General features: G+C 44.3%; 1 protein-coding gene across 1 annotated transcript; it reads right to left on the minus strand.

The window, feature by feature from the left end:
• Positions 1-6,477: 6,477 nt before the first annotated feature.
• On the minus strand, positions 6,478-64,489 carry PALMD (palmdelphin). Its single transcript, XM_083157050.1, has 8 exons — positions 64,254-64,489; positions 47,813-47,893; positions 35,308-35,438; positions 18,465-18,579; positions 17,177-17,207; positions 16,684-16,797; positions 13,402-14,379; positions 6,478-9,301 (listed from the first exon to the last, which is right to left on the minus strand). The coding sequence occupies exons 1-8, from the start codon at positions 64,296-64,298 to the stop codon at positions 9,258-9,260; spliced, it is 1,539 nt and encodes a 512-aa protein (XP_083013176.1). The 5' UTR covers positions 64,299-64,489; the 3' UTR covers positions 6,478-9,257.
• Between the last annotated feature and the right edge of the window lie 79,690 nt (positions 64,490-144,179).

Raw genomic sequence — 144,179 nt, forward strand, 5'->3', positions numbered from 1 at the left:
TGGAGAACACTGCACTAAAGGTACATACTACGTACTTGCATGTTGGATTTAAGGCACTCATCGTAAAAAAAAAAAAGATCATTTTCAGTCCTTTGGAAGGTTTGGTAATCTACTACAGGTGGAAGTAAATTTACTGTCAGCATATTCTCTGAGGCTGGGTACACACCTAAACATCTCGGCAGATCAACTGATTCATTAAATATATATACATACATACATACATACATACATACATACATACATACTGATTGATTGGGCAGTGTGTTCTGCAAACACATTACCCGATCAGTCGTACATGCGACTCAAAGCCATGTACCAAATTGCTGTCATCGCATTGATCTCGCAAGTACTGCAATGATATCTCACACACGGTTCCATTGGACCTCAGACTCTGTTCTGGGGTGATTCAGTGGCTGCAGTAGCTCTCCTGGATGCCAAGCGTTGGTAGTTTCTGTTCTCTGGCCCCTGCGTTGTTTCAGCGGCTGACTGTTGGTGTCATGCCATGTAAAGAGCTCCTGCAAGCCACGGGAACTCACAGCCCAGAGTTAACGGATAAGGTGGTCTGGAGCTCACCAGAGCTACCACCTTTAATTGCTGGCCTTGTATAGTCAGGGGTAAGTACACGTGTGGCCACTTCTCAACATTGCATGAATACACAACACCCAGACAGGAGGCAAGACCTAGTTAGCTCCTGGAGAAATCACATAGGCAGCAACAATTGTAAGTTCAATACCAGTATCCACCAGTGCCGAGATCTCTCAGCCTTCCAAATGTACCAACATCCAGAACAGGGTAGATTCCACTTCGGATACCCCTGCAGCAGCCATGCTGATCATTGACTGAGCTGCTTTCCCTACATTGTAATCTTTTGGCTCTCCCTGTTTTGGGCGGTCCTACCGCACATGACCAGGCTCACCACATTCAAAGGATATGGTGGGGAGGCAGTGCCTTTGGCTTAACCACTGGGACCTGAGTTCTGGGCTTTAGTACTGGCACAAATCCTGACCTAGCTTTACACAACTTTCCCAACTTTCCTCCAGCTGCCAATCTTGGAATTCTTGGGCTTTTCTGGGGCCTGTTACGCCAAAGCTATCAAGTATATCTTTTTAAAGGCAGGGTAGGAACATGACTCAGCCACAGACATATCCACATAGGCTCTATGTGCCGGATGTGGTATGACACACCGACAGTCGGAATTCCGACAGTCATTTCTCCGACGTCGGAATCCCGACTGCACAGCGGGGGGAGCGCAATGAAGCACCTTGTGGGCATGGTGGTGAGCTGCGCTTGCCACCTATTTTATTCTCCCTCTATGGGGGTCGTGGACCCCCACGAGGGAGCAGTCAGGATTCCGACGTCGGAGTAATGACTGTCGGAATCCCGACTGTCGGGGAGCCGTCCGGCACCCCTATGTGCCTCCCCTGTAACACAGTGAGCCAGCCTGTCAGACCATTCCTGCGCAGGCCATCTCAAATGCATGGCCGTGCGCTCAACTGTACAAATGAATGCCTCTATGTCGTCATCTGGGGTGAGCTCCGGTAGACAAAACTCCAAAAGACAAATCCAATGGATGCCAGGGGACCGGGTGAGCATAAAAAATGGTGTGGGTGGGGGGACAAAAAAACTACTTTTTTGGAATTTTTCGGTTTTTGGAGATCCGGATTTGGGTTACTCAACATGTATATACACAGTATAGTAAATACTGCTGTGCCGAATTAATAGTGCAAAATGCACCATACTAGTGTAAGTGTAATGTAGAATTCATACAATCTGGAACCTGATCCCTAGAGGAGAAGTTGGGGGCCCACTGATGATGTCTCCTATACCATTGTGGGCCAGTCTGACCCTGTCCATATGCCCCTATGTCACATAGACAGTGTAGTTCTTTCATTGACATAATTTACTACATTTGGAAGCGGAATATAGTGCTACATTCATTGTTAACACAAGGAAAATATTGTAGATTGTCCACAGGGAAGCTTTGGTCCAATAGTAACGTTTAACAGTTGGGTTTTATGTACAATGTCTAGCCAATGGTGTAGACCTTATGCAGGCAATGAGAATAGTAACATACAATCTTATAGACAAGATGTATTATTTTATACAGGTGGTTATTGAAGTCAAAACTGCCAGTAACTTTGAATAGTGTATGTTGAAAGCAATCTCAACTTTTTTACGCAAAATTGTGTCCAACAATACGGACCCACCAACCTTGACTATATGACCTCATTTGAGCGAGTATCCAATTACTGGTTCTTGTGCCACCTTTCTATGTATTACTACGGAGATTGGATTTAATGTTATAAAAGTATGAATCATTTTGTTAAGTGAGACCATCCTTAGTATTTACTTAATTTTCTTGAAGAAGGGGCCCAATCCCTAATATAACTGTGGTGGCAGTGAATACAGGGCTTGTATAAAATGAGACCTACTGTATTTCTTTCTGACTTGACTACGTTGCAGCATGCTCCAGGGGGGTTCAATGGAGGGTGAAGTCTCCTACGAGCCTCCGTGCGGTTCGAATCATGGTTTTGGTGGACCCCGGTCCCTAGGCTCGGTTAAAGGTTAAAAATGCAACGTCTACGCCATTAAATTCTGTGTAGGACTCGGAAAATCAGTTATGGAGACGTTAGCCATGATCCAAAAAGCTGCTGTTTTATGACCAGCTTCGTAGTCAACGACTACATGGCCCAGAACGGCATTGCAATGCTTCCCCAGCCCCCCTACAGTCCTGATCTGGCCCTGGCTGACTTTTTCCTGTTCTCATGAGTGAAGACAGCCCTCAACGGACACCACCATGGGACCGTAGCAGAGGTCAAATTGGCTTTGACACGCTGCTTAAAGGACATTCTGGAAAAGGACTTTCAGGGCACCTTTCAAGTGTGGACAACTCATTGGCAGAAGTGTGTCAACGCACAATGGTCTTATTTTGAATAATTTAAATTGTAGCTATGTCTTCAATAAAGATTTGTTCACAAATTTGGTCTCATTACATTTGATACAATCCCTGTATTGGGAATCCTATACCCTAAATATACTTCTAACACAGTGATGGCAGGGAGACTACCATGTACGCATGTAGAACCCATATATTATGATCTAGGGATACCACCACCCTTCAGGGATTAATCTAATTAAGACTGGCTATTAATATTTATGATCATTCTGTCATGATGATGGAACTATTTTTATATGGAGGCCTGAATCTGCAGCTTCATCAGCCCCATGGTTTATCTGGTCCTGGTAGCAATTTGTGTATGGGTGATCTGTGTTTCTGTATTTAGAACACTGGTGAGAGCAATCCGTGATTAATTTTTAAGCTCTCTAAACAGACTGCTTAGAAATATTGCTAACATCGCCCCCGTGATATAATTTAGCCCCCCGCCCCCACCCCCCTGATGTAAACTAACCCGATCTGCAGATCTCCATGGAGGCGGCAGGGCTAAAATGACGGGATTATGACATTTTAGCCCTGTCCCCTCCTCGGAGACCCGCATATGGCGGTATTTAAACCCCGCGATCGGGGGTCCCCCAGAGTACTGAGGATTGCCCACCTTTCCGGGGGGCTGGGAGGAGGACCTGATTTTCAGGAGCCTCCCAGCCATTCCGGGAGGGTAGGCAAACCTGAGTTATGATGGCGTACCTCACCAACAACAAAAAGCTTTATCATGCCTGTCAGGGGTTATAGTGAGGGGGAACGGAGCTCCACCACCTCTAATGGTGAGGTGGAACATTTTAACCTCCACATTGGCCCTGCACAGTAATTCTCACAGTAAACCATTCTAGTTTGCAGGGGATACCAATAACCCTACCACTGGCCCTGTCTCTGCCTAATTGGGGGAGGGAAGGGGGGGGGGGGGGTAATTAGGTGACATAGAGAAAGGAGTTCCCCATCTGTGCATGACCACTTTAAGCCGTGACGCCGGTCACATTCTGGCTGCTGTTGCATGTGGTAATGTATACAGCAGCAGAACAGCGCTAGGCAAGGCAGACACATCCCAACATGCTCTGCCATAGTTTTCCTATTAGTACATGCGAAAACTGTGGCAAGGCATGTGGGAATGGATGTGCAGTTCCACAGCAGCTGGAAAATACTCCTAATTTAGAAGCTTCATCATCCTCCAGAAATGTGGTTAATTATGTTAATATTAGTCACATTTACAGTCTGAAATATAATTTGTATTTGTTATATATATAATTCTTTGGAACATTTGTTGAGGTCTCCCCCAAATGAATCTGAAGCAGTCTGTATAGGTAGTCTGTGTAATAAAACGGAGTATGCTGCTCTCTGCAAAATCCCTTTCAAAAGCTTTGCATAAATGGGTGTGTACAATCACATGCAGTCCTCATTATCAACTTCATAGTACTGTATATCAGTGTTAGAACACATGCAGCTCAAACACATAGTGGAAGCTGTGTTTGAACTTTGCAGTGGCTATTTTATACGGGATGCGGTCGGAATCCCGGCGTTCTAAATCCCGACCGCCGAAATCCTAACAATTTCTCCCTCCGTGGGTGTCCACGCATCTCCCCCTTGTCGGGATTTTGACCGCCAGGATTCCATACCAAATCCTTTTATACCACAGCCTAAAGCCCTGTAGACACGGGCGATATTAGCAAGTATTGCCCTTGTTTTTTGTGTGTTGTGGGTGATAAATCGCGGTTATTTTCCAGTGACTCTGGTTATAGTTCTGTTCCTGCCTGCTGGGCTGGGGAATGGGAGCCACAGGCCCCAGCCTGTTCAGGGGCTCTCTGTACCCTGACATGTGTATGTGGTGGGATAGCCTTCATCTTCTATCCTGTATCAGATAACACAATAAGCAGACAGTGTCAGTGACCTCCCATTACACACACAGCATCTTCTGCCTGCTATGCCTAAGCGCTGAGTAATCATCACTCTCAGCGATCATAGCCTGTGAGCTAATCCATTGCTGTTGCTGCTGATCAGTTGCTGTATTGGGGAGAGCCGTCACAGGGGTGCAGTGCTTTTCTTTACATTTCACTTCTATTGTCACAGGACAGGGTAGATGGGGTGTTCCGTATACACTACATGCTTTGGATCGTCATTCCAGTTCGGAAAACAGCACTAAATTTTCACAATGTAGATATTTATATCTTGTGTCGCTGTGTTTTACAAATCCATAAAGTGGTCTCTTACACTACACAATTTCTGATATTGACTCATGGCTCACAGCCGAGCTGCTCACATTAAAGAGCCGTGTTGGCCATCTCTAATGCAGCGTAATCGGCCTATTGGTTAATCAGGCAATGCACCTCAGCCAGATGCACTGGGTTCACTGTGACTGGCACTGACTTTCTACTGGAAGTTCTCCCTGTCAGTCACAGACACAACAGGCAGTCCCAGGGGAAGCGGGTGGAGAGCCACTCCTTGCCTTTCGTGAAGCACCAGACAGCTTCTATGGGTTGAACCTAATGCAATCCTTAAAAGCCGGTGTTTTGTGCATTTACCGTCATTACACAGGATCCGCCAGGACCTGGCTGTCTCCTCACCTCTCCTCTCTGGGCATGAGGGTAGCAGCAGCCCCCTTTTAAGGTGCCCACACACGGTGGTATTTTACCTTGCAATACGTGACAAAAAGCGTATGCAGCAAGTACCTTATGGACAAGATCAGATCATATCTAGTTCACGCTGCTTTAGCATATCCCATACAATTTGAACTAGATGCAATGCAATCTAGTCCAAAATGCATGGTATGCATCACACCGTGTATGGGCAGCATTACAAACAGGTAGAAGCCACTGCTAGAAAAAAAACACACACAGTATGTATGTATACACTAGGGCAGTGGTAGCTAACTCGAGAGCTACCTACAGTTCATGTTTTCTAGATCACCTAGCTGGGGCACAGGTGCACTCAATACTGACTGACACATTATAAATGATCCACAGGTGGAGCTAATTACCTCACTTATAATTCTGTGAGGAGACCTGGAAAACGTTAACTGTTGATAGCTCCCGAGGATTGGAGTTGGCTACCCCTGCACTAGGGTATAACATTGTACAGAGTGAGAACCTAGTGTTTTACGACTAGTGTTATACTTTCTGGTACTTATGTATTATCTGGGCTCCCATGTTAAATGCACCCCATTTTTTCATACCCCTACTATCCAACTACGCATGGAGTTGATTTCATATAGTGTGGCGAGCGGACGTAGTCTCATAAGAAAAACGGGAGCCCAGATATTACATAAGTACCTACTTTCTCACTCTGTACAATCAGTTATACCCTAGTGTTCTACTACTAGTGTTATACTTTATAACTGATTGTACAGAGTGAGAAAGTGTAACACTAGTAGTAGAACACTAGGGTATAACTGATTGTAGAGAGTGAGAAAGTATAACACTAGTACCTGTAGTAGAACACTAGTAGGATAAACACGGTAAATATGTGAATTTGTGTACAATCACTGTGATAGTAACTATAAATACACAACAACCACTTGTCTTTAAGCATTTATTTTCTTTGCATTACTGGAGAATTATATGGACATCACAAATAAATAAAAGTAGGCCAGAAAAATACATTCTTAAGACAAAATAAGGCACAAATTTCTTATATAGTATAATAACCATTTAATAGTTTATAACCAGAGTATAATAATGCAATTGACATAACTTGTGCTAGTCAGGACCAGACCTGTGTAATTCTGGTATTGTACAAAAAAACGAATGATAGAATGGAACTCAGCACTGCTAGAAGCATTTGTATTTTACACATTAATATCAGTCACTAGCAAAAATAATCTTACAAAAGTCTCATAAGGAAATAAACGGATGGAAAAATATAGTGAAACTTCATGCTACCGCTCCCAACACCCACATTTTATGACTCACTATTTCCTCGGTTACATGTTAATTGATGTTCATTGTTTGCTCAATACAACTGTGTACAGGCAGTGGGCGCTAGTATAGATGGCTGGCTATATACAGGGAAACAACACATACCAATATAGGTTGATGCCAATTTGAGACTATGGGCCTGATTCAGACCTGTTTATTAGGCTGCGTGTACTCGCAGCCTAGCGAACAGGTCATCCCCTCGCATGCAGCCAAAGGGGAAAGAATTAATTTGATTGTTGCTGAATGATTTCTCTCCCCTTCGGTAATAAAAGTCAGTCTAAAGAAACTTATATTTCCACTGCAGATCGCCAAAAAAAGGGGGTGGGCACTAACATAACATGATGTCAGCCACCCGCCCAGAGCAGACATTGACCCGCCTGCTGTCCCAGGGAAACACCCGGTCCCATAATCTGATATAGCATTCCTTATCTGCTCTATTTTGGATGCTAGAGAAATATATAGTTAGATAGATACATATGACCTCCATAAGCGAGCACCCACGGACTTGTAGAAAGTAATACTCAGAGCTTTGAGTTTTTGCAAGCTTTCGGGCCTTTATTCTAGCCCTTCATCAGGCAGCAGCATCATCACCTTCACACAATGCATATGCGTCAAGGTGCAGCTGTGATCTCTCTTGCAATTAGGTGTTCATGGAGAAGAGATTGATAGGAAATTACCGTAATCAGGTGATGTTGGAAAAAAGCAGCCGTGTCCGGGCATTTATCTGCCATCCGCACCTGCATCACGACTGCAGTGTCAAGTCTGCTCAACCTCCATGTTTGTTTTTGTGCTTATGCTGCGTATGCAATTGCATAATAGTTTGCAATTGCTCCATTTGGCGTATCTTTCCATTTCTGGGCGGCAGTATCACTTGCTAACATGAGCATCTCCGTTGCCTACACAATCCCACTATTATTTACTTACAAACATGAATTAGTTCCATTGAAGATTTATAGGTACAGTAGGTATAAAATTATGTCTAGATTTGTCTTTTTTTGAAGTCCGTACCTGGTGTGTTTCTTAAAACCCATAAATAATTCTAAAAAGAAATAAAAATAAACTTACAAAGCAATTAAAATAGATTGTGTGCAGATGTTCTATTAGTAGACCCACATTTATATCTTCTGCTAACCGACTGTAGTTCCCCCTTTTTCTCTGCTCACCCATTTGTTCAGGGCCACATAGAGTAAACGGCACATTGGGCAGCTGCTCAGGGCCCCACACATCTAGGATCCTTATAGCAGTTGTGAGTGTTGTTACAATCAGAGCAGCTGGGTAGCATTCTCAGCCTGTCTCCCAGTCTTCTGATTGGGTAGAGAACTATCCACCAATAAGAGGTCTGACAGCCAATTACCATATGAAAGCATGTCAAAGAGGGCATGGAATCACAACAGCAAGTTATTTTTAATTGGTTCCTATATATGGGTGTGTTGAAGCCTCAGTGCTTTGCTTTGCTATGATCTTGCTATAGGACTATAACGGTCATGGTCCAAGCCTATATAGCAACATAAATTAAGTAAATTTTAACTCTGCCTAATATAAATATCATTGTGAAGAGTTAAATATAACATATACAAAATAATGACATGCAAAATGAGACAACGCTATACTCCTTTTCCTTACGATTGGGCCTATGTGGTGTCCCACCAATCTGGTCCTGAACCTAAGAGATAGGAAGGAGACTCTGGGAATATATTATAGAAAACTTTATTAAAAGTATGTTTTAGTAAAAGATGCAGAAGTTTATAAAGAATGATTATATCCGTGGAATGACAAATACCTTTGTCAGTATTTATACACAGCTGCAGTAAAAATTGCTCTACTGAGGAAACATTCTTTCATCACAGACGCACCAATCAGGAAAGTAGGGCAGCACTCACCTGCTCCCTGCACAGTGAGCAGACCTTGAAAAAGAACAATTCACCAATTACATAACTAACTGCATTTGGTTGGTGTCATTATGACGCAGATATTTCATAATGTAATAATAATAAAAAATAAAAAAAAATCAAGCTCGTAAATGCTTGGGAAGTCAAGACAGATCTTGCCTGAAACTGCTTCGGTATCATGACAACAGAATAAATGCAACAACAACTGTCAATGCCAAATATGGCGGTTGCTAAGTACAGTACATATTGCATCACATTCCAAAGCTAAATGATAATATGCTTCCAATAACAAAATACTTTAACTTGCATAGCTTTAGCCACATAGCAATAGGGCAGGAGACAGGCATTAGTGACCCTCCAGCTACTGTATAGTCCAAAAAATAGTCCCAGCTGGAGTACCATGAGATGCCTTGAGCTGAACAAAAAAAACCTCCACGTAAAAGAAGTATACACAGATCATCCGGAGTTCTTCCTCTATGGCTGACAGTTTCCAAATGGTTATGAGTCTTATATCACTTTTTTCCCCAACTTGGCCATTCTAATCCTTAATGCTGTGAATAGACAAGAGAACAGTATAAAGAATTTTGTTTCGATTTATTTTGTCCCCCAAAAAAATAACAGAAAATTTACCGGCACCAACTTAATTTTTTGATTAGTTTTGAAATAGAAAGCGGACATCGATTAGACTTCTTGGGCCACATGCACTAAGCTTCAACAGTGATAAAATGGAGAGTGATAAACAGCCAGCCAATCATCTCCTTCCTGACATTTTTCAAACACAGTCTGTGACATGGCAGGCAGCAGCTGATTGGCTGGCTGTGTATTACTCTCCATTTTATCACTTTTGAAGCTTAGTGCATTTGGCCCCTTGAGAAAAAAAAAAGGTACTCTTTACCTAGCACGGCGCCCATCGTGGTCATCGCGGGCATTGAATGCACTAAAAAATCGGGTGCGACGCGATGGCCGCGATTTCCCATAGGGAACAATGTTAAATTTCTCAATTGACCCGATTTTACTGTTCAATGCCTCAATTGACACGATTTTTCCATAGGAAACAATGTTAAATGGCCCACAGAGGCCAAATACCCACCCTGAAGTGTGAAATGGCCCCCACAAGATCAACGTGAACCCGAAGCATGGCGAGCGGCGGCGGTACGCGTCCTATGACCTTTTCATACCCCCACTATCCACGTCGGCGTGGAGTTGAGAATAGAATAGTGTGGCGAGCGCAGCGAGCCACCGAGCCCGAAGCGTGGCGAGCGCAGCGGATACCTGTAAAGCCCGCGAAGGGACGCGTTTACCTGTGAAGGTATCCGCGTCCGCTCGCCACGCTTCGGGCTCGGTGGCTCGCTACGCTCGCCACACTATTCTATTCTCAACTCCACACCGACGTGGATAGTGGGGGTATGAAAAGGTCGTAGGACGCGTACCGCCGCCGCTCGCCACTCTTCGGTTTCACGTTGATCTTGTGGGGGCCATTTCACACTTCAGGGTGGGTATTTGGCCTCTGTGGGCCATTTAACATTGTTTCCTATGGAAAAATCGTGTCAATTGAGGCATTGAACAGTAAAATCGGGTCAATTGAGAAATTTAACATTGTTCCCTATGGGAAATCGCGGGCATCGCGTCGCACCCGATTTTTAGTGCATTCAATGGCCGCGATTTTTTTACCTGCGATGCCCACGATCAAAATCGTGGGCGCCGTGCTAGGTAAAGAGTACCAAAAAAAAACTGTTTTAGTACTATTAAACATTCTGGGACAACTGTAGTGCGTGAAAATCAGGAAGTGAAGTATTTCCCTTTTTTAAATCGGCAATCATTTACACTGGGGAAAAAAAAACCTCAGGTTAATCTTGCCATATCAATTATTGCCGCTTTAAAAATAAAATGGGAAACCTCACAAAATCTCTCACTTTCTGATATTCACACCCTATAACATTTGTCTTACTGTATTTAAGCATCTGAAGAGTTTAAAATGTTTCTAGAGAGACACCTCGCCCCGGATGTTGTTAATGTTATTCCACATAATAGTGCCCTAGTTTAGCTGTGCTATGGTTAATATTACAGTATGTCAGATTGGTGCCTAGGGCCCAGCAGGTCTCAAAAGGCCCCATAAAGATATTCTGGCTGTCCAGAACATTCCACATGATATCATGACCAGGGCTGGATTAAGGGGGGCCCTCAGGGGGCCAGTACCCCTGGACCCCCTCTATCTAGGGGCCCCCTGTGGTTGGTTGGCATGTATTATTTTTTTTGTGCATGGGAGTGGGGTAGTGCTGCAGCTTCACCTATCCGTCAATGTGATAATGATTAACGGTGCTGAGCATCGGGAGCCAAGGCACACTGACTGCACAAGTGTGCAGTGCATTACTGGAAGTTGACTAAGTCCCATGAGACTTTGCATAAGAGGTCAGAGGCTGAGAGGCTTTAACCAGCAGCAGCGGCCTCATCATGGGAGGGTTTTTAATCAGAGGCAGCACTGAGCCTCCCAGGGTTCCTACAGAGTAAGGTACAGTATAATGCGGTATATTTTCATATTAATACCCCCATGCAGTTATCCATTGACCAAGTTTATACTGCCTTTACTCTGTGTTTTGACAGTGTAATATTCTCTTGTGCAGTTTGCGGCCAGTAATGACAAGTGGGAGGGGGACCCCCTGTCTATAATGCCCCCCCCCCCCTCCCGAAGGCTTAATCTGGCCCTGATCATGACATCACATATACCTGCCCACAGTCCCTTTGATAGGATAAAAAATGTTTGGACTCAAAATATGGTTTCATCCATTGTACAGTAAGTGGGCAGTTAGGTTACTGTAAATGTGACACTGGTAGTAAGCCTACAAACAGGATCTCATGGACCTACAGCTCGAGAATGTTAGAAGCAGGAGGGCCCCAAACTGGTATCTTGCCTATGGTCCTATGAGATCTAAAACAAGTTGTATTTGAAAAACGTTGAATGGTTTGTACTTTCGCTCTCTCCAGTTGATTACTGTCCAAGGCTCAGTACAGTGTTACGATGCAAGTACACAATATGCAACACTGTATCCCCAATTCACATTATGTTATAAAGGGCAGAATGTTCCAACCTTGTGCAGTATATCCCACCAATACCAGCCGCATTTGTACTAATATATGCGATTGGTATAGAAAAGGGCAGCTCTTCTGAGAAGAGCTGCCCTTTGCGATGAATGCCAATCCCTGGACTTTTGGGTTTATACGCAGAAGGACATGTTACTGTAGCTGTGGGGGATGCAGAGAGAGATCCGATACAGTAAGTAGCTGTTATTACCCTCCACAAAGTAAAGTGGAGAAAGATACATTACCAACTAATCAGCTTCTGTCATTTCTCAAACGCAGCCTGTAATAAGGCAGCTAAAAGCTGATTGACTGCTACTTTATCTCTCTCCACTTTATCATTCTCTAAAACGTAGTACATCTCATCTTATGTCACATTAAAGTGTTTCATCCCATATTATGTAACATTATAATGTCCCTCAGTTAATTGTATGGGCAGATCCAGGAGGGTTATTAGATATATTGTAGGCCCAAAAGTTTGTAAGGTCCCCTATGTACCCCCATTGAATTTTTTAAATACATGTTACTTTGATAGGAAAAGTGGACCCCTCTCAGCACTGGGCCCCACATCAGCCACACTCCCTGCACCCATGGTAGCTACACCATGGTGTATTATCCTCTTTGTTATGCAAATACATGTTTTATTTGCATGCAAGGTAAATACATACTAATTTTGCAGGTAGTCCATAAATGCTGGATAACGTAACAAATCTCTTTACACATTTTTATTCTGCCCCACCTGCATTGCAATATAGCTAATAATTGTTTTTTCTTTTTTGCTTTGCTTCAAGCTGAACCAACCCCAGAAATGCAGCTTGCGCACCTGGCAAAAATAGCATTGCATTTTATATATAACCATTGGCAGGGGAATTAAATCCTAAGTCATGTGACATCACAATGTTCAGAAATGATTCTGGTTTGGGAGCAAAGCAAAAGCAGCAAGTCTCTTTGTATTTGGAACAAGTTGCATAACTCTTAAGATTTTGGTTTCATAAATAGGAAAATCAGACATGCAACGAAAGCTTACACCTGAAAAATGTGGATGACTCCTTGGCTCAGTTGCAGGTCCTGGGGGGTGGGATAAAAATGGTTGGACAGTCCCTGAAAAGTGGGACAGTTGAGAGATATGATGTTGCAAGTAGGATAAATACTTGCTTCATTTGCATGCAGCCCACAAATGCTGGACAGCTTTATCTTTACGCTGCAATTAAGATTTGAATTTGGACACACCCCACCCAAATCTCTCCGCACATTTTACATCTGCCCTACGTGCAGTGCATCATGCTGTAAAAATGATTGGCTTTGTTTTGCTTTGCTCTCAACTCAAACCCATGTGTTTTATCTTTATGTAGTGTAAGGGAAAAATAGGGCAGTTACTGCCATGTATTTCCTTCGTCCAAGCATTTTGGAGCCTTTGTGGACCACCACTTAGAACTGAATTGCTCCCATAAAGTAGTATAAATGTAGGGGAATGGGGAATTTAGTCATTTCCTGACCCAGGGACAATGGAAAGTGGCAGCACCACCATATACAGTAATTAAGGGACAACACTGGCCCTTTGTCACACCATTCTTACCTGTTAGCGATGGGTCCTCAGTGCCATCATCTATGATCGGTTTGTATACAGGGGGATAATTATTAGGTCCAAGGCTTGCTTCTTGTTCTTGTAAAGATATTGAGTTCTTATACGTGTGAGCACCCTGCAGTGCTATGTTGTGTTTTGGTAGTTTCTGTACACTATTTGGTATAGAGGCATTAGAAATGTGCTGTGATTGAATTTCTGGTGGGTAAATCAGTCCTTTCACTGGTTTATCCTCTTCCTTGACATAATCATCATCATCGTCAATGACAACCAATTCAGCGCGAATGACTCCTTCATAGTCGGTTAGTGGTTTGCTGTCATTTTCATCTGCATTCTTGTAGCCCATGAAAATCATAGTAACTGGTTCCGAGTCATCTACGTAACAAGGTGTGGCATGGACAATGTTGTAGTGCATATCGTCTTCTACAGCAGTTGGAGGGTATGTATTGGTGTTCATAAACACAGCGCTGTGATCTTCCATCAGATGAGGTTCCACGTTGATTGCTTGCTTATTTTGTGTGATGACTTTTGGCTGAGAAAATACTGGCTCCTTTGGTCTGGACTCATTGACTGGTGGTATATCTTCTGGTACTACAGGACTTTGACCATTTCGATAATCCGTGATGACAGGAGAGTGTTGGCCATTTAATCTCGGTGAGACCTGACCTTTGTGATTGGCAGAACTGTTGAATTCATATGAATATACAGGTTCATGATACTCTGCAGGGGACAATGTGTTTTTTTCAGTGGCTTTCCTCAGAAGATCTTCCACTTCCACAGGAGCAAGGCTATCTACTCCATTTTTTGCCACTTTTCCTTCAGAGTTTACAGCGTACACGGACTTCCTTCCATCATCATATACTTTCACTCCTGTGTCTTTAAACTCATTTGAGGGCAATGGAATTGATGATAGCACTGTGTTTTTCCCAGTCTTGCTATCTTTCTCAACTTTGATTTCCATGGCAAATAACGCTATACAAACAGAGGCAAATGGTCACTTGTACATAAATGCATTGTTACATTTGTTTAAGACAAATAATTTAATGTAAGTGTTTTGGGCAGATCAGGATGTATGAATTATGGATATAACATGCTGGTATCCTAAAAGACTGATATTATAATACACTGTGTGCAAAATAATAAACCTCAACTTTTGAGGAAATGCTTAATGATTGGCTGTATTAAACCAAACTATTTTTATGGGACCCCATCATACAATAAAATTAATTACAGGACCCCGGCAAGTTACTGCAGAAGGTCATCACATCACATGTGTAGGCAGCAGACAGCACATACATGGCAGCACTGTGGAGGCACAAAATTATGTGAGGAGTCTAAAATAACAGACAATTCAACAGATTATTCAGACTCCTTGAATCACTGACTGAGATTACAAAAGTAATCAGCCTGATGGTCAGCAGCATGGAGTTGCAAACCCCATGATGAGAAGGTTGGGACCTAGAGTTTGAGAACCATTGTATTAAACAATGTACAGGTTGAGAAACTTCTGAAAGATCAGCTTCTTTCTAAATATGAAACTCTGAATATGGAGCATCATAGATAATGTGTTCTAAACTATATTTAAAAATGATCCTGTTCTTTGCCAGTACATTCCTGCCATTTACCATGTCATTGATTAGTAAAGTACCTCACTCTGGGACAGATGTACTAAGCTTGAAAAGTGAGAAAATGAAGAGTGATAAACCACCAACCAATCAGCTCCTACCTGCCATGTCACAGGCTGTGTTTAAAAAACGACAGGTAGGAGCTGATTGGTTGGTGGTTTATTACTCTCAATTTTATCGCTTTTCAAGGCTTACATAGAATTTGAAACATAGAATTTGACGGCAGATAAGAACCATTTGGCCCATCTAGTCTGCCCCTTTTTTTTACCCTTCAGGTAATCTCAACCCTTTTTAATTCTTATTTATTTGTAAGGATATTCATATGCCTATCCCAAGCATGTTTAAATTGTTCTACTGTCTTAGCCTCTACCACCTCTGATGGTAGGCTATGTAAGCTAAGGCTTTTTACATCTAGCCCTCTGTAGGTGTAGGTGTAATGCTGGCCACACATCAGACCAACTTTCCTCCAACCATCCAACTAGTATAATAATAGAATAAAAACCTGGTACTGGATAGGAGCAAATGTAATTTGTGATTAAGTAATTTGTAATGAAGTAATTTGTTTCCAAAATCATAAAATGGACAACAACTGTCACTCAAACAATGTACTGTAACTGGACCTATTTGATATAAACAATTTCACTGAATGTTTTTGTCCATTCTCCTGAGTTTGTGAGCAAATTGCTTATTGGCATTTGCCCCCATACAGTACCAGATTTTCAGTCCAACCAACCAACTAGTTGGATGGTGGGAAGAAAGTAGGTATGAAGTGTGGCCAGCATGAGGGGAAGCATGTGGTGCTCATGTCTGTATGTAAGACAGAATAACTAACTACAGCAGTTATGCAACTTGTCTCTGGGGGGGGGGGGATATTTAATAAAGTGGTTAGCAAGGTTATCGTGGGTATGAGGTGGCTTCTATTTAACTATACTTTATTTATAGTGTATGTAGAGTCTTTACACGTGGTTGAGAATAAAGAGTGTGAGCTTCACTATTCCCTGTAAAGCACTATGTATTATGTTTGAACTATATACAGAACTGTTCAGAAATTAATAAAATAGAATACCTTTCTAGCACTATGTGCATGCACAATACAATATAATATAGAGCTCTGAACCATACATAAGCGATCGTCATCCTGTTAGTATGTCTTCTCACTTTAATGAGAAATTCCAGCTAATATTAAATTATAAAATATCCCCATATCCCAACTAGTGTCCCATTACATAGTAGCACATCATGACCTTCAACTATTTGGGGAAGTTCACCTTCAGCAGTGCTCTAACTGGTCCTGGCTTTATCCTGACACTGTTATTTATATAGTTACATGGCTCTGTACGCATGCCGTATACATGCTGTGTACACACGGTGCAATTTTGCTTGCGATTCGATTCTGATTCAATTGGGATCTAATTGAATGGCAAGCAAAACGTATTTGATATGGATTATATAGTACAGATCTGTACTATCTTTTGTAAAGTTTGATTTACACTAAACAGGAGCACGCATTGAGATAGAATCGGTATCGAATGAGGCTGAAAACCATTCAATGTCTATTTGATTTCGATTCGGTTTTGAATATATAGTCAAAATCCTTATTCTTGCCCGTAACACTGGATGAATATTATCAGCTCTCTAAGGTGCATTTTACCTTTTCTTGGCTCCTCCCCATTCTCAGATAAAGCGCTCTCCATTCTCCTAATAAATGCTGGTTTATAGGACGGTGGTAAATCAGGTATGCCAGCATAAATGTCTCGTACTGGTTCTGTAAAAGAAACTACACATAAGCCGAGGATGTGACAGCTGGATCAGGCATTAGGATTTGGTGCAGCGTAATGTATGGAATTAACAAAATGCACATTGTATTGCTGCAACCAACAAATACTTTTCTGTACGATTTATTAATGGATACATTGACAATGATGGTGTTCTATAATATATATCACACTAATCCATGTATATGTCTTCATTTGTGTAAGAGATGAGAATGGTGTTGTATATGACCAGCGGCAGTAGCACTATTCTCATTCTTGCATCTGATCACATTTACAGTACTCTGCAGTTTGGAGAATCTCTTTCGGTTACATCTGTATCTTATACATATTAAATAGCCCATCTTGAGTAATAAGGATCAAATACTGTACCTTCTCGAACTTCATATCTAACTGCGGCTTCCTGCAAGCACAAACATGAGGAGATTAGGGTATGGTGATGTACTATTTTATTTAGAACCAACTTCTTTTCTAAAAGCACAGCTATAACATGTTACAGTATTTTAACTGTATAGGTGCCCATACACGGTGCGATGTGTTGTAGGTGTGATTTGAACTACACAATGGTGCTGTACAATTTGAACTTCAGTTCTATGCCATACTATGCGATTTTGCTATGCAATTTCAATTGAATGCCATTTCAAAACGCATACAATAATCGCACTTATCAGGAATTTTTTTTGTGTTATCTATTCTTCATATATAAATAATACAACAAATAATATTTACAACAAATAATATTTTTCCTCATGTTTGTACAACAAATAATATTTTTCCTCATGTTTGTACAGATACAATACACAATACCTTGGTTGCTAGGTTTGGATGTATACCCGGCAGTCTGGATGCCGGGTATACATGCAAGGGGCCCCCTAAAGATATCCTGGCCATCCAAAATATTCCCAGAGGAGCATTTTGTGACTACCGCGTGAAATCATGAGTCATGACACCACACAGACCTACCCACACTCCCAAAGTCCCTTTGATGTTCTTTGATAGGATTAAAAGTATTTGGACGCAGGAAATGGTTTCATCCACTGAGCAGTAAGTTGAGCAGTAACATTGGCCGTTCCCCCATGGGCATGACCCACGTCCGTCGCCCCAAACCCCCCGCCCACACAGCTCCATGCGACCGTGCCGGCGACTATGCAAGTTGCCGCGTTTGTTCACACAGATGACCTGCACATGCAAATAAGCGCAGTCCATTACCATCGCTCAGCGTTGCAAATTGGCAATGATTAGTACCAACCAGAATTATCTCCCCTATGTAAAATCAATCAGGGATCAATCTAACAACAAAAATCTGAGAAAACAACTTTGAAATCTAACTATTACTAATGTATTTGCATAGAAGATTTAAGCCTCATATACACTACACAATTTTTTTTAAACAGATCATGTACATGTGCCCTTCTGAGTAATATGTTTTTTTTTTTTAAAAAGGTGCAATGGGCATACTTAATATCGTCAACAATCAATTTCATCCTCGATACGGGTCAGCCAGTGTATTCGAGGTTGTACTGGAATATGATAGTTCATTCACTAATATTGTTTGCTGTAAATGTAGTTATTATTTAATGCTTATACCTAAAAGTACTGTACTGTATGCTGCATCAACACAATTTCCTTATTACTGTACATATTGCCATATTTTACATACCTTGATGATGTCTTCCGTAGTTCTCTCTACAGACTTCAGTCTCTGTAGGACACGCACCTCTTTGGCAGAGAGCTGGGTTTCCTGTTTTTCAAGATCATCAATTTCTCGCTCAAGTCTGAAATTCAAACAAATTCCAATTCATGAATGGCAGAGTATTCTTTGCTCAGCAAATTAATTTAATTCAGAATTTTTTATTCCTTCCAATTTTTGGAGCTTCGCCCAAAGAGATCGGCAGTTAACTTAGCACTCACAGAGTACTGAAAAATCGATTAAATGTACCACTCTCCGAGCATTTATCGTCTCCTGTCTAAGTGACTCCTTGTATACATTTACATCCAGCAGCAATAGTCAGAACCATTTTCCTGTTAAACTCCATGTTGTGCGAGTTTATCATTTAAGGTGAAATGTACTAGGCTTTGGAAATTAATAACGTGGAGCCAGATAAAGTATCAGCCAACCAGCTCTTAGCTGACATTTTTCAAACACAACCTATAACATGACAGCTTGAAGCTGATTGGCTGGTACTTTATCTCACTTCATGGCATAGTAAATTTGCCCTTTAGCCTTTTTTTTTGGGGGGGGGGGGGGTTTATGCCCTAAGAATAGTAGGGAGACAAATTGAAGAGAGAAGTGCCCGCCTAACTGCCATGTTAGAGGCTATGTTTGAATCAGCTCCTAAAGCTGGGTTGGTACACACCAGGCTGACCCGACAACCTATCTATCTAAGCGCTGGTAAGTATATAGACGCCTATATTCACAAGCTTTACGGCATACTTGCACACTCAACCAAATTGTTTTGGAGACTACTAAAGTGAATTGGATGAATCGTGTCCAATCCAATATGCATGAATATTTAACATGCATATAAATCCCAATTCCGTTTTCCCGGCAGGGATGGCGGAATCAGGACTTTTTAACATGCTAAGTATCCCAAATCTCCAATCATCGCTGTCTGAAGATCAGCACATCTGGTCGGGGGAACGGTAGTGCTGACGTGCAGGATTCCCTATCACATATAATACATCCATGACAAGGAATAAACTCACAAAACATGACTCAGTTACATGTATCAGGAGGAAACAAAGGAGTTCCAATATTGCCTTTGATGAAGAAAGAAACAGGAATTATACTCTACTAAACAAGACCAGACAAACCTTGTATTTTCATGAATATATGTTTGTTCACACAACAAACAGCACATTACAAAAGAGCCACCATAATTACTGTATGTTCTAATGACATAAACAACAATTCTATTTGCCTGAGGCTTACACCGTTCTCAGTATTGTTCTGTTCTAGTAATGAACCATCTGTAATATCAAACAACAGCTGTGGTCATCTCTATATTCCCATAATACACTGGTTGTTTTTAAAAGGTGTGACATTCCATTTAAACACCAAGGTGTCCATGGGAAATCCTCTAAAATTCAGGGATGCTATATGTCTAAGGGGTCGATTACATTATTAAAACATTATTTGTACTAAAATAGTGTGAAAAGGTTGCTTTCAAATTGTTTTAGTATCACTTGAATGTATTAAAGGGCTTTTGGATCAGTTTTCCTGAAAAACTGCTCCAAATCCTTTCATTTGCATTTTTTTTAAATAACCAGATCGCATTTCCCCTAATTATAAAGGGAAATGTGATCTGCCTGAATTTAGTAAAACAAAAATGTAAGCTTTCTCTGCCCCTAGGCAGACAGAGCAGTGCAAAAACAGGGCCACTGTAATTAGCTATGGGTGTCCGATGCACACAAATGCTGATTACAGTGTAAGCAAATCAAATTAAATTAAAACAATTCATGTCTACCTACAGTACTCAGGGTCCAGGGAAAACTGTGCTGGTCATCGGGGCTCCCTGCTGCTTATGAAACCCCAGGTGCAGTAATGCTAACCATTACACCATCCGTGCTGCTATGTTTAATAGCCATGCTAAAGAGCTTAAAGGCCATGACCACCAGGTGAAGGATGCATGCCGCCCGCTGCCAAACTGTGTAAGAAATCAGAGGGGCCCCATATTTTCTCCTTCAGCCACATCGTCTTTTATTTGTTACGACGAGTGGCTGGCTGTAGTGCATGGCCATGGCCCATAGTGGGACCTCCATCTGCCAGGCCCATTATTGAATCCTTGTTTGGACACTGGTGCTGGAACATTCCCAATTTGATCTCGCTATCTTCCAGAAACATAATGGTTGAGTTCCAAATGTTTGTGCTGCATACCAAAACTGAAACCGTACCGTGTCCTCATAATTCTACCAAAAATGTTATTTCACTTGAAAATGTTTGAAAGCTTACAGTATATAACAATATTCTAAGTGTATCTTCTAAATTACTTAAAAATACAACTAAAAAGGTACCAAATATTCATTGGAAAAAATCACAATCATTCTATTGTGGAAAAAAAAAACAAGGAGCCATGCACCCTAATGTTGTCCTAATTGTGTACTCCAACACAGAAATCTTACTTAAGTACAACAACAAGTACAACAATAAATTCCGGATTTACCATCAGAGGCAGCAAAACCACTTTCCATACCCTCCAACATGACCCACTCCATTAGGTAAAATGCTCTGCTCCTGGACTTACCTCTTACTGTATAATTGCATTCAGCTGTGTTGAAACTCCTTTCTCATCAATTAACTAGTTCAATACAGGTGACTGCAATCATGCAGTAACAGGAAAATCCAGGAGCAGAGCATTTTTTACCTAATGGAATGGGTCATGTTGGAGGGTATGACTTCCGCAAAAGCCAGCGATGTCACAAAATATTTGCATTCACACTCTCTCGTGTATGTAAATAATCTTGTGTGTCTATTCCTCTCTGTCTCCCAGTTCCACATTTACTGATCAGGTTGGCTCACAGAGGGCAGGGGTCTGGGTTCTGTCACAACATTACAAAAGTTCACAGAGTGATGAAGTTCGCCAGTCCTGTGCTGTCCCCTGCTGGAGACCACATAAAACCCTCATAGGGTTTCATCTAAGCTGTGGTTATGCAACCAACCTAACCTCTTTTAAAGCATACATCTGTTATGTGTGCTGCACCAGGGAGAAGTACGAATTCTTATTTTATTAAACTTGATCTGCCTGCCTAAAACAGAGATGTGCGGGGATCGCCATGTTTTGGTTTTGGGTCTATTTCATTATTTTGTTTTGTTTTTACCAAAACCAATATAAAATATTTTGGTTCACTCTTCAACACATTATTAGTGGTTTGCCCTGGCCCAGGGCCTGCTGGGGAGGAGCCAAGTGCACAAACAGCGGGACCTCCAGAGTTTTTCTTTACAGGTACAAGATACTATTTATTATTATTTATATAGCAAACACATATTCTGCAGCGCTTTACAGAGAATATTTGAACATTTACATCTGTCTCTGCCCCAATGGAGCTTACAATCTATATTCCCTACCACATGAGCACACCGACATTCTAGGGTTAATGGGGCAGATGTATTAAGCCTTAACAAGAGATAAATGCCAGGGTGATAAGGAGAGATAAATGTCCAGCCAATCAGCTCCTTATGAACTTTTGTCAAACACAGCCTGTATCATGGCAGTTAGCAGGCGATTGGCTGGACATTTATCTCTCCTTATCACACTTGCATTTATCTCTTGTTAAGGCTTAATACATCTGCCCCAATGTGTTGGGAGCCAATTAACCTACCAGTATATTAATGTGGCCGGAAACTGGAGTACCCGGAGGACACCCACGCAAGCATGAGACACATATACACACTCCGCACAGTTAGGGCCATGGTGGGAATCAAAGCCATTACCTCAGAGCTGGGAGGCAGTAATGCTGACCGTTACACCATCCGTGCAGCCCAGAGGCTGATAACAATTTGTCAGTTCCAGAGTCATTCACACTCTGGGAGATCACAAACGCCGACAGACAGAATCTTGCGTTTACAGATGACGAAAAAATAATACACAGGGGCCCGTTGATAAATCACAATCTAAAGATTTTGGGAAGCTACCAACACGTACAGCACTGCTTACAATAAATGGTTTTGTACCCGTCCGTTGTATTAGATTGGTAACAGCCCTGGTGCAATCATATTCACAGTACTTAACACTGTATGTAAATGTCAACATAAACAAAGGGCATTTACAATTTGATTAGAAAAGTTGAGTGTAAATCAGCTGACATTTACGCTGCCATGGTAACAGGTGGCAACGTCTAGCTAACACTGTAATTGATATTTTGTGTTCCAAATAAAAATGTTGTTATCTTCAAACGGCAGCAAGAGCTCAGACATCCTGCAACACTGAGCGTAGTGACTATTCACAGATACAGGGGTATATGGAGGGTATAGGAGAGGTCTGGAAGCACCATGGGGGACTTGGGTATTGACGAGAGAATCAAGATTTTCATTGATACAATTGGAATGTGTTTCTATTTGTGGCCAGCAAGTAGCACTTTGAAGTATTTGCCTTACTGTGGCAGCATCACCATTTCACATAACTATGTTAATCATTAGCAAGTCTATAGTTAGTAAAACCATAAGATTGAATAGAAGAATGTCCATGTATGGGCAACACAGTCCATAGACACTGCAGGCATTCCCAACAAAGGTCCTATCTTCGGGAGCTGCCTTATGTTCCAAACACTTGCAAGGTTTATAAATATAGTTATTTTATAATGACCAATTTATACTCCGTTTTATTTTTTATCATATAGTTGACGAGACATAGTAATTATACAAATTAATATACAATACAACACTAAAACTGCAATTCAGCTGTAATCAAGGGTCGATAAAACAAACCCATTAATACAACCAGGTGAATCCATGAACTAATTGGTGTTCGGCTGATCACTATTACAAGTGCTGTAAGTGAAGTTTGACATGAGGGCAGCCTAGGAGAACATCACAGATGGAAGCACATTGGGTCTTATTCTAGTTCACTCTTTGGGCCTTATTCTGGTTGGTTCGGTCGGATGCGTGTTTTCGGACAGGAACCGAGTGTTCTTAGCCCCGCCTTCCGTACGGATCGCTTACACCGTCCGAATGCGGTAAGATGCCGACCGAATGGTCCGCGAGTGGATTTTTCATGTGCACACCTCCTCCATCAGTGGGAACCTCCCCCATCTTTCGATGGTCGCCAACCATCGAATGCTGGACCGTGTGGTCAGGCAGCACCGAATGCTCCAGACCACTCGGGCATTTCTCCGTGCAAAAGCAGGGATATGGGCGGGCAGCTGGCATCCGTATATGCCATATGTCCGCCCCCCCACACATGCGTCACGGACGCATTATCATACGTACGCCCAGCGTTTTCATGGGAACGCCCATGAAACGCGGGGCGTACACATATGGTAATGAGCCCAAATAGCCCTTCAGACGACCCCCGCTCCACCCCCTGTTCGGATTGCTACAACCGATCATTTTCTGTACAGAATTCACGCCGTATTCGGACGTGCACGGTGTTCACACATGCGCAGATACGCCTCTGCACATGCGCAAACACCAACCATCAGCCGGCCGTCCGCAGTCGGAACCATCCGACTCAACCAGAATAAGGCCCTCTCTGACAAAATCCTTCTTAGATGGACAAAACCATGTGCACTGCAGGGGGGCAAATGTAAAATGTGCGGAGAGAATAAGATTTGGGTGAGTTATTTTGTTTCTGTGCAGGGTAAATACTGGCTGCTTTATTTTTACACTGCAATACAGATCTCACTTTGAAGTAAAACCCCACCCAAATCTAATTCTCTCTGCACAAGTAACATTTACCCCACCTGCAGTGCACATGGTTTTGTCCATCTAATAAGGATTTTGTCAGAAATAGTGAACTAGAATAAGGCCCATTACCCACAATGGGTCTGTATTCTATTACTTCATAATCTCAACCTCACACTAGTGTAAAGCTGTGTACACACGGGGGCGATAGGGGCTGAAATCGCTGGGAATATGGTCGCTGGCGACCATATTGTCCCGTTTTCAGCCCCATTCTTATCGCTGGTTGCAGGAGCTTGCTCCTGCGACCAGCTGATTACCTCTGCGGCACTGCCGGCAGAGGTTCCCTTTCATCAGCGACCATCTCTGGTCGCTGATGAAAAGGAGACACTGAGCAATATATTTCCCCCTGTGTACGGGGCTTAGACATACCCAATAGTGCCATCAGCTGCTAGGTAACCTGGCTTTAACACACACACATACAGTACACACATACAGTACACACACACACACACACACATACACTATGGAGGTTATTCTAATTTAAATCGGTCCCCTGCATGTTCGCACGGGGGACTGATTTTTAGCATCTGCACTGGGCCTGTGGCCCCAGCTCTCCTCCTGGCTCCTGCTGCTATTGAAAAATGGCCATCACAAAATGTCCGCCCCCTTATAGCAGATGCTAGAGTAGGCTGCCGCCATTTTGTGGCAGCAAGAGGCAAGGCAAGGCAGAGTTTGATGGATGGGGTATTTTTACTGGGGGGGGGGGGAGGGGGAGCGTTGCTTAAATTTTCTGGCGTGGGAGTGGTGTGTGCAAATTTTGAAGTTACGCCACTGAGTGATACTCCCCTGCCCACCCACCCGCTTAGCAAGTAAAGTTGGTGGTTTGTGTGGTTGATGATTAGATTCTGGCTGAACAACAACATCGTAGCCATACCCTATGCTTTTCAATGCCTTCTTTGCAATGCCTGGTTACAGTGCCTAGATACCGTGACGGTCACCACGCCTCCATCCTGCCTCCTTTGTGCGTTTCCACCTCCACCCCGCCCTCTTTTCCTATTACCCCACATCCTGCATTGTTCCATGCCTGAGCCAACCAGTCTGCTCTCCCTGAGAAAATAGCCAAGAAGTGAATATTATCATGACTCAACGTAATGGCTCAGTGGCAGAGTCCCCAGAGTGCATGTATTGCAGTACAGTTATTGATCACCGATTATACACTATATACTTTTCATTTGCATATGTAAACATGTTTTTGCTCTATACGTACTGTATGGAGCCAGAGCCAAGTCTCAAATAATTACATATACAAAATATGTATATAATTACTGTACAGATAAGATTAGAACCAACCCAACCTCCTTTATAAACCCTACACTCACCCCTTGTTCCTTTTCTGTACTTGACCTTGGCCCTGCAGTATACCTACGTGTGCTCCCTAGTTTTCTCTATCTTCTGTATCTGTAGGCCACCGTCCTCCAGGAGTTAATCAGTGCACATACTGAACACTGACATGAGATAGAGACTTAACAAATGAGATAGAAGATGAAAAGGTCACTGCTCTTTAGTGCTCTGCAGAAATCAATATGTCATGTGCTAAATATTGGAGAGATCCCACAGCGTCTTCAAATAGGCATTATTTACACTTGCCTTAAAATAATTATGTATTTGTAACTGACCTTTCTTTCTCTTTTACCAGTACTAAGTATACATTCATATTGACAGGACAGGACAGACAATTGCAGGACTATCCTGGTGCTCAGAACGGGCCATCTTCAAGGAAAAGATGACGTTTTATGTGAATGTAGTCGGATGGACTTAGGGAGTTATAGGATAATATCAACATCAAAATGTTGATATTTATCATGTAGATGTTGATAAAATGTTGACCTATTGTCCCGAATGACCCAGTGGTGACTTACCTGCTCCCAATAACTCCAGTAGTTCCTTTAGGGTCCCTGCAGTCGTATAACTTTTGTTTCTCTTCTAGTACTGTATGTACTCTCAACATTGTTAACTATGTGTGCTCCCACATATCATTAACAACCCCCTCTCTCGTCTGTTCAGTACAGACGAGGGAGGACCTCGTTAACTAGGGCCATGCTGCAGCAGGGCCCCCCCCCCCATCAGCATCGGCAAGTGTGTATGCCCTTTGCCGATGCTGGTGCTGTGCTGGATCCCTGCCACCAATATCACTAGTTAGTTACACACATTGCATAGTCAGGCTTTAAAATGTATGCAAATATTGTACCTGCAGATTGCTATGCATCGGTATTTCCTAAAAGACACAGGGCCAGATGCACTAAGCTTCAAAAGTGATATAATAAAGTGATAAACAACCAACCAATCAGCTCTTGTGTGACATTTTTCAAACACAGACTGTGACATGGCAGGTAGGAGCTGATTGGCTGGCTGTATATCACTCTCCATTTTATCACGTTTGAATCTTAGTGCATCAGGCCCACAGACACATCCAACAAACTGTAACCTCAGTTCAAATCCATGTTTTGTCTGTTCAGAACACACAACTACTTTTCTCAAAAATGTAATTCAAAATTAGATGGAACATAAAATATATATGGATAATGGAAAACAATTGTACATTTAAAACTTAGATATTCTTTTTTTTTTTTTTTGTAAAAAAGTCAGCTATAATCATGAACACACAATGGTAATGAGCGTATAATGATGTTCATCAGCCTTTCCACCTCTCTGTGACCTACAGTAGCAGTATAAAGAGTCTAATTTTAGAAAGTGGAGCTCGTTATTAGTTCAGGTGAACATGACCTTAACTGGAATAAAGGATCATTCTAATTACAGGAGTGGAACGTGCTAAGAAATCTGCTTACTACTCTAAAGCCCCCCCATCCACTACGCAGACATATCTGAAGCTGTAAATCTGTCAGGTTTTCCCTTTAACTCTCCCAGGAATCTGATCTGACCCTGGGCTAAAATTTTCACTCTATTCACTTCAGATACATCTGATCAGATCTATGATGGTCTCCTGACAGCTTCAGATCAAATGGATCTTTGGTGCAGCACCTAATAAGATCAGAAGATTTAGAAAAAGATCCGCGGGAGCGTGCAACCGACCGATCGGTCAGAAATCAGCCAATAGGCAAAAAAATAGTTCTAGTGTGTGGGCACCTTTAGATTCTTTCTTTTTTTTTTTTTGTCAGATGGATCAGCCACACATAGGGAACTCATATTTGGACTTTTTTTTTTTCAGATCGATCTGCCAGATCCATCTGAATTTGAAGAAAACAGGCCAAATCTGACTAGTGTATGGGGGGCCATACGTACTGCTAATTCTGTGCTAAGCTATTGCTACTATCTTAACAGCTAAAAAATACCACTGTATTTGAAAGTTTGGTGATAAAATTGTGGCCAGCACGCATGGTGTAATGGTTAGCATTACTGACTCACAGCACTGAGGTCATGTGTTAGATTCCCACCGTGGCCCTAACCAGAGTTATGTATATTCTCCCCATGATTGCGAGGGTTTCCTCCAGGTACTCCGATTTCTTCCCACAAGCCAAAAATACTATAAGCCCTGGAATGTCTGTGTCTGCATGTACATGTGGTAGGTAATATAGATTGTAAGTTCACTAGGGCAGGGACTGATGTGAATGTTCAAATATTCTCTGTATAGCGCTGCAGAACATGTGTGCGCTATATAAATAACTGGTAATAATAAAGCGGAATTCTCATTAAAAAAAACCATCAATGCAGGTGCCTGTGTCTTCAAAATTGCTAAACTATATGAATAATGTGATTTTTCTCCCAATACCACATCTAAGTCACTGAACATAAAATATAGTTGCTATCGGCTAGATCTGATGTTGGTATTGTTATTATAGGAGTAGTTCCCAGCCCACTGAAATGGTGGAACATCATAACAGTTGCACAACCGAATAGAACAACAGTTTGAATTGCTCTGTCAGGTGCCACCTAGCGGCTGCCATAGAGGTGAGGAGCACCTAGTGGGTGACAGGGAGAGGCAGAGAGTTACAGAGAAAAACAGTGGCTAGCAGGAAGAGGGCTCCCTAATCCTCAGGGGCCCTTGTGCACTGCGCCTGCTGCATCATTGGTTGTTCTGCCTAAGATCAGGGCCGGTGCAAGGCACCAGAGTGCCCCAGGCAAGTCAGGGTGGGGGCGCCCCAGTGTCTGCCGCCCGGGTACCTGTCCACACGGCGCACGCTGATTGGCTGAATCTCAGCCAATCAGCGTGCGGCCAGTGTTTACAAAACAGAAGCGCTTCCGCATAGCCCGGCGGATAGCGCTCGTTATTTCTTATTGACTGCAGGGACCCCCCGCTGCCAGCTTTTACGCACATATAAGCAGCAGGACAGGTACCCGGGCGGCAAGGGGGGCGAAATACCGCCCTCCAGTGGCCGGCGCCCTAGGCAAATGCCTAGATTTGCCTAGTGGTGGCGCCGGCCCTGCCTAAGATTAGTAAAACTTTATAAGGACTGCACAGGCAACAAATATTCTTTACATACTGTAGTTGTCATTCATTTTATTTACTGTCCTTTTGTAACAAAATACAGTAAAAACCCATGAAAAAAACTAATTTCAACCTTCTGACTGTCCACCTTGCCATTGTCCAACTAATGCTTGTGTCAACGCTCCAATCCTTCTGACAATATTCATGTCAACCTTATTTAGATGTTGACATAAGGCCTTTCAACCTTCAGTGGTCGACCCATTGCACGTCAACCTAACTTGGATTGACTCTATGCCCATAGTTATATTTACATACCTCCCAACATTGAGACCCTGGCAGGAGGGACATATGTGCATCGCAGGTGCGTGCTCGAAATTAGGGGGTGTGGCCTAACAAAAAGGGGGCATGGTCTATTAGCAGCATTCCACGAGGCCACACCCCATTTTGACATTGAGGGGGGCATGGCCAACAGGCTCTGTGAGCCTCTAGCCATGCCTCCACACCCTCTGGCTGGGGGCATAGCACTGCTCAGCCAGTGACAGAGGGGACTCCCAACTGTGTGGAGGGATTCCCGGGAGGGACGCGGGAGTGTCCTCGAAAAACTGGGACGTTCCCACAGTAAATGGGACAGTTGGGAGGTATGTATGTATCTGAGTAGAAGGGGGTGTTTGCAAGGAGCAAACCAAAAGACAAATGTGCCTTTTTGGGCGCACTCTTTATTGTAAAAATTTATTGATATGATTAATACATTAAAACATAACTTTTAATTGGCTTCTTACACTAAAATACTATGAGCATTCTACCGTTTCCGATCAATCGCTCGGTGAATATTCAATTTTTATTTAACCGTCAAAAGACGATAATCACATATAACATGGAAACAAGACATAAACCGACAGACAATGAACAGCATACTGTATCACTGGCTTATCACAAAGTGCAACCCAATATCTGGTCACACTCAGAATTTTAATGGTATCAGCAAAATATCAATTATCTACTGTTTTATCAAAAGATATATATGCGATGCCTCAGCAGAATATCAGCTGACAGCTCAGCCGCTTCAGCTCTGACCCTCTCTCATGCTAATCGATGGAAAGTACCAGGTGAGTTGTTGCCCCTTATAATGAGATGAAAAAGAGACAAAAGGTGGGGAAAGGGAAATCCTTATCAAAAAATTGAGAAGAGTCACCCCAGTGAATAGTACTCCTACAACCGGTGGCTCCTGTACATCTGTTGTTCAATCACCCGTCTGAGTTACCAAACAGTCAGGTCGCCAGGAGTCTCCTCTCTGGTTAGTGAACTGGCCCCATCCAGGCACTGCTGGATTATGGCCTCAATGGGGTATACATAGGTAACCTGTTGGACTGAGTGTTGATAGAGAGTACCAGGTTGGTTGTTACATGGGAGTTAAGGTACAGTTCACTTCTGCTGTCCAATTCAGCCACATGAGTCACCTTGGTGCTTTGCAGTATTGCAAGGAGACACTGCGGACTGAATGGATGAGAGAGTGTTTTGAAAAAGGTGATTCCCAGTGATAGATTGTCAGTTAACCACTGAGTGGGACTTCTGCTTTCAGAGATCTGCAAGCATCGAATCACTGATGAGAGAGCCCCAAATAAATGGATACCTAACCGACATGCGATAGAGTCTTATAATTAGATAGCAAGTAGGATTGTAATGAAAAGAGAAAATGGAAAGATAAGATTTTATAGAGAACTCTAGATCATCTCTACGTACTGCATATTGAGTTGAATTGGGTGACTGAAAGCAGGCAATGTTCTAAATGTCCCAGTGTGTATCAAAGTCACAACCATTTCTTCATAGTCCTCTACAAAAAATGAATTATCACCCGAGGAGGTGCAACAGATTTAATTATCAATCAATCTACAGGGTAGTCAATTGCCTGGGTATTATGTCACTCCTGCAGTTTACTCAGTGGCTTTTATCTAAAATGGATACAGTATAAACTAGATACATGTATTGAAACAATGGTAACATTAGCATTGAATATTGTTACACTTGTACACTGGTTAGTTGACACTCTATATACTTTTGTAGGCTAGCTGTTAAATAAGAGGTCAATTCAGGCTCACTGATGCAGCCACTAACAATAATGCATACATGTGTCTAGCATTTATAGATTCAACTGTAACCACACAAATTTAAACATAAAAGGAGAATAATGTGAGTTGCTATCAATAATATATAAACAACTCAACAAGCCAAGAAATAAGTGACTATTAGCCCAGTGTATGAGTAAAATTCCTGACCTTGTCGTCTCTCTTATTTGGGGGTAATACTGCTGGCAAGATCCCAGGAGCTGCAAATAAAACCTGTATAAACCTGCAAAAATCAGTCTCATATACAATGATAATTTATATCTATAAAGGTTCGCTCTCCAGGTATAACCATTCAAATCTGTGTATTTAAAGGTGCATATTGCCGCATATATTTGCTGTGAAAATTAATCAATAGTTGTAACACCTATAGATTTAATCAGTTGAATGGACTGACTCTGGAGGGCAACAAATGAGACCAAAATTACATACATACAGCCCACACCAGCATTTTACCAAATCTTTAGCCAAACTGACTCAGGAGGACATAGAGAGAGTTACCAAGTTTTCATACATCCCGCACGTTAGTTATATAAATGCGTATAGCAGGTTAAACTGCTTACAGGAGAGTGTGGGGTATGCTAAACGGTATGTAATACCTCCGTTTAGCCGTGTATACATTAGGTGTATACACCTGTGATGTTAGCCGCTCGCAAGCTCAGCAGAGCTGCGGCGGAGGTTACCTCCTGTTTGGCGCTGGTGTTCCCCAGCCGGGGACAGCGTCTCCTGAGTGCGGCTGCTGGCGGTAATTCGTCTGATCCTCCTGACGGTGTATGGAGTGCAGGAGAGGGTCAGAGTGTGAGCGGCTGGCGGTGGCGGGGACGCGTTTCGCCTGTGGCTTCCTCAGTCCGCCCTGAGGAAGCCACAGGCGAAACGCGTCCCCGCCACCGCCAGCCGCTCACACTCTGACCCTCTCCTGCACTCCATACACCGTCAGGAGGATCAGACGAATTACCGCCAGCAGCCGCACTCAGGAGACGCTGTCCCCGGCTGGGGAACACCAGCGCCAAACAGGAGGTAACCTCCGCCGCAGCTCTGCTGAGCTTGCGAGCGGCTAACATCACAGGTGTATACACCTAATGTATACACGGCTAAACGGAGGTATTACATACCGTTTAGCATACCCCACACTCTCCTGTAAGCAGTTTAACCTGCTATACGCATTTATATAACTAACGTGCGGGATGTATGAAAACTTGGTAACTCTCTCTATGTCCTCCTGAGTCAGTTTGGCTAAAGATTTGGTAAAATGCTGGTGTGGGCTGTATGTATGTAATTTTGGTCTCATTTGTTGCCCTCCAGAGTCAGTCCATTCAACTGATTAAATCTATAGGTGTTACAACTATTGATTAATTTTCACAGCAAATATATGCGGCAATATGCACCTTTAAATACACAGATTTGAATGGTTATACCTGGAGAGCGAACCTTTATAGATATAAATTATCATTGTATATGAGACTGATTTTTGCAGGTTTATACAGGTTTTATTTGCAGCTCCTGGGATCTTGCCAGCAGTATTACCCCCAAATAAGAGAGACGACAAGGTCAGGAATTTTACTCATACACTGGGCTAATAGTCACTTATTTCTTGGCTTGTTGAGTTGTTTATATATTATTGATAGCAACTCACATTATTCTCCTTTTATGTTTAAATTTGTGTGGTTACAGTTGAATCTATAAATGCTAGACACATGTATGCATTATTGTTAGTGGCTGCATCAGTGAGCCTGAATTGACCTCTTATTTAACAGCTAGCCTACAAAAGTATATAGAGTGTCAACTAACCAGTGTACAAGTGTAACAATATTCAATGCTAATGTTACCATTGTTTCAATACATGTATCTAGTTTATACTGTATCCATTTTAGATAAAAGCCACTGAGTAAACTGCAGGAGTGACATAATACCCAGGCAATTGACTACCCTGTAGATTGATTGATAATTAAATCTGTTGCACCTCCTCGGGTGATAATTCATTTTTTGTAGAGGACTATGAAGAAATGGTTGTGACTTTGATACACACTGGGACATTTAGAACATTGCCTGCTTTCAGTCACCCAATTCAACTCAATATGCAGTACGTAGAGATGATCTAGAGTTCTCTATAAAATCTTATCTTTCCATTTTCTCTTTTCATTACAATCCTACTTGCTATCTAATTATAAGACTCTATCGCATGTCGGTTAGGTATCCATTTATTTGGGGCTCTCTCATCAGTGATTCGATGCTTGCAGATCTCTGAAAGCAGAAGTCCCACTCAGTGGTTAACTGACAATCTATCACTGGGAATCACCTTTTTCAAAACACTCTCTCATCCATTCAGTCCGCAGTGTCTCCTTGCAATACTGCAAAGCACCAAGGTGACTCATGTGGCTGAATTGGACAGCAGAAGTGAACTGTACCTTAACTCCCATGTAACAACCAACCTGGTACTCTCTATCAACACTCAGTCCAACAGGTTACCTATGTATACCCCATTGAGGCCATAATCCAGCAGTGCCTGGATGGGGCCAGTTCACTAACCAGAGAGGAGACTCCTGGCGACCTGACTGTTTGGTAACTCAGACGGGTGATTGAACAACAGATGTACAGGAGCCACCGGTTGTAGGAGTACTATTCACTGGGGTGACTCTTCTCAATTTTTTGATAAGGATTTCCCTTTCCCCACCTTTTGTCTCTTTTTCATCTCATTATAAGGGGCAACAACTCACCTGGTACTTTCCATCGATTAGCATGAGAGAGGGTCAGAGCTGAAGCGGCTGAGCTGTCAGCTGATATTCTGCTGAGGCATCGCATATATATCTTTTGATAAAACAGTAGATAATTGATATTTTGCTGATACCATTAAAATTCTGAGTGTGACCAGATATTGGGTTGCACTTTGTGATAAGCCAGTGATACAGTATGCTGTTCATTGTCTGTCGGTTTATGTCTTGTTTCCATGTTATATGTGATTATCGTCTTTTGACGGTTAAATAAAAATTGAATATTCACCGAGCGATTGATCGGAAACGGTAGAATGCTCATAGTATTTTAGTGTAAGAAGCCAATTAAAAGTTATGTTTTAATGTATTAATCATATCAATAAATTTTTACAATAAAGAGTGCGCCCAAAAAGGCACATTTGTCTTTTGGTTTGCTCCTTGCAAACACCCCCTTCTACTCAGTTACAAATACTGAATGTGTTGGGCGCACCACCAATTCATGACTACTCTAATTTAACAATAGTAGTCCAATATATTGGTTAATCTTATGTGTTTCATATATTAAACCCATGCATCAGTCTGTGCGGATCCAAAACTCCCCCTTTTGCAGGTATGTATGTATGTATGTATGTATGGGCAATTTGTTAAAAGGCTGTAGAACATAAGTAAAGATACTAGTGTTTGTCTTCCGACACTTAACGCTCTAGATCTGTTTTTAGAAGATACAAGTTCTTTACTAATCATTTTCCACAAAGCTTAAGCCCTGTACACACGGGGGGAGATATATTGCTCAGCAATATATTGCTAGCAATATATTGCTGAGCAATATATTGGCCAGTGTCTCCTTTGCATCAGCGACCAGAGATGGTCGCTGATAAAAAGGAACCTCTGCTGGGGGAGCCGCAGAGGTAATAATAATTAGCTTGAGCTAGTACACAAGCTTTGTTTCATGTGTTGAAACCTTGTTTTATGCACAAATAAAATATATTTGTGTGTTTTTCATGTATTTGTACAATATATATGCAAGATCATTGAAATATAAAAATATTCTGAAATACGGAATAATCTGTTATCCAAAATTCTTCTAGTCCCGAACATTTTGGATAAGGGACCTGTATCAACATCAAATCAAAGAAACTACAGTATGTTTTTGTTGTTGTAAGGAGAAGAAAGAAAACTATCAAAGGGTTGGTAAGCTACACAGGGACATCTAAATGTAAATAGCGATAGATAAATAGCAACAGTGGGGAAATTTTTTTTCCTTCAAGAAACAAATATTATTTATTAATAACAGTGTCATTAATACTGCTTTCACATTGCAGAAACGGATATTGACCCTGTATTCTTAAATGGGACTTTAAAACGGGTCTGAACCTTAAGACCTTTCACATTGCAGGTGAAAACCGTTTTAAAAAGCATTTAATACCATTCACACATTCAAACTGTTTAACCCCCAAGGGACACGTTTCAAGCCATAGAAATAGAGCCATTCACACTGCCTAAAAAACGGCTTTGAAACATGTAGGACTCTGCTTTTTAACCGTGTTGAAATACCAGTTAACTTTAACCGGTAAATCAACTCTGGCACCTTCACATTGCAGCCGTAAACGTTTTAAAATGGAAAAAAAATGGCAATATACCGTTTTAAAAGTGCAGTGTGAAAGGGGTATAACATTGCCATTACAGCTTTAAAAATGTGCCTGAATTCCAATTATTTATGGTGGTAAAGCTTACTTATGTAACAGTTATGGTGGCAAGGCTACCAGTGATGGTAACCCTATAATGATCTCACTCCAAATATAAAGCTGCCAACATCATAAAAAAAAGCAAAACCATAAATTTAACGTCAATGTTGATTTCACAATTAATGAATTATTTATAAAAACACGAACCTGCCAATGTTATGTTCCAGGAGTTTGATCTGTTTCTGGTCTTGTTGGTTTTGTCTCAACATCTCGTCTTGTTCCTCGGGGCTCATTGTACTTAGACCGTCTAACAGCCATTTTTCTCGCAGGGCTTTTTTCTAGAAGGTTAAAATAATAATAGTAAAAAAAGAGCCAGAATTGTGCTAGGGCCCACTAGAACTTGGGATAATAGCAACAGTGACATTTCTGTTTGTGTATAGATTAATAGGCCCAATCTATTAATAGATCATTATGTCATTAGAACACCATATGATTGACTGATGAAAGGTTGACAGTGCGTAGGTCGAGAGATAAAAAAAAGTCAACATGGAACTGATTGAAACACCAATGATATTTTTTTTTTGTTTTGTCCTAAATGTAGTATATTTTCTGTTATCGGACCACCATCAGTAGAAACTTTGAGCATCATTCATCCGTGATACCTTCTGATCTGTATTGGGAAAGCTTCTATGTGATCAAAGAAAGTCTTATGAAAAATTCAAAGTGAAAATGAACGGAGACACTTGAGTCTTGCTAACTGGTCTCCTGGTTCTAGTACCCTGCAAGATCACTTAGTAGTGATAGTAGTGATAGTGATCAATATCACTATCACTAAGTAGTGTTCATTGTCTACAGGATATTACATTTATCAGGACAATAATCTGTAAGATTACTAAATGCCAATTGTGTCATTTCAAGTTAACTAATATACATTTATTTGGTCTACCACATGGTCATGGTACATGCATCCTTCAATGATAATGTGTGTCAGGGCAGAACAGAGAATCACATGGGGATTAATGTGCCCAGCACACCAATGGCCAAAATGTATTTTCAGTACAGATTGGCACTGGCACTTTGCATCACTTGGGTAATAGTTACTTTTGACAGTTTCATTACAAATAGTGGACAGTCTTTGGGGAATCCTTTCCGTCACAAATACTGTATATAACCATAGCCTCCATCACCATAATCAGTGGAATAGGAAGATACAGATAGAGGTACTGTAGTGTTCATTCTAGCAACCACTATCTTTGAAAACCCATGCAGTTCCTCTTCCCTGCCTGGGGTGTCACTGACTGCTGTAGTGCTTCTAGCATAGTGTGGTCTGTATATCAGCAATGATATGCAAACCAGACCTGTGCTAGAAACACCACAGCAGACAACGACACCCCAGGCAGGAAAGAGGAACTGCGTGGATTTTCAAAGATATCGGGTGCTAGAATGAACACTAGAAAGAGGCATCTGGGCTTGCCCAGGACTGATCAATGTCTTCTGCTGTGTGCACTGGCATTTACAGGTTGTCCAATCTGGGACAAAGGAGGTCATTCTGGTCATCTTACAAAGCAGTGGTATTTTGCAGAATGTTCCATTAACACTGCGAATGGATGTTTTGCATGAAAATCTATTTGCAGGCTTGCATGCGGGCCCAAAATCATTTGATGGTCGCAGCTGTCAAATAATTTCTGTAGTGCTCGCAAATCTAAGTCAGTCTCTTCTGATTTAGATAAGCGGCTACCTGCTCCGAGTACAGGGTGGGCAGCTGACATCTGGTGACATCAGCCACGTGCCCCGGAAGCCAGGTGCCCACCAGCGTTCGCATGGGGTTGCCCAGCTTTTAACTGGGCACCCAGCATTTTCCTACATGCCCACACATGTCTCCAGCTGTAGTTGCAGATGGTCACCTAAAAAGCTTACATTGAAATTTCTTTCCACTGCTTTCCTCCAATTGCTTCGCTATTAGACTGTTGGCCAGAACCGCTTTGATCATGCTAATTTGCTGCTGACATTACCAATGCTATTTGCCACATGGGATCATAATATAATGTTGCATTTAATTAAACACAATTTCTTTAATAATAGACACTTTACCATTATGCCAGCACCTGTTATTTCCCAATAATGTGTTGTTGTAAGAAGTTTTAATATTCTGCAGCATTTGTCTGTTATGAAGCCTTTTATCAATCCCAACACATCTACATAGTTACATAGTAGGTAAGGCTGAAAAAAGACTTGCGTCCATCTAGTTCAACCTGGTATAGATATCCATTGCTGATTTGGTAGGTTCTGGTATTTTACAGACAAATTATATTTCTTATTTGTACCCATGGATTTTTTTCTCCAGTAAATGTTTGTCCAACTTTGCCTTGAACGCATTTAATGAGCCAGCCATTACCACCTCTCTGGGAAGAGAGTTCCAGAGTTTGACTGTTCTGACCGTAAAGAAATTCTTTCTACTAGCTGAATGAAATCTTTTTTCTTCTAATCTATACTCATGCCCTCGCGTCCTAGATTCCTTTCTAGTAGAAAATAGGGTGTGTGACAGTTCCTTATATTGGCCCTTGATATACTTGTACATGTTGAGCATGTCCCCCCTTAAACGTCTCTTTTCTAATGTAAATAGTCCCAGATTGCTTAATCTGTCCCCGTAGCTTAAATTCTCCATTCCCCTAATAAGCTTTGTTGCTCGCCTTTGGACTTTTTCTAATTCTATGATGTCCTTTTTATAGTGTGGGGCCCAGAACTGTACTCCATACTCTAGGTGAGGTCTCACCAATGCTTTATATAGTGGCATAATTACCCTTGAGTCCCTAGTTTCCATTCCCCTCTTAATACATGCCAGAATTTTGTTGGCCTTTTTTGTAGCTACATTACAATGGGCACTACATCCTAGATTGCTGTCTATTTGGACTCCTAGATCCTTTTCAAGTATGGAATTACCCAGTTCCTCTCCGCTAAGGTTGTAACTTGCACACTGGTTGTGTCTCCCAAGGTGCATAACCTTACATTTATCTACATTGAACCTCATCTTCCATTTTTTAGCCCACTCATCTAGAATTGCAAGATCATTTTGAAGCATGGTGACATCTTCTGGTGATTTGATGACTTTGCTAAGTTTTGTATCGTCCGCAAAGATGGATACATTGCTGAGTAACCCTATCCCAATATCGTTAATAAAAGTGTTAAACAAAATGGGCCCCAAAACCGAGCCCTGGGGCACTCCACTTAGTACCGGTATCATATCTGATACGGCACCATTCACAACCACTCTTTGTTCTCTATTACATAGCCAATTCCCTACCCATCTGCAGATATTTTCACCCAATCCTAGGTTCTCCATTTTATTAATCAATCTCTTGTGTGGGACAGTATCAAATGCTTTAGCGAAATCTAGGAAAATCACATCTACAGCATTTCCATTATCGAGGTTTTTGCTAACCTCTTCATAGAACCCTAGTAGATTAGTTTGGCATGAACGATTTTTCACGAACCCATGTTGGTTAGTACTGAGTAGACGGTGATTATCTAAATATTCCTGGATACCATCCCTTAAAAATCCTTCAAATAGTTTACCCACAATTGATGTTAAACTAACGGGTCTGTAATTAGCGGGATCTTCCTTTTTTCCTTTTTTGAATATTGGCACTACCTCTGCTATTCTCCAATCTTTTGGTACTATACCTGACGATAGTGACTTGCTAAAAATATAATGTAGGGGGGTAGCTAGTTCATCCCTTAATTCCATTAATACCCTCGGATGAATCCCATCTGGCCCTGGTGACTTATTTGTTTTGAGTTTGCTTAGCCTCAGTATTATTTCCTTCGGCGTGAAATCCACAATGAGATCTGGCTTATTTGTCCCATTTGTGGTAAATGTTCGTTCCACAGTCTGCTCTCCCTTAGTAAATACTGATGAGAAGAACTCATTTAACAGTTTTGCTTTTCCCTTGTCCTCAGTAACACTTTTTCCACTAGTATCAGTTAGTGGGCCTATGTTTTCCTTAATTAAACGTTTACTATTTATGTATTTAAAAAACTTCTTTGGGTTGGTTTTGCTTTCAGTGGCTATGCACTCTTCATATAATATTTTAGCTGCTTTGATTACCCCTTTACAAGTTTTGTTTGATTCTTTGTATTTTGCGAACGCCTCCTCATTCAAGTTATTTTTATAGAATTTAAAGGCTCTGGTTTTATTGTTGATAGCTGACCTTACTTCTTTGTCCAACCATGGTGGCTTTTTTTTGTTGAATTTACCTTTAATTACTTTAGGAATGTATTCAATAGTTAGTGAATCAAGCACCTTTTTTAGAGTATCCCACATTTCCTCTGCATTTTTTCCCTCCATAACCGTTTCCCACCCAATTCCTGTAAGGGCTTCCCTGAATAATTCAAAGTTCGCTTTTCTGAAGTTTAGTATTTTTGCAGATCCTTTTTGATGTAATTTACTGAAGTTGATTTCCAGTGAAACCATATTGTGATCACTATTCCCTAATTGTTCAATTACTTTTGTGTTTGAAACTAAGTCTGTGTTAATTGTTAATACTAAGTCCAAGAGCGCCTCATCACGAGTTGGAGTTTCTACCGTTTGTGTAATAAACTGGTCTTTAAGTAAGCTTAAGAACCCATTGCTTCTTGCTGATTTACCCGTTTCGTTTTCCCAATCAATGTCGGGTAAATTAAAATCCCCCATAATTAATACCTGACCCTGATTTGATGCTTGTTTGATTTGGTTTAAAAGAAGAGACTCTTCCCTTTCATTTATAATTGGTGGTCTATAGCATACCCCTATTATAAATTTGTTTTTTGGTTTCTTATTATTGTCGGTTATCTCTGCCCACACTGTCTCTGAGTTGTCGTCTTCCAGGTCTGTGCTCATAGTTTTCTCACATGATGTTAAGTTATTATTTACATATAGGCACACACCCCCGCCCCTTCTATTTTCCCTGTCTTTCCTGTAGAGTGTATATCCCTCCATGTTTAATGCCCAGTCATGCGACTCATTACACCATGTTTCTGTAATACCAATGATGTCGTAGTCATCCCTACTGATCACCGTTTCAAGCTCCCCGATTTTACTCACTAAACTTCTTGCATTAGCCAGTGTTCTTGCCAGTGTCGTTTTTTTTAAATGATGCATCATAGGCAAATATATTTTGCAATAGGTTTCCAATAAAGAGGACTGACAATTGCGGTTTTAGCTGACCTCTCCAAATAAGATTGCAAAGGCTACTTTCATTCCTATCAATCTACAATAACTAAAAAGTTAACCTAGTATGTACTGTAAGCAAATTTAGAAGTCAGCAGATGTTATCTGCAGAACTGCTGGAATTAGATTTATACAGTATGATCTGCACAGCTCGAGTGATATCAGAACCAAATGTAATATCCGTGGTACGTTGGACCCAAGCAACTTCGCTTGCTAGTGGCAGCGGTGATAAACACTGGATGATTTCAACGATTTATCATTTCGTTGTGTAGGAATAGGGCAAATCATTCAGAATATCATCTACTATGTACCCTACTTGAGGATCCAAGTCATGCTTGTGATGACTATAGCACATTTCTTGTATATAGGACTGCTATCAGCATGTCCTCAAAGTGTTCAAAGTGTTTCATCATTTGTGGGAGTGGGATTGGTACCTCAATGCAATCTGCTATGTCATTGTATGCTATTTGTACTTTCTTTTGTCATTTAAGGGGTGATTCAAGTTTGATCAAATGGAGCCCCGATCCGATGGTGGGGGATCTGCACATGCGCAGATCTGCGCACGTGCAGATCCCTCTTTGTGAACACCCCCAGGCGTTCGCATGGGTAGGGGTTGAGGCGGACAGCTGGGGGGTGTACCTGCTGGGGATGGGCAGCTGATGTCACATGACATCAGCTGACCACCCCCTTTTCAGCGATCTGCAGAGGAAATAAAATTCAATTTTCACTGACGTTTATTTCCGAAGAGGAGAGGAATTATTCTATGTCAGCTACCATCAAATGATTTCAGTCCCCTTCGTCACATGTGAGGGGATATGTTCTCGGACCTATCCCCTCAAATGTTACCGAAGGGATGCGGGCGGCGTTGGTGGTGGTGGGGTATTTGTCGGGCGGTGCTTACCGCTCGCTAGACAGTGAGTGTATGCTGCCTAGTGAGCAGGTCTCCTTTGGGCCCTTAATTCAGTAAAATTAATTTGTTAAATTGGTCTATTAGTCTTGTCTATATATTGGTTTCTCAATGTCGCATGGGCTGGAGATTGGTCTCCACTGGATAGGAGTGGTTCTAGCTGCATACCACAACGTAGTAGTATTTTTTTTACTGGGCCTTTTACATTGTTGGTCTGTCTGTTTGGAAGAAAAATATGTGATATCCAGCACCAGAGTTAGGTCGGGATGTATTAAAATACATCGCCGCCCTTCGCCGCACCCCCGCCGCGATGCTGCCGCATATGTACTAACATATGCGGCTGGCATCGCGGTGCAGTGACGGAGGCCCCCCGCGATACCTGGACTGTGGTGTGCGGGGGGTCTCCATCACCTCCCTGCCGCCACGCTCTCCCCTCACGCCGGGGACAGCTATGCATGCTGTCCCCGGCGCTTCCTCCTTCCCCCTGCAGCCGGAAGGATGTCCGGCTGCTTCACTAGGGGGAGGCAGGGCTTCCGGGGTCCAGGAGGACCCTTCAGGAAGGTAAGCCAGAGGGGGGGGGGGGGGGTCGGCGAGGCGGCGGGTTTGCGTTGGCGTCGGCGGGTGGCGAAAAGAAGCCCATAGGCTTCTATAGGGTATCGCCACCCAAAGGTGGCGGTATCATTTTTGATACATTGGAAAATGCGGTAAAACCGGGGTTTTACCGCATTTTCCATTTGATACATCTCGCCCTTAAGGTGCCGCTGCACAATGCGTTTTTCGGGTGCGATGCGAAAGTCTGTGCAGCCCGTGCTTTTAGTACTAGATTGCATCATATCTAGTACAAAAAGCACAGTGCTGTAGCACATTGTATGCATTTTTACTAGATACAATGCAATCTAGTACTAAAAGCACGGAGTTCAGCGCACCGTGTATGGGCACCTTAATGCCCCTATCAGACCGCACATATTAACCAATATTTTGCCAGTTTTTAACCGTTTCAAAACGGTACTACAGTATGTGCCGTCTGAAAGGTCCACAGTGAATTTACCGTTTCCCCCCAAAAAAGGTATTTGGAAATAGTAAAAAAGCAGAGTCCAACCGTTTCATACCCCTTTTTTTTTGCAGTCTGAACGTGTCTGAAACGGTATTTTGGACCGAGCCAATAGTGAGCACAAGCTGGTCTCGCTCTTTGCATATCTTGGGACCCACTTATGCAGTGAATATTTAATGAGCGGGTCCCCACACCCTGCATATGGAATGAGCAGGACCCACTCATTAAATATTCACTGCACTAGTGGGTAATGCTCATTAGATATGCACAGAGCTCACCTCAATGCTCAACATGCAGGGGTTTGCTTTCACACTGCAAAACCTGCTCAGTAAGTGCAGTCTGAAAGGGGCATAAACCTGCTTTGACCCGGTATTTAAAACGTTTTAAATACCGGGTCTAAGCAGGTTTTGCGGTGTGAAAGCAGCATAATTGTATGCAGTTCAAATGGCATACAATTGAAATAGCATTGCATAGCAATATTGTATAGCATTGCATAGCACTGAAGTTCAAATTGTACAGCACCATTGTATAGATCAAATTGCACCTACAGATGGAGCCCCTCTCTTCCATTTCCAGCGCTCGCCAGAATGTCCCCGCTATCCTGGCAACGGGAAGAAGGGATTTGGGGTGGGTCCAATCATTGAACACACATTATGGGGCAGAGGTTGACCTATCAGCATCCCCGCTACTCAGCTTCCTTTATCTCAATAAATAAGACTTGTGCCCAGGAATTCATTTTGGCTCTACTCCATTGGCCACAGTATAATAAAATATACCACCTTACAAGGTTGCAGGGCACAGACAGAAATGGTGGGCAAGGTGAAATGTGTTACTACCTTGTTCTGCTCATGGGAGCATGACCTAGCACCGCAATGATGCCCCTTAGGGAGCCAGCCCCCTGGGGCATATCACACTCGCTCTGGGCCCAACCATCAAATGCTGGTGTGGCTATTCCCCAAGGGTGGACCTGCGGACCTCTTCTGACTCGGCTCATTCACCATGCCTTGCGCACCACTTATTTCCCACTGCATGGTGACAAACATGTTACAATTTTCTAATGAGACGGATCACACATTAATATCAAAACATAACCCAAGCACCATCTTCACTGGACTCAACCTTAACCATACCTAATTTTACTTGAAACGATGCCCTTCTCTCCTCTTGTTCTTTTTTAAACAAATCACATTCTTGCCGAATGAGTGGGAGGGAAAGCATGCTTCTAGCGCAGCTTATTGTAAAACAGCCTGCTTCCTTCCCCCTGCACCCAGCCTGCCCTCTCACATTTCACTGGCTAATCTTTTGCCTAGGTATAAAAAGGGTGGATGGGTATATCTGCCCACCCCCTTTCCTAATGCCGTTGGCCTGGGGGCCGCCTGCTGCCCCTCCCACCTATAGCGCTCTGGCACCATGTTTCCCCAGCTCCCAGGCTTCCTATCATTGGACCACTATTTTAGAATCAATGCATAGGCTGCAGCAGTGCTCTTTTCTTATTCAAGTGTTTGTTGTTGTATAAGTGTTTAAGTATTATTAGAGTTAGGTCAGTATTAAACAGGAGGAAAACAGGCAACCACAAACCTCTACTACTACTAAACGGGATACGGTCACTAGGTCGATAAGCATTAGGTCAACCACTGAAGGTCAACATGCATAACGGTCGACATGACTGAAGGTCGATGTGGGTTAGCACAGCCTGGGAAAAAGAGCATTGTTGACAACGCCCACCCCATTATATGTTTGCAATAGACAATTGATAAAGACAAAGAGGAATCAACTGTGATCAATAGCCAGTCCTCTAATTGACATTCAGAAGGTTAATAGCTTCTGAATGTCGACATACACTTATGTCAACATGCATCCATTGTCAATAAAAACAATTGGTTGACATTCTGGTGACAACATGTTAAATGTCTACATTCTGGATTCTACTGGATATATCATATGGATTATAACACTGTTGACCTAAATATATGCTGAAATATTGGTTGTCAATCTAACGTTAATGTCGTCATCAAGACTGCTGACATTCAGAACAAGTCTATAATCTAGTGTTGACTACTCATAACACACCCGCTGTATACGCCACTAGTCAGTAAGGAAAAAATCCATCAGAAACACTAAATATTAGGAACACTAATTATAGAAACATAGAATTTGATGGCAGATAAGAACCACTTGGGCCAGGGCGTAACTAGATATTCATAGGCCCCATAGCAAAAGTTTGTAAGGTCCCCCTATTTAGCAACTGATGGTGATAAATGTATGTAGAACATATTAGACAGTAAAGATGGGCCCCCTTCAGCTCTGGGCCCCATAGCGGTTGCACCCCTTGCACCTATGGTAGTTACGCCCTTGCACTTGGCCAATCTAGTCTGCCTCTTTGTAACAGCAAATCAGAATTCACTTAAGAAATGAAACTATCCATTTATTACTCTTGCAATGCTTGCAGTGCTAGAGCTGGGTTTACACTCAGGTCTGTTATGGAGAATTGTTGGATAGATTGACATTTCATCACATTGTGTTTGCCAAATGCACATGTTTCAGAGCAAACACATTTATTTTGAAAGAATGTCTGTTCTTGCGGTGTATTTATTTACACAGTTGGGCACATGGCACGCATGCCTTTGTTCTGCTGAAAGGAGTAAATCAAATAGGTCGTCAGAAGTATGTGCTGTAATATAATATTCTGCAAAGGTTCCACATCTAGATGTATAATCACTCAGGAAAATGTGGATAGTATGTGTAAGTTACAGCCAAGTGTTTATTCCAGCTAATGGTGACATTTCCCAGAATTCTATATGTCAGAAATATGACATCATAACATCACAATAGTGATAATACTGCCTAGCTATATGGTGTGAAGCTTGAAAACAGTGAAACCCATGTAAATGGGTAGGCAGTACTCTCTGCACCTCCTTGAGAGGCACCTCTCCGCACCAGTTATTAATGATATTCCCCATAATGGTGTCCTAGGTTAGTTTTACTTTACTTTAGTTTACTTTATGCCACATTGTAGGGCTGCCAATACATATTATCCCAAACAGTATACACAATTCACATGAAAATACAGTACCATTGGTCCATATTATGCCTCATTACAGTGCCCCATGTTCATATTGTGGCACATTAGCATGCTCTACAAAATTCAAATTATGCCACAATACAGTGCCCCAGTTCATATTGTGCCACAATATAGTACCTCCTATTATAACATCCACTGCACAAACTTTTCACTGCAAATGTCACACAATTCAGGTTGGGCAATGGAACAGACCCAATTGCTTAGCAGGTAAATGAAGAATGTAAAAAGAAATGTAAAAATACAATCAAGATGGCTAAATTAGAGACTGCATGTAAAATAGCCGCAGATAGCAAATCTAATCCCATAAAATTCTACAGTTATATGAACGGGAAACGGTTAAGGAAGGTAACCGAGGAATCAATAAACTCAGGGACGGTACCAAGGGACTGGCGCATAGCTAACGTAGTACCAATATGGAAAAAAGGTAGCGAAACTAACCCCGGAAATTATAGACCGATCAGCCTTACATCCATTCTGGGGAAAATATTAAAAGGAATAATTAGGGAAATCTACGTGTTGCAAAGCAATTTCCAAGGGCAGATTGTAATATTCTGCACTGCTAATAAGGGGGATTACCATACCCCTTAGCACTCTAAACAGAAAAAGAAAAAAAAAGGATAGGAACAGCGCTTGTCCAGAATAACGTACTTATTTATTATGCTAACATTTTATACATATAAAAAAATTAAATCAATAAAAATCAGCAGCAATCAACCGGTTCAATATACACTCAATTTGATGAATCCCCTCAAATATTCTGAGTTAAAAGTTAGTGCATGCATGCATGCAATTTAGTTTCCATTAGTGTGTTTTCAGAAGGTTAGTATATTAGTGGAGTATTTCCAACAGGGTATGTCCCACCTATGTGCACATGATGTACGATATAAGTATACTTATGGCAATCTCCGCAGTGGGTAAGGGTCACGGCCTCCAGACCCCGGTGGAGCACTCCGACAGCTAATGCAGTCCAATGGTATGCAGTCTTATCCAAGAGTATCCACCGGTTCCAGTATGTATAGCTGCCTATTATAGCCCCCACACTCCTCTACGCGTTTGTCCACCTTATGCAATAATCAGCGGCTTCCTCAGGAGGGTTCCTCCTGAGGAAGCCGCTGATTATTGTATAAGGATGAGAAACACGTAGAGGAGTGTGGGGGCTATAATAGGCAGCTATACATACTGGAACCGGTGGACTGGACACTGGCACACATTAAAAGGATTCAAGGGATGCCAATGTGATAGTGCCTCTTTACAAGGCATTGGTGAAACCACACTTGGAATATTGTGTTCAGTTCTGGGCATGCACCTTAAAAAGGACATAATCTAAATGGAACAGGTACAGAGAAGGGCGACTAAACTAGTAAAAGGTCTCAAATCACTAGAATACAAAGATAGGTTAACCAGGCTGAATATGTTTTCACTGGAGAAACGGGGGTTGAGAGGTGATATGATTAGTATGTTCAAATACAGGATTGGGAATCATATGGAACTGGGAGATGACTTGTTTACTAACAGACCTATACTTGAGGCTCAAGGAAAAGAAATTCCAAACTGAATTAAGAGGATTCTTCACCATTAGAGCAGTAAAATTCTGGAACTCATTACCGGTGGGGGTGTGATTACAGCAACTACTGTTAATGAATTTAAATCAAAACTGGATGCATTTTGGCCACTAAGGGATCCAATAGCTAGGGCTTACTACAGTCAGTAGTTACAAGTTAGATATGTTGAATTTGATGGACTAATGTCTTTTTTCAGCCTTAATTACTATGTTACTATGTAAATCTGGGAAACAACATTCTAAATTTTCTGTAGGCCCCTCTAAGTTTCTGTTTCACACATGAGTAGCATTAATACGATAGACATGGGGAACTGATCAGGCCCACACATCAGGCCCATGCACAGTAAGGGACAGTACAGGTCAGACCCTTGCACAGTACGGGATAATACAGGTAAGGCCCATGCACAGTACGGGATAATATAGGTCAGACCCATGCACAGTATGGGATAATATAGGTCAGGCCCATGCACAGTACAGGATAATATAGGTCAGGCCCATGCACAGTACGGGACAGTACGGGTCAGGCACATGCACAGTACTGGATAATACAGGTCAGGCCCATGCACAGTACGGGATAATATAGGTCAGGCCCATGCACAGTATGGGATAATATAGGTCAGGCCCATGCACAGTAAGGGACAGTACGGGTCAGGCCCATGTACAACTTACCAATAAGTACATTTCAGAATACAACCAGACCTAATTACCCCCTAAAACTGATCTGTATATAACATTTCAGCTACAAATAAAGACACAATAAAAACACAATACCCAGGAATGTGTATTTTTTCACTTTCTAAATTAATTTAAAAAACTCATCAAATTAATGTTACTGTCACTATTTAGGAGAAATAATAGAGAAACACAATAAATTGGACAGACGTTTTCTAGCATAATTTATTTACCTTTAAATGATGCAGGCTTAATTTTTCTTCTTCAATTTTAAGGCGTCTTTGAGCAATTTCTTCTTGTAACTTCCTTTTATCCTGAAAAACAAATTAAAATACTAGTTTCATATATAAAACATGGCTTTTAATCACATGATTACACTTTGAGCAATTAGAGATTGTAAATAAATCCTATTTCCCACAATTTAAAATAATAATAGAATACAGATACTAGATTATGAAATCACAAAGGAGCTCAGGTCTCAAGGAATGTTTGTGTTGGAATTTTTGGTACCTACAGTGTGACAGAATGCCAGTCAATAGGTCGACCACTATTGGTCGACGGGCAAAAGGTCAACGTGCATTAGGTCAATGTGCACAAAAGGTCGACATGAGTTTTTCCTTTTCTTTTTTCTTTTTGAACTGTGGCACTGTGCTCGAAACATGGTGAGCGAAGCGGTGCACTTATACGGTTGTCCATGTCGACTTAGGTTGACATAGTCACCAAAAAGCATAAAAAAGTTGTGTCAATATTTTTCATGTCAACCTTTTCCATGTCAACATTGATTGTGTCAACCTTTGACCATGTCGACTTAATGCCTGTTGACCTTTTCGTGTGTCGACCTTTTGCCTGTCAACTAATAGTGGTCGAACTATTAACTGTCAACCTAATTACTGTCGACCCTATGACCCATATTCCTCTTGGCAATGTCTGCTCATCTGTTTCAGTGAAGGTTTATATGTTTCCCTACTGAGCAGCTGTAATAGTAATACCAATACCACCTTTTTCAATGCCGCAATAACCTGGGTTTTTTCCAAGTTAATTTAACCTGTGCTGCAACTCAGTGTATAGGAGTCCCAAAAAATAACTTCAGTCCAATGGCCCATTAATCTAATCCTATAGTCAGCAGGGTTGGACTCAGGTAATAGGCAGTGTAAATGGGTGTCCTGGGTCCCACCGAATGCATAGGGAGTAATATCACTAGCACTTGCCGATGATGTCATCTCCTAGAGCTGACAAACGTGTGCAGTGTAAATGACACAAACCAGCCATAACCAGGGTCTTCAGTGCGGTTTGAATTGAGTCTGACTGGGTTTGCCCAGGGTTCAAACGGTGTCCCAAAACCTGGGTTGGACCCTGGATTTCAATGGAAAAGGGATGTGTCCTCATAAATTCAACATTGTATATCTACCACAGAGAAAATGTAGTCACGTTTGTGTGTATTGTCAGGCACCGCGGAACCTTTTTGGCGCCATATAAATAAACAATAATTGTGGTTATCTGAGAAGATACGAGCTACCTCAAGCTTCAGTGTGGCCAGTGTCAGACTAATGGTGTGTAAACACTTGTACAATGTGCATGAGATTTTGACTATATAGTCAAAATCTCATCTGGATCGAACAGGTTTTAACCCTTGCGCTCCCATATCGCAGCCAGAAAGTCTTGGCTGCATATACTATATAGTGCAGACCTGCACTATATAGTCTAAATTGTATATATAGTCTAAATTGTAATATAGTCTAAATTGTACAAGTGTGTACACACCTTAAGAAGGAAGGGCCCACCAGGGGAATGCAGTGGTGGGGGACCCTGCATACAGTAGGAGTGAAGCCAGCCTCCAGAGGGGGTGTGGCTAGCCACCACAGAGGAATGCCTAACCATTAGAGAGTGTATGGTCTGGGCTCCTTCATAAACATACTAGTTGCCAGCCTGTCAGATTGGAACAACGTAACAGTAATGTCAGCGACGGTAGAAAAAAGAAAGTAGTTCCCTTAGGACCCAGCCTCACGTGTTTGTTTAAGAATGGTGTGGAGCATTGGAACATGAATAGTCCACATGATGTCATTCCGAAATACAATATATATAGGTCCTTGAATGTCTCTTACCATCTTTGCTTCTACCAGGCTTCCAAATCATGCTTAGAGAATCCTTTCACCTTACTGTACATTGGACCATGGAACATTTTCTTTAAAATATATATCATAAAATGATAAATATTGACATCATATAGTTCTTTGGTAAATTATTAACTATTTGATTTTTATGTCCAAAATTGAACAGTGAAGTCTATGGGAGCAGATTTCCGTACCACATATTGCCAGGGGGACTGGCAATATGTGTAATACCAAATAAAAAGGGGGACTGCAGGAACGTTTGTCCTGGGGAAGGACAAAGAGTCCCAGCAGCCGATTAGTTTATATAGATGCCTTTGTCAGCCTCTGACCCCACTTTTTTTTTTTCATGGCAGCCATGTATACAGATAGAGCTATCCCAGCGGCGTAACTATAGCACCGCAGCCCCCGCCACCACGGGGGGGGGGCGCTCCTGCATGTGAGGGCGCCGGGGGCTGCGGTGCTATAGTTACACCCCCCCCCCCCCAATCCCTCGCAGACTTACCTATCTCGCTGGTCCCGGCGGCTCTGTTCTTCTGCTGAGGACCACCACAAAATGCCCACCCCTATATAGCACACTGTTCTCTGAAACTGTCTGCTGTATGGGGCGGCCATTTTGTGGTGGCGCCCAAAACTTAGCTACGCCACTGAGCTATCCTCATCTAGCCCTTTAATAGGATTAAGTGAGCCAGAGCTGTCGGACTTCTGCTAATCCCCTACTGTATTGTTCTATGTATTGTATTGCAGCTGAGAACAATAGATGATAAGCCTTGGTGAGCCATTGCTCTCCAGAGAAGGCTAGTTGAAGAAGGTTTCAAATCAAATCAAATCATAATACTATTTCTCCCAGTACATTAAGGCAATAATTATAATATATTAATAACCACAGGTCGCCCATCTACAGATAAACTCCTGTTAGCATGGGAATTTTATTATATCATTAATTTCACTCAAATTACAGACCATTTGTTCTCAAACTCCACTGTCAGGGCCCTAAACACATCATACTGTATTTTACATGTCACCTGTTGATCATTACAATGTGACAGGTGTGAAACACTGCACCTGTGCACCTGCTGGGTGTTCTGGTAACTGGGAACGGCTGTAGACTATCCAGTAAGAAGACCATTGGAATGTCAGAGGAATTTATGAAGCACCATAGCTCTCTTTTGTTGGGTCACTGTTAAAGCATTTAGTTTATGGGCAGAACTAAAACATAATGGTTGGAGACTTTTACGAAGACGATTTGTTGCGCGTCAAGGAAAGAAAATATGCTACAGACTCTGAGTAATGTTAGTACATCAGGCTAACATAATTCTATCTTATTATGAGTACAGTGTATAGGTAGAATTCAACACTACTCAACAACAACAACATTGAGAGTCTATAATTCTGGCCAATGATATATTAGTTGTACTGTAATTTTAAAAAAGACAGTCAGCAGATTTCTAGGTAATAAACTATAGAGAATTAGTATGGGCTTCTTATTAGAAGACTAGCAATTATGCACCATGATTATAATGAATCTGTTAATATCTTGTTATTATTGCATTGCTATTGCCTGTAATTATTTAAGTAGTACAATGTACAGTAAGCTTACATTACGTCCCGGACACCATTCGCACTGCCTGTGGCAGAGGAGCATAAATAGCACTTTGGGCCCAATTCAGTCATGGTGATCATCGGGGGGGGGGGGGGGGGGGGGGCGCAGAAAATGCAGGCGTTCCGCAGCGGCCTCCTTCTTTCCAAGGCCATTGCAGCACTGAGTAAGTCCTGGCTTACTTTGCACTCCAATGGGGGGAAATCCATTAGACGGTGATTGGATTTCTGCCTGTGTGCATGGCTGCAAATGAATTTGCAACCATGCACAGGGGTGGGAATTAGCTTCTGTGAGATGTGGCATTAACCTGATCACTGGGCTCCAAATATTCACAGCCCAGCGAACAGGTCTGAATCAGGCCCTTTTCTGGTAAACAGGATCTGTGTTTGTGTGGCAGATAATTGTTTTACACAAATAAGACTAAAGCTGGCCATACACTGGGGTGACTTCTCTGAGCAGTGAAGTCTCTGACAATCCCCCCTTGAGCCGCCTTGGACCAGGCAGGATCACATGCAATATACCATATGCGGTCCTTTTGCATATGACATATAGTCTGTGATCACAGCCAAGCCTGCGTGGCTTGGCTACAATCCAATATATCTCTCCTGCTGGCGGTGCAACTTGCAGGTTTCAATGCGATGCACACAGAACTGCGCATCGCAACGGACCTGCTGTCAAATGCATGCGATTTGGATGCTTTTTATGCAAATGATCGCCGCAATCGCATAAAAAGTGACCACATCGCCTGTATATTGCACCACTGTATGGGCACCTTAAATATTCTTGGGTTCTTCAGATAAGTCTGAGGTCCATCTTGTTCAGCCGCACATTTCCTTTTGCTAGGAATAGGGATCATTGGGACTGATTCAGAGTTGATCAATGGTTCACAAATAGAGCGATCATGGGATGGCCATCGATGATTCTAAATCATTGATGGCCGATGGTGAATACTTTTGCCATCGATGGGGGAGAACCAGATGGTTTCCCTATATCAATGGGAAAATGGATGACCATCGATAGGTAAACTATCAATGGTCATCCATCACATAGTTTAATAGTATCGATGGCTGGTTGCAGTATTGCCATCAATGGCAACCATCTATGGCAATTGCACCAATGGCCTCCCTTTGGTCCGTACGCACTGTGAATGCACTAGGGTGAATAGCTACAGAAAATGGAAACAGGGAAGTCCAGGAACAGAGCATTTTCTCCCTCATGGAGAGGGTCAGGTAGGTAAGTATGGTCAAAGTACGTTTACAATCCATACGCCATAGGTTCCCAAACGCGGTCCTCAAGGCACCCCAACGGTCCAGGTTTTAGGTATATCCATGGCTCAGCACAGATGGTTAAATCAGACTGACTGCGTTACTAATTAAGTCACCTGTGGCCAAGCATGGATATACTTAATACCTGGACCGTTGGGGTGCCTTGAGGACCGCGTTTGGGAACCTATGGCGTATGGATTGTAAACGTACTTTGACCATACTTACCTACCTGACCCTCTCCATGAGGTAGAAAATGCTCTGTTCCTGGACTTCCCTGGTAATGTATGATTGCCATCACCTGTGGTGAAACAACTTTCTTATCAATTATCCAGCTTCCCCACAGGTGATGGCAATCACACATTACCAGGGAAGACCAGGAACAGAGCATTTTCTCCCACATGGAGAGGGTCAGGTAGGCAAGTATGACTGACTGACAGGAATCTGGCAATCGAGGGAGGTCCCCTGTCGTTTTCTGGGTGTGCCTGATACCATGCCTGCCACACCTGCATTGTAACAGTTGGTCTGTGATGTCAGCGTCAGCCTTAATCAGCCTGTCTGAGTGGCAGATTAGTGGAAGCTTCACAGTTATGCCCCATTCAGACTGCACTTTTTACCCGGTATATTGCCTTCTTTAACCGTTTCAAAACGGTAACTGGCTACCTCAGCTCAGCCTCCCAGCAGCATCGGGCACATGGCAGAGCAGCCTGTACGCAGGGCACAGCTGGCCTCTTCCTGCAGTCCGGGAATAGTCAGACAACCAGTCAGACACTGGGCACTACACTGCGGGGTGAAGGGGGGGCACTGGGCGCTACACTGCGGGGTGTAGTGGGGACACTGGGCACTACACTGCGGGGTGAAGGGGGACACTGGGCGCTATACTGCAGGGTGAAGGGGGGGACACTGGGCACTATTCTGCGGGGTGCACTGGCCACTATACTGTAAGGAGAGGGGAGGGGGTCATTGGGCGCTATATTGTAGCCGGGTGTCGGGTACAGACTCCTCTGGATGGCTTTTTCAAAATTGCTTTCACACCACAAACCTGCTTTAGACCAGGTATTTAGATGCGGTGTGAAAGGGGTTAAACTTGCTCTGACCCGTTTAAAAAAAAAACTTTTTAAATACCTGGTCTAAGCAGGTTTTGCGGTGTGAAAGCAGCATTACTGAAATTTTCATAGACTGCAAAAACTGTTCGGGAATTGGCTCTACTACTAATACATATTTGTTACACAGTGCTGAGGAATCATAGCTATAATAATAACAATAATAACAATCTATACTAATATTAGGAGAATAGCAGACTTGTTGCAGAAGCACCTGTTCCCTACAGCAGTGTCTCTGAAACCTATGAGACAATGTTGGCATCTTTGCTGCAATTGTTACAATGTTTGGCTCACAGAGACTCTCCTATCTGTATAAATGCAATATATTGTTCCATTCTCCATAGGAACATGTACAGGCATAGCTAGGTTGCTATTTAAAATGAATTAAGTTTAAATAAACATGTAAATATATGTGTGAGATAAAAACGCTTTCCTAAAATGTAAAAGGATTCTTGTACCTTTGTCTAATCTACAACAGAATGTTGTTGTTCTATCTACACACAATGTGAGTGATGGAAACTATGAGCAATTACACAGATAACTAGATACGCTGGGTAGATGTTTGAAGCAGTTATAAGGGAGGAGAAGTTATAAGCTGCCTGGTACTTTATCACCAGCCAATCAGCTCCTAAGGGCTATTTCACACACTCCGGCTCCTATCGGGCGGCGAAAACCCGTACGGCCAGGAAGCCGTGCAGCACACAGTAGTTTATCACGGAGGGGATGGCCACAGCCTGGCAGCCGTCCCTTCCAGTGGCGGGATCCGGCTGCAACGGTGCGGCCAAGCCGTGGCCATCCCGTGTGAATGGACACAATAGTGTCCATTCACAACTAATGTGTGCGGCACAGCTCCCTGGCCGTGCTGGATTTCACCGTCCGGCAGGAGCCGGAATGTGTGAAACCGGCCTAACTGTCTCTTTTTGAACCCAGCCTATAATTTAACAGTCAGGAGTTGATTGGCCGGTGATAAAGTACCAGGCAGCGTATCACTTCTCCTCCTTTATCCCTGCTTCATACATCTACCCCTCTGTTCTAAACACACACACACAAACCAACACAACCTGCAGCATGTTTAATATGGTCCCTGCAAGCTGAAGTCATGTGGGCCACATGAAGGGTTAAACATAGATGCAGACAACTTCTGACTACAGAGTAGGTATCTAGGAACCAGCAACTGGTAATACAAGTTTATGCTGGTAACACAGCTGCTTCGGAGAGTCCCAAAGCCAACAGGCCAATTTCCCAGTGTCTCACCCACATAGACGACTGATGTAAGTGGAGATTTTGATACATGGGTGTACATTTCTAGAATAGACTCATCTGACACTTCCATGGTAACAGCAGTTTGTGTACATGTCAGTTTCAGCTGCATATTCCAGAGGCATACATTCTTCAGCCTTACAATAACATCTCAGGCAGACTTTCCCAGCTACATGCGAGCACAGGTGGTGCAATTAGTGACTCATCTATTCTTATACACACAACAAAGGTTATGACATTAAGAAAAAGGGCGAATAGCTGCACTCTGAATGAATAAGTGAATAAAAATGCATTCAACCACACTGAATGATCACCAATTGGACCCATGTGCTATCTATTTGGACAGTTCCATCACCACAAACTTCACATTCATCTGGATCAAATGTGTAATCATGAGAAAACCCTGTTCAGACTCTGGTGGAAATTTACTAAGCTGTGTATTCAGAATTTACTTCTTATTTATTTAGCACCCTCAGTCTAGAACAGTGGTAGCCAACCCTAGCCCTCGAGAGCTACCAACAGTTCACATTTTCCAGACAACCTAGCTGCTGCACAGCTGCAACCATTAATCACTGACACATTTTAAAAGATCCACAGATGGAGCTAATTAGCTCACTTGTGATTCTGTGAGGAGACCTGCAAAACATGCACTGTTGGTGGCTCTCGAGGGCTAGGGTTGGCTACCCCAGGTCTAGAAGATAGTAGACAGGATCTGATTGGTTGTCCATAGCAACATCACATGTGAAGTAGAATACACATCTTAGTAAATTTCCCCCTCTGCCAGGACTCTGTCCTTCTCCTCCATTGGTCAAGGTTGTTGGTAATTATTCTGTGATTGATTTTGCTCCATGAATCTTCTGGTCGTAACCAGTGAATAATAGGAACAAGTCAGCTTGCTATAGTCACATGTGTCTATTGGTATATATTATGTTTTTGATGTTGTTAAATGCACGTGCCAATTTTAGATTATTAAAACAGTGTTTTGTAAAGACAATCCCACTATAAATATTTATTCACTTATTCATTTAGAGCGCAGCGATTTACCATATTTCTTGTTGTTCCCTTCTGTGGGGCTTGACTATCCCCACAACATAGCAGCTGCTATTAGAACTTCCACTTATTCAGGAACCCAGTTACTACTCCTTGGTATTTTTTTTCATAGTTATGACATTGCACACCATGGGCTTAAAGGACACACACACACAAAATGTGTATTTAATTGTTTAATATACTATGGGATCATTGCCATGATATAAACACCATACTTGCCTACCTGACCCTCTCCTTCAGGGAGAAAATGCTCTGTTCCTGGGCTTCCCTGGTAATGTGTGATTGCCATCACCTGTGGTGAAACGCCTTTCTTATCAATTAACACAGAGCGCTGGTGCAGCTGAGCGATCTGACCTTAACTAGATCGCTCAGCACACTACACCATAGCACTACATCACCATGTGTAGGCCCCTTAAGCAAAGTCTGACAAAATAAAGATCCATGCAACCATTTGGGAAGCATTTGCTCCAGCTACCAATACAGTGAGTGGTGACAATAGTCCTCCTGTTGCACTTTAATCCATTTGGTCCCATCAATATTTTGTTACTGGTACATTTTGGACTAAAAGTACCAAACCAGGCACCCAAGTGCAGCCCCTAGATCAGGCATTCCCAACCACGGTCCTCAAGGCACACCAACAGTGCAGGTTTTCTAGATATCCAAGCTTGAGCACAGGTGACTTAATTAGTATCTGAGTGATTCTGATTAAACCATCTGTGCTGAAGCCTGGATATCACTAAAACCTGCACTGTTGGTGTGCCTTGAGGACAGTGGATGGGAATGCCTGGTGTGCCTAATATGACATTTGCTACTGCACACACTACTTAATACATGGCTGGCTGGTACTGTATGTTGCATACCTCCCAACAGTCCCGATTTTAGCGGGACAGTCCCGATTATCAGGGCCTGTCCCGCTGTCCCACCCGCGGGCGGCAGTGTCCCGCGGTGTGGGGGGGCTGTTGGGAGTCCCCCCTGTCAGCTGCTAAGCAGCAGGGAATAAACGCTGTGCGCAGGGAATCCCGCAGCCAGGGGCATGGCTAGAGGCTCACAGACCACAACCACCAGCTTTCTCTACCCTTTCTTTCCAGCCACTGTAATTCTGCCATCATGCCAGTTGATGGAACATTATCCCATCTGCAACACGATAACTGGACACTGCTTCCTGCATCACAGGAATCTTTATAGCATTCATGTTTACAGTCAGTACAAGGTGACAAACACCATGCTCAAGTGCACAGCTTCTGACCCAGAATAAAAGAGCTACTAAATAATGAAACTACGGTGTTAGAGAAACAGATACCTACTGTATATAGCTGTAGAACAGTCTGTAGTTGAAGCTGCTCATTCATTACTTCTGTATTAGTCTTTCCGGCAAAGGACAGGCAACAATAATCTCCGATTTACATGGCAGTTGTCCATGACTGTTATAATGGCATACCTTATTACAGACACAGGGGTCGATGTAGTAAGCCTTAAAGAGAGACGAAATGGACTGAGATGAAGTACCAGAAGGGCCGGACTGGACAATAGGGGTCCGGGGTGTTGGTCCCCCCCCAACCCTTATTCTTATATCAGGTTCCAGACTGTGCACTTGAATTATGCAATTGTTACTCCATTGAAGGTACAGTTACATGGAGTCTTATAACTGTCCTTGCCTTGGTGGGAACTGGTCTCACCTCCTGTGATTACTGCCCACACCCCCTTAAGCATGTTCCCCTACTAAGGCATTCCCCCAATGCGCCCTTCATACTAGAGTTCAGTCTGGGCCCAGGACTGGAGTCCCCACAGACCCCCACCCACCTTCACCCGATGGCTGCCCTGTCTGGGATATCCATTTGTAAACCCACCCCCCCCCCCCACCGCTGTACTTGCAGAGACAGGGTATAGCACACTACGATCAACAGTGTGCCACCGCGGCCTACGTGCACAAATGCCAGGGCAAAATTGGAGTACCAGTCTGTCACTGTCAGCAAGTTTGTAGTAGATGGTTCCACAATAATGCTAAAATTACGGGCTTGCTACTTCTGACCCAGTGATTTCAGTAGAAGTATCACGGTTGCCAAATAAAGGAAATGTTTGACATCAAAGTAATCAATAACAGGCAGTGTGTAGGCAGGGATTATTGTGGAATTAAATTATTCAGTACCTATTACAATGAACTCCTTTCCTACCAAGTGCTATAATCCCTGCTTCTATTCTATAAGTGTAACACACAGGCAGTATCCCCAGGTCAGGAGATCATGGCTCTGCTAATACATCATCAAATATGCTGATGATGTCCTATTGCCACAGACTTCAACTACAGGTGTGAAATGTAATAGGGTGAGAGAATCAGAAAGTGAGAGATTTGGTAAGAAATCTCCAGGTTTTTTCAAGCGGCAATCATTTACACTGTAAAATCAGTTTCATTTTGCAATGTAAATGATTGCCGCTTTAAAAAAATGTGGAGATTCTTACCAAATCTCTCACTTTCTGATTCTCTCACCCCAAGTGTATCCTCTAAATTAGGAGTGGGGAACCTCAGGCCTGGGGGCCCTATGAGGCCCCCGTAACCTGTCTGAGTTGCATGATCACCCGCCTGGCGGCTTTGCCGGGAGTCAAGTACAGGGGAATTCGTGCAAGAGGCCGGTAGTTCTTGCGAGATTCCTCTTGATCAACAGCAGCCGGAGACTGTCATTCCTAATCAGCGGCAGCCGCCGGAGGGTGGGACAGCTACTGCAAGACAATTTGTAAGAGAAATCTTTACATATGGCCCCCAAAGGATTTTTTCCCCATACAAACGGCCCTTGGCACAAAAAAGGTTTCCCACCCAAGCTCGTCTAAATGAAGCAATATTAAGGCTAAAAGGTCACACTCAGCCTGGAAATAGCATTTACATTACTGAAATTAAATTGCTTTTGTGGCACAATACAAGCAAACAAAACAAGCACCAGGATTCATACATGCCTTATATGTGAATAACGCAGATACATAATATGTTGGATGCTTTGTGAATTGTATGTCTCTGCTCCGTCTAGATCACTTAGAAAATGATCCTACATCGCTGTGTGTAGGGGCCATAGCGAGAGAGTTGCGTGGCTATCGCTGGTAGAATAAGAATGAGCAGGGACCATAAATTAAGTAATTGCCAGTGTTTTCTTACCTGAGAACACAGGCGCGAACAGCTCGCTCAGCACACAGCGCTGGATGCTGATCGATCTGGGGGTCCATGTCTTTGACATTAAGACCCAAAATTATGAAAAACTCATGTCATCCTTTTCGTGTGTCGTTTTTTGTTGACCTTTTTCTAGAGCCAACTGTAAGATGCCTTGTCTAAAGGCAGACAGATTGGGCCAAGAAATGTGGTGAAAATTGGACAAATCGAATGTGTTTGACATCCCATGTGATCCGATCCTATATCCCGTGCACATCGGTTCGAAGAGGTCGGACATGCTGCACATATGATAAATCGTATGTGCAGCCGTCGGGTGCACATCGCGGGTGCAATGTATTGCATCCCACTTGCCTTGAAGTCCCCCGGCAGCTACCCGGGTGTCCTTTTGAATGCAATTTAAAAATGGCAGGGAGCTACCGGGAGAGTTCAAGGGAAAACTGGTCCAACTTGTGCCTCAGAAGTCAGACCAGTGTATGGGGGCCTTATCTGTTATATATTCCACAAGCTTTTATCATATATTAGCCGTTAACTAGCATTTTGGTGCAAGGTTTGCATACCTTTTTTATTTTTAGCTAATCACAAAATGTTAACTAGTATATATTATTTGTATTAATTCATTTTAATAACCAAATAGATAAGGCTCTGTAATTTGAATAACTGCCTGTGTTACTGGCAAGTCATAAAAACAAAGGCATCATGCAAACATAATTGTTTATCTAATCTGAACTAAACAAGAATGAACACCATGTATGAGCCTGAGGCGTCCGTTCATTCATATACGGATGATAAGTGGATGGTTTATTCTAACCAATGTTAAGGTGCATACACACGGGGCAAGATGATCGCTGGCAATATATTGCAAGCAATATATTGCTCAGCAATCATTTTGCCCCGTTTTCATCTGCGACCAGAGATGGTCGCAGATGAAAATGTCACACTGCCGGGAGAAGAGGCAGTGGAAGTCGCTGGTCGGAGGAGCATCCTCCGACGACCAGCGACCGTTCAGGGGCTAAAAACGGGAGAGCGCACCCGGCGATTGATCGCCGGTGCACACTCCCATCTCTGGCAATATGGTCACTCAGCGACCATATTTCCAGCGATATTTGCAATAATCGCCCCCATGTGTACTCACCTTAAGATTGCAGTCTCAGCTGTACCTTGTTGGGATCTAGAATGAGGAGCTCTTTCCTAATGGGTGGTGCTATTGCTTTTATGTTGAAAATTGCATAATGTAAGTAAAGCTTTGTTCTGTGTTCAAGTGAGCTGGGTGTCCTTAATTTGGAATATGTAATCTGACATCAAATACAATTACACATTGTTTAAAGTCAATGACTAGAGATGTGGGATGAATATTGACAGAAATGTTTCTGATCTCAGAGGGTTGCTATGAGCAACTCCCGATCCTAATATTCAAGGAAAAGCCTCTTTATTTAAGGCACTGGGACCCATGAGGTCTAAGGGGCCCACTGCTGCCCCTATTACCCACTGTTTCTCCATTACACTCTGCCTTCCCATGCCTCTTCCTGTCACTTACTGCCATGTTGCATACTGGTTGTGATGGAGGAGGGGGAACCAAATTATATTTTTGCACTTTGGCCTACAACCCACAATTCCACCACTGAAGACAGATTATTGAGAGCCAACTAAACACCTATTCCAAGCAAGCCTGACTTATAGGGGAGCACATGTTGATTAGACAAGGGAGGGGTTGAGCCAGGGTTGCCGACTTTCTTATTCTCCTCTCCGGGAGAAGCCTGGAGAGGACAGTTTCAGGAGCCGCTCAGGGGGCGGGGCTTAAGCATGACATCACTAAGCCCCGCCCCATGCTGGTAAACCAGCGAATTCAGGGATTGTGTCATTTTAGCTCCGCCCCCTCCTCTGAGACCCGAGGATTGCGCCATTTTAATGCCGCGATCTGGGGGTCAGCGGGGGTCCCCCCTGAATCCGGGAGGGTTTCACACCCTTCCGGGGGACCCGATTTTCGGAAGACTCCCGGAAATTCCGGGAGGGTCGGCAACCCTGGGTTGAGCCACAAATAGAAATTGCGTGAAAGGATGTTACAAATAGGGTGGATTTTCCCTTTAACACATGGATCAAATTTAAACAACACATTATTCTAGCAGTAAAATTTTCAATCTGTGCTGGATTCTCATGTATACAGTACATTGTATAGAACAACTGGAGGGGGATTAGATGATCTAAGGCTCACACAGTTTCATTAGAGCAAGCAGAGACTTGAATAAATAGCTGCGTGTCAGGGCTTTTAAATGTACTTTACTTTCCGGGCAATGCTTACCTTACTAGTAGTGTAATATAGAATATGATGAATGGATTCTTACAGGCTTGTTACCACCATTGCAATATGGATACAATACATTGTTCATGTGTACGGGTAAAAACACAACATACAGAAAACCAGAAAAGCTCCATGTTTTTATACCATTGCATATCATTAGAGTAATGATTTACAAGTGTGCACATGGAAGGATTAGTTTGCCAAAACTCCTTAATCTTCCTCACTCCACCCTTATAAAGCTCATTATCTACGGAAACATAAACATTCATGACGTGTTAATGAGCATTTGTATAAGCCAGCGGTAGCCAACTCCAGTCCTCGAGAGCTAGTAACAGTTCATGTTTTCCAGACCACCTAGCAGGTGCACAGGTGCGCTCTTTGCTCACTGACAAATTACAAAAGATCCACAGTTAGAGATAATTACTTCACTTGTGATGCTGTGAGGAGACCTGGACAATATTAACTGTTGGTAGCTCTTGAGGATTGGGGTTGACTACCGCTGGTATAAGCTATAACCAAAGTCACATCAGCAATGTATTCTCTCCATCAGGGGTTTTCAACCTTCAAGTTTCCCCTAAAGGGCATGAGGATTGAGGCAACAGATGGGACAATTACTGACCCAGCAATATACAGTAGATAACCTCACTAGTGCATGAATAATGAAACCCACAAAACATGACCGGTTTGGGGTATTAAAGTAGGACTGAAGTTGAAAACCACTTCTCTAGATCAGTGGAACCCCAAATTTGGTCCTCAAGGAGCAATAAAGCTGGGTACACACTAGTAGATATATCTGCAGATCAGTTGATCTGCATATATATCTCTGGCCGGATCAGGCAGCGCGTTCTCCATACACAATGCCTGATCCGTCAGGACTGACATCACAAATGGGTGGTAGATTGAGCTCTGGTGCAGATGTACAGGCAGTCAGAAGTCGGCCCATACACACAGCGCAATGCACCAATATATCAGCCATTGCTTGTGTTTTTAACAGACAGATCGCTGGTACACGCTGGTCGATCGTCCATCAACAGATCGGCTTCTTAATCAAATGGCCAAGATATTGACCAGTGTGTACTGGGGTTGTAGATCTGTCAAACCGTAATGCAGGTGTCATAAGGCGAGCTCAGGGAGGACAGGAACCTCCTGTGGAGCAGAAGGGCATAACACTCAAGGTTTTAAAGATATCCATGGCTCAGCACAGATGGTTAAATCATATAGACTGAAGTACTAATAAAGTCACCTGTGGCCAAGCATTGATTTACTTAAAACCTGGTAGTGCTCCTTCAGAACGGAGTTTGGAAACCACTGCTCTAGATCGGGAGTTCTCTACTCCTCCACAGAAGGGTGTACACACAGTGTGATTGCCTTGCTATTCAATCAGAATCGACTCACATAGCAAGGCAAATGCATTCAATTTGGACTATATAGTACAGATCTGTTTTACATAGTCTTGCATGCAAAGTCTATTTTTCTATTTGATTTTGGTGGAGTGTATCAGGGTCGAAACGAGATCTAATGTGATCGATTTCCATTTGATTTTGCATATATAAGGTGAATCGAATAGAAAAGTAGACCAGGGTTGCCTACCTGACCCCCTCCTTCAGGGAGAACATGCTCTGTTCCTGGACTTCCCTGGTAATGTATGATTGCCATCACCTGTGGTGACACACCTTTCTTATCAATTAACTAGCTCCCACAGGTGCTGGCAATCATACATTACCAGGGAAGTCCAGGAACAGAGCATGTTCTCCCTGAAGAAGAGGGTCAGGTAGGCAGCCCTGGTCTACTTTTCTATTTGATTTACCTAATACAGTATGCAAAAATCAAATGGACATCGAACACATTAGATTTCGATTCGAACCCAATACACGCCATCGAAATCAAATAGAAAAATAGACTGTGTAGGCAAGTATGAAGTAGACCCCATTGAACCATGTGTAAAGGGCATTCGTTTATTGGGATTACCAGAAAGGGTCAGGTCATTTTATAATCAGACTTCTAATCTGATCAACTCAAAGCCCTTAGCAGACAGAACCAAGAACTGACACTGTAATAGAATAGTGACACACTATTGTGCATGGTATATACTGATAAGCCATTAATAACGCTCATATTTATATATTATTCTACACACACACACACACACACACACACGTCTGTGAAGAAGCTGTAGCAAGAAGGATTTGGGCACCTAATGGCAGTGGCGTAAGTTTGCCCCAGTTGCCCGGAGGCAAGATTAATATTGGTGCCCCCCTCCCCCTCACACACACAACCTTAAATTTTACATTATATATATTTTCTGACATGTGTGTGATATATATATATATATATATATGAGATAGAAAGAGAGAACACATATTTCATAACTCCATTACAAAAGAGATATTGACAGTTTTCAATTAACTGATTTAAACTTGCAGGGGAGGAGAAGTGCCCCCTTGGGAGCAGGAGCCCGGCGGCAGATGCCTCCATTGCCTCCCAGAGTTCTGCCTCTGCCTAATGGACTTTAAATGTAATCAGTGTAATTTGGCATGGGTGGAAATCTTTCCTAATGCGGGGTCAGCAGTGTGACCCAGTGCCCTTGAAGTGGCCACATACCACAGTCACATACACGCAGCAGTAGTGTGGCTCTCCTGTACATATCTGGCTTATTATAGCCATATCTCTGAACACTTCACACTTACACTGATAATTGTTCACATATCAAAGTATCACAATAGCAACTTGATTTTGTACTCTCATCTCATCAGAACTTGATACAAACAGCACATGTGCTTCCCATCCAACCCCTAATACAGAATTCTGAGAGCTGTCACACAGCAAGACAAGAGAACTTACAGTTATAGCCAGGAGCCTTTCTTTCAGCAACTCCGCTTCTTCCATCCTGCAAAGTTACACAGAAAACATTCAGGGTTGAGCCAGCTATAGTGAAACTGCAGAACAGCTGAAGGAAACAGAGCAGCTGTAGGTTGGAGAGTGATCCTAATGTGGAGCAGAGAAGTAAAGAGTTTCTTAATGGGTTGAAGCAAGTCTGAATGGATCAGCCCAGACAAGCTCATGTGAGGAGGGTGTGCTCTAAAGGCAGGCACTTACACTGCTGGTGGCACTGCTGCTGACAGCCTGTACAGTGACACACACATATTTTCTGTCTTATAATAGGCTGTGAGCTCTGTGTCGTTAAGTACACAAATACTGTATTGTATTGTCTGTGCGTTTTTATGTTACGTCACACTGATTCCGATATATAACATTACACACTATTTCCTGTGTTTATTTAGCTCTTTACCACCATGGATTAGAATTTGTGATCTTTTTTTATTTTGCTAAATTATGGGTCCCCAAAGTGAAGCGAGAAAGCTGCATGGTTGCATTTCACTCTACCAAACACAGAGACTTCATAAGATGAAAATCTGTTTTGCTTTGTTTTCATTTTTTTAAAGCGAAAAACGTTTATGTGTGTGTGTGTATAAATATATATCTCACGCCCAGGAGCGTAACTCCCAGAGGCAATGGAGTCACCTACCTCTGAGCTCCAAGCGTTAATGAGGCACCAGGATGTACAAAACCACCTGTGTGGCTCTGTGGTATTCAAGTGTGACTGCTGTTCTTCCAATGGAGCTGTTCTGCACATCCACTGCTGTTGCTGCATAGTTGATCTACTCCATACCTCCCAACTCTTTCTTGTCGTGAAGCGGGACACTCGCGCGGCGAAGCCTCGCAAGCACCCGAAAAGGGTGTATGCCAATTAGGGCGCAGCATATGCAATTGAGGACCACGCCCTGTTTTCGTCCACTGCGCCTGTGAATAGATGCTGTGCATATGAATGCCTGCACACAGTGTCTATTCTGTCAGACTGGGGGGATTCCCAACTGCCCCCCCCCCCCCACCGTGGGACACTGCCGACCCCGGAGGTTGGGAGGTATGTCTACTCTGTCCTAGTAGCCCTGTGCACACCTGCAATAGGGAACAGAATGGCTCCAGTCTGGTAACGCTCAGCATGCACTGCAGCAAGTGAAGGTGCACCTGCTGCTCTTGGACTCCAAGATGGGACCCACTGGTGAGAGCTTATTCTGCATGTTGCATATGGCTAGATCTAATGAGTCTGACCCTGACCCAAAGGCCGTTGCTACACAGCATTCACACACACACACTTTTGAAGGGGGGAAGGTGGAAACCAAACATCATCTTGCCTCTGGGGTACTGGGGGGAACTTTTTCCTTTGCACACACCCACATATTTACGAAATGTGAAGGGGCCAGTATATTAATAATTGCGGCACTGCTGCCATTTTGCTTTGGATATATTTTTTTCATGAAAATATCATTGTTGTGTACTAAGTGTGACTAGCAAGGACAGCTGTAATGATAACTGCAGTCACTGCAAATTACTTCCCTGGCATTGTGGAGGCATTTATCACATTTGTTAGAGACTCCTCTGGGAAATCTGACGCTGTCTCACTGGCACTGCTGATACTAGAGCCAGTAACTGGTAGGGGGATGCAGTCAAAATTCCGACAACCATTGACCGACGGTCAAAATCCCGACAAGGTCAAAATACCGACATTTAAAATCCCGACAAGGTCAAAATACCAACGTTTAAAATCCCGACAAGGTCAAAATACCAACATTTAAAATCCTGACAAGGTCAAAATACTAACATGTAAAATCCAGACAAGGTCAAAATACAGACATACAGAATGTACACAGGTGAAAAAGTCAACATGGCTTTCGGTCGACAGGTCGCGAGGTCGACATGGGTTTTTCTGTGTTTTTTGACCCGACATGTGCCGACAGGTGGTATTTCATGCCCTACCATCCACTAGGGCTGGGGTAGCCAACCCTAGTCCTCGAGAGCTACCAACAGTGCATGTATTGCAGGTCTCCTCACAGAATCACAAGTGAGCTAATTAGCTCCATCTGTGGATCTTTTAAAACGTGTCAGTGATTAATGAGTGCAGCTGTGCAGCAGCTAGGTTGTCTGGAAAATATGAACTGTTGGTAGCTCTCGTAGGCTAGGGTTGGCTGCCACTGCACTAGGGCATGGTGGGAGAATAAAATAGTGTGCCTGAAGCATAGCGAGCGACTGTGTCGACATTCAGGTAAAAAAACTGTGAAAAAACCCATGTCGACCTCGCGACCTGTCTGTATTTTGACCTTGTCGGGATTTTAAATGTTGGTATTTTGACCTTGTCGGTATTTTGACCATGTTGGGATTTTGACCTTGTCGGGATTTTGACCATTGGTCAATAGCTGTCGGGATTTTGACCGTCTGTATTTCATACCGAATCCCTGGTAGGTTGTACGAACATGAGAGGTTGAAAGTGAGAGGTTTAAATAGGCCACTCTGATCAGTCATTGGTGCATCTGGTCAGGTGGAATATAACCCATCTCTGAAAGGGAGAAACTAGTCAGCTGATCAAGCCAACACATGGTGTATTTAATGAAATACAGGATCCAGGAATACGCCCAAACCACCAGTCCCCTGAAGGAGTCAGAGTCTGTTGCGTGACATAACATGCATTGTATGTTGTTTACCTTTTTTACAGTATTTTCTCCCTTTGACTCTACCTATTGTCAGTTCCATGCTATACACATTTTATAGTAGAGAAAGTGACTATTGCTTTCATTTTAAAAGAATAAAAAGATGGCTGCTTTGAATGTATATTTTAAAGAATGAATAAAAAAAATGCACTTGACATAGAAAAAGTCTAATTAAAAAAAAAAAAAAGTGGTTTCTCATACTTTACTCTCCAATTGTGCATAGAGTGAGAATATAATAGTGTGCCGAGCGTAGCATGACACTGTGCACAAAGCATGACAAGCAAAGCGAGCCATGCGAGGGGATGTGGTACACTTATATGGTGTCCATGTTGACTTAAGTCGACATAGCCCCCAAAAAAACCTGAAAAACTCACATAAACCTTTTTCACGTTGACCTAATGCTTGTGTCAACCTAATGACCATGTTGACCTATTTCAAGTGTCGAGCTATAGTGATGAACCTAATGACTATCAACCTAAGTTCTGCTGACCCTATGACCCATTCCCATTTTCACAATAACCTGTCTTTCCCCAGCTTTCAGGAACTGCGGGTGTGTGGTTCACAAACTGGGTGCTGTGGGGCAGTTGCAGGTGCACCAGTGGTGTAACAATGGAACTGTAGTTCAAGCAGGGGCTTGGGGGAGCCAGCACTGTGGGGGGTGCATAGTCTCTGTAGATTCCAATGGGCCTGGCCATTCATCTGAAATCTGCTGAAAATGTCCCTCCAAAAATGGTGGCTGCCTTGGAGGAGACAGATGCTAAAGGTCCTACTTGACAGATGGGTAGATGCTAGAGGTCCTACTGGGTAGTGTATATTGATACCCATAAGTTATAGATTACAGGTAGCGATATTGTTCTTGGCAATGAGCATGACACCTCCTTGCAATGACCATGAAACCCCTGCCCATGATCATGTAACCCTTGGCAATGAGCATTAAACCCCTGGCCGCGAGCATGAAACCCCTGGCAATGAGCATTTAGGTAAAACAAATATAATAAATGTATTGGGGTGAGAGGTGCCACTGAAGTTCACCACAGGATTGTAGTCCTGGACCAATCAAATTATTTATGATCCATGTGAAAGTAAAAAATTAGGTGGTAGCTGTCAATCAAACTAGGTGGACAAACAGAAGGGATCGAAGGTGTCTAGATCGACCATGTTATGGTAAACCACGCTTAGTCGAACGTGTCTAGTTAGACAACTAAGGACAGTCAACAGCCTCTAGATTGAAAGTAACAAAAGTTAAGTTGCCCATACACTGCTGCGACTTCTCGCAGCAGTGTTCGGACACCCGAAACCCTGAAAGCCTTCCCGGCGGCAGGGATGCATGCGTTCCGCTGTGATGGATCGCATGCGTCCCTGCTTCCCGCCCACCTCGCCGCCTGGAGGGAGGTTCCACGCCGGGTGGTCGGACGGCTAGCCGGTCTGACCACCTGTTCGGGTCCGATGCGCACAGGACCACGCATCGGACCCGACTGCATGTCAGGGAGAGGCGATTTGATCTGATTTAACGGGCCGATTGGTCGAAATCGGCCAAAATCGCCTCCGTGTATGGGCACCTTTAGACTCAAGCGTTAGGTCGTCAGGAATGTGATCGACAGACGCAAGGTCAACTATCTTTAGGCATGTAACTAGATGGGTTCAACTAAGTGTGGACGACCATAACATATAGGGTGACCAACTCATCCCTTTAATCCGGGACACATATTAATTACACAGGCTCTGTGGCTGGCTTTCACCTGGTTTTAAACTTCCACACCTCAATACTCCATTTCACCTGGTTTTAAACTGCCACAGAACCTGTGTAATTAATATGTCCCGGATTAAAGGGATGAGTTGGTCACCCTAATAACATGGTCAATCTAGATGCCGTCAAATTGGTTATTAAACCAGAACATTTTAAATGATAATTGTGACTGTTATAATTCCAGGTTTCATTTTTTGCTTAAAAAATATGCAATTTTACGTAACTGTATACTGTATGTAATAATGTGTACAAAAAAGCACAAAAGGTCGGCAAAGACTATTATGCAATCAAACAGATATTAGTCTTCACTTTTATTTATTAACTGTGTTTTATTGAAATATGGTATAAAAAGCCTGGAATAGATAATTAACTCACTTGTGACATGGTGCATTTAACATGAGTCATTTTGATTGTATGCAGTTATACATAAATGCTGTTGCTATGGGAACAATATGGGCTTTTTATCCCTGCTAGTACAATTTGTATAGCGTAGTTATTGTCTTGCATTCAGTCTTTCAGAGAAAAGTGTAAGGACAAAGAACATTATATAGAAGAATTTGTTGACAAATGGAAAGCTGATTTATACAGAAAAGTACAGTATAACATGTATGTATATATATATATATATATATATATATATATATATAATGAAAAACATATATTTTTTTTAAACCATAAGCATACTTTGTCCTCAGAAGAGTCCATCTTCCCTGACCAGACCCTGTTGCTTTTTATTGGATCTAATCAGGGCTGTCTTAACATCATGGTAGGCCCTGGGCAAAACAATGCACTGGGGCCTTTACATACACATTCACACATACCAATTCAAAAATATATAACTTATCCCTCCTGTCGTTCCACCCTTCTCTCTATATGCCTCCATACAGTGAATAGCTATCAGCACCCTGATTGGTGGATAGCTCCAGCCCTCCACTATCCTATCAAAACAATTGGACTGATTTTATATATATATATATATATATATATATATATATATATATATATATATATATATATATATGTGTGTGTGTGTGTGTGTGTGTACATTTTAATAAACATATATAAAATTGACCAATAATATAAAAAGTATAAAACAATGCAATCAGCCTGGATTGATAAATGCACTGCACAGATTCTGGTATGTGAAATAGGTACTGTCCATTCCTAGTGGGCCCCTGTATTTTTGCTGCGTAAGTAAGAACATTTTTAGTTACCGTCCACCATGTGTGATTAGGCAGTCCTCCACTACTGTTTGCATCCCAGAAAGGTGTAATGAGCTGGTCCATATGCTGGTGGAGAATGCTCCTATTGCGGTGGAAGGGGCTGGTCCAAATCAGTCGAAACAATCAAAGAGGATATACCAGGATTAGGTCCAAGATCACTGTGAGGGTTCAAACGCTGACGCGTTTCGCCATGTCACACGGCTTTATAAAATTGTTTGAACATTGAAAATTTGACGTCCAAGCAACTATTAGTGTCTGTATTTCAAGATGGGTATACCTTGACAAGAGCGTATACCCAGGCGTAGAAACTTGGCACCGCGGTGGCAGTACAGACTGCATGCTGCCGAGATGGCGCAGCAACTAGTCGACTCTACTGAAGAAGTGAGCGGACTTGGAGGTGGGCACCGGGGCATTATGCAGGGATGCGTGTCCTTGTACACTACAGTACTGTAACACACACAGCCAGGCATGCATAGAGAATCTATATATAGATTCTATATGCAATGAAATAACATTCCGGGGGGCAATGGATGGTCGTGCTGCGAAGACACAGCGATGCATGCATATAGATTCATATGCATGCCCAGCTGTGTCTCGGCAGCATGACCATCTATTACCCCAGGAATTTCATTTTGACCCCATTTGGGGTAATTTACCCCTGTTCCCTGACTACTGGACTAAAGCCTCAGCAGCTTCCTCAGACAAAGCTGCTCAGCATCTGAGGATCCTGAGATGTAAACACCCTTCATAGAACTGTTTGGCCCATGGTAAAGTTGTAACAGGGCCCTCAAGGTTTAACACTTACATCTGCTCATTTTCATAGCAGTGCTCAACACTGCAGAGTGATAAGTGGATTCACAAAGATCCTAGATTTTATATATATATATATATAAGACAGTCTTCTGCACCTTGATAAAGGGCCCGGAAGGGCTTGAAACGTTGGGCTAACCCCTGGCAGTCTGTGTTATTGATTCGAGTGCCGCCGCCACCATTTGTCTATATATATATATATATATATATATATATACAGTGGTCGAAGTGGAAATTTTGAAGTGGGGGTATGGAAATTTTGAAGTGGGGGTATGGAAAAGTAAAGAGTGAATATAGTGCGCACCTTCGGACACCCCCCTGTCCATCAACGTCCCCTGCCAGACTGCCCCGTTGTACAGGGGTATTACAAAAGCACAATATGTGCTGCTGAGTGATCAGAGAGCATCCTGAGGGGGAAAAAAAACTTTTTTTTTTTATCTTCAGATTAAAGTGGGGGTATGCCATACCCCCGTATACCGCCCCACTTCGACCACTGTATATATATATATATATATATATATATGTTATGTGCCATCCGCCCAGTGTGTATGGTTTGGCGATGATGCGCACTTCCACATCATCACCGGTAAAGCCATTCATCTGCTTGTATTATCAGCAGATGAGCGGCTTTGCATAGCGCAGCGTCCACCCCCCGCTGACATTGCCGGAGAGGGGGAGAGCCGCTAAGTGTGTATGCACTGAGCGTCTTTCCCCTCAGCGATGACAGTGGTGGTTGCTGTGGCGATGGACGTTGGGCATAATTGTCCAGTGTGTATGGACCTTAAGTGTTGCTGAGCCATATTGTAGTCACACAGGCTGATAGAACTATACAAGATTTACAGCTTTGTTTCACTTTTGTATAATTGCCTAATACTGCCATTACACAGTAACACAGGAGCTATATATATATATATATATATATATATATATATCTGAAAAAGAAGATGAGATGGGCGCCCCCTAGTGCAATACGTTTATACGTCACAGTGATACCCTTCACCGTTCGTGAGATAAACACCCCAACAAAATTCAGGTGTACCGTTAGTAGTGGTCTCCAACCACTCTGACATGCGTTTGTAATAGATCTCAGATGTCAGGGAGTTTCTATTCTCCTCTTCGGTTATCCAAGAGCAATTCTCAAACAAATCCCTGCTCCCAATGGCTGCAGCAACTCCAGAGAGACTTCCTGCAGCCATTGGGAGCAGGGATTTGTTTGAGAATTGCTCTTGGATAACCGAAGAGGAGAATAGAAACTCCCTAGTGCCGCTTCTGGCGGCCCGGCACTCTCCCTAGGGGTTCAACATGCCCAGGTGCCCTCCCGGATGGGTATGTGTAGATAGGCAGGAATGGGCGGCACTCGGAGGTAACTTTCAGTGATTTATTGAGGTGCGGCAAAAACCAACGTTTCGGGGTGCGGTAACCCCTTTGTCAAGGTGCTCTAAGATATATATATATATATATATATATATATATATATATATATATATATACCAAGAGAAGGACCTGTCACTCAGGACTGAAAAAGCTGCGTTTCCGTGTGGCTTGCTCTGTTGCCATGAGTCGATGACCTGTGTCGACACACAGACATCCATACACAATACTCCAAATGGACAAAGGCACTCAGAGGCTTCATGCTGGTGAAGAAACTGGAGGAATTTTTATTCCATAGCCTGTCTACGTTTCGGGGGTCAAGCCCCCGTCGGCAGGACACAAAGGCACAAGTAACTTGTGCCTTTGTGTCCTGACGACGGGGGCTTGACCCCCGAAACGTAGACAGGCTATGGAATAAAAATTCCTCCAGTTTCTTCACCAGCATCAAGCCTCTGAGTGCCTTTGTCCATTTGGAGTATTGTGTGTGTGTGTATATATATATATATATATTTATATATATTTACACACACACTATCTCCCTTGAACACCCATTATGGGGGTTAGTTAATTTGTCCTGTTTTTCATCTGACTGAAAAAAAACAGGACGTTTTCCATCCTTGGGTATTCAATTGCAGACGTTCTCACCCTGTTTTGTTTTTTTTACCACAGTTTCAGGTGTATCATCGTGGGACCACCACGTTTCCACCACAATGAGTAACACCAGCATTTTCTGGCATTTCTTTATAGAAGCCTATGGACCTCTTTTCGCATCCCAGATGCCCCGCACTGACCACACCTGCTGTCGGGGCAGCCTTCTGATCTACCCTAGCAGCAGTACTTCCAGGAAGGAGGAGGGGCCTTTTGCATATGATGTAAGGGCTGCAAGATCCAACAAATCCTATGTGCAGCCCTTGTGATCTCTGGATCCAATTCAATGTTCACTGGACTGCGCATTGGATCAGAATCTGAGGTTAGGCACATACAGTATGATTTGGGCACTTCCCCCCTATTTTTTTAGCCTGGTTCTTTGGAATCAGGTAAAAAGTGCCCAAAATACATAAGTGTACTGTATGTGTTTTATTTATTTCTTTAGCTCTTTTTTTTTTTTTCTAGATCAGGGATTCTCAATTCTAGGGGCCTTTGAGCAGGGGCTGATGCTGATCATCATGCTGATTGATGAATGCTGGAGAATCACCAATCAGAGTGCTGGCGGCCATTAACTGAATGAATGCATATAGAGAGATGGCGCGGGATCTGACACTAACTTTGGAAATATGTCTGTGGTGCCATATTTCTGGAGGAAATCACAAAAATATACTGCCTTTGTCATGTTTTGAAGGACTATGCTGGAAATAAACAACTGTATATTTGATGTCATAATACCAAATGAGACTTTGCTAATCATTATTTCCAGGCAGAATTATGTGCATAGTACATCTAGAAGCTGGAGTACAGTATGTTTGGTATAAGTGCGACCATCACCTGACCCCTGTTCTTGCAGAGCTGGTTATCTACAGCCTATGTCTAACATCGGACTCTAGCTATAACTATGCAATAGATGCAATCATGTTATTATTGCTTATATACTCCTATATTGCCTGCACTTATATTGCCTGCCCCTGATCTGATTGTGATTACACTGTCTGGAAATGAATCCTTTAGCTCCGCAGCTGAACATTGCAAGTCTACTGGAGGTGTCCCAAGGTTGGACATAACTATTAGAGATGGTAAGTAGGAAAATATGCAGCACACCAAAATAAACACCATAGAGCAGGGACAATGTTCTGTCATCAATGTGACTTTCATTGCACAGCACTATTTCCTAGCTGCTGCTATTGCTTGTATTGTTCCTGGATCTGTTTTATGAAGATTGCTCATGAGGAGAGCATGGCCTGACCATCACAGCCTGGCACACCCTTCGGTTGTTAGAATAGTTCATAGTTCCCAGACACTGTTATTGCAGCAATTACATCCATGTTTCATTACATACAAAAAACAGGAGTTGCCCAACCCAATCCTGAAAGGATCCTGGCAGAGTTTAAGGAATTCAGCAATTATCATAATCAATCAGTTAACGGTCATGAAGATAACGAAGGAAAGGTCTGGTGTGCAATATAAAGTTGGGTTGTCAACAGCCAAGAGAATACACAAACTACAAACAAAGATTTCTGAAATTACCCCTGATATGATAATAGCAGAAACATAAAGCCTAATCTGGAGGTGGACATAATGCGGACGTGTGTAATCAGGGCTGCCAATAGGGGGGTGCTGTGGGTACATCTGTTCCAGGCCCTGGCCTCTGGAAGGACCCTGGAAGCTCATATTGCCCACCGCAAACCCCCCCCTCGACTGCCTACGCCGTGCTGAACAAAGCAGGTCCTGCAGCGCAGGCTTATTAAACCCAGGATGCCACCGGCCAATTAAAATGCTGCACCGGCTTTTGAGCAAATCAGAGCTCAGGTTCCAGAAGCCAATTAGAGTGGCTGCTGGTACAGAAGCTCTGATTGGCTCACCAGCTAATTCTGCATTTTAATTGAGTTGAAGAAGCCTGCGCTCCGGGACCTCCGAGCTGCATCTCAGCAGAAGAGGAGATGGAGAGCAGGATCCGGGTTAGGGTAAGTCAAGTGAGGAGGGGGAGGGGGGCCCGGACTGGAAATTAGTCATGGGCCCCAAAATTTCTGATGGCAGGACTGTGTGTAATCAAGTGATTATTTGCTACTGTGGATGCACATTTGAGCATTTGCATAGAAAGTGGCATACCAATGGCAATGCAGCCCATGCAGTGGCTTGGGAAAGACGGAGTTGCAGCGGCATATGGTCTCTGCAGATTCCAATGTGTCTGGCCATCCATGTGAAATGTGCTGAAGATATCCCTCCAAAAATGGCCACCGCCTTGGAGGAGACAGATGCTAGAGGTCCTACTGACTGATGGATAGATGCTAAAGGTCCTGTAGATTTGCACAGTGCAGTAGTTAAGTACCCAGAGACCTGTGCATGTGCAATAAACTCTGACACAAAGCCAGAGTCTACTGTACTGCCTAATGGGAGGCGGCCCACACAGTGGAGGCTATTCTGATACACACACAATGCTGCAAATTTAACAGCATTGCGTGTGGATTAAACGCCACCCGCCACTCGCACAGTCGTTGAGTTCCCCGCATGGCTGTGAATGGACAATTTGTCTTGGGTGCGGGGGCCAAATCATTCGGTGGTTGCCGACCAGTAAATGATTTGGAAGTGTCTTAGCTTTGAGTGTTCCCTGTACGGGAAGAGGGCGGGCAGCTGATATCCGGTGATAGCAGTTCGCACCCAGAGTATGCACATTCACAGAAATCCGCAGAAGGTAAACATCTCTCCCCCATATGAACGTGCGGGGGGGGGGCAAAGCGACCAAAATAAGGACCACAGTCTGCACACATTCCCCCTCCTCTCATAATCTGCCCCTGGCGACCTCCAGTAAAATGCTAGTGGTCCACAGTAATAGTTTACATAGTCTCCAGAGTGAAATATGCCAATTGCTTCCCATAAGGTAGAAAGTTACTTTTGTTTCACTTCCTGAAGCATCAAATCAAAGAGAGCTGGTATAGATAAATGCATCAGCTCTCTGTATCCATTATAGTGAATAAATGTAAATGAATCTGTGTGGTCATCACAATTTGGAGGCCTCTTCAGCGAGATAATGTTGCATAATAAATAATATAGTATCTTTCAGACAACCAGGTGGTTTATGTTCTTTGCTGCATATTTATGATGTGCGGTAATGTGGCATGGAATACTTTTCACACTATGATCTTTCATGGTTATGCTGAAGAATGTTAATCCCTTTATGAACTGGATTTACGTAATCGAGAAAGAGATGGGCCAGCTGTCACCCAGAGTGCCCGTAATACCGTCCCAGCAATGACCAAGCAGAAACCATATGGACGGCACATGCTCAGATATCAGGCTCCAGGCCGCAGCTGCCTCTGTGTCTGGAAGCAACATAAACACGATCTCTAGACACTCTCGGCTCAATCCTCTTACAGCTTAGAAATTATTTCCAGAAATAAATTCTATCCAAAGATAAGGCACGACATGGGAAACCCCTCCCGTCTAAGCTGATAAATAAATTATTTTCTTTTAAAGATACATACATAAAAAATTTGTTACCTGCAAAATCTATGGCTGGATCTTTAGACCTAAACAAGACTGCGTTTTAAATTAGAATTGTTGTATTAAATGGCAAAGAGAGCGCTACCATATTAATATTATATAATATCCAGTTACAATGATAATATTTTAGTACGGCTATTGAAGTGCGCATTACTAGTTTTACCTTGTTTTACAATTATCGCTTCTAAGGGAGGAAATACATTTTTAGACACATTTTGGAGGAAAGATGGAAGTTCTATAGAAGATGGGATGTTGTTCTTATATAGCAACCAATTAGATTCTATTTTTTTATCTATTTAGCACATGCACGGCCAAACAGTGGCCCTCCAGCTGTTGTGGAACTACACATCCCAGCATGCCTTGCCATAGCTTTAGCATCCCCTAATAGCAAAACTATGGCAAAGCATGATGGGACTTGTAGCTTCACGACAGCTGGAGGGCCATAGTTTGGCCTTGCCTGATTTAGCACCTTGTAATAGATAGTAAATGTACTAAAGCATCTAAAAATGAAAAGATGGAAAGTTGCCTATAGCATAGCAATCAATCAGATTCTGTCTGTCATTGTCTAGGATGCAATAGAGAAATCATAGACCGAATCTGATTGGTTGCTATGGGCAACATCACATCTTTTCATTTTTGGAAGCTTAAGTAAATTGATCTCTTATATATAATTTTCTCCTATAATAAATATACCTCTAATGTGTGATGCAAAGTAGTTTGAAAAAAGAAGGTAAATTAAACATTGCGTTAGGAAAGCACCAATGGGATCTGCAAAAGTTTCTACGAAAGGAATGTGATAGTGTTGTGCAATAGTAACATTTTAATATTGTCTCCTAGAAAGTTATGGAATTTCATTGGTTGCTAAAGGCAAGACCGCCATTTTCCCTTTTTAGAAGCTTTAGTAAATCTACCTCATGATCTGATCATGGGGAAGTTAGGATTTAGAGGGTCCTCTTTCTGGTATGTGACTCTGGGCCTTATTCTAGTTCACTCTTTCTGACAAAATCCTTCTTAGATGCACAAAACCATGTGCACTGCAGGTGGGGCAGATGTAACTTGTGCAGAGAGAATTAGATTTGGGTGGGGTTTTATTCAAAGTGAGATCTATATTGCAGTGTAAATATAAAGCAGTCAGTATTTTCCCTGCACAGAAACAAAATAACTCACCCAAATCTAATTATCTCTGCACATTTTACATCTGCCCCCCTGCAGTGCATATGGTTTTGTCCATCTAAGAAGGATTTTGTCAGAAAGAGTGAACTAGAATAAGGCCCAATATCCCGTAGCACCTGAAACATAAATTACTCCTTAATCCCAAATTAAAGTTGCTTCAAGGCACAAAGATAATACATTATGTTTTGATGTATTTCCCATGATTACCCATGCCAGAGATCACTAGCAAGCTATTTTGAGATGCCTAAAGCAGATTATACTGAAGAAGTCAGATTTTAGAATTTGCTTGAAGTATCTGACACTGCCATCCGATTGGATAAAATTCATAAATCTTCTGGCTCAGAGGATTACAACTGGCTGTCAGTAGAGAGAACTGAAAATGTTAAGGCTGCCATACATCTATAGATCGATTGTCAGATTGGGCTGGTTGGAACAAAAACCTGGTAATGTATGAGAGTAAATGAGAGTTGACCATTTGTTTTGAAATGCTGTAAAACTGCCCAAAACTGTCACTCATCCATTACCAGGTTTTTGTTCCAACCAGCCCAATCTCTGCCAAGGCCAAATCCTCCCTCAAGTGCCTCATAAGATCTTTTGGAAAAAGAGTACAAGGCCGACAAGTTTCTGACTACTAGACCAGGGGTTCCCAATCTTTTTTGAATCACAGCTCCCTAGAGTATCAGAATTTTTCCCGAAACCCCTAGCCTAAAAAACAAAATAATGTAGAAAAAAAATATAAAAGGAAGTAGATTGTGTTTATATGTGATAATTAGGTTCAGTTATGTGGTATAGGACAGGATGTGCTTCTGTTTGTACACATATTTTATGATTGGCAGCCACCAGCACTGGTTTTGTCCATAAATAATTGACCATAAATAATTTGCATTGGTCCAGGACCACCAACCCGTGGCACCCCTGCTAGTGTCCTGAGGTACCCCAGGGAGCCACGGCACACAGTTTGGGAATGGCTGTACTAGACTAAGGACAAAGTTCTCACAATGCTGTGTTCTTAGTATGGGTACACACAAGGACGATTTGGCCTCCATTCCCCTGATTTCGGCGCATCGTACAACCGATTGTATGTAAAAAAAAAGCAGAATACAGGTAGTACCTTTTTGAACTACGATTCTGATCCAATGCGTGCACCCGGTCATTTGTCAGTTTGGAGATTTTAACTACTGCAGTAAAGATTTGTCAATGTGCCTTCGACTGGGTACCTATCATGTGCAGATCGTGTGTTTTTATATACTCCTATCATTTATGAGACCATCGTGCGATTTCAAAGGAAATCGTTTCACGATCGTCGCACGATCATGGTAGTTCTGGTGTGTACCCAGCATTACAGTCTTGTGCCATTTATGACCTTAACCAAATTTCTGAGGAATTTATTGAATCAGCAGCATTAATCCTACAGGTGTTAGTGGGACCCCCGGAGATAGTACACAGCCAGCGCCAGACACCAAGGGATCCGATTACTGACTGCACACTACTCCTCCGCTACTCTTCCACGTAAACTTTTTTTGCATGGAGGGATGCGGGGGGGGGGGGGCAGATTTATGAGAGGAGGGGTATTCATCAGTGAAAAGCCTAATCAAGGGGTACGGGAGAGAAAAAAAGTTTGGGAACCGCTGCCCTAGAATATCAGAATTTTTTTTCACTGCCCCTAGGCCAAAAGTCTCTTATTGAGAAATTTGAAAATAAATATTTAATTAAGTAAAGTGTGTGTTTGTACAGATGGAGCCTCTCTTGTGGGGGCGTGGCCGGCGGACGGGGATGGATGGGGACACCCGAGAGTCTCATGCGCTCTCGTGGCCTGTTGCCAAGAATTGGGTGTAAGAGCATCTCATACATATGCGCCCCATTCTGGCAGATGAGGCGGGGCAGCGCAGGCTGGCAGGTGCTGTCGATCATCACATGACCGGGGGCTGCTCCAATGAGATTGGCTCCATCTGTATGTTATCCTTAGGTTAAGGACATGATTTGCTTCTGCTTGTCCACATATTTCATGATTGACAGCCACCAGCACTGATGTTTCCTATTAGATTCACCAAAAAAATTGGGTACTTGTTTCCTAGCACGGCGCCCATCTCGTTGATTGTATGCCTTAAGTTTAAGGCACTTAAGGCATACAATCAACGCAATGGACCCGATTTTATGTCAATCACCAGCTAATTTGCCGGTGAAAGACAAAAACACGTTGATCGCTTCCATCGCGGGCCCTAGTAAGGGGCTGCGATGCGACCGACGCGATCATCGAGATTTTCCCATAGGGAACAATGGTAAATTATTTTTAAAGTGAAAATCAACGCGATCAACCTGATTTTACATAGGTGACAATGTGAAATGGGCCAATATGGCCCATTTCACATTGAATATGGTTAAAAAGTATGTTTAATGCCCCCCCCCCATTGTTAACGCCACCCCACTATTGACGCCAACCTGAAGCGTGGCGAGCGCTGTGAGCCCGTGAGGGGTGGCGGTACGCGTCCTCCGACCTTTTCATACCCCTTCTATCCACGTCGGCATGGAGTTGATTTTATAAAGTGTGGCGAGCACAGCGAGCCACCGAGCCCGAAGCCTGGCGAGCGAAGCGTGCCCTGCGAGGGGACGCGGATACCTGCACTCTCCACTTCGGGTTGGCGTCAATAGTGGGGTGGCGTTACCAATGGGGGGCATTTAAAACATGAGGGGGGTTTGGTATTAAAATGGGGGGTTTTGGGGCTTTTTACATTGAAATCCATGTAAAATCGGGTCTCAGGGACCATTTTACATTGATTCCAATGTAAAAATCGAGTCGATCGCATCGCATGCGATTTGGTTGGCATGCGATGCGATCGACGCGATTTTTCCGACCCGATGGATACAATCAAAATCGGTGGCGCCGTGCTAGGAAGCAAAACAAAAATTGAATTCAAATTTGAAAAAAACTGTGGTACTTGAGAAATATGGAGAACATTCCACCAAAATACCCATCTATAATAAATTTATTCTAGCAATAAGCTTTTGTTTAAGCAAATCTACCTAGCTGTTTATGCTGTTAGTAGTGTAGAGTGTTCCTTCTTTTCTTGAAGTGGAACCAAGGGGGTTCCTTGATTCAAATCTCTTTCCTGCTCTCCTCATCATCTCAGCCTGCTGCCTCCTAATTTGTTTGTACACTCACTCATTTGAAAGGCTTTCATTCAATTTTTTTATGGATAAGTATTGAGCGGCAAGAAATGATTTTCAGGGAGTTGTACAGAATTAGTAAAAAAAAATAATGTTCATTATTCATATAACTGCAGAATAACCTAGTACTTATTCATTTAGGGTTCTGGTATAGCGGATCAACGGTGTTTGGATTGACAATCACGTGGTTGATAACTCTTGGTTGAACACGTCTAGTTAGATGCCTAAAGATAGTCGACAGCCTCTAGATGGACATTAAGGAAAGATAGACACAAGATCGATGGAAACTTGTTTGACAGGTAATGGGTCGATATGAGTTTTTCAAGTAGTTTTGGTGCCTACAGTATGTCGACATATGTCAACATGGACACCATGTAAGTGTACAGTGTCCCCTCGCATAGATCACTACGCTTGCCATGCTTCGGGCACATTAATCTAATTCTATGCCCACTTGGATGGGAAAGTATGAACCAAGGTGGTCTAAAGCAAAAAAAAAAGCATATATTCGAATCCTGCAAGCAGAGGGGCTGGGGGCTGGCCAGCAGCTTACAGAGCCGCTGACCATGCCTCCACAGTGGCAAAATGGGGGCGTGGCCTCACATGAGGGAGTGACGCAATTTGTAAGCCATGTACCCTTGCCATTAGTTCACACCCCCCCAAATTTTGGCTGCATGCGGATGTCCCTCTTGCCGTGTTAATAGTTGGAAAGTATGCAGTCAGCCTTTGGTGAACTGCTCATTTTGTGTCAAAGCCAGTGAGAATATTGTAATAAGAGCACGGACAGTACTATAATAAGGAAACTGAGACAGATAAGGTTGTTGTTGGCACATGTAAAGATCTGATCTTAGATTGACAATTTTCAACCAATGTAGTACAGCACTGTAACATGACTGACCTTTGATCTGTACTATCAAATTCCAGTCTGTTCCAAATTAATCTGACGGAACAGAAAGCCCAAAACAGTCAATCTTAGTTTGTTCTAGCACCTGTTGTTTTTTTATAACATATGCAAAGTTGGTGGTTGTCTATACAGCAGACGCCGACCGAACAGACCGCGAGTGGATTTTTCATGTGAACACCTCCTCCATCTGTGGGAACCTCCCCCATCCTCTGATGGTCGCTGACCATCGAATGCTGGACCGAGCGGTCAGGCAGCACCGAGTGCTCCAGACCACTCGGGCATTTCTCAGTGCAAACGCAGGGATATGGGCGGGCAGCTGGCATCCGGCTATGTCATATGTCCGCCCCCCACCCACGTGCGTCACGGCCGGATTACCATACGTACACCCAGAGTTTTCATGGGAATGCCTATGAAACGCGGGGCATACGCATATGGTAATGAGCCCAAACAGCCCTTCACACCCCCGCTCCACCCCCTGTTCGGATTGTTCCAACCGATCGTTTTCTGTACAGAATTCACTCCGTATTCGGACGTTCGCGGCATTCCCACATGCGCAGATACGCCTCTGCATATGCGCAAACACCAACCATCGGCCGTCCGTCCGCATTCGGAGCCATCCGACTCAATCAGAATAAGGGCATATGTGATGATAATGCAGATTGCTTAAAAGTACCAATATTGCACAATATATTCTAAAGTGTGTACTAAGCTTATGGGTGGTATTAAATTCTGGATTCCAACTGTCGGAACGTCCCAATCCCGAGCCATTTTCGCCCAGCTCAACTGAAACTTGACAGTCAGAATTCAATGTTCTGGTTGTCAAGTGTTGAAAAGCCAATAGAGTCAGGGGTATGTGCATGTGCAGTTCCTACATCCAGGGCTGCCAGTAGGGACTCAGTTGAATAACCTGGCCATCCTATGCTTGTAAAGAGACTGCTTGATGCTTCTCGCTGCTCTGGTCAGTTAGATGTCAGGACCCGCTGTCCTTCTGCTTCACGGCTGACTCTGCTCTAATCTGTCCTGGTTCCCTGGATCAGCACGGAGCTCACCCATTCAGGAGTCCTGGGTGGGCAGGGCAGCCTGCCTGGCACACAGGCACTGGAGTGGGCAGGCGAGGCAAGTCTAGGGAGGGCCCAGGGATACTGCACACAGTGAGCTCTTAAGCTCTGTGAGGAAGAGAGATGTGCAAATATTGGAATCGCGGCAGTCTGTGGACAACCCGCCTGCTGCTGTTGAGGGGGTGCTGGCAGGCTGTGTGCGGGTGATTTTAGTGCGGCCGTGTGGGTGATAGTGTGGCCCTCCCCACAGTCAGAGCGGCCGGGCCCGGGATAGTTGTCCCCTTTGCACCTCCCTAATGGCAGCCCTACCTACATCGGTACTGCGCATGCACTGGTCCCGGTGCTTGTCATCTGTATCATACAGGTCCCAGGACTGTAACTTCGCTTTTATGGGCTCTTGCCGAATGCAGCCCATAGAAGCTGGCCGCAGGCACAGTACAGATGTTGGTACTGTGCATGTGCCAGGTTCTGGCACCTGTTATCATTGTACAGGCACCGGGACCTCTGGCAGTGGCAGGTTCCAGCGTCGGAGGATGAGTGTGCCACAGGGGGTACTGGGAGGTAACCAAATGGAGCCATCTGTTCATTTAAATATATAAATGGAATAGTATCAGAAAAAGATCAAGGAACACAGAAGGTGAACAAGATTTTTACGTCACATAGACAGAGGTCAATAGCCCAGAGTCTGGCGAACCTGCTCAATGTTTATTTTGCCTTTTAAAATGTTTGCTGCTTTAAAACATTGGACAGGCTGGCTGGAATTTCCCCGGTACCTGCAAGTCCGAGGCTATTTAAATGTCCCCCATTCCTTTACTTTATCACAGAAAATGTATAAATCTATTTGATATACAAGGTTAATTCCTTAAATATTTTCTCATTATATTAGCAAGAACATATCCCAATGTAATTATGATCAGAATTCCTCAACCACATTGCTTTATCATTTGTCAGCAACATATTTACACAACTATATTTGGTACTTGTCTCCTAGCACGGCACCCATCGCATGGCATCTTGTACCTTATTTAGTGTGGCGAGCGCAGCGAGCCACCGAGCCCGAAGCGTGGCAAGGGGACGTGGAATACGAGCCCGAAGTGTGGCGAGCGGACGCAGAATACATGAAAAGTGATCCGTGTTCACTCGCCACGCTTTGGGCTCATATTCCACATCCCGTCGCGGGGCTCGGCACGCTTCGGGCTCGGTGGCTATCTGCGCTCGCCACACTATATATAATCGACTCAACGCCGACGTGGATAGTGGGGGTATGAAAAGCTCGGAGGATGCGTACCGCCACCGCTCGCCATGCTTCAGGATGGCGCGGATACTGGGGGTTACATCTCATTGTAAGCACCCATCACATCTTATGGCATGGGTGCTTGTAAAATTAAAAATCGAATCGCATGCCGCAATATTCCAGGGGGATGTGATGCGATTAGATTTTTAGGAGCCCATACAAGGGAAATCGTGGGGAATTGTGAATGGATTTGCGAATGCATGGCAACGGCAATTAGCGATGATGCACTCACAATTTGCAAGAAATGTTTATTCTCTCCTTATGGGCACCTGCTTTTTGCTGGAAGTCCTCTGCTTTTTCTCTATATAGCAATTCAACCTGAATTAGCCCCATAGTGCCCTAACTCGAAACTGCCTCTGGTAATAATAGCACTTATGCAAGATTTTCATAAGTCCCTCATCTAAATGGTGAGCAAGCACCCACAATGACCTTGCACTGGTCCCGGGTAATGACTAAACTAAAAATAGAAGGAACATTTCCGTATAATGTCCCTTTAATTTCCTTTCAAGCATGTTTTGTTGCACACGGCAAAGTCCATTCATATTGATTTTCCTACATAGCTTATATATCGTGATGTGTACATAGATTATGTAATGTAATGGCATGAACACATTTCACTTGTATTTATATTTATTCTTCCCAGATTACATAAAATTAGTGAAGTACTTTCTCAATACAGGTTCAGTATCCATTATCCGAAATGCTCGGGAATATTTTTTTTTCTATACTTACATGGTGCCCCGATGGTCCCCAGCATCCATGGTGGCCTTCAGGATTCACTTCAGAAGCATCTCCAGTCCCAGGGGTGCATTGCATGAGTGTGCCGGTGATGTTGCGGAGATGCTGCTGAAGAGGATCCTGAATGTCGGCGTGGACATGGGGGGCGAGGTAAGTATGAAAAAGGAAAACCCCTGAAATAATCTGAAAAGCAGGGTTTTATCAATATTTTGGTTTTTGGAATACACGGATAAGGGAGACCTGACCTGTATTGTGTTTGCAATTATTTAAATTTAGGACTGGCTCGGGAAAGGATAAAAAGTATGAAATGACATGCATAGTTTAATGTAGTTTGGGGATGCATCTTTATTTATTTATTTTTAACACTTTAGATGAGTTTTTAATACTATTCTAATGGTGTGTACACGGAAGATGTGCCTTAAGATCCTATCCACGATCCGATCAGATAGGATCGTGGATAGGATCTTAAGGCACATCCGATTTGCATCCAATCTTGACTATATAGTGCAGATCTGCACTATATAGACAAGGCAGCCAAGACTTTCTGGCTTCCGATACGTGAACGCGCATCGGGATCGGATCTGGATCGCAAGGGTTAAAACCCTTGCAATCTGCATCCGATTCCGATCCGATGCCGATCCGATGTTGACTATATCGTCAACATCGGAAAGGAAATCGGACCGTGTGTACACACTTTAAGACTTTTGCAAATTAGAAAAGTGAACTGACAGAATATAAGGATCAGGGGTTTGATTCTGCCTTGGTTGCAATTTTGTGAAACTTACGGAAACTATAGAAGTTCAGACCTGAAGTACAGGACCTGCTGCTCAGGCACCGCTCAAAATGTAGAATTAATTAAATAGAAACCTGGTAACATTTTGGTCATGCTCATGAATATGTGATGCCGAGAGGGTTTGATTGAGGGACCCGAGTCCCGCTCCCCCCTCCTGGGTTCGGAGCCAGGCAGTTAGTGAGAGAGGACAGGTTGCTGCAGCAGCACAGCCTCTCTCCCCAGCTCAGCACACACTGCTCAGTGCAGCAGCTGTCTGACCTCTTTCTCTCTCTTTGTCACTGTGGGATCCCTTCTTCTGCCCACTGCCCGCACAAATTAATGTTTTTTTCACAGGGGTGTGGCCAAGGCCCTCCAATATCAAGATCAGTTATATACTGCCACTGCTCTCCAGAAAATATAAAACATAATTTTGCACATGTGCAACACCTCTGAAGATGGTCACCTTTGGATGGGACCCTGGGGTGCTACCCAGTATAACCAACGCAGCACCATGGAATGTTTACCATTTGATGGCTGCAAATATCGAAATGCCTCCATCGAATGGTAGAAACACTACCATTGATTAAAAAACATTGATGGTTTGGAAACATAGCGATGCAATGTCCATTCCTAGGTGCGCTGGGTAAGGTAACACTGCTGGTGGCAGTAACGGGCCAGGCACACTGTTTTACAAGAGCAGCCTCACTCATGGGCACAGCAGTATCTAAAATTTTCAGTGCTCCCCACAGACCCTACTGGCGCTGGCTCCCCCAAGCCACTGCGGGGTCTGCGGCACCATTGTTACGCCACTGGTGCCTGAGAGATCATGGGAGGGAACTTCTACATTAAGGTAGTCATACACTGCTCCTACTTCTCAGTGTATTGGCATCTGATCCCCCATGATACACCCCAGACCTTCCCAGGGGGCAGAATCTCATGTGATATGTAACATGCGGTCCTTCTGCACATGATGTATCACTTGCGATCCCCGTTCCTTGCTGCAGGGATGCGGCAACTCCAGAGGTCATATTTGCAGCACGTATGATTTCTCTGACTCCCATCCAATGCGCATGGGACCGTGCATTGAAACAGATGTCAACACAGGTCCGATTTGGCCACCTTTCACCCGATCTGTCAGCCCAATCAGTCGGAAATGGGTGAAAATGGGCCAAATCTGACCTTTATATGGGCACCTTTAGACACTTTTAAAAACTTTGGGAGCTTGGAATCAGGGCTTTAACTAGGGGTTTACAAGTCGTGCCGCCACTCAGAAGACAAGGCCTATGGGGGGGGGCAGCATTACTGCCGCGGTTTGACTTGAGGTGTGACTGGAACAGCACACTGCTGCCTTTAGAGCTGTAAAACACTTTTCTGTTCCCAACTTCCATTCCTGAAGAGGGCAGCCAGGCCAGAGTATCCCAGTGCAGTGGGGGAGGGGGTTTATTGAGTCATAGACAGCATGGGGCGACAACAAGTCAAATGAGCCTCCTACTATACAATGCCCATAATATGGACATTGTATAGCGGGTGGGTGGGGACATGATGACACGATCGTGCCTCCACATTCCACGCACAGCCCATCTATACTGAGGCCACGCAACCTGTTATGTGGGCCTGGCAGACAGAAAATTGGCATGTATACACTGGGAGCATCAGTGTCCTGATGTAGTTCATGTGTTTTGTGTTCATGAGTGAAAGTATGACTTTAAAGGCTCCTCTCTAACCACTTAGAATGAATGGAGGTATAGTGATAATTAATATGTGCTGTATCTCACCTCATGCAGCAATAGAATCCAGTACTAGGCTATAGGAAAACTCCAGCACTGACGCCTTCCTTCACTTCCTGCCATTCTTTATATATAAATAGCTTCTGATGGTTGTGTTTTTGTTGTACAGCCTATTATTCTGTACAGGAGCAGCTCTGGTAATGGGCCAGTATGTGACACATGAAGGAAAAAGGGAACAAATTGTTTTAGCATCCATTCTGAGATATTTGAGGATAATAAAGGCAGCAACAAAGGATAATGACATTATGGCTACAGCATTTGGCACAATCTTAACATTGTTTTGACACTGTTTACTTAAATACACATCATAATAAAGGTCATGTTTGCCGACTTTCTGGCTACCCTCTCCGGGAGAGGGCAGCCAACTCAGTATGGCAGGGGGTGGAGACAAATTCGGGGAGGGAAACGGGGCGGAGCCTATACCGCAATGACCCATTTAGGGGTTTAGCTAGAGCGATCGAGTCATTTAGCCACGCCCCCGCCATGCAATGCCGGTATTTTATGCATTGCACTGCGTGGAGCAGGGTTTAAATGACGCGACAGCGTCATTTGACCCACGGACCCCCCCCCCCCTGCCGCCAAGGGGGAGGTCCGCTGGAGATACAGGACAATGCGGGAGAGTTGCCATCCTTTCTGGGGGGCCAGGAAGGGGACCCGATTTCCGGAACCCTCCCGGCCATTCCAGGAGGGTAGGCAACCCTGTTAAAGGTAGCCATTTAATTATAAAGATTTTCATTTCTGGAATATTTCAATTTTCCCAGCTGTTACATTGCTGTCTGATGGGGGGGGGGGGGGGGGGGTGCATCAAATCTTGGAGAGAGAGATCAAGTGGAAACATTTTACATTGTATCCAATAAGCTTCTTACTATTTTTTGGAGACAGTTTTCAATGGCCCAATAAAGCTGAATTATCTTGGAAAGGCTAGATGAAGTTGTTTGCATGATATTATATGATATACTAGTTAAAAGCCTGTCAAAATAACCGCTTCTGCAATGTACTTTCACTTTGATCTGTGACTGTTTTTACTTTTAGCTGTGACAGTTTTTAGCTCCCACACTCTCGACCACACCCCCAGTCTCCTACCTCCAATCTCTGTCTTCACAGCTCCCTCCCTTTATATCCAGCAGGTTTGAACAGATCGGTGTCTCTGCAAAAATTGCTTTCACTTTTTGTTATGACATCTTTTAGCAAACAAAGGAGTAATTTGGTCAATCAAGTGGCCTCTGGTGGTCAGTGATAGTACTTTCCCTCATAGAGGTGAGGAGTAGTTAGCCTTTATAGATAGATAGATTGTAAACTTGCGAGCAGGGCCCTGCAACCTCCATGTCGGTTTGTATCTACCCAGTTTGTTTAATGACTGTTGTTTCCAGTTGTAACGTGCAACGGAATATGCTGCGCTATATAAGAAACTGTAAATAGATAGATAGATAGATAGATAGACAGATAGATAGATATTTACCTAAAGAATATTCACACAATTGCCGTATTCAGTGCTGCAACTTTAGTCTTGACACCACTATGAATTGTGGAGGTTGGGGCAGTGCCTGATGTAATTTAGGATTAAAGGTCATTTAAAAAAAATTCAATCCCACTGCTCCACTTTGTTGTTACAAAGTCACTTACTTGGGCAACTGGTTATTATTATTATTATTTTAACTAGTTAAAAATAGAAACTATTGATGGGTTTATCCTGGGAGGATTACACTAATATAATTCCACACTTCTTATTATACATATCAAAGTCCCATTCTAACACTGACGTATTTTGCCCACTATAATATTACAGATAGCCAGTTTAATCCCTGTGACAGGTGTCACGACCAGTTGGAGAGTAAACATTTCAGTTAACTTTATTATATCATTCCACAGTTATAATATGTGTGGTTGCATGCCAGATTCTAATACATACAGTATAATGAAACTTTGAAAGAACAAGGTATGAATACATAACTATTGATTAATGCTATTTATAATATATTACAGGTTGAGTATCCCTTATCCAAAATGCTCGGGAACAGAAGAATTTTAGATATCGGATTATTCCGTACTTTAGAATATTTTTATATTTGAATGAAGTATCTTGAGGTATCTTGCATTTACAGTGCTGTATGTTGTATAAACACATCAAGCACATGAAATACACACAAATATATTTTATTTGTGAATGAAACAAGGTTTTAAAACATGAAACAAGAAAGTTTGTGTAGCATTTCAGGTACTGAATTTGAATGCCAAGCAATCATGTCATTGCACATATTTAGTGCCATTTAGTTACAGTACATGTTATTTCCACAGTAGTGCCAGTTACATGTTATTTCCACAGTAGTGTCAGTTACATGTTATTTCCACAGTAGTGCTAGTTACAGATGTAGCCAGTACGTTTTTAGCAAAAAATGTAAAAAATAAAAGTACATTTCTGAGACTACGGTTTTTGTAATACTTTGGATAATGGATATTTGGATAAGAGATACTCAACCTGTACTTCACACAACTTATTTGCTAAGCAATTGGTTATTATGACCCTGTATTTTAGGGTTTAGAAATGCTTATGACTGACTGGACACAACTTGTGTGACTGCCAGTAATACTTCCAAAATAAGATTATAGAGAGGCTTATGGTTGGTTGTGTGTTCTTCAAACAAGCAAAATGTAAATTTTTTGAGCAAAACGCAGACTTTAAAAGTAAAGGTGACCATACACTGCTCCGACTTCTCAGAGTAGTGTATTAGCATCCGGTCCCCTTGAGCTGCCTGGGACCTTTCTGGGTGGCAGGATCACATGTGATACATCGCATGTGATGTATCCCATGCTATCCTCGTTCCCTGCAGCTGGTAGGGGGGGCCAAGTCAGAGATCTTACGTGCAGAACTTTTGCTCTCCGGCTCCAAACTGTCACTCACAAGACTGCGCATCGGATGTCAACACAGGTCCTATTTGCCCACTTTTCACTTGATCCGTAGGCCAGATCTGTCGGAATTAGATGAAAGCTGACCAAATTGGCCCGTGTATGGGCACCTTAAGTAAAACAACCATGGCGCCCTATTCGAAGTAGTATTCTATCAGCCAGCGACGTAACTAGGATTAATGCGCCACCACCAGAAATTGTTCATTCCCCCTTCTTTACCTGCTCATTGTCAGGGGCTGCCACTGCAACACCTGTCCTACTCATTGTTAGGTGGTTAGAGGGGCCTCCAGATGCTGTTGCCGCCACCCTTCATATGGGTATCCTGCTCCAATCAGGCTCTGGGTGGCATGTTGCCACTGGTCTGTGGGGCTATCAATAGACTGGGACCTGCAGAAAACTTGTCTGCATCCTGTCTTATTGAAAATGTTCCACCCAAAATGGCTGCCGCCTCCTCTACCATACTTTATAATTGTCTTTTGTGAGGTGGTGGCCATTTTGGAAGGTATATATGCAATGGCATTTGGGCAGTACGGATGGTGTAATGGTTAGCATTACTGCCTTACAGGGCTGAGGTCATGGGTTCAATCCCCACCATGGCTCTAACTGTGCAGAGTTTGTATATTCTCCCCGTACTTGCGTGGGTTTCCTCCGGGTACTCCGGTTTCCTGCCATAGTACAAAAATATACAGGTAGGTTAATTGACTGCAAACAAAATTAACCTAAGAATGTCTGTATGTACATGTGGTAGGGAATATAGATTGTAAGCTCCACTGGGGCAGGGATTGGCTGAGATTCAGCCAATCAGTGTGCGGCAAGTGTTTTCGAAATCAGAAGCCCTTCCCGTGCCGTCGCGCACATAGCGCTAGTTATTCTCTATTCACTGCAGGGACCCTGCTGCCGCCAGCAGCTTTATACACAGTGACAGCGCCGCAGGTACCCCCGCGGCATGGACACCCCTGCGCGCTCCAGCACTGCAGGGACGCCGACAGTGTCCACCACAGGTACCACCCCCCCCCCCCCCCCCAGGGCACCAGGGCGCCCCCACCCCGACTCGCCTGGGGTGCTCCTTGCACCGGCCCTGACCAAGTCGCATTACCCTTCTTGCACATCCTCAGACAGGGTGAAATCTAAAGTATGAGTGGCTCATCCGGACCCCCCTTTCCCCCCTATAACAGCCACTACCACACATGCAGTGTAATGACTGCACATGCGCAGTAGGTTGGCGGCATAAGCTAAAGAAATACCTGATGATGTCCCTTTACTTTTTACACTGCAGGGGCGGACTCCTATCAGAGCAGTTGTCCCTATCAGCGCATTGAGTTATTTGAATTCCTACTCTTCGAAACCCTTTTACTGTTGAATTCCCCGGAAGCAGATAGTGCAAGGAAATACATTTTCCAGATCTGTCAAGGATTTAAAAATGACATATTTGTGAATATTATAAATACTGTACAGTCAGTAGGCCAAGCTTACATTTCTAAACAAAACAATATCCCTTGTGTGCACAGATCAGTGAGTAGAGCAATGTCCGTGGAATTGCTGAGCACATTTTTGCTCAGGAATTTGTCACTGACTTGTCATATGGCATTTTTCAGCTGCTGCAGCAAGTGGCTCTAAGAATAGATGTGAAGTCAAAGTACTTTTTCCGCCAACTGTGCTGTCAATTCCTTCAAATATCATGACATCAACCCTGAATTATATTCAAAAGTGAGCGAAACAAAAGACATCTAAATAAAGACTTGATTACAGGGTGACTATTGTTTCATTGTGCTCGGGAAGACTACAGGCACTAATTAATGTGCTATACATTGTCATATACTGTACTTCTGTTACACTGTCACCAAAACATTAATACTGTATCCATAGTGTTATTTTTGTAGAATAATAATGATTCATTTAGCATTTTTATATTGTGCTATAACTTTACATACTGGCTCTTATTCTGGTTCACTCGCAAAGGCAGATGAAACCTGTGCAGAGAGAATTAGATTTGGGTGAGGTTTTACTTAAAAGTAAGATCGGTACTCTTTACCTAGCACGGCGCCCATCGCGTGCATCGCGGCCATCAAATGCACTAAAAAATGGGTGCGACGCGATGCCCGCGATTTCCCATAGGGAACAATGTTAAAAGTGTGATTGGACGCGATTTTACTGTTCAATGCCTCAATGCCCGCGATTTTTCCATAGGAAACAATGTTAAATGGGCCACAGAGCCCAAATAGTCCCCCTGAAGACTGAAATGGCCCCCACAATTGTTAACGCCACCCCACAATCAATGTGAACCCGAAGCGTGGCGAGCGCAGCGAGCCCACGAGGGGCGGCGGTATGCGTCCTCCGACCTTTTCATACCCCCACTATCCACGTCGGCGTGGAGTTGAGAATAGAATAGTGTGGCGAGCGCAGCGAGCCACCGAGCCCCGCGAGGGGACGCGGATACCTTCACAGGTAAATGCGTCCTTTTGCGGGTTTCACAGGTATCCGCGTCCCCACGCGGGGCTCGCTGCGCTCGCCACGCTTCGGGCACGGTGGCTCGCTGCGCTCGCCACACTATTCTATTCTCAACTCCACGCCGACGTGGATAGTGGGGGTATGAAAAGGTCGGAGGACGCGTACCGCCGCCCCTCGCGGGCTCGCTGCGCTCGCCACGCTTCGGGTTCACGTTGATCGTGGGGTGGCGTTAACAATTGTGGGGGCCATTTCAGACTTCAGGGGGACTATTAGGGCTCTGTGGCCCATTTAACATTATTTCCTATGGAAAAATCGCGGGCATTGAGGCATTGAACAGTAAAATCGCGTCCAATCACACTTTTAACATTGATCCCTATGGGAAATCGTGGGCATCGCGTCGCACCCGTTTTTTTAGTGCATGCGATGGCCGCGGTTTTTTACCCCTGATGACCACGATGGACATCGTGGGCGCCGTGCTAGGTAAAGAGTACCGTAAGATCTATATTGCAGTGAAAAAAATAAAGCAGTCAGTATTTACACAGAAACAAAATAACTAATAACTCACCCAAATATAATTCTCTCTGCACAAGTTACATCTGCCCCACCTGCAGTGGACATGGTTTTTCCATTTGAGAAGGAATTTGCCTTTGCGAGTTAAGCAGAATAAGGGCCATTGTACGTATAATTGTTTGGGCAAACAATTCATGTTTGTCCATTAAGTTTTACATATTTTGCCAGAGGAAGCTGGACTGAAGCATTTCCACTCTTATCCCCATCTCACTGCAGCATGCTGTATTTTATAATTGGTTAGTGTTAGGAGTGCTCTGTGAAAATGAATAAATATACCAAATTAGAGTGAACATCTATAAAAAGAATATAACTTTTGATAAAACAATGTTTAGAGTGGTGGAGTCCCCAGTTGGTGTTACCTTTCTGTCCCTATGTTTCGGGTGCATGAGCTGATTGTGGTGTAAAAAATAGAATAATCTATTGTCTAATACTGGGGCACTATGAGTCCCAGCAAGCCGGGACTTGGAGAACCACAAGTCCCAGCCTGCGGGGCATTAAAGGGCCCGCTGGGTCTTGTAGTGCCACAGTATTAAAAATAGTAAAATAAAACACACTGACACACACTTAAAATAAAACTTTAATACATACAAAGCCCTTACATACTGATACTTACCTATCTTCTTTCCGTAGGTAGCCCTGGTCCTGTGTCGTCTTCTGGTCCTGTGTCGTCTTCTGCCTCCATGTCGACGTCGCTGTCCATGTCGTCCTCGCTGTCGGCGGTCCGGAGTCCGACGAAATCCATGGAGGAAGCTGTGGAAGGAAACCATACTCACCTGTCCCAGGGCGACGTAGTCCAGGTAAGGGTCTTTGCAAAAAAAGAAACCGACACGCGAAACCAGCCGGACAGCAGAGAGCCGCATGGTGTTTGTGTACATCATGCGGCTCCGCCTCCCGAATGCCGCTATTGGCCGCCTTGCGGCCTAGCGGCCAATCAGGAGCTGCTAGGCCGCAATGCGGCCAATAGCGGCATTCGGGAGTCGTGTTCCCCTCCGGAACACGACTTTGCATACGACTGAAACAGTCGTATGCAGTCATAGGGGAAATACCAATACGAAAAACTAGGTTTTTCATATTGGTAAATGTCCCCCAATGTGTCATGGGCATTACAGTGTGTGGCATAATATGTAATGGGTATTATGGCATGTGGCCTAATGTATAATGAGCATTACAGTGTGTGGCATAATATGTAATGTCCATTATGATGTGTGGTATAATATGTAATGGGAATTATGGCATGTGGCTTAATGTGTAATGGGAATTAAGGTGTGTGGCATACTATGTAATGGGCATCATGGTGTGTGGCATAATATGTAATGAGCATTATGGCATGTGGTATAATATGTAATGGGCATTATGGCGTGTGACCTAATGTGTAATGGGCATTATGGTGTGTGGCATAATATGTAATGTGCATTATGATGTGTGGTATAATATGTAATAAGAATTATGGCTTGTGGCCTAATGTGTAATGAGCATTATGGTGTGTGGCATAATATGTAATGGGCATCATGGTGTGTGTTATAATATGTAATGGGTATAGCAATGTGTGGCATAATATTTAATAAGCATTATGGTGTAATAGGCATTACAGCATGTGGTATAATGCCTAATGGGCATTACAGTGTGTGGTATAATGTGCAGTAGGCATTACGGTGTGTGGCATAATGTGTAGTAGCTGTCAGTTCAGAAGTGAGATTATTTACTGGGGGCAGCCATTATATGGGACTTCTTGCCATTAATATGCCCGCCATACCTCCCTGCTCCACACAAATACTAGTGCTTAAGGGGGTAAGGGGCCCCCAGAAAAATCAGTGTATGGTCCCCAAGATTTCTGTTGCTGGCCCTGCACTGCACATATAAGGAGATATATACACTGCACAGATAAGGAGATATACACACACATCAATTATCCAATGCTTAGACTTAGCAGGTACTATGAACGAGACCCTATGTCAGTCAGCAGTTTGACTGTTGGGACCCCGACTGTCAGAACCCTTTACCACACCCACCCTGTCCTCCTGTCTACATCATCCACTATATTGCTGGCCAGATTGGGACTATTTTACATGTCTGTTCTAGAATTAATGTCTCAATAAAAATAGGTGACACTGTAATCAGGAGCCTCAATGTTACATCACCAGCACAAGTTGCTGTAATCCTAGATGTGCATCAGTTCCCCACATTCTCCTTACCCCTGAATTTGCAGCTGTCAGAATGTGTGGGGGCTGAAATTACATGCTATTCTTCCCTCTTGGCAATCTACACAGCGTAACACTGCTGGAAATGTACCAGCTTCCCACCTTACTTGTTATTAGAGGCATTGATGAGTCCGCATTCAATGACAAACTTTACTTTACCTATAGTCGAAATATCACAATAAAAACTTGTTTTTTTCCTTTAAAGAGCAGCTACTCATATACAGTAGTTACATCATTTTGTAGTCTCCAAAATACCCATTGTCACAGAACAGTCTTGTATGATGACGTACTGTAGTTGCAACTCTCTGGTTGCCCCCTCTGTTAGGGGGCAGCCAGGACTACACAGCAGGAGATTGTGGGGGGCATAGCAGGTGGCACGGGCAGGGCAATAGAGGCAGAGGGGCTGGGGGCATGGCCAGCAGCTCACAGAGCATTTGCCATGCCCAAACAGCAATGAAAATGGTGGCATGGCCTCGCTGGAGTGACACAATTTGTAGGCCCCCTGTCGCTAAGCCACACCAACAAATTTTGTGCACGAGTGAGGGTCCCACCTACCATTTACTAGAGGTTGGGAGCCACATTGTAGCGCAGGACACAGCAGCATGTGCTGGGTTGAGAGGAGCTGCTGCAGCTGCAACTGGTGCCACGTAGCCAGAGATATAGGGCCTCATTCAGATCTGCGTGCATTCGCACGCAGTTCCGATGTTGCACGTCTGCGCAGGCGGATATCTGCGCATGTGCCGGCATATGGCGACCTTTCGGTTCGCCGGGTGCACGCACCCATGGCGGCGTGGGGGGGGGGGGCGGAGATGGGTGGGGGGCGCCAGGCTGCCCCATTACCTTATGGGAACGCCCAGCGTTCCATGGGTGTTTTCATGAGAACGCTGGGCATTCTCATGGTAATGAGGTAGTGACGCGGGTGTGGGGGGCGGGTAGCTGACATCACTGGATGTCAGCTGCCCGCCCATATCCACGCCAGCATGCACGCAAATGTAAGTAACTGAAAAGTCACTTTTATAGGCGTGCACGCTAAACATCATTCGATGATCGAAAGATGTGGGCGGTTACCCGAGACATGCGAATGGATGTTTATGCAAAACATCCATTCGCGGCAAACGACCCCCCCCCCTACCCCCCCCCCCCCCCCTACCCCCCCCCCCCCCCCCCCCCCCCGCCGCCCCCTCAAAGTTCGGGCGAAGTTTCAGGGAGATTACAGTTGGTAGTAGAATTTTGCACAGCTCCCCATTGAGTAGGGTGTGTCATGCTCTGCCCAAAGGGCGTGTCCACTTCCATGTATGGAGAGATTGTGAAAAGAGATGGTCAACGAGGCACCTAGAAGCGTGGGTGTGTACTGCTACATCTGAGAGGAATATTTTAAAATGACTTATATCCAAATGTAGATGAGCCCCAAAGCAGTTAGTAAGAGATACTGTACTTGGTAAAGTGCTGGGAAATGGTTCTGACGATTCAATGTAAATGTATCTTGCCCCTTGTATCCTTTTTTCCTAAAAATGTAACAGTGTAGTGTGGGTTAGGTGAATCGAGGGAGATTGCTAGCCTAATGAGGGAGAGAGGGAGATTGCTGCTATTTCAGGGAGTCTCCTGCAGAATGCAAGAGGGTAGGCAACTACAGTATGCTCTGCAGTGTGATGCAACACAGCGTATCCTGGCTGGAGCTGCCATCACTAACACTTTTCTAACAGTCTCTTTCACACCTAACATTTTCCTAGGCACGCCTGCTTTTTTCCTGTCACTCCCAGTGGGTTTTTTTTTTTTTTGCACGCCTGCATTTTTGTTAGCACTACAACTAAATGGAACAATTATCTTCCTCTCAATCACTTCCTGTCAATCACTGCGAATGGCCAGCAATCAGAAAATGTTGTAGTTCATCACTGTCGGGAGTCACACATGCACATTTTCTGGATCCGATCCGATGCACATAGAACTGTGCATGAGATCAGAATCAGGAGTAACAATTTGACACTTTTCACATAATTTTTTTGGGCAAATGTGTCAAAATTGGGGATGTGCGGATTTCTGAAATCCGACTGCCCCGAACGCACGTGATCCGAGCCCGGATCAAGCGGTGTTCGGGAGCTTCCCACCTAAATCGGACCCATGCACACAGGCAAAACGTCATCGCCCGATGCCGGATTCCTGTGAGCATAAATATACATAAATACCGTGCCCCACGCCGCCATGTTCATTCCAGTCTTAGAAGTTGGGTGTGATGGTTGTGTTGTGTGTGTCTCTCCTCCTCTGCAAGTTGGGGCCTACCTCTGCTGTATAGTCCGCTGGTGCACTGCCTAACTCTGCTGTATATTCGCTGGTGCCCACTGTCTAGCTCTGCTGTATATATATTCTGCTGGTGCCAGTCGTGCCACACACAGTGTGTGGTAGTAACACTTGCAGTCTGCTGGGGCATCCCTGTGCTGTATAGACCGCTGGTGCCCACTGCCTTCCTTTGCTATATATACGGTATATTTTGCTGGTGCCAGAGTAGTGCCACACACTGCACTCAGTGTGTGGTAGTAACACTGGCACTCTGCTGGGGCATACCTGTGCTGTATAGTCCGCTGGTGCACACTGTCTACCTCTGCTGTATATTCTGCTGGTGCCAGTCGTGCCACACACTGCACTAAGTGCATACTCAAATTAATCATATTATTATTAATCAGTAACACTTGCTGTCTTCTGGGGCCCACCTACTGACGTGTATAATACCAGTCTGCTTGTGCCTACCTAGCCTACTGATGTATAATGCCTGTCTGCTGGTGCCTACCTACCGATGGTGTGGTATAGGGTTCCGACAGTCGGGATCCCGACAGTCATTAGCCCGACGTCGGGATCCCGACTTCCCAGACTCAGACAGCATGGTGAGCGCAACAAAGCCCCTTGCGGGCTCGTGGCTCTCTACGCTCGCCACCTATTCTATTCTCCCTCTATGGGGGAAGTGGACCCCCACGAGGGAAAATAGCGGGTGGCCATCAGCGTCGTCAGCGGTTTGACAGTTGGGATCCCGATGTCGGGTAAATGACTGTATGGATCCCGACTGTCGGGACCACGTCCGGCACCCCCTACCGATGTATATAATTGCACTCCAGTGGTGCTGTCCTGTGGCATAACTCCACAAATATAATGGATATCCAAAATATGGAGGATATAAAAACAGGGAAAGATGAGGAACGGCTTCCTCCTAGTTGTGAAGTTGCAGCCAAGGACTGTCCGAGTCCAATCCATCTTGCACCTCCTTTTTTTATTTGCATTATGTCCTCTTTGAGCCTAGTTTTTCAAACTGACATTCTGTCTGCCACTGTAGTGCCACTCCTAGATGGGCCACGTGTTTGTGCCGCACACTTGTGTCACTTATCATAGTCATCCAGCCACCTCGGTGCAACCTTTTAGCCTAAAAACAATATTGTGAGGTTTGAGGTGTTCAGAATAGATTGGAAATGAGTGGAAAGTAATGTTATTGAGATCAATAATAGCATAGGAGCAAAGAAAAAACCCAAATTCTGCGATTTTAGCAGTTTTAAAGCCTTTTTTAAAAACCAAAACTCAAAACCTTGAGGGGGTGTTTTGGCAAAACCCATTAGAACCCAAAACCCAAAGGTTTTTAGAACCCAAAACGCGAAAAGTGGCCGTTGCACATCCCTAGTGAAAATTGTGTGAAAACGGTTCTAATGGCACTAGTGTATGGGGCCTTTGACTTACTCAGGCTACAGTTGCAGAGGGAAACTGAGAACGTTGGTAATTCTGCACAGCTGTCACATCGAAGTTTGATGTGATCACAAATGCAGGCATGGAATGGTATGCACCTCCTCCCGCATTTACTATTGCTAAAGGATAGCATATGATGAGCTTCTGCAAGCAGCTTATCATAAATGATCCAAGCCGAATCAGGCACATAAACCTTTAAAGTGGCTATAATTTCTGCTTTTATTATTTGGCTCCCGATTACTTGTATTTGTTATTTATTTTTCTGCCTACTGCAAGAGAAGGACAAGTCATATAAATGTAACATTAATAATCCCTTCTGCAAGAACTGACTAGGGAGGGGTGAAAGGAAACTCTGTATAAGGTGCTTTTTGGCTGGAAAGCAGACTTTCTGTGTGTGAATATGAATGATGACATTTAGATATAATATATTTAGGGATGGAAGCCAATTACTTCACCTTCAGAACTGAGTGTTGTTTGTACCACATTACTTCACCTTCAGAACTGAGTGTTGTTTGTACCACGTACTTGTGGAATGCAATACATCCTTATACTGGCATTCAGTGGAGTCATCCATCAGTTTAGCACCTTACTCATGGGCATATTTTATTTGTTAGACACTTGAACCTCTTTTCCACTGCCTTGAAAAACCTGCGTTTTTGCATGTGACCGCGTATCCACCTGGGTTTTTGCATGTGACAGCGTATCCACCTGGGTTTTTGCATGTGACAGCGTATCCACCTGGGTTTTTGCATGTGACCACGTATCAACCTGGGTTTTTGCATGTGACCACGTATCAACCTGGGTTTTTGGGTCCAGTTTCCAGGAAATCCAATCCTGGCAGCTTGCAGGGTTGGACATCGGTTGGACATAGGTTAAGTGGCAGTGTAACCCAGGCCACCTGACCTGGAATCAATGAAAAGATGGAGAGATTACAGCCTTCTCCCTCCCCATATGGCCCTTAGTTAGGGGTGGATTGGGCCACCGGGAAGGTATACTGGAAGGATGGTTCCACAACTCCTGTGCCAGATGGGCTTAACCTGCCTATCGGGCAAACCCTTCCTGTTTATCGGCCCGGGCTACTTCATTTGCCTGCTTGGCTGGTTTCCGCACTTCCAGGATGTGCGATCTACAATGTGAACCCCACCCTCAACAGTCCCCACCCCCATTATGGCTGCTTCCTAAATTTAAATATACCCCTTTCCCTTACCACTTTCAAACATAGAGGCTGTAATATCTCCCTGTCCGTCTGCCTGGTGACAACTTGATGACGTCAACTCCAAGCGCTGCCACCACCCCCATACACACACACACTTCAAATGACAGTAATCCTCCTTACTCCTGCTCAGAATTCACTCTACTTTAGGTAATTAATTATTGTACCAGACTGTTAATAGAATAAACATATACTGTGTATACTGTGACACCACATACGGAATGTATATACACGCGTGTGTTAGGGTCATTAATTTTGCTGTAGAATGTGACCTGTCAGGTTACAAGTTTCCAACTTTCATTTCTAAACATAACAGGATTCAGAGTCCATACATTTGGAGTCCATCTGCGTACATTGTTACTGCAGTCTGATTTAGCTTGGTACTAGACATGAAGAGGTCTGGAACCGGGTGAAGGGAAATGTGAGCGAGACTATCAGAACATGATCATTATTTCCATAGGATAAATGTGTAATCAGCCTAACGTAATCTCATCAAGGAAAGGTTCTTGTGGAAAGCCTAAGTAACATCTGCTTCCTGGCTGCCCGCATGGAAAGAGAGTTTGCATGAAAACTATGCTGTCACATATTCTGCAGTGATGTTACATACAGTAGATCTAACCCAGCACCCCATGGGATAAGTTTTATTTAAAAAAAAAAAAGTAACGTACATCTCGGAGAAGCTCATCCTACAGGGTATTCTATAGTAGCGGCACATAGGCATTCTATTTTCATGTTAATTTGAAGAATAACTACTATTAGGGAGGGAGTTAGAAAAGCATAGAGAGAGACAAAGTGGAGAGAGAGAGACCCCTTTTACATGGCACAAATAACCCAGGTCGGACCCTGGTTGGTGACGTGTCGACCTGGGTCGAGATGCGGTGTAAACGTACCACACCGAATAACCTGGGTCGACCAACCCGTTATAAGAAGGGTTAAGCACCGGACCTGATCTGACCTGGGTTTGTTTGTGATGTGAAAGGGGTAAGAGAGAGAGAGAGAGAGAAAGTACCAACCAATCATCTCCTTTCATTTTTTTTTGTAACATGACAGAAGCTGATTGGTTAGTACTTTATATCTCTCATACTTGCATACTTTAGAGTGGGCACACCAGAAGAGTGGACAAACCTCTCGCATTCTGCCAACTTCCAAGTGAAGTAGGCAGAAAGTGGAGATGAATGAAGAGAATCAGTGGTACCTGTGGTGGTGACGGAGCCTAATGATGCAATTATAAGTTAATGACACAATTAACCTGCTCCTGCCCTCATCACTGCCCACCTGCTTCTCCTCTTCGGGTATCTTCTGGAGACAAAATTTGGACTGTACATAAGTACTGTATGTCTCTCTTCACTTTATCTCTCTCCAAGCTTTGAAACATTTTAAACCCCCATCCCAGTTATCCAATAAAGCCTCTCCAGCTTCTTTGTGTTGTGCATCAAACATGAAATACATAAAAAAATATATATTGGGGGCGTGGCCTAGCTGGCAAGCGAGCAGGACGCGTTCCTTGAGAGCTCCGGCATCCTTGCTATTTTAAAAGCCCATCCAGTGCCATCAGCCTTACTGGGCACTTCGGGGTCCCCCCCTGCCCTTCCCCGAGTGCTCCCCGTTCCTGTGGGCCTTGCCGCGGAGCCGGGCAGCGTCTCTGAGCGCTGCTGCGGGTTGCGGCCTGGTCCGGAGGGAGAAGCCGGGGCCTTGATTTTGGAGGCGCGCGGTGCTGGAGGAGACGGGAGGCCGGCGGGCGATTCCTGGCGGAGGAGAGAAGACCCGGGAGGCGCCGGCAGCCGCTTTCAGTGAAGAGGATGGGGGTGAGCAGCGGGAGGAGCCCCTGCGTTCAGGACAGAGCAGGAGGTTGAGAGCGGAGGTGTCGGGCCTGGCACTGAGTGGCGGCTGTTGCACCCCGGACCTCTGCGGCAGTGAGTCATCCGGGGCTGGCAGGGAGAGAGTAGGGGCTAGCTGCTCTTGATACCTGCAGAGGAGGAGGCCCTGACAGGCTGGGGGACGCCGCTGAGCAGGCCCGGTCTATAAGCGGACCACTACCACTACTGCCGGCCTGGGGCCGCCCCCCGGACCATGTCTGTGACTCACCCAGCAGCACCAATGACTGTCTGGTCCTAAGAATGCCCTTCTTACCCCTCAAAGCATAATATTACTAGATGGGCACTTTCTTTCCCCTTCTCTTCCACTATGAATGTGTCTGAGCTCTGAGCCTGTGTGACAAGCGCCTATTGAGAACACCGGGTGCACTCTGCCGGAATACCATCTTGTTTCTACCGTTTATTTGCCAATTATGCCTTCCAGACGTAACAAGGTGTCTAAGACGGTGTCTCAGGTCCCGTTTTTCAAACCTTCTCCCAAAAGCTCGGGAGGTAAAACGGGGAACTCTTATACATCACCATCCCCATCCGCCTCTGGCTTTGCCCCGGCTACCTCACCTTCTCCCCCTGTAGCACAACCTGATCCTCCGGTCAGGACAGAGATCGCGGATGACGCTGCTTTGACTGTTGGGACCCTAAAGCTATTGCTAACCCAAATGAAAGACGTACCTCCCTCCAGACATGCCAGCGTTCTATAGACGAGCTGGGGGAGCGTATGGACGCCCTCGAAACTAAAATGGGAGAACTTGTGGGTTCCCATAATGATCTCATAGACTCTCACTCTGCCTTGGAGGAGGAGGTCGCTGCTCTACGAGAGAAGCTGGCTGATATGGAGGACAGGTCGCGAAGGAACAATCTTAAGATGCGGGGTATACCAGAAAATATCTCCAACAGTGGCCTCCATGACTTTGTTATCAACATCTTTAAAAAGCTTCTTCCTTCAGCGTCCCCAGCTGACCTTCTTCTGGACCGAATACACAGGCTGCCCAAGGCGAGGGCGGCTCCGGAGGGGGTGCCTAGAGACGTTCTAATGAGAGTACACTTTTTTCACATCAAAGAGGCCCTACTTAAAGCCGCCAGACCCTCTGCAGACTCTGCTGCAGCTTTGGGACCCCTTCAGCTGTTTGGGGACTTCTCAAGAGCTACCCTCCTTAAAAGACGCTCTTTCCTGCCAGTCACAGTGGCCCTTCAGAAAGCTAATATATCATATCAGTGGGGTTTCCCGACCCGTCTCCTCATACAACGTGAGGGCTCCACGATCGCAGTTTCTTCGGTGGAAGATGGCTTGAAGCTAATGTCCAAATGGAAGCTACAGGATACATCCCCGAGTGCTTCCCCGGGCCGGCGACTTCAGCAGGTCTGGTCGTCGGCCGAGTAGAAACGTCTCTAAGTAGGTGAAGGCCGCATAGTCCCGGAACAAAATAAGACTTATGGCGCTTTAAATTCTCAGTACGCCTAAAGTTGCGGCTGGGTCCTGTTATACTTCCTATGGACGCTCCTTCCACATCCTCAAATGCTGTCTACTGTGGTGCGGCCAATCTCTCTGGACTGACTGAGATGAAAAGCCGCTTGTTGGCCCAGTGGGAAATATTAACTTTTTACTGTTTTTGACTCACTTACATTGTATTCCTAATAGGTGCACATAGGTTTTCTAGTAGTATGCTCGTTCCTGATGTAGATGGGGAATTTGTTATCAACATACTCTCCTGCCCTACTATCGGTCTATTTAGATGGTCGCTGGGGTCCCAGTCTGACTTGTAGCCATGATTTTGCTCAGGTTCTCTAGCGCTACCTTTAATAACTGACACTTTGTCTTTCAATATACTTAGGAATGTTAGTTGCCCTATAATATTTGTTCATCTTTCTCCTGAGGGGTGCTCGGATATTGTCCACTACCCCCCAGGAAATACCACATGGTTAAGGTGACCTTGGACAGGTCTCTCACTACGACCCCCTCCGGGGTCGCCAGTTTTGTCTCTCTTCTTGTTCTTCTTTTCTTCTCCACTTCTGTCTACCCTCGTGTGTCCTGTCTCCCCATGTGTATGTCTAGAGTAGCTTTCGTTATAGAAACATTTCTGTTTATGCATTACTTGCTGTACTTGATGCGATCAAATGCCTTTATTGTAATTTCTACAAATGGTTAATATTGTTTCCTTGAAAGGTAAAGGTTTAAACTCGCCCCAAAAGAGGAAACTGGCACTGGCCAGCTTCCATAGGTTGAAAGCGCACATGGTTGCCATACAGGAGACCCATTTTCTTAGATCAGCCCCACCTAGATTCTGTGACAATCTATACTGCAAATGGCCCTCAAAAAAAGGCGGGCGTTGCCATACTTGTGTCTGCTAAATGTTCTTTTGCTGTTTCCTCACAATACGCTGACCCAGAAGGCATATTTTTAATCTTAGTGGGCCACTTAGAGGGTATCGAAACTACACTAGTCACCTGCTATGCTCCTAACATTATACAGATCCCTTTTATTAGGACACTCCTTTCTACTGTTCAAAAATATGTGAAAGGTGCCCTTCTGTTATTGGGTGATTTTAATATGGTATTAGACCCTAACATGGATAGATCTCGCTCTCCAGGCTCTAGAATACCCCATTCACCTGACCATTCTAAAAAATTCATGCAGCTTATTAAGGAGTTTGACCTTTATGATGTTTGGCGAGCTAGACATCCGGGGGTGAGAGATTACACTTTCTTCTCACACCCCCACCGGTCGTACTCGAGAATAGACATTGCTCTGTCTGACAAGTTGACCTTAGCATCTATCCGTAAAGCGGACATACTTTCCATTACTTGGTCGGATCACTCCCTGGTGCGCTTGGTGTGGGATTTAGGCTCTTTTAGGTCCCCCCCGGGCCCGTGGCATCTAGGTGGTACAGCCTTGACTCAGGACGACTCTAAGAACCCCATCCGAGAATCCCTTTCTACGTATATCTCTACTAACAAACCGGATGACACTGGTGTATTCACACACTGGTGTGCGCTGAAGGCCGTAGTGAGAGGCACTGCGATACAGGTTGCAGCTAGGGCAAAGAAAGCAGAGGCAAGAGAATTGCTAGAGGCTGAGGAGGAACTAGCTAGACTAGAAGCGGCACACGAGGACAACCCCTCTGATAGGTCCACCTATGCTGCGATCGCACAGGTTAGAGATAAGATTAACGCCTCATCATTCCGTGAGGTCCAAAAAAATATCTCTAAACTAAACCAGCGCTTCTACCATTTTGGTAATAAAGCCGGTAGACTGCTAGCTAGGAAGCTGAGAGGCAGACGAGCTAAGGCAAGAGTAGACCTGTTAATAAATTCCAGGGGCGCTAGAGTTACTGATCCCTTCCAAGTAGCAGACACTTTCGCGGAATATTATGCCAAATGATATAACTTAAAACAGGACCTACACAAGCCCCAGCCTTCTGAGGCTGGCATCACTAAATTTCTAGATGATATTGAGCTGCCTGTGTTAGAACCCGGAGCCTGTCAGGCCCTTAACGATCCCTGGTCTATATCTGAAGTGGAGGCTGCGATTGATAGCCTACCAAACAACAAGGCACCTGGTCCTGATGGCTACCCATCTAACTTCTACAAATGCTTCAAGTCAGAGCTGAGTCCAATTTTAATGCAGGTCTTTAATGAGGCCTCCCAGTCCGGGGAATTCCCTAGTGAAATGCTAGAAGCCCGGATAGTAACTATCCCTAAGCCGGGCAAGCCTACCACTTCGGTTCAGAATTATAGACACATCGCTTTATTAAACACGGACTTGAAGCTATACGCCAAATTAATAGCCAATAGATTGGCCCCCCTACTCCCATCTCTGGTGAACGTTGACCAGGTGGGCTTCGTCCCAGGTAGACAGGCTCCGGACAACACTCGCAGGGTCTTTGATGTCATGGAGGTGTGTGAACGGGCTCAATCCCCGTTGTTATTGCTTTCCTTAGATGCTGAGAAAGCATTTGACAGGTTACATTGGGGATATCTGACAAGTGCTAATGCGCTTTGGTTTCCAGGGGAGAATCTTAGACTCTATATTTGCCCTTTACTCATACCCCTCCCCGAGAGTGTTTGTGAACGGATGTCTCTCTAAGAGCTTCCAGATAACTAATGGTACTAGACAGGGGTGTCCTCTATCCCCGCTTATATTTGTACTGGCTATTGAGCCCTTCGCAGAGAAGATTAGATCAGACGTTCGAATAGTTGGGCCAGTCATTGGAAATATTTCACATAAAATATGTCTGTTTGCGGATGACGTCCTCCTGTGCTTGCAAAAGCTGGACACGTCTCTGCCCGCACTGCATGCAGTTATAGAATCATATTCCTCCGTGTCCTACTATAAACTTAACACTACCAAAACCGAGGCCCTCCCGTTAAATATCCCTGATATAGAAGTGGCGCGTATGAAAGACCAGTATAGGTATGCATGGCAGGGAAGAGCAATTAAATACTTGGGAGTGTTAACTAAAGACATTTACTTGATGGATTGCAATTGTTTGCCACTTATCAGCTCTTTCCAAAAACTGATTAATGAATGGTCTATTCATGAAATATCTTGGATGGGTAGACTGGCGGCATCCAAAATGATTCTCTTGCCCAGGCTCCTCTACCTCTTCCGTGCAATCCCTAGAAAACCTCCCAAGTCCTTAATGTGCAAAATTAATATTATTTTTACTAAATACATTTGGAAAGGTACACGTCCCCGTCTGTCCAAAAAAATTGTTGGTCCTGCCAAAGGTCCTGGGGAGAGTTGGATATCCTGATGTGGAGAGATATCACACTGCGTGCCTGTTAACCCCTTCCTGACAGAGCCAGTTTTTGCCTTCCTGACAGAGCCCTTTTTTTCAAATCTGACATGTATCACTTAAGTGGGGATAACTTTTTTTTGCTTTTACTTATCCCATTGATTTTGAGATTGTTTTTTCGTGACACATTGTACTTCAAATTAGTGGTAAATTTGGGTCGATACAGTCTGTGTTTTTTTGTGAAAAATACCAAAATGTCGTAAAAAATTGGAAAATTTAGCAATTTGCTAAATGTTAAATTTTCTGCTTGTGAGACAAATAATCATACCACTCAAAATAGTTAATAACTAACATAGACCATATGTCTACTTTATGTTTCCATCATTATTTCAACTTCCTTTTAATTTTTTTGGACACTAGGAGGCTTACAATATGAATAGCAAATTCTCAAATTTTCAAGAAAATTTCAAACACTGATTTTTTTAGGGACCAGTTCAGTTCTGATGTGACTTTGAGGGACTTGTATGTGAGACACCCCCATAAATGATGCCATTTCAAAAACTGCACCCCTCACAGTATTCAAAACAGCATTTTGGAAGTTTGTTAACCCTTTAGGTGTTTCACAGGAATTAAAACAAAGTGTAGGTGAAATTTCAAAAAAAATTTTTTTTTGCAGATTTGCAATTTTAATACATTTTTCTAAGGAACACAGTACATTTTACTAGAGAAATGTGACTAAAAATTGATTCCCCCAATTCTTTTGTTTTCATAAATATCCTATATGTGGCCCTAGTGTGCACGTTGACCAAACCACAGGCTTCATAATAGAAGGAGCACCTACTTGATTTTGGAGCCTCCTTTTTATGAGATTATTTTTTAGGCACCATGTAGGTTTCTAGGCACCATAAGATGCTAAAAGTTAGGAACCCCCCCACAAGTGACCCCATTTTGAAAACTACACCCCTCAGGGAATTCATCTAGGGGTATAGTGTACATTTCAAACCCCCAGGGGTTTCACCAATTGTGGTACAACTGGGCAGTGAAAATGAAAAATTAATTTTTTTACACAAAAATGCAGTTCTGGCTCCAAATTTGTCATTTTCACAAGGAATGAAGGTGACAAAGCACCCCAAAATCTGTGCCCCAATTTCTCCCGAGTATGGCAATGCCTCACATGTGACCAAAAAATACCAGTTGGGAGCATGGCAGGACTCAGAAGGGAAGGAGTGATTTTTGGATTTTGCAGCTCAGATTCTGGTGGAATGTTGGTGGGTGCTATGTCGCATTAGCAAGACCCCCGAAGCACCAATACAGTAGAACCCCCCCCACAAGTGACCCCATTTTGCAAACTACACCCCTCAGGGAATTCATCTAGGGGTATAGTGTACATTTCAAACCCCCAGGGGTTTCACCAATTTTGATACAACTGGGCTGTGCAAATGAAAAATTACATTTTTTACACAAAAATGCAGTTCTGGCTCAAAATTTTTCATTTTCCCAAGGAATGAAGGTGACAAAGCACCCCAAAATCTGTGCCCCAATTTCTCCCGAGTATGGCAATGCCTCACATGTGACCAAAAAATACCAGTTGGGTGCATGGCAGGACTCAGAAGGGAAGGAGTGATATTTGGATTTTGCAGCACAGATTCTGGTGGAATGTTGGTGGGTGCTATGTCGCATTAGCAAGACCCCCAAAGCACCAATACAGTGGAACCCCCCCACAAGTGACCCCATTTCGCAAACTACACCCCTCAGGGAATTCATCTAGGGGTATAGTGTACATTTCAAACCCCCAGGGGTTTCACCAATTTTGATACAACTGGGCAGTGAAAATGAAAAATTACATTTTTTTACACAAAAATGCAGTTCTGGCTCAAAATTTTTTATTTTCATAAGGTATGAAGGAAAAAAAGCACCCCAAAATCTGTGCCCCAATTTCTCCCGAGTATGGCAATGCCTCATATGTGACCAAAAAATACCAGTTGGGTGCATGGCAGGACTCAGAAGGGAAGGAGTGATTTTTGTTGGTGGAATGTTGGTGGGTGCTATGTCGCATTAGCAAGACCCCCAAAGCACCAATACAGTGGAACCCCCCACAAGTGACCCCATTTTGCAAACTACACCCCTCAGGGAATTCATCTAGGGTATAGTGTACATTTCAAACCCCCAGGGGTTTCACCAATTTTGATACAACTGGGCAGTGAAAATGAAAAATTACATTTTTTTACACAAAAATGCAGTTCTGGCTCCAAATTTGTCATTTTAACAAGGAATGAAGGAGAAAAAGCCCCCCAAAATCTGTGCCCCAATTTCTCCCGAGTACGGCAATGCCTCACATGTGACCAAAAAATACCAGTTGGGTGCATGGCAGGACTCAGAAGGGAAGGAGTGATTTTTGGATTTTGCAGCTCAGATTCTGGTGGAATGTTGGTGGGTGCTATGTCGCATTAGCAAGACCCCCGAAGCACCAATACAGTGGAACCCCCCCACAAGTGACCCCATTTTGCAAACTACACCCCTCAGGGAATTCATCTAGGGCTATAGTGTACATTTCAAACCCCCAGGGGTTTCACCAATTTTGATACAACTGGGCTGTGCAAATGAAAAATTACATTTTTTACACAAAAATGCAGTTCTGGCTCAAAATTTTTCATTTTCACAAGGAATGAAGGTGACAAAGCACCCCAAAATCTGTGCCCCAATGTCTCCCGAGTATGGCAATGCCTCACATGTGACCAAAAAATACCAGTTGGGTGCATGGCAGGACTCAGAAGGGAAGGAGTGATATTTGGATTTTGCAGCACAGATTCTGGTGGAATTTTGGTGGGTGCTATGTCGCATTAGCAAGACCCCCGAAGCACCAATACAGTGGAACCCCCCCCACAAGTGACCCCATTTTTCAAACTACACCCCTCAGGGAATTCATCTAGGGGTATAGTGTACATTTCAAACCCCCAGGGGTTTCACCAATTTTGATACAACTGGGCAGTGAAAATGAAAAATTAAATTTTTTACACAAAAATGCAGTTCTGGCTCAAAATTTTTCATTTTCAGGAGGTATGAAGGAGAAAAAGTACCCCAAAATCTGTGCCCCAATTTCTCCCGAGTACAGCAATGCTTCATGTGTGACCAAAAAATGGCAGGACTCAGAAGGGAAGGAGTGATATTTGGATTTTGCAGCTCAGATTCTGGTGGAATTTTGGTGGGTGCTATGTCGCATTAGCAAGACCCCCGAAGCACCAATACAGTGGAACCCCCCCACAAATGACCCCATTTTGCAAACTACACCCCTCAGGGAATTCATCTAGGGGTATAGTGTACATTTCAAACCCCCAGGGGTTTCACTAATTTTGATACAACTGGGTAGTGAAAATGAAAAATTACATTTTTTTACACAAAAATGCAGTTCTGGCTCAAAATTTTTCATTTTCATAAGGTATGAAGGAAAAAAAGCACCCCAAAATCTGTGCCCCAATTTCTCCTGAGTATGACAATGCCTCATATGTGACCAAAAAATACCAGTTGGGTGCATGGCAGGACTCAGAAGGGAAGGAGTGATTTTTGGTGGTGGAATGTTGGTGGGTGCTATGTCGCATTAGCAAGACCCCCAAAGCACCAATACAGTGGAACCCCCCCACAAGTGACCCCATTTTTCAAACTACACCCCTCAGGGAATTCATCTAGGGGTATAGTGTACATTTCAAACCCCCAGGGGTTTCACCAATTTTGATACAACTGGGCAGTGAAAATGAAAAATTACATTTTTTTACACAAAAATGCAGTTCTGGCTCCAAATTTGTCATTTTAACAAGGAATGAAGGAGAAAAAGCACCCCAAAATCTGTGCCCCAATTTCTCCCGAGTACGGCAATGCCTCACATGTGACCAAAAAATACCAGTTGGGTGCATGGCAGGACTCAGAAGGGAAGGAGTGATTTTTGGATTTTGCAGCTCAGATTCTGGTGGAATGTTGGTGGGTGCTATGTCGCATTAGCAAGACCCCCGAAGCACCAATACAGTAGAACCCCCCCACAAGTGACCCCATTTTGCAAACTACACCCCTCAGGGAATTCATCTAGGGATATAGTGTACATTTCAAACCCCCAGGGGTTTCACCAATTTTGATACAACTGGGCTGTGCAAATGAAAAATTACATTTTTTACACAAAAATGCAGTTCTGGCTCAAAATTTTTCATTTTCACAAGGAATGAAGGTGACAAAGCACCCCAAAATCTGTGCCCCAATGTCTCCCGAGTATGGCAATGCCTCACATGTGACCAAAAAATACCAGTTGGGTGCATGGCAGGACTCAGAAGGGAAGGAGTGATATTTGGATTTTGCAGCACAGATTCTGGTGGAATTTTGGTGGGTGCTATGTCGCATTAGCAAGACCCCCGAAGCACCAATACAGTGGAACCCCCCCACAAGTGACCCCATTTTTCAAACTACACCCCTCAGGGAATTCATCTAGGGGTATAGTGTACATTTCAAACCCCCAGGGGTTTCACCAATTTTGATACAACTGGGCAGTGAAAATGAAAAATTAAATTTTTTACACAAAAATGCAGTTCTGGCTCAAAATTTTTCATTTTCAGAAGGTATGAAGGAGAAAAAGTACCCCAAAATCTGTGCCCCAATTTCTCCCGAGTACGGCAATGCTTCATGTGTGACCAAAAAATGGCAGGACTCAGAAGGGAAGGAGTGATATTTGGATTTTGCAGCTCAGATTCTGGTGGAATTTTGGTGGGTGCTATGTCGCATTAGCAAGACCCCCGAAGCACCAATACAGTGGAACCCCCCCACAAATGACCCCATTTTGCAAACTACACCCCTCAGGGATTTCATCTAGGGGTATAGTGTACATTTCAAACCCCCAGGGGTTTCACCAATTTTGATACAACTGGGCAGTGAAAATGAAAAATTACATTTTTTTACACAAAAATGCAGTTCTGGCTCATAATTTTTCATTTTCATAAGGTATGAAGGAGAAAAAGCACCCCAAAATCTGTGCCCCTATTTCTCCCGAGTACGGCAATGCCTCACATGTGACCAAAAAATACCAGTTGGGTGCATGGCAGGACTCAGAAGGGAAGGAGTGATTTTTGGATTTTGCGGCTCAGATTCTGGTGGAATGAATGGTGGGTGCTATGTGGCATTAGCAAGACCCCCGAAGCACGGTGAAATGATGAACCTAATAATCCATAGATGTGTGGTATATTTTAAAACACTCCTTTATACATAGGCCGGGTTTGTCGGGGCAAGTGTCACACTGGAAAATAGTTTGCTTTCTTATTCCCTTTTTATAGCAAACTTTGCACCTTTTTTGTGTCCTGCCCTTTTTTCCAGTGGAGGGGATTTCATCAGGAAAATGCTGCCCTGGTACAATACGGGGGCCAGTACTAGAAGTACTGGGGCCCTCTGCATGCTGGTTCCCAAATATTAGGCCCTTTATGACTTCCTCTTGAAAGTGCATAAATGTCCCCCTCTGGCTGGTAGAACGGAATAGCACGTAAGCGTTATACAGTGCCATCTGGATGATATACACGGCCAGCTTCTTGTACCAGATTTTTGTTTTCCGCAGGGCACTGTACGGCTTCAGTACCTGATCTGAAAGATCCACTCCGCCCATGTACCTATTGTAATCCAGGATACAATTAGGTTTTGAGGTGTGGGTACTGGTACCTCGTACAGGGACGGAGGTGGTACTGTCTCCGTGAATTGTTGTCAGTATAAGGACATCCCTCTTGTCCTTATATTTGACCAACAACATATTTTCGGTGCATATTCCCCTGCTTTCACCCCTTCTCATTACTTGAGCAATGTGCGTTTTTGGGAGGCCTCTTTGGTTCTTGCGCACAGTACCGCAAGCTGCTGTACCTCTTGAACCAAGGGCCTTAAACAGGGGGATGCTGGTGTAAAAGTTATCCACATAGAGGTGATAACCTTTATCCAGGAAGGGGTGCACTAAATCCCAGACAATTTTTCCACTAACACCTACGAGGGAGGGGGGGCATTCTGGCGGTTCAATTCTTGAATCCTTCCCTTCATATACCCTAAACCTGTGGGTGTACCCTGAGGTGCTTTCACACAGCTTATACATTTTTATGCCATACCTTGCCCTCTTACTGGGAAGGTACTGGCGGAATTTAACCCTTCCTTTAAAATGTATAAGGGACTCGTCTATGCAAATGAATTTATCTGGGATGTACATCTCTTCAAATTTGGCACTGAAATGATCAATGACCGGCCTGACTTTGAATAGCCGGTCAAAGGTGGGATCATCTCTGGGTGGGCACTGTGCATTATCGTTGTAATGCAAAAATGTAAGGATCGTCTCAAATCGAGCCCGGGGCATGGCCATACGGTAAAGTGGGGTGCTGTACAGAACATCTGTACTCCAATATTGCCTAATTTCTGGCTTTTTTACTATGCCCATATGAAACACCAGACCCCAAAACGTCATCATCTCTACTGCATCTACAGGGGTCCACCTAGCAAATGATGACGTGGGGTTTTGAGCAATAAACTGCTGGGCATATAAATTAGTTTGGTCCACCATTAAATTTATAAAATCATCAGAGAAAAATAATTTGAAAAAGTCAATTTCTCTGAGACCTGTGGAATCAAATTGGATTCCTGGCATGGCCAAAAACTCAGGAACCTGGGGCTCAAAATTGTCTGGTGGTGGGGTCCATACGAGATCAATTATTGGGGGGGGGGGTCTCAGCTGCTCTACGGGGGCGTCTTTGAGGGGGTCCCTCATCACCAGAGGAGGAAGAGGAGCTTAAGACGAATCCTTCAAATTCCCCGCTTGCCTCACTGGCTGTGTCAGAGTCAGAGGCAAGCATGGCATATGCCTCCTCCGCTGAATACATTCTTCTGGATGACTGGGATGACATTTGGGATGACATTTGGGATGCCATTTTTATTTTTGTGTTACTGGTAGTGAAATGTTTCAACACGTGTATAGTGTAGGGGAGGGTACAAACTTTATTTCAACCCGGGGGGTATGTAGTGTGTAGTGTGTATGTAGTGCAGAAAAAAAAATACTTTATACAAAAAAAAAAAATTGAAGGGGTTAAAAAAAAAAAATTGAAGGGGTTAAAAAAAAAAAATTGAAGGGGTTAAAAAAATTAAAAAAAGGTCCTGCGCCAAAAATTGAGCACAGATGTTGGTCAGTAACGTCCGTCACTGAACAGCGCTCAAAGGCAACAGGAATTTGATCAAAAAAAAAAAATAGATCAACCCTGTGCCGAAAAAGCTGATCAGTGATGTACGTCACTGATCAGCGCACAGTGGCCACAGGACACCCACAAAATCACAGTGTGTGTAAAAAAAAAAATTAAAAAAAGACCCCACAGCACCCACAAAAAAAAAAAAGGTGATCAGTGATGCGACACTGATTACCAGTGAGGGGCAGCAGGTGCACAACCTTTGGTGCAACTGACAGTGCAGCAACTGACAGGTATATATAAAAAAAAAAACCTCTGCACCCCCAAAAAGTTGCTGATCACCTCAGATATAGTGATCAGCACAAAAGGCGGGGGCAGCAGACACAAAATTTAGCACTCTCTATCACTCTCTGTCACTATCTCTCTCTATCTCTCTATCTCTCACTATCTATCACTCTATGACACTGCAGCAGCAGCACTGACAGTTATATATATGAAAAATAACCCCTGCACCCCCAAAAAGTTGCTGGGGGTGCACAAAAGGGGGGCAGCAGACACAAAATATAGCAGTCTCTATCACTCTCTGTCACTATCTCTCTCTATCTCTCTATCTCTCTATATCTATCACTCTATGACACTGCAGCAGCAGCACTGACAGGTATATATATATATAAAAAAAACCCTGCGCCCCCAAAAAGTCGCTGATCAGTTAATTTATACTGATCAGCACAAAAGGGGGGGCAGCAGTCAGTTATATAAAAAATATATAGCACAATCTGTCACTATCTCTCTATCTCTCTCTATCTCTCTCTCTCTATCTCTCTCTATCTCTCTATCTATAACTCTATTACACTGCAGCAGCACAAAATATAGCACTCTCTGTCACTAGGCCTCTCTATCTCTCTCTATCTCTCTCTCTCTATCTCTCTATCTAATAACTCGCAGCAGCACAACACAGCACAGGATGTCACAAGAAGAAGCAAGATCCAGGCAGTGATCAGGTAAGTATATAGCAAGGTTCTGGTCAGTATATGGCGGCAGCTGGGCACAGTGACCGCACTGCACGCAATTCCAGACCGGAATGGCGTCTGCAGTGCAGTCACCGTTAGTTTAAACCCCCCTCCATGGCTGTGATTGGTCCGTCGGTCCGACGAACCAATCACGGCCTTTGGGGGCGGGCGGGGTGAGGTGGGGTGACACCAGTGTCACCCTTACACCCCGCGGTGATTGGTGCTGTACTTTACAGCACCAATCACCTCCGATCCCGTGTCACCGGCGAACGTTATTCGCCGGTGACACAGAAAACGCTGTGAATGGCTGTTCACACTGAACAGCCAATCACAGCGATCGCCGACGGGGGGCGGCATCGCAGCCCCCCCTGGGCATGCAGGGACATGTCTGCTGTCAGGGACAGCAGACATCGTCCCTCTGTCACTGCGTCTCTAGACGCAGTGACAGTTTGAAGTCATGACGTACATTTACGCCATGTGTCGGGAAGTACTTCCCGACCATGACGTAAATGTACGTCAAATGTCGGGAAGGGGTTAAGTCAGGCTAGAGATTGGTATGAACCAAAGCTCCCGAAGCCTTGGGTAATTCTTGAACGCTCATTGGCCTCCAATGTTCCCCTGACTGACCTACTATGGGTCCCCACACGGGTTATTCCAAACAAATACGATCTGAGTTTAGCTACAAGGGTGACACTGGAGGTATGGGCTGGGGTGCTCGGAGATATAGATGGGCTTGGTTTGCCAAGTGCAGAGATCTCGCTGGTTGCCATCGCGAGATTCATCCCTGACCTTAGATTGGATTCGTGGATTGGTGCGGGGATCTCCACCCTGGGCCATTTGATGCAGGGGGGGGGGGTCTCTGCAGCAGTTCTCCATCCTTCAGGAGAAGTTTGGGCTTTCTAAGAATGACTTTTATAAGTATTTACAAATCCGCCATTGGCTTATGGCCTCTCGAGAGAGCCCGTCGCCTGTATTACCCGCCCCCAGTTATCTCACCTCCAAATTAAATAATAAGACGCACAGGGGGGGTATATCGCGATGGTACAATTATTTAATATCTGTAACAAAACAGGGGAAACTGCCTGCCCAGATTAAATGGAAGCGGACTTTAATGTATCGTTCAGTGAGGAAATCTGGGAGTCAATCTTTTTTTCGGGGTTTAGGATGTCTAAATGCCTTCAACATGCTGAGATGTTTTTTAAACTCTGTCATAGGACATACTTCACCCCAAAACGACTACACGCTATCTGGCCGAATGTCTCTCACCTGTGCTGGAGACAATGCGGTGGCATAGGCACTTTATTACATATATTTTGGCAATGCCCGCTACTCTCTTGCTTTTGGTTGGACATCTCCTCCCTTATTAACGTAGTGCTCAGAATGCAAGTACACCTAGATCCGGTCGTCATGTTACTCCATCACTCAGAATTAATTTCAGGTGGAGATCTGTATATTATGAGGCACATTCTGATCGCCGCTAAGGCAGTTATTGGTCGACTCTGGAAGTCGAATGAGATCCCCTTGGTGGCCCAAGTTGTAAGTAAAGTACATAGCCACTTCCTTTATGAAACGACAGATGCTAGGTACTCTTCTTCAGCGTCTTCGATTCATATGAAGTGGTTTAAATGGGCAGAGTACAGAGAAGCCCAAGGTCTTACCCTACCTAGAGCTGACATGTGGGATGTGTCTGTTCTGACTTCTCCCCCTCACCCACAGGAGTAATAGCCCCTCCCAGAGCTGACTCTGTTTTTTTCCCTTTTTTGTAGCAGCCATTCGTCTAACTCGTTTGCTAGAATGTAATAGGTTCCATATAGCTACACGTCTTCCCCTCCCTCTCGTGTCCTCTCTGTCTCCTTCTCCTTCCTACTTTACTCTCTCCTCTTTTCTTTTTGTACCTATTGTTAAATTAGGTCGAGGATTATGCGCATATACTAATACCTTTGCACGTCCAATGTACAACCCGATTACTTGTACTTACTGACTTGCATGTTCGGTTTTTGTATGTTTGTACCTTGTACCATTTTTTCATGACTTATTCCTATGACCTTATAAAAATGTATTGCGAAAAAAAAAATATATATATATTTTGCCAATAAAGTTATTGATGTAATCAAGGGTGATGCTTCTATTTGATTCAACACAGAACTTATTTCATGCATTTGACATTAATTAATGTAGCTTAAAGTGCCAATCTGGTAGAGACTGCCTGTCATCTGTGCTCCGAAGATGAAGATATCACGTGTCGGACAATGTTAGCTAAGTAATCAAAGGTTGAGACAAATCACAGATAGAACACAAATGCCTTACATTCCAAGGTTTGGGCTCATAGATATTTATGGAAGTCAGTAAACGTGGACCTTGTCACTGAGCTTCACACCCAGAGCAATGGCTATTTACAGTTTATGGTATGTATGAAACTATGGGAGGGACTGGGATAATACATTGCATTTGTCTTGCTAAAAAACCCACCTTTATAACAAGGCTTAAAAAGTGATATTCAATTATCACACCTCCCAACATTTTGTGTCAGAGTGTGCATTCCAGCTGATGGGGGGCAACACATCCCCAATACTCCCTCCCTTCATATTGAAATGAATGCCCTGATCATGGGACAGTCCAATCAAATCGCAGCTGTCCCCCCAGAAATCCTGGCAATTGGGAGTTTAATGAGTATAATATCAGCAAGCGTGGGTGCTGTAGGAACCTGTAGCTCCCCGATTGCCAGATAATACCAAGTACTAGTTTCTGCATTGGACGGTTTGCTTGGACCTGTAGTGCTCTAACATCTGGCACAAAACATAGACCTGAAACAGCGAAAACTGAATAACTGATGTTAATTGAAGGAAAGACAAGACATAGATAGTCAATAGGTGGACACCAGATGGTTGGCAGGTAATATGGAAACAAAGTCAAAAGGTCAAAAAAGTGTCCTTTCCTATCGGCGTCCATAATCCTAACCAAGGGCGCTGACAGGTTGGCCACTTTTTGGTGTAGCAGCGGAGATTCTGATTATTGTCCTCCAACAGAAGGTTGTAGATCATGGAGATAAGATGAGTTGGGTGTCTGTAGCAACACAAAGGAGTTTAAAAGGAGTTAGAGTGGAGAACAGTTTAGCAGTGGTGGAAAGGGACAACATGAAATGGCAGGCTTGTAAGTAGCGCCAAAAGTCACTCATCAGTAAATTCCGTTCCTTTTGCAAATTCTCAAAAGAGATAACCTGTTCTGCTCACCAGCTGTCCTATGCGAAAGAGACCTAGGCTATACCATGACCGAAATGAGTTGGTCTCAGTTCCTGGAGGGAAGCCTTTGTCATATAGGAAAGCCACATAAGGGGAGGAGGGGGCGATGAGACCGAGGGAGATTTCCAAACAAGTTTCCAGCATGCCAGGGTGTAAGTAGATCTAGGGAAGTGGGATACTGCATACAGCATACTGTGGGGTGAGTAGATCTATGGAAGTGGGAGAGCCATGGGACAACATTAATGGGAGAGAGTAAGGATTGGCTTTCTATTTAAACCCACTGTTTAATGGTGTGCATTCTAGACCAATCCAGTATTCTACTCAGATAATATCCCTAAACATTTGGGAGATGAACAACCACTGCATTTTTCTGTCTCTGTAATAGACAAAAGTTTAAGGTTTTTTTTTTCTGCCCCAAACAAAGTCCCTAATCAAAGCCTGAACATCCCAGAACCACCTGGTGGGATTTTAATTCTGGAGATGGTACGAAATTTTGGGGAGGGAATTCATTTTTAGTATCCCCAGTCTGCCAAAACCAGGAAAATGGTTTAGATTTCAAAGACTGAAGATCTGATGATACTTTAAGGAGAAGGGGGTAAAATTGAGGTAAAAAATTTGGAGAGGTTGTTAGAGAGAATAACCCCTAAATATCTGAGGGCGGAAATTATGCCAGGTGAAGGGGAACGCTGACTGGAGTCCGGACACAACGGCAGGTGGGGCAGAGATGTTCAAAGCCACCGAACATCTTAAAATTTGAGAGGTCACTAAAGGTTCTAAACTCTTCCATTAGATTGAGAAAGGAAACCATAGGATTAGTAATGGTGGCAAGAAGGTCGTCTGCAAATAGTGCAAGTTTGTATTCAATGCCAGATAGAGAAATTCCACTAATGTTCATATTTAGCCTTATCCCCCTGGCCAAGGGTTCAATACATAAAATAAAAATGAAGGGAGACAGCGGGCACCCTTGCCTTGTCCCATTACTAATGTTAAATGACCCTGACAGAGAGCTATTAATCCTAACTCTGGCAGAAGGTGAAGCATATAAGGCTAAGATGTGTTGCAAACATATGGGACCGAGCCCCAAGTGGTTTAGCACCCCTTTCATGAAACTTCAGTTAATTCTATCAAACACATTCTCGGCATCTGTTGATAAGAGAATTGCCGGGGTATTAGAAGAAGAGAGATGGTGTACAAGGGCGATTATTTGGGAAGTATTATCTTTGGCTTCACGGCCTGGTATAAATCCCACCTGATCACTGTGGATGATGGAAAGGAAAAAGTGTTTGTCTGTTTGCTAGGAGTTTTGCTTACAGCTTGACATCAATATTGAGGAGGGAAATGGGGTGGTAACTAGGGCATAAAGAGGGGTCCTTATCACTCTTTGGAAGGACTGCAATGTGAGCCTCTAAAGACTAAGGCAAGAAATGAAAAGTATTTGAGGCTGCATTACAGGCCTGTAGAAGTAGGGGGATTCATTTTTCCTTGAAAGTTTTATAATAGCAGATGGTAAAACCATTGGGGCCTGGGCTCTTGCCAGAGGGGGTCGTTTTGATCACCTCTTCCAGTTCTAATGCAGTGAAAGGTCTTTCGAGGTCATCTCTGATCTCAGCGGAAAGTATAAGACTCTATATGGCGCTATTTTTCTGCAGCATCTGCAAAAGCCACTAAAGAGGGTAAATTATACAGAGAGGAATAGTATGAGCAGAAAGTCGATGCAATGGACTCTGTGCCATGGACCGTTAGCCCTTGAGCATTTTAATGGATGAAATGAAGAAAAGGGCCCTCTGGATACGGAGCACTTTGGGTAGCATTTTACCCGGTTTATTTCCCCAATGATAGTACCTAATACAGCATTTCTTAGAGGCTAGTTTTACTAATACTTTAATATAATTTGTTGAGGGCTGATCTGGCAGAAGTGACTTCCACAAATGCATCAGTGGATAAGGAAGTTTTTTGAGCAATTCCCAACAGCTGAAGGTTATCAGTTTGACCTTGCCTTTTTTTTTTTCAAAATAGATTTTTATTAAGTTTTGCAGTAATACATAATACTGATGAGAAACTGTATTGCAATGAAACAGAATGAACAATGACGAGCAATAGGAAAGCAACAGAATTTAAATCAACACATAAAATCAGCTATATCTCAACCAAATACACAAGGCTTACATTTAACATAAACCTTGCCTTTTTTTTAAGTATGATCCCAGTTAGATACATTTCCCATGAATATCGCACTTATGGGCTTTCCAAACTGCCAAATCAGAAACATCGGGAGAGACATTACAATGTATATACATATTTAAAGTATCATCTAATTGGGACTTAAAATAGGGATCAGAGAGTAGGGTCTTGTTGAATAGCCAAGAGTAGTGTGTGGGGTTCATGGCCCCTGAAGAAATTTTGAGGCATACAGGGGCATGGTCGGACCAGGTCAATGGAAGTATCCTGGACCATAGTCAGTTGTGTCCTAAGAGGAAATAGTCTAATCTAGAGTATGTAAACCGAGTAGTATGTAAAATCTCGGTCAGTGGGGTGACATATTCGCCATACATTGGACAGTTGGTGGGTATGGAGCAAGCATCTCATGCCTCGAGATCGGGAACCTAAAGAGTTAGCGGTAGCAGGACAATGTCCTGGAGAGGGTCCAAGGCTTAATTGAAGTTACCTCCTACCACCAAGGTCCCCTGTTTAAGTGAGTCAACCATGTCCAGAACCTTCCCAAGAAATGTTAATTGGCCCTGATTAGGGGCATAAACATTAACAATCGTAAACTTCACATTAAAAACTGAGCAAATATGTAGCACCTTCCTTCATCCAAATTATGTACTTGCACATCTGAAACTGGGATATGTTTGGCAAACAAAATTGTAGCCCCTTAGACTTCAAGAGTGGGTAATTACTATAATATGTAGTAGGAAAATGTCAAGTCCCGCTGCGGCCACCAGGACGTGTGCCGCATCGGGTACTCACCTGGACAGACGCTGGTGAGGTTCCTTGTCTGGCAGGGGACTGCTGGCTCCCTCCGGCACAGTCTTCTGCAGGGAGCCGCGGGCGCCTGCCCTCCAGCGGGTCCGGCGATCCCCATCGCCAGCTCCTGGTATCGGCGGCGGCATCTTGCTTGGGGCACTTCCGGGGTCAGGCTGCAGTTGAAGCCTTCCTTGAGAGGCAGGCGGCCCATCAGCAGCCGTCCTGTGGAATAAAGGGCAGAAGACCCATTCACTCGTGCTGGTTCTACGTCCTGGAGTCCCTGCTTGTTCCCCAGTGCTTTGACCCAGCGTGCACTTGGTCTGGCGTCCCGGGTTACCCTCGCACCAGCTTCTAGTCTGCCTGCTGCGGACTCTCCTCAACCTGAGTTACAGTTTGCATTTCAAGCCGATTGGGCCATCCTGAGTTTCAATTTATGTTTAAAGCCGAGAAGGTCATCCTGAGTTACAGTTTGCATTTCAAGCCGATTTGGCCATCCTGAATTTCAATTTACATTTAAACCGAGAAGGTCATTCTGAGTTACAGTAGTTCTTGAGCCGGCTACAACTACCAGTGATTTGCTGCTGACCAGGTCAACTAGTGTCAGCCACCTGCAAACATTTTCACTCCGAGACCCCAGGGGGAACTTCCGTCGGAGGGTCGGGACCTGCTGGATAGACGCAGCAAAGTCCAATTTCCCTTGCGGGAATCTCTGGTGAACACCGCTACCTGCGCCTCCGATAGGGAGTTTAGTCAACCCTCGCAGGCTCTTCGCCACCTTCAACTCCTTGCTCTCCCCCCCCCCCTCCAGATCTTCCGTCCTCCATCGTAGCCGCTGATTTTGCTACCTACTTTTCAACCAAAATCTCCTCTCTCAGGACTGCCATCACTGCTGCCATGACCTCACCCTCTCCCTCCTCCCCTCCTACATCTTCACTCCCCTCCTCCCCACCCCTGTCCTCATTTTACCCCACCAATGCCTCTGAAGTCCATTCTATCCTTCAATCCGCTTCTTCCTCCACCTGCCCCTCCAATATTATCCGTCGTCTCAGTCGGTCGGTCTGCTCTCACCTGGCTCACCTCTTTAATCTTTCCCTATCCTCTGGGATCTTCCCCTCCTCCTTCAAACACGCTCTTGTCTCCCCAATTCTCAAAAAATCAAATCTGGACCCCTACTCTCTTCCCAACTACAGGCCCATCTCCCTCTTCCCTTTTGCCTCCAAGCTCCTAGAACGTCTGGCCTATAATCGTCTCCTAAACCACTTTACTGCTAACTCCATTCTAGACCCCCTCCAATCCGGGTTCCGCCCTTTACATTCCACTGAAACTGCCCTGACCAAAGTCACTAACGATCTACTATCGGCTAAATCCAAAGGCCTTTTCTCTATCCTCATCCAGCTTGATCTGTTGGCTGCCTTTGACACTGTTGACCACCCTCTCCTGCTCAACACCCTCCGCTCCTTTGGCATCACTGGCACAGTCTTCTTCTGGTTCACCTCATACCTCTCCGATCGCTCCTTCTCCGTCTCCACTCCGAGCTCCTCCTCTCCTACTACCCAGCAGCCAGTCGATGTTCTCCAAGGCAAAAAAAAGGGGTGTGTATCTACACGGGAAGCAGCGCTCTCACAGTCAAATAATATATTATAAACAATAAAATGAATATGGGATTGCCTGAAAATAGATTTAACAATTTATTTTATACATATAAAAATGATATGCAATAAAAATACACAATACACAATAAAATAATTTGGGACAGGTACTTTCTGTAAAATACTTTCAGTGTGAGCCCAAGGGGAGGTTTCTGGTTTAAGTAATGTCCTCTAAATAGCTTTTTGATAAGGCTTGTAAATAGCTTTTTGACAGTCTCACCAATTGTGGGATTTTCCGGCTTGGGTCCTGTGTCCTCACTAATGTGCGGTTGTGCAGAGATGGTACCGGGCCGCTGGAGGAAGATCTCAGACCTTGTGGTGCTTTCCCAGATGGTGGATAAAGTGCTTGTAGCCAAAATGTTGTTTAAAAGTCCAGCACATTTTTGGGGACTTGTAGCCTTAGGAGGAGGAAGTCTCTGAACCAGTGTCCTCAACTCTTGGGTCTGCTCACTGTGCTACCAACGCGTTTCACTGAGCTATGTCAGCTTTTTCAAGGTGATAAGGCGGTGTATCCGTTGGGGGTTTATATACCCTTAGTAATGGTTAACAATCAACACATGTGTCAGGCAATCCCATTATTAACTCACAAGAATATTAAAATACAATTATAAACATATTGGGCTGAACAGAAGGCAAACTGGGTGTAGGCGCTTTCATTTATTAATGAAAACGAGTGGAGGAATAGCTTTAAACCTTTAATAAAAGTTTAGAGACCGGAGTGAACTCATTGAAAACACAGAGAAGCAAAATAAAACTGTACTGTATGAGGATATACTTCCCTTTATATCAACATACAATGACTACTCCAGTGATATTAAAAAGGTAATTAGAAAACATTATGACATTTTAAAACAAGACAACATACTTAGAACCATTATTCCTCCAGAACCGAAGTTTATATTCCGTAAGAACAAATCTTTGAAAAATTGTTTGACCCCCAGTTTTCTAATGCCAGAAACGGGTGAAACTCAAAAAACCAACTGGTTAGGGAAAATGAAAACAAATGGATGCTTCAAATGTGGAAAAAACAAATGCATTACCTGTGAGTTTCTTTCCAATAAAACAAGTGCAATTAAAACAGAAACAGATGAGAAATCCTACATGATCACTAGTTTCATCAATTGTGATACCTCATATGTTGTTTATTTACTCACCTGCAGCTGTAATCTAAAATACATTGGTCGAACTACTAGACCTTTGAAGGTCAGCTTTTTGGAGCACAGAAGAAATATTTTGAATAGAGTACAAACTCATAGTGTCTCGAAACATTTCTCACTGTGTCACAATGGTGACCCGAAAGATATCACTATTACTGGTTTGGAACAGATTCGCTCCACTGTACGTGGAGGAGACAGATTTTTAAAACTTTGCAAACAAGAAACGCTGTGGATGTTCAAAATGAACACGATATACCCAGAAGGGTTAAATGAGACAGTAGAATTGAATAACATTAAATAAATGATTTAGACTTCCCTCTCTTCCAACCACAGCTCCCTATGTCATCTTTTTATTTCTCTAAAAAACTCTCCTCTTTAATCCATATTGGTCTGCTTTAACATTATAAAGACAGAAATATCTGTCCCCCGGCTCTGCGACTCAAAACACAAGGGACAGAAATATCTGTCCCCCGGCTCTGCGACTCAAAACACAAGGTACCAAATGTGGTTAGAAGGGCATACGGATGGGCTGAGCACCGTTCAGGGGGCAGATATAAGGGGTATAAGGGACACTCAGCAGGAGCACGGGAGATATGTGGCTTCAATCCTTCCCAGCCAGGCCACGCCCCCATATAGACCTATTTTAATGCTGACCATTTGCTTCTTGACTATTTGACTACAGTATGTCTAACATTTAACTGTCAACCTTTTGACACTTTTAACCTATTTCCTGTCGACCACCTGGTGTCTGCCTATTGGCTGTGGAGTTTTTCTTTAATTATTTACAACTGCAATAGAAAAATTGGTACTTGTGTAATGGCATGGCGCCCGGCTACACTACGTTTTCAGCGTAGCCTAAGCTATGCTGTCAGCGTACCCCAACGGCTGCCTAGCGTACTTAGCGTAGTGACTCCGCGGCACCACAATGGCTGCCTAGCGAAGTTAGCATAGTGACTCCCCGGCGTCCATGGCTCTGTCCCCGGCATCCATGGCTCTGTCCCCGGCGTCCAGGTTCTGTCCCGGCATCCATGGCAAGCCTAGTGAGTGCCTCTCACATATCTCCGGTAACCTCCAGAACTCCTGCGCTGGCGGACGCTGGCGGAGAGGGGATCATGCGCGAGCCGGTGGAGAGGCGCTCCAGCTGTCTGAGACGCAGGTGCGTCTCAGACGCTCCTGCGTCTCAGTAATTATTGCCTACAGGGTACAGCAACCCTGCCCATGTCCGCTTCAGGGAGACGGGGTTAGGGAATTCGGTAGCATGTGCGTCTCCTGCACAAAGGAGGTTATGCAGGCGCACGTGCGCCTTATGCACAATAAAGGAGGCATTTGCCAGTGCTCCATGTTACATACTGATGCAAAGCCTCATTTACAAACCCCCACTATCCACGGCAGTCCAAAGCATGGCGAGCGGATGCATTATGCGTCCCCCCGACCTGTTTATACCCCCACTATCCACGTTGGCGTGGAATTGATGCTATAAAGTGTGGCGAGCACAGCAAGCCACCGAGTCCGAAGCGTGACGAGGGGACGCGGAATACATGTAAACTAATTTGCGTCCCCTCGCGGGGCGCGCTGCACTCCCCATGCTTCGGGATCGCCACACTTTATAAAATCAACTCCATGCCGACGTGAATAGTGAGGGTATGAACAGGTTAATGCGTCCACTCGCCACGCTGCGGGCTGGCATGGATAGTGGGTCTATTTTAGGAACACATTCACACCTGCCATATCATACATCTGAGACAGACGCTGACTACGGTGGCCGCGGAAACACTACGCTACTTCTGACAGGGACACTAACTACGCTAAGCGGCCGCGGGAACACTACACTACTTCTGACTGACTACGCTAACTAAGCCGGCCGCGTGAACACTATGCTGATTCTGACAGGGACGCTACGCTAACTACGTAACGGGCACCGTGCTATTACTCAAGAGCCAAAATATTTATCTTGTCCTTTGCCATGTCAGACCTGACACAGTAATATAAAGCTAAGGTTTTAAAGGTTCTCTAATACGTATGAGGTAGACTTAGTTAAAGCTGTATTTGGTACTACTGGTACAGGGAAATCATTTTAGAAATAAAAGTAACTTGACCGATAATCATAGAGTGATATTGCAACCCTGCCTATATTATCTGGAAAACATCTAGAATACAGTGTCCTCCTCGTTTCTAACTATCATGGTGACATACAAGGATGGGCTTGGTATTTTTAGCTTCTTGCCAATGTTGAAAGCTGCACCTAGTTCTACTGTCATTATAGGTGGTTCCAAATTATGTGAAAATAACAAGTTTATGGACACATTTGGAAACATTTATTTTTATTATTATTATTATTGGTACTTGTTTCCTAGCACGGCGCCACCGATTTCTATTGCATGTTATTGGGTCGGGAAAATCGGGTCGATCGCATCGCATGCGACCAAATCGCATGCTATGCGATGCGACCAAATCGCATGCGATGCGATACGACCAAATTGACCAGATTTTTTATTGTACAGCCACTCTGATGGCTGATTACAATGTTAAATGCCCCCCACACCCGGTTTTTAATTGTATACCCACCCTGGTGGGTAATTACTATGTCAAATGTCCCCCCATTGTTAACAGCACGCCACGTTAAACACCAACCCGAAGCATGGCGAGCAGCGGCGGTACGCGTCCTCCGACCTTTTCATACCCCCACTATCCACTATTTTATATATATTTTATATAGTGTGGCGAGCGCAGTGAGCCACCGAGGCCGAAGCGTGGCGAGCGGACGCGCAATACATGTGAAGTATTCCGCGTCCCCTCGCGGGGCACGCTGCGCACGCCACGCTTCGGGCTCGGTGGCTCGCTGCGCTCACACTATATAAAATCAACTCCACGCCGACGCGGATAGTGGGGGTATGAAAAGGCCGGAGGACGCGTACCGCCGCCCCTCGCGGGCTCGCTGCGCTCACCACGCTTCGGGTTGATGTTTATTGTGGCATTGCGTTAACAAAGGGGAGGCATTTGACATAATAATTAACCATCATGTGCGTATACAATTAAAAATCAGGTCTGGGGGGGCATTTAACATTGGGTACAATGTAAAATCGGGTCGGTCACAACGCATGCCATTTCAATGGCATGCGATGCGACCGATTTTTATATTGTATGAGAAGGTCTTTAAAACCAGAAAATCGAGTCTGTCGGGTCCCATCGCATACCTTAAGTTATGGTATGCGATGGGACCCGACGGGCGCTGTGCTAGGAAACAAGTACCTTATTATTAATAATAATAAGAAGAATAATAACCTTTTCTGAATTTATATGAAGATTTATAGATTTTTCAATTGTGAAAACCAAAAAGAAACATATTGGAAATGTATAAATGTAGCAATCTAAGAGATGATGGGAACAATTAATACATAAGGGCACAAACATGTACCTCTACTATGCATATACTTATACAGACTCAGGGCCTCTATCAAGGGGGAACTGCAGGTACTTTTATCCTGGACCCCAAAAGACAGGGGCCGGGACACCTCTCCATCTGGAACCCCCCACCCCCCGGCCGCCGATCTGTTAGCACAGTTATTGGATAATTATTTTTTTTTAATAGGGAACGGAGCAGGGGCCAGCCGCAGCCACAGCTCGTCAGAGCGTCTTGTTGTTCTTACTTCTATAAAGAGCTGAGGCGGCTGGTGCTGCCTGTAGGGGGAGCTCAAGGACGCAGTTCCTCTCAGGCAATACTGAGCTGCTCTGGCCAGATGAAGCAGTGAAAGCCTTGGGAGGGAGAGTGACACTGAAGGTATTTATTGTATGCCAAGGTGCTGGGGGAGGGGAGGTTTTATATAAAATACTGTAAATCATGCCGACAGGTGGTATTTCATGCCCTACCATCTACTAGGGCGTGGAAGGAAAATAAAATAGTGTGCCGAGTGTAGCAAGGCACCGTGCCCAAAACATGGCAAGCGCAGCGAGCCATGCTACAATGTAAAAGCAAGCCATGACGACCATGTAAAAGAAAGTTTTGACTGTTGACCTGGACACTGTTGACCTAATGCGACCTTAAGCATGTCGACCTAATTGAGGTGTTGACCTATGCCATGCAGACCTTCCATGGTCCACCTAGTGCATGTCGACCCAATGACCCATACCCTTCTGGGTATCCAGCACTACATCAGTGTGGTACTGCTGGAGACCTGCTGCTAATAGATTCCCCACACAGAGAAACACACACAGTCTTTGTCCCCAGTATAGAATATCGGTCATGCTGGAGATATAATAGGGGCATCATGCCCATTCATACAATGGATCTTCTGGGGGGGGGGGGGGGGCAGCGACATGTAAGTGTAGGAAAGGGGGCTATTCTGCTGCAATGATACGAAATCTCATAATAAAATATTGTATGTACACCCCATAGAGTGAATTGGTCTCCACTATTTCATGGAAGTCTTGGAGGCTCAACTTTCAACTCTGTAGGATCTTGGGAGTCTGCTGCTGATTTCTGGATTCTGATTTTTCCTGCCCGGAAATGTCGTCTACATAACAACTATCAGGCCAAATGCCTCTAGAGCTGCCACCTATCACTTGATAGTCTCTACCAGGACATTACACACACCCAAGTGTTAACCCTCTAAGCATGTCATGCTTCCAGAAAATCCATGGCATCTGCCACAACCAGCAGCCTATCCCCGCTGGGATCCACGTTGCCTAGTACACTATTGGAGAGGTCCCATTGATTGCCAAAAATTGAGAGCTACAATCCACCTCTGACCAGACAGTAGACAGCAGTGGGGGCTGCTGAAATGCCGGGCTCAACTTCCCTCTGCTGCTGTGGCTGCTAGACCCCCGGCCGCTTCCCAGCTGGTCCCGGCTGCTGAAGCCTGCTGGCCCCCTGCTGCTGGTCCTCATCCTCGTCGTGGTTGCGTGACCAGCGTATGTGCAGTAGCTTCTTCGGTAGTGAGCATGTGCTGACCCCCAGCCTCTATGCGCTGCTTCGGCAGCAGTCCATAGAAGCATATTCACAGTCCTGGGTCCAGTGCATGTGCAGCATCATCCTCGGTACTGCGAATGCGCAGAACCCAGCCCATAGAGGCATCCCAGAGGGAGGGATCACCTCCAATGGGACTTCCTTGGGTGACTGTCAGGTCGGACTTCCAATAAGAAGCCACTGCCAGTCACTGGCTTCACACAGTGGCGGATTTTACCTGGGGGGCTGCAGCCCCCCAGGTAAAAACCGCCACTGCTACTTACACCAAAAAAATGTGAATCACTGCATGCCAGGCTATAGGAGTTGGTATGATCTATACCAGCAATATGCTTTGCAGACAGGATCTATGCTATAAACATCTGCAAGGTCACAGATGACACAGATTGTGTAAGCTGAAAAGTCACAGTGACATATTTCTAGTTTGTGCCTCTGCGTAGGTCAGCCCAGTAACAGGTGCTTTAGCTGAATCATTATCCTTCACTGTGAACTTCAGGAGAACAAAATAAGGACTTTAATCATAAATTAACAGGGAAGTCCAGAAGCAAAGCATTTTGTCCCTCCTGGAGAGGGTCATGTTGGTAGGTATGCTATTTGTGACATCTGTTAAATGACAGGAGTAGGTGCTACCTGGGAGTGTAACACTCTCTGGAGTATTTCTGGGCTGCACTGGGGTAGGGTGGGGGATATTTGTGATATTTAGGGTTTGCAGGATGTAGGTTTTGGAGTTGGATCAGTCTCAGTGGGGGTAGGTGGAGGATTATTTCAAATATGGAGGTTTGTGGCTTGTCACAGCAACTTAAAGGTCTGGGGGCTACTAGACTGTCACACATATTGAAAACCACAGCTTTCACACATGTGTAGGCATGTAGTAATCCCGCCTATATTTGATTTAATGCCATCCAAGTGAGGCCACTTCTAAATATTTTTTCAGGGCCACTTTTAGGGGGTGATTCAGATTGGATTGCAAAGCACATTTGGTTTGCCATTTGACAAACCATGTTCACTGCAGGTGGGGCTGATGTAACATGTGCAGAAACATACCCTCCAGCATGACCCATTCCATTAGGTACAAAACGCTCTGTTCCTGGACTTCCCTCTTAATATATGATTGCCTTCACCTGTGGGGAGCTGGTTCATTTAGAAGAAAGGCGTGTCCACACAGGCAATGGCAATCATATAAGTAAGAGGGAAGTCCTGGAACAGAGCATTTTGTACCTAATGGAATGGTTCATGTTGGAGGGTATGCAGAGAGAGTTAGATTTGGATGTGATGTGTACTGTACTTCAAACTGAATTTCAGTGTAAAAATATAGCAGCAAGTATTTACACTGCACAGAAACTAACTCACCCAGATCTAACTCTGTCTATGTTATATTTGTCACACCTGCAGTGCATATGGATTTGTCCATTAGCAAACCAAATGTACTTTTGCAAACAAACCTAAATCACCCCCTTATTTCCCAGTCCACCCCTGGCCACTTCATTATGTGCACAATTATACAGCAATAATATGTCAGCATTTTTATTATTGCCTCTTAAATGAAAGTTAATTATATTTTTTCTAGAAGCATGTAATCAATATTCCTAAAACCCAAAACTAGTTCCAACAGGCCCTGCATGTTTCTACATCCCCGAAGGCTGGCACTCAAATAACAATGAAACGCTTAGGTTAAAAGACACTATAATTTGCTTACATAAGGAAAACAATCTGCATTCTTATAACGTTTATCAGCACAGTATTGGCAGCAAAGACAACTGAAAACACTGCTGAAAGAGCACGTTCTCATCCAGTTAAATAATCCAGACAAAATATAGCAGCGACATGTGGTGAGGTCATTGGCAGGGGATGCACTGACCTCCCCGAACTGCATTGCACCCCTCCCCCCACGCCCCCCCCCCCACGCGCGCGGCCAGGCCCGGACACCGTGCTACATCAGCAGCTGCTGCCAGGAACTACAGCAGGCATTCAGCGGCTGGGCACAGGCATCAGGGGGTACATGCGGCATTCTCGTGCACAGCCCCCCCCCCTCACCCGGCGGACTCACCTGTCCTCTTCTCGGCGGTTGTGGCAGCCAGTCCTCTCCACGGTGGTGGCTGCAGCTTTCTCCCAGCGGCGCCGGACTCCCCGCTGGCCACGCTGCAGTATCTTCACCAGGCACTGGATCCACTAGACCCAATCACAACTGGGGGCGTGCGTTCATAATGGTGATCCTGTCATTGCAGCACCAGTATAAGTGCCGCTTCCCCATTCATTTTCGATGGGCTTTTATAGCCCACTGCCGCACCCTGCCCCCCCCCCCCCCCCCTCGCCCGCTCCTACCCGCCCCCCGGAGTTTTAATGTTAACAGCGGGAGCAGGGGCGGATTGGCCTACCGGGAAACCGGGCTGTTTCCCGGTGGGCCGGCATATTTGGCATGTAGCAGGCCGCCTCCCTCCTTTACAGGGCCGGCCGCGGCATCTACGTGCATTTTCCCCTTATCAAAGATGGCCGCGGCCGGCCTCGAGTGCTGCCACAGTTAAAATGGCCGCGGGAGGGCTGGTGCGCATGCGCGCGCACGCAGCCGCTCCTGTGGTCCAGGCAGAGGCTTCCTGATCTAACAGGCCGCCCTCCCTCCTTTACAGGGCCGGCCGCGGCATCTACATCATTTTGCCCTGAACAAAGATGGCCGCGGCCGGCCTCAAGTGCTGCCACAGTTATAATGGCCGCGGGAGGGCTGGTGCGCATGCGCGCGCGCACGCAGCCGCTCCCGCGGTCCAGACAGAGGCTTCATGTTCAGCCTCTGGCTCTCTGCCCACGTGATCCAGCCATCCGCGCAGGATTACTGTTGGGCTGGAGTCTGGAGCCGAAGGGCGGCGGCAGCAGCAGGAGAGTACTACCTAGTACCCACCCAGCACAGCAGCACCCAGGGTAAACTAGGCACTAAGGGCACACTGGCAGTATATATATATATATATATATATATAGCGGTGCAGGAGGTTAGCACTCCAGTAAGCCCAAATCACATAGGCGGATTTGTAGAAAAAGCTGTATAAAATCCGGTGCCTTCCAAATAAGGAAACAGAGTCCTTGGTATATAATCCATGCAGGGGGGGCGGCGGCACTCAGAAAATAAGGCGACAAACAGCGGGGTTTGATACCAACGTTTCAAAACCGTGGAGGTTTTTTTATCAAGGTGCAATGAGAACAATTTTACAGGCGTCAGTGCTCTTACCTAAGTAGGGACTGGCTCCGTTCGTGTCCTACGTCGGCGCCGGCCGGGGAGGCGCCTGGTGGTGACGTCATCTCCCCTCAGCACGCTTGCCGGGGGCACGGCAGGAGGCCGGTCCAATGTGAACCAATTACAGACATAGCAATGACGTTTTGCTAAAAAAATAAACAACAGTGTTAGCGATCGTGTCAAACAAATCTGCAAATAAAAGTGAAAGTGAACAAAAACATCAATACATCTGTAACGTGGGAAAGTGCCTTAGAATAAATTAATAACGTGCTAGAAGGATAAATAAAAAGAAATGGTTACTGCAACAAAGCCAATACATATTGCCATTATAGGAATGCGTTTAAAGGGTTCTCTATTAAACAAATTTATATTGTCGCTCATGTATCAAGTGGTTCTATCTGGTGAGATAGTAGCTTAAACGGAATCCTGATAGTTATTCTAGATGTCCGATATCTATGCTTCTCAAAAACAATATCATAAGAAGCAACTCAGTCCCAAGTTTTCGTTTAACCCCTTAGGGGCAAGGGTGTCCAACATGAATATCCAGCGACTTTCTTTCTGGAGCAACATCAAAGATCGGTTCCCCCCTCTAGCTGGCAGTGGCACATGATCGATTATTTTGTGCCGCAAAGATGTGATAGGATGTTTAGCCTCACTGAAATGTCGGGCAACAGGCTGTTCGCTTTTGCCTGTGCTGATCGCGTTCTTAATTGCAGATCGATGGGCTGCTGCTCGCTCTTTAAAAGTGCGGTCGGTTTTGCCGACATAGTGTCGGCCGCATGGGCAGCTGATAAGATATATAACATATCTACTCATACACCCAAGTCGGTGTCTGATTTTGAATTTTTTACCGGTATATGGATGGTAGAACACATCTCCTGGAATCATGTGGCTACACGTCGTACAGCCACAACAACGATAGCAACCTGGCTTGGGTCTCCCCAGGAAGGTTACAGGATCTTTTATCGGGTATTGTATATTATTGTGCACTAACAGATCCTTGAGGTTTTTCCCTCTCTTGTAGGCACTCATAAGATTTTTGGATTGCAAGGCGGGTAATGAGTGATCTGTTTGAATGATCGGCCAATACTTTTTCCCGATACGGTCAATGTTATTGCTGTTGGTGTGATAGGTTTTAACCCATATATGTTTGTTTTGCTGATTTTTTTGCGGTTTTTGAATTAAAGTAGATGCTCTGGACATGGCGGCGATGTTATTTTTAGTTCGGAGGATTTCTTCTTGGGGATACCCTCTCTGTACGAACTTTTGGGCCATCTTCTCAAGTGCTGGTAATACGTCTCCCTCATCACTGGTGATTCTACGCACTCGCAGCATTTGTGAGTGAGGTAGTGCCCTGATCAAGGGTTTTGGATGGTGACTGGTGGCGAGTAGAATTGTATTTCTATCTGTCGGTTTGACAAATAGTGAGGTCTTGATCTTACCATCCTGGAGACTGATGTTCACGTCGAGATAGTTCACCAGGGAGGGATGCATGCAATGAGTAAATTTGATGGGCGAATTGGTGGTATTATGCTCATTGATGAGGTCGGTAAATTCTTGTTCCTCGCCAGCCCAGATGACCAGCAGGTCATCTATATATCTGGTATAGAATATGAGCTGACTGTTGATGGCTGGATTCTGTGTAAGCAATTGTTGTTCAATGTGGAACATGAACGTGTTGGCGAACGATGGGGCCACTGAGGACCCCATCGCACACCCACGTAACTGCAGGTAGAATTTACCGTTGAAAAGGAAGAAATTTCTCTTTAACGTCAGCTCCAACAGCTGTAGAAAAAAAGCAATGTTGGGTCCCGTATATAGAGTATTGTTGGTCAGCAGTTGATGCACAGCCTCCAGTCCATCCTTATGCGGAATACACGTATATAAATTGACCACATCGATGGTACCCATCAGGCATGTTTCTGGTATGGGTCCAAGGGCATCCAATTTCGCTAGCAGTGCATTAGTGTCTTTCAAATACGTTGGTTCATTTTGAACACAGGGCTGCAAAAAAGAGTCTAAATAAATAGATATTGGCTGGTATAGAGACCCTCGGGCAGATATTATGGGTCTCCCCGGGGGGTGTACCAGTGTCTTGTGTATTTTGGGGTTGAGATATAATAACGGTGTGATGGGGAATTCTGTAGTTAGTGCTTCTTTGGTAGTACTGTCGATGATTTTCTCAGTTACCGCTTTTTGTAGAATGAGATCTAACTCCATCTTATATTCAATCGAGGGGTCGTTGTGTAGTCTGGTGTATGTACTTAGGTCGGCTAGTTGCCGCTCTGCTTCTGCCACATATTCACTTGTATTGAGCACCACGACTGCTCCACCCTTATCGGCTGATCGAATGCAGATGGTGGGATCTTTACTTAGGCTTTGGACTGCCTGCCATTCATGCTTGGTGAAATTAGTATGAGTTAGATGGATGTTGGGCAGGGTAGCTATCTCCTTCTCCACCATCCTGCAATATGTTTTGATGGAGGGGTTATATGACATGGGCTCAAATTTAGATTTTTTGCGCAGTTGTGCTGGAAATGGTGGATATGCTACAGCCGATGACAATGGCTGTTCTTCTTGGGGCTTATTTTGAAAAAATTCCCGTAGCTTTAGTGAGCGCTGCAGTTTGAATTGCTCAACCTTCGTGACAAAGGGATCCATTTTGTTGTTAGGGACAAAACGAGTCCTTTTTCAAGGACTGATTTTTCAATGGGAGAAAGGGGTCCGTCAGATAGATTATAAATTAGTTCCTCGGGTGGCGTGCCGGTTGGAATCGCACTTTTGTGCCTCGATCTTTGCTTCTGGCCCCCCCGCCTCGTGTGGGTCCTGGGTCTCTTGGAGGTAGGGCTTGTGATGGCCCGCCTAAAGGGATAGAACCAGAGTTGTGTGTGCCCACTTCTTGGTCTGAAGGTGAGGATCTATCATCCCGTGAGGAGTCACTATCAAGGAATCTCCTATTGCGGGATAGAAACTTGTGTCTGGGTGGTGGCCGTGCATTGGGGGTCCCTCCTGTAAGCCATGGGTAGATGGAATGTCTGGCATAATCGTCGTTGACCTTTTCCTTTTTGTTCTTTTTGTAAAGAATAAGTTCTTTTTTATACTTATCCATTTGGATATTAAAGTTTTTCCAGCCAGTTTGTAGTTGGATCTGCTGTCAGCTGTTCTTTGTGTAGGGCCTCAAAGGTACTGATGGTACTCTTTACCTAGAACGGCGCCCGCGATTGAAATCGCGGGCGTTGGGGGTAAAAATCGCGGTGATCGCGGTCATCGCGGGCATCGCGGGTAAATTGGGATGGCCCGCGATGACCGCGATTACCGCGATTTTCCCATAGGGAACAATGTTAAAACGGCAGATTGACCGCGATTTTACTGTTAAATGCCTCAATGGACCCGATTTGGGGCCAAATAGGCCAAATTAACCCTTAAATGTCCCCCCAAATTTTTAACGCCACCCCACGATCCACGCCAACCCGAAGCGTGGCGAGCGCAGCGAGCCCGCGAGGGGCGGAGGTACGCGTCCTCCGACCTTTTCATGCCCTACTATCCACTAGGGCGTGGTGCGAGAATATAATAGTGTGGCGAGCGCAGCGAGCCACCGAGCCCGAAGCGTGGCGAGGGGACGCGGATACCTTCACAGGTAGACGCGTCCCCTCGCGGGCTTCACAGGTGTCCGCGTCGCCACGGACACCTGTGAAGCCCGCGAGGGGACGCGCATAACTGTGAAGGTATCCGCGTCCCCTCGCGGGGCTCGCTGCGCTCGCCACGCTTCGGGCTCGGTGGCTCGCTGCGCTCGCCACACTATTATATTCTCACACCACGCCCTAGTGGATAGTAGGGCATGAAAAGGTCGGAGGACGCGTACCGCCGCCCCTCGCGGGCTCGCTGCGCTCGCCACGCTTCGGGTTGGCGTGGATCGTGGGGTGGCGTTAAAAATTTGGGGGGACATTTAAGGGTTAATGGGCTCTGTGGCCCATTTAACATTGATTCCTATGGCCAAATCGGGTGGATTGAGCCATTTAACAGTAAAATCGGGTCCATCGCGCCTTTTAACATTGATTCCTATGGGAAATCGGGAGCATCGCGTCGCGGGCATCGCGGGTACATTTATGGCCGGCCGCGACGCGACCGACACGATTTCCATGTTTAACATTGGTTTCAATGGGAAATCGCGGGCATCGCGTCGGTCGCGTCGCGGCCACACATAAATGTACCCGCGATGCCCGCGACGGGCGCCGTTCTAGGTAAAGAGTACCGTACTGACTTTGTCTCTAATAACCTTGAGGTCCCTTGACACTTCCTCTATGACAGCGACCATAAGGTCAAAGGAGCATTTGTTAAGGATCGACGTCCAGGTCTTACAGAATGGTATGCTATATCTCCCAATAGTGGGCACGTTTTTGACCCGAAAGCCGCGGGGAATTTTCTTCTCCCTAATGTATTCTGATAGTGTTACCCCATGATAATAATAATCTGTCTCTTTGCGCTTAAGTTTTGCCCATTCTTGGTAGAGATGCGCATGATCTGGCGTTTCACTGGGGCAGGGGAATTCATCTGTGAATAATAATCTGTCGTAATCGCTATCGGAATAGCTAAACGTAGCTCCATGCTGTAATTCAACCCGACTTTGTGACTGGGCGATGTGTGTAGACAGCGTGGGCTCAGGTTCCACTTGACTCATGACTTGAATAGATGCCGACAGGCTGATGTCAATGCTTGTATTGTTGATGCAGTCGACACAAAGTGCAGTGCAAGAAAGTGCAGTGCAAAAGAAAGTGCAGTGCTGATGATAAAGTGCAGTGCAATATAAGGTATAAAAGTTAGTGACTGGTGGCTCTGAGTGCTGATTGCAGACCAGCACACAGCAGGTTCCCAGGGTTCACAATTCAACTTAGAAAAAGGTTGTAGAAAAAGCTCCGGGTGCCTGCCAAACTAAGTCCAAAGACTGAGTCCAATATTGCGGTGCAGGAGGTTAGCACTCCAGTAAGCCCAAATCACATAGGCGGATTTGTAGAAAAAGCTGTATAAAATCCGGTGCCTTCCAAATAAGGAAACAGAGTCCTTGGTATATAATCCATGCAGGGGGGGCGGCGGCACTCAGAAAATAAGGCGACAAACAGCGGGGTTTGATACCAACGTTTCAAAACCGTGGAGGTTTTTTTATCAAGGTGCAATGAGAACAATTTTACAGGCGTCAGTGCTCTTACCTAAGTAGGGACTGGCTCCGTTCGTGTCCTACGTCGGCGCCGGCCGGGGAGGCGCCTGGTGGTGACGTCATCTCCCCTCAGCACGCTTGCCGGGGGCACGGCAGGAGGCCGGTCCAATGTGAACCAATTACAGACATAGCAATGACGTTTTGCTAAAAAAAAAAAAAAAAAAAAAATAAAATAAACAAGTGTTAGCGATCGTGTCAAACAAATCTGCAAATAAAAGTGAAAGTGAACAAAAACATCAATACATCTGTAACGTGGGAAAGTGCCTAAGAATAAATTAATAAAGTGCTAGAAGGATAAATAAAAAGAAATGGTTACTGCAACAAAGCCAATACATATTGCCATTATAGGAATGCGTTTAAAGGGTTCTCTATTAAACAAATTTATATTGTCGCTCATGTATCAAGTGGTTCTATCTGGTGAGATAGTAGCTTAAACGGAATCCTGATAGTTATTCTAGATGTCCGATATCTATGCTTCTCAAAAACAATATCATAAGAAGCAACTCAGTCCCAAGTTTTCGTTTAACCCCTTAGGGGCAAGGGTGTCCAACATGAATATCCAGCGACTTTCTTTCTGGAGCAACATCAAAGATCGGTTCCCCCCTCTAGCTGGCAGTGGCACATGATCGATTATTTTGTGCCGCAAAGATGTGATAGGATGTTTAGCCTCACTGAAATGTCGGGCAACAGGCTGTTCGCTTTTGCCTGTGCTGATCGCGTTCTTAATTGCAGATCGATGGGCTGCTGCTCGCTCTTTAAAAGTGCGGTCGGTTTTGCCGACATAGTGTCGGCCGCATGGGCAGCTGATAAGATATATAACATATCTACTCATACACCCAAGTCGGTGTCTGATTTTGAATTTTTTACCGGTATATGGATGGTAGAACACATCTCCTGGAATCATGTGGCTACACGTCGTACAGCCACAACAACGATAGCAACCTGGCTTGGGTCTCCCCAGGAAGGTTACAGGATCTTTTATCGGGTATTGTATATTATTGTGCACTAACAGATCCTTGAGGTTTTTCCCTCTCTTGTAGGCACTCATAAGATTTTTGGATTGCAAGGCGGGTAATGAGTGATCTGTTTGAATGATCGGCCAATACTTTTTCCCGATACGGTCAATGTTATTGCTGTTGGTGTGATAGGTTTTAACCCATATATGTTTGTTTTGCTGATTTTTTTGCGGTTTTTGAATTAAAGTAGATGCTCTGGACATGGCGGCGATGTTATTTTTAGTTCGGAGGATTTCTTCTTGGGGATACCCTCTCTGTACGAACTTTTGGGCCATCTTCTCAAGTGCTGGTAATACGTCTCCCTCATCACTGGTGATTCTACGCACTCGCAGCATTTGTGAGTGAGGTAGTGCCCTGATCAAGGGTTTTGGATGGTGACTGGTGGCGAGTAGAATTGTATTTCTATCTGTCGGTTTGACAAATAGTGAGGTCTTGATCTTACCATCCTGGAGACTGATGTTCACGTCGAGATAGTTCACCAGGTAAAGGGATGCATGCAATGAGTAAATTTGATGGGCGAATTGGTGGTATTATGCTCATTGATGAGGTCGGTAAATTCTTGTTCCTCGCCAGCCCAGATGACCAGCAGGTCATCTATATATCTGGTATAGAATATGAGCTGACTGTTGATGGCTGGATTCTGTGTAAGCAATTGTAGGTTTTGGAGTTGGATCAGTCTCAGTGGGGGTAGGTGGAGGATTATTTCAAATATGGAGGTTTGTGGCTTGTCACAGCAACTTAAAGGTCTGGGGGCTACTAGACTGTCACACATATTGAAAACCACAGCTTTCACACATGTGTAGGCATGTAGTAATCCCGCCTATATTTGATTTAATGCCATCCAAGTGAGGCCACTTCTAAATATTTTTTCAGGGCCACTTTTAGGGGGTGATTCAGATTGGATTGCAAAGCACATTTGGTTTGCCATTTGACAAACCATGTTCACTGCAGGTGGGGCTGATGTAACATGTGCAGAAACATACCCTCCAGCATGACCCATTCCATTAGGTACAAAACGCTCTGTTCCTGGACTTCCCTCTTAATATATGATTGCCTTCACCTGTGGGGAGCTGGTTCATTTAGAAGAAAGGCGTGTCCACACAGGCAATGGCAATCATATAAGTAAGAGGGAAGTCCTGGAACAGAGCATTTTGTACCTAATGGAATGGTTCATGTTGGAGGGTATGCAGAGAGAGTTAGATTTGGATGTGATGTGTACTGTACTTCAAACTGAATTTCAGTGTAAAAATATAGCAGCAAGTATTTACCCTGCACAGAAACTAACTCACCCAGATCTAACTCTGTCTATGTTATATTTGTCACACCTGCAGTGCACATGGATTTGTCCATTAGCAAACCAAATGTACTTTTGCAAACAAACCTAAATCACCCCCTTATTTCCCAGTCCACCCCTGGCCACTTCATTATGTGCACAATTATACAGCAATAATATGTCAGCATTTTTATTATTGCCTCTTAAATGAAAGTTAATTATATTTTTTCTAGAAGCATGTAATCAATATTCCTAAAACCCAAAACTAGTTCCAACAGGCCCTGCATGTTTCTACATCCCCGAAGGCTGGCACTCAAATAACAATGAAACGCTTAGGTTAAAAGACACTATAATTTGCTTACATAAGGAAAACAATCTGCATTCTTATAACGTTTATCAGCACAGTATTGGCAGCAAAGACAACTGAAAACACTCCTGAAAGAGCACGTTCTCATCCAGTTAAATAATCCAGACAAAATATAGCAGCGACATGTGGTGAGGTCATTGGCAGGGGATGCACTGACCTCCCCGAACTGCATTGCACCCCTCCCCCCACGCCCCCCCCCCCCCCCACGCGCACGGCCAGGCCCGGACACCGTGCTACATCAGCAGCTGCTGCCAGGAACTACAGCAGGCATGCAGCGGCTGGGCACAGGCATCAGGGGGTACATGCGGCATTCTCGTGCACAGCCCCCCCCCCCCCTCACCCGGCGGACTCACCTGTCCTCTTCTCGGCGGTTGTGGCAGCCAGTCCTCTCCACGGTGGTGGCTGCAGCTTTCTCCTAGCGGCGCCGGACTCCCCGCTGGCCACGCTGCAGTATCTTCACCAGGCACTGGATCCACTAGACCCAATCACAACTGGGGGCGTGCGTTCATAATGGTGACCCTGTCATTGCAGCACCAGTATAAGTGCCGCTTCCCCATTCATTTTCGATGGGCTTTTATAGCCCACTGCCGCACCCTGCCCCCCCCCCCCCCCTCGCCCGCTCCTACCCGCCCCCCGGAGTTTTAATGTTAACAGCGGGAGCAGGGGCGGATTGGCCTACCGGGAAACCGGGCTGTTTCCCGGTGGGCCGGCATATTTGGCATGTAGCAGGCCGCCTCCCTCCTTTACATGGCCGGCCGCGGCATCTACGTGCATTTTCCCCTTATCAAAGATGGCCGCGGCCGGCCTCGAGTACTGCCACAGTTAAAATGGCCGCGGGAGGGCTGGTGCGCATGCGCGCGCACGCAGCCGCTCCCGTGGTCCAGGCAGAGGCTTCCTGATCTAACAGGCCGCCCTCGCTCCTTTACAGGGCCGGCCGCGGCATCTACATCATTTTGCCCTGAACAAAGATGGCCGCGGCCGGCCTCAAGTGCTGCCACAGTTATAATGGCCGCGGGAGGGCTGGTGCGCATGCGCGCGCGCACGCAGCCGCTCCCGCGGTCCAGACAGAGGCTTCATGTTCAGCCTCTGGCTCTCTGCCCACGTGATCCAGCCATCCGCGCAGGATTACTGTTGGGCTGGAGCCTGGAGCCGAAGGGCGGCGGCAGCAGCAGCAGCAGCAGGAGAGTACTACCTAGTACCCACCCAGCACAGCAGCACCCAGGGTAAAATAGGCACTAAGGGCACACTGGCAGTATATATATATATATATATATATATAAATATATAGAGATATATATATATATATATATATATATATATATATATATATATATATACAGTCTTCTGCCGGCACTCCCAATCTTGCTGATAACAACGGCCCGGTGCACTCCACAATGAGTGAATACAAATGTCCAATAAAGGAGGCACACGGATAGGGTACAATAAACAGCGATTGTAATTAGGGCATAGCACAGTACTTAGGGCATAGCACAGTACAAGCGCTTTCGGGGAAGCATCCCCGTCATCAGGTTAGCAGCCCGTTACAAGGAGAAATCACAACACCATAACATAAGACAAACACAGATTTATACATACCCGCTCCTTCTGCACACCGCGTCGCCGTCCGTCCACCCAGCGCAGCATCCTCCTACTTCCTGTAGTTCGCCGGATGTGATCACTGGAACGCAGTCTCCTGCGCTCCAGATACTTACTTCCGCGTTCCACCAGTCCGTCTGAGGGCTTTCTCCGTCACTGAGGCGATTTAGCATTGGCGACCCTGGTGCTAACAGAAAGAGAAGGACACACCATAAATACATACAGTAATAACCACAGTGATATATACAGAAATACAAAAAGAGAAAATATACAAACTAAACAATAAATGAACGCTGGTGACTAATGCATCTAACAGATGAAGGGGAAAGATGGTATTGCACCAATGGATTAATATATGGCATAAGTGCGTACAGATTAAGTGAGGCTGTTCCAATTTATTTTGTCATTGAGACCTCCGGGTCGGATAGTCCCAAGTCTCAGGATCCATTGGGTCTCCTTGATTAGGAGCTTTTTAGCTCTATCCCCACCTCTGGCCGTGGGGGGAACCTGGTCAATAATATAATATCGCAAAGATTCTAGAGAGTGGCCAGCCTGCTTAAAATGTCTAGAAACAGGCTGGTCCACCTCTTTCCCTTTGAGTGTAAGATTGATGGCGGACCGATGTCCTGTCATCCTCTCTTTAAACATACGCGTCGTTTGGCCAACGTATCGTAAGCCACACGGGCAAACGATAATATACACAACATACGAAGATGAACACGTCAAGACCAAGCGAATATCGTATGTTTTAGCACAGTGGGGGTTCAAATGTTTTGCAAGTAATCATAAATTTGCATGTGATGCACATGCCACAACCGTAGCAACCCGGGGGTTTGGTATATACATTGGGGGGGACTACAGGGTGGTAGTTGGTAATATCGGCATGTACCAGCCGATCCCTTAAGTTACGCCCTCTGGTATAAGCCAACAAAGGTTTGTGACCCTTGAGGCCCACAAGTTCTCTGTCCGTTTGGACTATCGGCCATAAGGCCCTAGAGGCCCTCTGTATTAACGGACTGGACAATGAGAATTCGTGGACCCATGGTATCCTTTTCTCTTTTTGTCTCTGCTTAGGAATCCACAGAGATTTGGGATCCAAATCCAAGACCTGTTGTTTCTGCACCAAGCTCATATCCTCTCGTGTGGAACCTGTGGACCATAAGATCCAACTCCGCAGGCAGTTGTTCCCTATCACTAGTTAGTCGGGCCACACGCAACATTTGTGAAAGTGGTAGCCCGCGTTTCAGGGAAGGAGGATGGTGACTGGTTGATTTGAGCAAATTATTTCTATCCGTGGGTTTAGCATATCTACCCGTGGAAATAACCCCATTAGTCACTGTGATGGCCACATCTAGAAAGTTGGCCTGGCATTCACTAAAAGAGTACGTGAATTTAATGAATTCGCTGGTAGAGTTAACGGTTTCCATCAAGTGTACAAACCGTTCCTCACCCCCCGTCCAGATGAGGAACACGTCATCGATATATCGGAGATACATCATGACGTGTCCACAACAGTCCTGGTTGGCGAGGAACAAGTCAGCCTCTTGTGCAAACATGTACACATTCGCGTAAGAGGGGGCCACGGAAGAGCCCATGGCACACCCTCTTAGTTGAATGTAGTACTGTCCATTGAATAAAAAATAATTACGGCACAATGTAAGCTCTAAAAGGGAAAGAAAAAGTTCATGATTAAACGACACAGGATCCAAATACTTGACCAAGAAGTCCTTCATGGCTCTGAGGCCTCCCTCATGGGGAATTGACGTATAAAGGCTACAAACGTCCAGACAACATAGGAGAGCCCCTGGGGGTAGGATGCCAATGTCCTTCAATCTCAACAGGAACGTATTTGTATCCTTGAGAAAAGAATCCTCCAGTGGAAGAAGCGGCTGTAGAATGCTGTCGAGCAACTGGGACACTGACTGCAATAGTGAGCCCCTCGCCGAAATAATCGGGCGTCCTGGCGGTTTCTCACAGTTCTTATGTAGTTTGGGCAACGTGTAGAGGACCGGAACTACAGGGTATTTCACTTTCAAGACCTCGACCACTTTCTCCGGTAGAAGCTTATTTAGAAATGCTCTATCCAAGATACTAAACAGTTCCTTTTGGAATCCCCCAGTGGGGTCTCTTGGGAGCAACTTATATACTTTGTTATCCGAGAGCTGGCCCATAATCTCAGCGACATAGTCCTCTAGATTCATGAGAACCGTAGCTCCGCCTTTGTCGGCCGGTCGTATCACTATTGTTTTGTCCTGTTCCAGAGACTTAAGAGCATTCAGCTCTTCCTTAGACATATTCGGTCTTATAGTGTAGGGAGTCGCAACGAATCGATCCATCGACTCATCAATTAGTCTCGTAAATGTCCTTAATGAACTATTCTGAGATGGTGGATCGAAGTTTGAGCGAGAGGTTTTGGCAAGGAAAGGGTCAAAGACACTGACTGACGAAGTTTGCGGTTTATGCTGGAAGAATTCTTTACGCCGTAATTGCCTTGAGAATTTATGTAGGTTGAGCTTCCAATTATAGTCATTGTGG

The sequence above is a fragment of the Crinia signifera genome, chromosome 8, assembly GCF_055691185.1.
Source record: "Crinia signifera chromosome 8, ASM5569118v1, whole genome shotgun sequence".
Taxonomy (NCBI): domain Eukaryota; kingdom Metazoa; phylum Chordata; class Amphibia; order Anura; family Myobatrachidae; genus Crinia; species Crinia signifera.

Coding starts and splice junctions, on each gene's coding strand:
- PALMD (XM_083157050.1), bottom strand. CDS start 64,298: ATGGAAGAAGCGGAGTTGCTGAAAGAAAGGCTCCTGGCTATAACT. Junction 17,208..18,464: donor CTACGGAAGACATCATCAAG/GTATGTAAAATA, acceptor TTGTGCTTGCAG/GAAGCCGCAGTTAGATATGA. Junction 16,798..17,176: donor TAGATATGAAGTTCGAGAAG/GTACAGTATTTG, acceptor TTTCTTTTACAG/AACCAGTACGAGACATTTAT.